At 36.6% G+C, this 135,288-nt stretch overlaps 1 protein-coding gene and 1 non-coding gene across 3 annotated transcripts; one reads left to right on the top strand and one right to left on the bottom strand.

The window, feature by feature from the left end:
* The first annotated feature begins 30,477 nt into the window (after window positions 1–30,477).
* On the top strand, window positions 30,478–117,018 carry HIKESHI (heat shock protein nuclear import factor hikeshi). 2 transcript variants are annotated; one of them, XM_077113337.1, is made up of 5 exons: window positions 30,478–30,571; window positions 33,109–33,346; window positions 83,600–83,751; window positions 116,017–116,135; window positions 116,939–117,018. In XM_077113337.1, the coding sequence occupies exons 2-5, from the start codon at window positions 33,196–33,198 to the stop codon at window positions 116,991–116,993; spliced, it is 477 nt and encodes a 158-aa protein (XP_076969452.1). In that variant the 5' UTR covers window positions 30,478–30,571; window positions 33,109–33,195; the 3' UTR covers window positions 116,994–117,018. The 2 variants fall into 2 exon arrangements, with proteins under 2 accessions (XP_076969452.1, XP_076969453.1); XM_077113338.1 differs by having other exon boundaries at window positions 30,515–30,596.
* Window positions 85,022–85,092, bottom strand: TRNAE-UUC (transfer RNA glutamic acid (anticodon UUC)). The gene has a single exon. It is a non-coding gene; the product is annotated as a tRNA-Glu (tRNA).
* Window positions 117,019–135,288: the final 18,270 nt, after the last annotated feature.

Below are 135,288 nucleotides of genomic sequence, written 5' to 3'. Positions count from 1 at the left end.
AGCCTATAGCTTTGGCTGTCCACATTGCTTGTGAGAATACCAAGAATTCAACTTGGGGAAGCTGAGTTTTCCCCCGTTCTCACCATTCCCCGAAGGGGACTTTGCAAATACTTTTCCACTCACTGATCAAATCACTCTGGGATTCATCAGGGCATCACCTGGACAAACCAACAAAATCTCATGTCCTATACAAAGTTCCATGTACTTAAGGTGTTCAATCAACTATCTACATAAGTTCTATTAGGAGATGCACTAGTCAAAGTATAGATTTGTACCAAATAAACATTTTTTGCTTTAGTCTCACACATTAGTTGAAATTTTAAAATATTAATTACCATCTATTTTCAGCACACTGCAGTAATGACATTCTTTTGTTCTTCCTCATGCAAAAACATTTTTTAAGTGTGTACATTCAGTCACTACCATTATACACTCTAGGCATTCCTAGATTACACCATCTCAATCTTTGTCATCTATCTTTCTTTGTGATTTCATTTATGCCCCAGCCCTCCTCCCTCTATCATTCTCATATGCAGCTTCATTCAGTGTTTTAACATAATTGTATTACAGTTAGGTAATATAGTGCTGTCCATTTCTGAGTTTTTATATTCAGTCCTGTTGCACAATCTGGATCCCTTCAGCTCCCATTACCCAATATCTTACCCTATTTCTATCTCCTGATGGTCTCTGTTACCAAGGAAATATTCCAAGTTTATTCACTAATGTCAGTTCATGTCAGTGAGACCATACAGTATTTGTCCTTTTGTTTCTGGCTAATCACACTCAGCATAATGTCCTTAAGGTCCATTCATGTTGTTACGTACTTCAGAACTTTATTCTGTCTTACAGCTGCATAATATTCCATCTTATGTAAATGTCACAGTTTGTTAGTCAACTGTCTGTTGATGGACATTTTGGCTGTCCATCTCTTGGTAATTGTTAATAATTCTGCTATAAACATTGGTGTGTAAATGTCCATTTGTGTCCTTGGCCTCGTGTCCTTTGAGTAAAGACAGCATATAGATGGGTCCTGTTTTTTAATCCATTCTGCCAGACTATGTCTTTTGATTGGAGAGTTTAATCCATTACCATTCAGTGTTATTGCTGCATGGGTAGTAATTTCTTCTACTATTTTGCCTTCTGGATTTTATATGTCATATCTAATTTCCTTCTTTTTATCTTTACTCATAATCTTCCTTTCTACACTCTTCTCCACATCTCTCTCTTCTGTCTTCGTATCTGTCTCTAGTGTTCCCTTTAGTATTTCTTGCAGAGCTGGTCTCTTGGTCACAAATTCTCTCAGTGATTTTTTGTCTGAAAATGTTTTAATTTCTCCCCCATTTTTGAAGGATAATTTTGCTGGATATAGAATTCTTGGTTGGCAGTTTTTCTCTTTTAATAATTTAAATATATTATCCCACTGTCTTCTCGCCTCCATGGTTTCTGCTGAGAGATCTGCGTATAGTCTTATTGGGCTTCCCCTTGTATGTGACGGATTGCTTTTTTCTTGCTGCTTTCAAGATCCTCTCTTTCCTTTGACCCCTGACATTCTGACTAGTAAGTGTCTTGGAGTATGTCTGTTTGGATCTATTCTCTTTGGGGTATGCTGCACTTCTTGGATCTATAATTTTAAGTCTTTCATAAGAGTTGGGAAATTTTCAGTGATAATTTCTTCCATTAGTTTTTCTCCTCCTTTTCCCTTCTCTTCTCCTCTGGGACACCCACAACACGTATATTCATGCGCTTCATATTGTCTTTCAATTCCCTGAGTCCCTGCTCATATTTTTCCTTTTTTTCCCGTATAGTTTCTGTTAGTTGTCAGATTTCAGATGTTCCGTCCTCCAGTTCAGAAATCCTATGTTCTGTCTCTTGGCATCTACCATTGTAGGTTTCCATTGTTTTTTTCATCTCTTCTACTGTGTCTTTCATTCCCATAAGTTCTGTGATTTGTTTTTTCAGACTTTCAGTTTCTTCTTTTTGTTCTTTCCTTGCCTTCTTTATATCCTCCCTCAATTCACTAATTTGGTTTTTGATGAGGTTTTCCATGTCTATTTGTACATTCTGAATTGTTTCAGCTCCTGTATGTCATTTGAATTGTTGGTTTGTTCCTTTGACTGGGCCATATCTTCAATTTTCCTAGTGTGATTTGTTATTTTTTGCTGGCGTCTAGTCATTAAATTACCTTAATTAGTTTATTCTGGAGATTGCTTTCACTTCTTTTATCTAGGGTTTTCTTGCTGGATGAATTTGTTGTCTATCTGTTCTTTGACATTCCTTTCAGCTTTATCTGGACCTTTAGCTTAAGTTTTGTTTAACAGAGGAGAATATTTCAGTTCTTGTTTTCTTGTTTCTTGCTCTTCTTGTGTGATGCCTTTCCCACACACACACTTAGGGGGGTCTACTTAGATATTACAGACCCCAGCCAGATTTTCCCAGACCAAACTGGCCTCCTATCAGGAGGAAAGAGTCACCTGCGTCAGTTTTCCCTGAGGGTGAGACCCAGCAGGTTGAAAGACCTTCCTGTGAAGTCTCTGGACTCTGTTTTTCTTACCCTGCCCAGTATGTGGCGCTTGTCTGACTGCAGGTCCCACCAGCATAAGATGATGTGGTACCTTTAACTTTGGCAGACCTCCCTGCTGGAGACGTGGTGGAGACAGAGGAGAGGTTGTAGGCTGGTTTTAATGGCTTCAAATTACCAAGCCCTGGTGTCTGAATTCCTTAATGGAGGGATTCCACTTGGGTGGGGCTTCACCCCATCCCCTGGGGAAGGCACAAGCTCCAGACAAGCCCTCAAAACAGTTCACTGCTGCCTATGCCTGGGGCAGTTGCAGCCTGAAAAGTCCTGCCGCTGTATCCAGAGGCAGTCAAGCCTTTGTAGATACACAGCCACAAAAACCTCTGTTTCCTTCTTTTTTCCCCCCCCTTTTTCTGTCAGTCCTGCCCCCTTGGCGCCGGGGCAAAAATGAGCAACTCCGCTTTGATCAGGTTCACCTAAGCTGGGGGCCTATTTTTAGTAGTCAGAATTTTTTAATTTGTTCCATAATTGGCATTTGATTGTGCCCAGTCTCTGCTGCTGGTAAAGTCCTTTCCTTTCCCCTCTGGGAAGTGGCATGTGGAGGAGTGGTCTGGCTGCCACAGCTTTGGGAACTCATGGTTCTGGGGGGTGCTCGCAGCCGGTCCAGCTGGTCCAGACTGGGGTATGCTGTGTGTCCAGTCACTATTGTGGCTCCGGGAGCTGTTCTGTACTGTTTCTGGTTATTTAGTAGTTGTTCTGGAGGATTAACTAAAATGTGCATGTTGTTAAGCCGCCATCTTGACCTGGAAGTGCTATGCTTATCTTTGGGTCTAAGATGTGTTTCCTGTAGGCAGCATATAGAAGGATCTCGTTTTTTAATCCATTCTGCCAGTCTATGTCTTTTGATTGGGGAGTTCAATCCATTAACATTTAGTGTTATTACTGTTTGGGTAGTACTTTCCTCTACCATTTTGCCTTTTGTATTTTATATGTCATATCTAGTTTTACTTCTTCCTACACTCTTCTCCACACCTCTCTCTTCTGTCTTTTTGTATCTGTCTCTAGTGCTCCCTTTAGTATTTCTTGCAGAGCTGGTCTGTTGGTCACAAATTCTCTCAGTGATTTTTTTGTCTGAAAATGTTTTAATTTCTCCCTCATTTTTGAAGGACAATTTTGCTGGGTATAGAATTCTCGGTTGGCAGTTTTTCTCTTTTAGTAATTTAAATATATCACCCCACTGTCTTCTTGCCTCCATGGTTTCTGCTGAGAAATCTATGCATAGTCTTATTGGGTTTCCCTTGTATCTGATGGATTGCTTTTCTCTTGTTGCTTTCAAGATCCTCTCTTTCTCTTTGACCTCTGACATTCTGACTAGTAAGTGTCTTGGAGAATGTCCATTTGGATCTATCCTCTTTGGCATATGCTGCATTTCTTGGATCTGTAATTTCAGGTCTTTCATAAGAGTTGGGAAATTTTCAGAAAAATTTCAGATAATTTCTTCCATTAGTTTTTCTCCTCCTTTTCTCTTCTCTTCTCCTTCCGGGACACCCACAACATGTATATTTGTGTGCTTCATATTATCATTCAGTTCCCTGAGTCCCTGCTCATATTTTTCCATTTTTTCCCCTATAGTTTCTGTTTCTTGTTGGATTTCAAATGTTCCATCCTCCATTCACTAATCCTAACCTCTGTCTCTTGAAATCTACCATTGTAGGTTTCCATCGTTTTTTTCATATCTTCTACTGTACCTTTCATCCCCATAATTTCCGTGATTTGTTTTTTCAGACTTTCCATTTCTTCTTTTTGTTCATTCCTTGCCTTCTTCATATCCTCCCTCAATTCATTGATTTGGTTTTTGATGAGGTTTTCCATGTCTGTTCATACATACTGAATTAGTTGTTTCAGCTCTTGTATCTCATTTGAACTATTGGGTTGTTCCTTTGACTGGACCATATCTTCATTTTTTCTGGTATGATTTGTTATTTTTTGCTGGCATCTAGACTTTTAATTACCTTAATTAGTTTATTCTGGAGATTGCTTTCACTTCTCTTACTTAGGGTTTTCTTGCTAGATGAATTTGTTGTCTATCTGTTCTTTGACCTTCAGTACAGGTTTTTCTGGACCTCTATCTTAGGTTTTGTTTAACAGAGGATAATTTTTCAGTTCTTGTTTTCTTGTTTCTTGCCCTGCTTGTATGGTACCTTTTCCCTCCCCACCCTTAGGAGGGTCTACGTAGGTATTATCGACTCCAGCCAGGTTTTCCCAGACTAAACTGGCCTCTTATCAGGGGGAAGGAGTCACCTGCATCAGTTTTCCCTGAGGGTGAGACCCAGCAGGTTAAAACACTTTCCTGTGAAGTCTCTGGGCTCTGTTTTTCTTATCCTGCCCAGTATGTGGTGCGTCTGCCTGCCGGTCGCACCAACAAAAGATGCTGTGGCCCTTTGAACTTTGGAAGACTCTCCTGCTGGGGGTGTGGTGGAGATGGAGGAGAGGTTGTAGGCTGGTTTTAATGGCTTCAAATTGCCAAGCCCTGGGGTCTGAATTCCTTGAGAGAGGGATTCCACTTGCGTTGGGCTTCACCCCTCCCCTGGGGAAGGCACAGGTGGGAGACAGCCCTGAATGCAGCCCGTTTCTGCCTATGCCTGGGGCAGCTGCAGCCCGAGAAGTCCTGCCACTGAATCCAGAGGCTGCCAAGTCTCTGTAGAAACACAGCCACTAAAACCTCCGTTTTCTCCCCTTTCCTCTTTTTCTGTGACCCAATGAGCAAACTCCTCCTTGACCAGGTTTAGAGTCTCTTTCCTTTCCCTCTGGGAAGCCGCCTGTGGGGGAGGGGTGCCGGGCACCACAGCTTGGGGACCTCACGGTTTTGGGGAGGCTTGCAGCCAGTCCAGCTGGTCCAGACTGGGGTACGCTGTGTGTCTGGTCACTGACATGGCTCCGGGAGCTGTTCTGTACTGTTTCTGGTTATTTAATAGTTGTTCTGGAGGACGAACTAAAATGCGCACATTGCCAAGCCACCATCTTGGTGCATTTCTCTTTAGTAAATTTTAATAATCCAACCATTAACTCTTTAAAGAACAAAAAAAGACATGGAAGCAGAAAAATTCAGCAAGTGGCTGGAGAGACCATGAATAGACTCATTTGGTTGAAGGACCCCGAGAAGTCGGGACCATTTTTTAAGTCTTTGTCTTGTACGTCCCAGATCTGATCCTCCTCACTGATTGTTTTCCAACGCTGTAAACTTTGCCTGGGTTACTGCTTCCTGTTTCTTTGTGTTTTATAACTGTTTTTTATAAATCTGGACATTCTGATACTTAAATGCATATGACTGGAATATAGACCCTTAGATATCTGTTCCCCGATTTTGTATCTAGCTGGTATTAAGACAGAGCTTTCCTTGAATGCCTAGAGATAGCAAAAAAATCTCATGGTGTTTTTAAATTTTCTTTTTAAAATTGAAATTTAAAATAGTAAAGAAAAATAAAAAGTTTAAATTATTCACATGGATTTTACCATTCATCTTCATACTGGGCAGTGGTAGTTTTAAATGCAACAGCATTTAACTAATGGGTGGAATGAATGAAATTACACAATTGGTATTTCATGGCATGTTCATCCTTATGTATTTTGTCCTTGCCAGAACAATGGAAATGCTGCACAAAAGTAACTCAATTGTTTTAATTTCACTTTCTGTTTAAATAAAAATATTTATTAGATTGTTGTACAAAAAAGTTTCCAACCATAATATGTATAGTGCATGTTTGTGTCGGGGGGAAGACCACAGGTTTGGCATGCATCTTAAAAGCTTAATTTTACTTCTTGGTATGGACATATTCTGCCAACATTCCCTATCTTAGACTTATTGATGAGTAAGAATAGTCTGAAAGGAAAAGGACCTATGGTTGGCCTATATTTTCCTTTTCCTCTATGTCATTATTCTCCATGTAAGTGGTTGACTAACACAGAGAATTAACAAGAATAAGAATGAGGCTCCTTGGTTTTCATATTCTTGAAGTGCCATTGCCTTCTTTCTGTGTTTGAACCCAATTTCTGGTTAAATGGAAAATATGACTTCATGGGGGCTGTCAGCACTCCCTGTTACTCAGTTCTAGATGTAACATGCTTACCATATACTCATTTTGAGTCTCACTGAACTTCACATATTTTAGGTCCAGTAGAATGTTTCTTCATGGGTACTCATGAATGCTTTATGCAAATGAAGTGGTAAGGAACACCTGAAATGCATGTTGCCTGATTTCTGCTTACCCACAGTCTCAATTCTCCCACCAGATTTCACTTGCTATACATAAGTTCAAAGATAAAATCATTACAAATTTTAAGATGGCAATATCAGAGCATTAAACCCAACTGTGGGACATTTCTGAGTGCAGTGCCACATTCTTACCACATTGCTCACACACTCAAGAAGCTATCACTGCCTGGGACTGCCCTTAGGACCTCTTTTTCCCTTCTGTTAGCTGTTCCACCTGACACTGATATCTCTGTTGATAAATTCTAATTTCTTTTCAAACTATTTACAGTCATCACTCTTTCTGGCTATATCTTGGTTTCTTTGGTCAGTTTAAGCAAAATTAATGAAACAATCCTCCACCCTTCCTCTCCTCCTCCCCAAACACACACACACACACACACACACACACACACACACATGAATAAGTAATTTTGTGCTTGTCTCAGGAATAGAAAATAGAGGAGAAGCTGGGAGAAACATATTATGCTCTAAGTGTACCTGGATCTGAAGGAATCCATGAGGCAGAGTAGATGGTAGCTGATTTAGAAATCGTGAGTAAGATGAAGTCTTGTGGCCTTTAGAAGAAAAGACAAATGGGGTGAGAAGTGAGATATGGTCTTGGATGTATTATCTGCTATAGAATAATTGGAAAAAATTAGAAATAGAATAGAATAGAATGAATAGAAAATGACTGATAATTTGATATTTAAGTCCAGTTTTTATGAAAATGCCTGAGAAGGATAGAAGTCTAAGGAACTTGCTGGCCACCTTGTCCAGAGTGCTTGAAGAATTTAAATGCTGACTTGAGACAAAGGGGGAAGTCATTCTGCTTAATTGCATCCTCAGACTCAGATGATGCATCATGTAGGTCAGTAGTTTTAAACTGTTTTTCAATGCAACACTAAGAAATACACTAAATATATCTTAGTTATACACACACATAACTGAAACAAAAAGTTCTGTGAAACAATACACTTACCATATATAATACATTCTGAAATTATCTTTTTTTTTTTTATGTTGACCTTGACACAGTAAATTGATTTCACACCCAGTAATGGATCTCAACCTGTAGTTTGAGAGACACTGATCTGGAAGTAATGAATATAGATGGCTTTTACCAAGGCAATTGGGAGTAGGACTCACATTTCAGAAAGAAAGCATATGAAAAAAAATGCTTCTTGTTCTCTTTTAAACCAGAGACCATAGTCCTAACAGTGTAAAGTTTGTAATTCCCCTACTTTCATTTATCTGATGTGGGTTTCCCCTTAGTGATTAGTAGAATATAACTCTCATTTTGGGATTGAGTTGGTGGATTTCTAAGAAGATTCTTGATATTTTGTGGCTATTCTCTGATGCAGTGCAAGACTTCAGATGAATGAAGGCTGACTCATTTCATCTTCCTTGGCTTCAGTCACCTCAGACTGATGAGAAATAAAAAATATTGGGTTATTTCCGTTGATTTCTGTGCAATGAGTGTAAATTTGTCCTTAATTCTGAAACCATTAAGTTGTAGATTTTCAGAAAACCATTGATTATGAGAAATGTATCGTATCGAATTAACATCCTCTTTTATTTGGCCATTATTTGATCTTATTACTCATGCAAATTCAGCTTTAAATTGTCAAAAAATTGAGTAAAATAAGTTTGGCTTATCTTTCTGAACGTCTGACTGCAATTCAAGGTTGAATAACCGAAGTTTCAAGTAGCAACCTATGCTAGAGTTCTGCATTGTCCTCCTCAAATTCTTGAACAAACCTAGCTGAAATAGTGTGTTTGTAGACCTTGGAGGTCAAGACCCATTTGTGAAGGGCCTTCAAAAATAATAATTTCCTATCTCTTCTTTAAAATATGAGTGTCTACTGAGCAGAGGGAACAATTTTTTTTTTTTTTTGTTCAGGAGTGCAAAGCACTGAATTAATTTTTCGTATAAATCTATGCCACACAACTGTTACCAAAAGCTTTTCTATGGAAACAGTGAATGAGACTCATCCAAGGATCAAACTACAGATCCCTGAGTTCCAACCAGAGATTATAATTCAGCATTTTTAGAAAGCTCTCCCCAATTGATTCTGGCAAATAGATTTTGAAATCATTACTCCATTGTGAAACAATTACTACATTACAAATAACTTAAGCTAATGATAAAATATTTTTTTCTTGTTTGAAAACCACTGCTCTAGGCAATTGCCTTGTTTCCCTAAAGCAGGAGTTAGTCAAATTTGGCCAGCTGTCTGTTTAAAAAAAATTTTTTTTTATTAATAAAACTACATACAAACATACAAACATTCTTAACACACAAGCATTCCATACATGGTATACAATCAATGGCTCACAATATCATCACATAGTTGTGTATTCATCACCATGATTATTTTTTTGAACATTTGCACCACCCCAGAAAAAGAAACAAAAAATAAAAAATAAATAACTCATACATACCATACCCCTCACTCCTCCCTCTCATTGACCACTAGGTATTTTCATCTACCAAATGTATTTTAACTTTTGTTCCCCCTATTATGTGTTTATTTTTTATCCATATTTTTTACTCATCTGTCTATTCTCTAGTTAAAAGGAGCATCAGACACAAGGTTTTCACAATCACACAGTCATATGGCAAATCTATATCATTTATACAATCATCCTCAAGAAACAAGGCTTCTGGAACACAGCTCTACAGTTCAGGTACTTCCCTCCAGTCACTCCAATATACCATAAAGTAAAAAGGGGATATCTATATAATGTGTAAGAATAACCTCCAGGATAATCTCTTGACTCTGTTTGAAATCTCTAAGCCACTGACACTTTATTTTGTCACATTTCTTTCTTCCCCCTTTTGGTCAAGCTTTTCTCGATCCTTTCATGTTGGGTCCCATCTCATCCTAGGATTTCTCATCCCATGTGGCCAGGGAAGTTTACTGTGCTGATTTGAAACAAGAAAATCCATGTTTTAATCAAAATCCCGTTTCATAAAGGCAGAATAATCCCTATTCAATACTGTATGTTTGAAACTGTAATCAGATCATCTTCCTGGATGATGTGATTTAGTCAAGAGTGGTTGTTAAACTGGATTAGGTGACATGTCTCCACCCATTTGGGTGAGTCTTGATTGGTTTATTGGAGTCCTATAAAAGAGGAAGTGTTTTGGAGAATGGGACATTCAGAGAGAGCAGAGAATGCTGCAGCACCACGAAGCATAGAGTCCACCAGCCAGCGATGTTCAGAGATGAAGAAGGAAAATGCCTCCCAGGGAGCTTCGTGAAACTGGAAGCCAGGAGAGAAAGCTAGCAGATGACGCCATGTTCACCATGTGCCCTTCCAGCCTAGAGAGAAGCCCTGACTGTGTTCGCCATGTGCCTTCTCACTTGAGAGAGAAACCCTGAACTTCATTGGCCTTCTTGAACCAAGGTATCTTTCCCTGGATGGATGCCTTAGATTGGACATTTCTATAGACTTGTTTTAATTGGGACATTTTCTCAGACTTAGAACTGTAAACTAGCTACTCATTAAATCCCCCCTTTAAAAGCCATTCCATTTCTGGTATATTGCATTCCAGCAGCTAGCAAACTAGAACATTTACACTTGTGGGAGTCATGTCCTACAAAGAGGGAGAGGGCAATGTGTTCACTTGCCAGGTCAGCTTAGAGAGAGAGGCCACATATGAGCAACAAAAGAGGTTCTCTGGGGGTGACTCTTAGGCCTAATTTTATGTGGACTTAGGCTATCCTTTGCAGGAATAAGTTTCATCAGGTCGACCTCCAAGATCGAGGGCTTGGTCTATTGATTTGACTGTTTCCCCTCCTTTTTTCTTTATTTTTTTTTACTGATTATTTGTTTGTAACTTAGGGGTTTACATTCTTTTAAAAATTTTTTTTTGACTTTTTAAATTTTTTGTGTGAAAAATAACTTATATACAAAAAATAACTTATATACATTTAAAAGCACAACACAACAATGTCAGCTGTCTGTTTAAAAGTTTTATTGGAACAGTCATGCCCATTCTGTAACTTATTTTGCTTACTTTTAATATTTACTTATTAAGTTTCCCACCATCTTGGAGCTTATATTCTAGTGAGAGCCTTCATTAATTATGCCTTCAGGCATAAGTAATGGTATTAGTCAGGGTTCTCTAGGGAGACAGAACCAATAGGTGATATCTGTAGATACGAGATTTTATAAAGGTGTCATATGCAACTGTGGGGATGCCCAAGTCCAAATTCCAGAAGGCAGGCCACAAGCTGACAGCTCTGATGAAGGTCTTAATGAATAACCTAGGAGAGGCTGGCTGGCTGAAGCCAAGAGAGAGGGTCTCTCTTTTGACTTCTTCTTTAAAGCCCTCAGCTGATTAGATCAGCTGTCATTAATTGCAGAAGACAGCCTCTTGTTCCACTGTAGATGTAATCAGCCATGGAATCAATCAACATGAGGATGACTTAATAAACCAGCCTTTTGGTTTATTGGCCAGCCATGAAATGTCCTTACAGTAATGGTTAGGACAGTGCTTGCTTGACCACACAACTGGGTACCATCACCTGGCAAAGTTGACACATGAATCCAAACCATAACAATAACAATAAAGCTAACTAATTAAATTAATCAGTAAAAAATTAATGTAAGCAATAAAGGGATATCTTGTCTCACACAACCAGAAGAACAGGGGTAGAGTGGGCTCCAGGGCTAGTTGGTTCAGCAATTCTTGTTGCTAAAAGGGCAAGACAGTACAGAAACCCTATGGGTCAGGAAGACTAAAATATTTACTATCTTACCATAGCAGTTAGTTTCAGGTGTCAACTTGGCCAGATGATCGTGTCCAGTTCCATTGCTGTGGACTTAAATCACCAGCATGTGAAATTTATCTATGACTGAATACATCTGCAGTCAGATAAGGAGTGTGCCTTCCACAATGAGTGACAGCAATTAGCTGGAGGCTTAAAAGAGAGAGGTCAGAAGGAGCTCAGCACAGCACAGCCCAAGCAGCTCAGCATACCTCATCTCAGCATTCGGAGCTCAGACCCATACATTTGGAGATGCAGAAAGGAATCACCCTGGGAAAAGCTATTTGAACCCAGAAGCTGGGAGAGAGGCCCAGAAGATGTACCTTCCCAAGTGACAGAGAAAGCCAGAGGAAAATCAGCTGCTTTTCCTCTAAAGAACTATAAATTTGTAATTAAGTAAATCCCCTTATTAAAAGCTGATCCATCTCTGGTGTGCTGCATTCTGGCAACTTAAGCAAACTAAAATACTTACCTTTTATGGAAAAATTTTGCTTAAAATAACTTTACTTAAAGAGAACTTACTCTGCTGATAGAAGCATGTTCTCAGTACTCTCTAGGAGATGCTGTAAGATACAATAGGACAGACACTGAGATTCTGAAAATGAAAAAGTCCCTTTTGCTGAGTTCCCCATAAGCATGGTTATGGTCTTTGGCTCCAATCAGGAAGATGGAGGGGAAAGCAGTAAAAACAAAACAAAACAAAACAAAAAAGCAAAAAAAAAGTGTCTGAAGTGTGGAGAAAGGAAGAAGAGCTTTCAGAGCCCAGGACACCTGTTGGTGGGTACCTCCATGGAAAGTTGGCGAAATTCTGTTACAGGATTTTTTTAAATATTATTTATTGTAAAATATATGCAAAAAAGTGATAGATTTCAAAGTACAATTTAACAAGTTGTTATAGAACAAAAGTCAAAATATGATATGGGTTACAGTTAAACAATTTTAGGTATTTCCTTCTGACTGTTCCAACACACTAGAAACGAAAAATAACTAACTATATAATGACTCAGTAGTCAAAATTATTTGTTAAATCTTAATTTCTCTTTGACAGGATATTTATTCAACAAATATGTAGAGAAGGTCTAGTGTATGCCACGTACTGAGGAGCAAAGATAAAGCTCTTCTCTTTAAGGGCTCACTGTCAAGCATAATGAAACTCCCTTGTTAGGTCTGGATGCTGTCTACCCATTGCCAACTGCAGACATGCCTAATAAATAACTTGATATAATACACTTTTGTCAATTCAGTAAATGATTATTAAGTGCTTACTAAAGGGTAGATGCTGGGCTATGCACTAGGGATATAATGATAAACAAAATAGTCAAGTTCCCTACCCTCTTGAAGCTTATACTTCTAGTGAGGGGTTGTGTTAATTATAATTTCAGCTGTAATAAAGCCAATTAAAATTGGATTAAACAATCAATTAATAAATTATCTTGCATAACCAGATGTACAGAGAAAGTATAGGCTCCAGGGCTTGTTGGTTTGGCAGCACAATGATACCAATAAGGATCCAAGATATTTTCATTTCTTTCCTCTGCCTTCCTGATTTATGCTTGTTTTTTAGCCCCCTCAGGTTAGTTCCCTTTACAGTTTCAAGATGGTTGCCACTTGAACTGAGGCACATGGAGGAAGGATCAACATCTGAACAAAACTGGGGTTCTGTTAACAAGGAAGAGAGAGGTGGGAATGGATATTAAATAGATAATTTCCATTAGCTGCTGAGGAAAGAAAATGAATGGAGAGAACATAGTTATAGATCATGAAGGAACTAAATAGAAAGATGTGTCTGTTCTTTTAATTTACTTTTATTAATTTTAATTGTGGTAAAATACACATAACAAAATCATTTAACCATTTTACATGGATAATTCTTCAACATTAAATGTATTAACAAAGTAACTTTCACCATTATCTATTTCCAGACTATTTTCTTTCTTCTAAACCAAAATTCATACTCATTTAGCAGGACCTCCCCATCCCCCCTCACACCACCGCTTGTAATAACTATTTTATCTGCCTCTAAGAATTTTCTTATTCTAAGTATTTCATATAAGAAAGTTATACAACATTTGTTCTTGTGTGTCTAGTTTATTTCATTCAAAATAATGTCTTCAAGATTCATCCATGTTGTTTAATGTGTTTTAGCATTTCTTTCTACAGCTGAGTAGTATTCCATTGTATGGATATACCACATTTTGCTTATCTATTCATCTGTTGATGGACGCTGGGTTGTTTCACCTTTTGGCTATTGTGGAAAATGCTGTAATGAACACTCGTGCACAAATATTTGTCTGAGACCCTGCTTTCAATTCTTTGGGTTTCTATTTAGGAGCAGAATTTCCAGGTCTTATGGCAATTCTGTTTAATTTCCTGAGGAGCCACCAAATTGTTTTCCACAGTGGCTGCAAGATTTTCCAGACCCTCCAACAATGTATGAGAGTTCCTATTTCTCTGCATCCTTGCCAACACTTTTTATTTTCAGTTTTTAAAATAATAGCCTCCCTACTTTTGGGAAGTTGTACCTCAGTGTAGTTTTTTTTTAATTAAAAAAAATTTTAAAACAATATTACAAGAAAGAAACACAAACATTCTCAACATATGATCATTCCATTCTACATATATAATAAGTAATTCACAATATCATCACATAGTTGCATATTCATCATTATGATCATTTCTTAGAACATTTGCATCAATTCAGAAAAAGAAATAAAAAGACAACAGAAAAATAAAATGAAAACAGAAAAAAAAAATTATACATACAATACTCCTTACCCCTCCCTTTCATTGATCACTAGCATTTCAAACTAAATTTATTTTAACATTTGTTCCCCCTATTATTTATTTTTATTCCACACGTTCTACTCATCAGTTGACAAGGTAGATAAAAGGAGCATCAGACATAAGGTTTTTACAATCACACAGTCACATTGTGAAGGCTATATCATTATTCAATCTTCATCAAGAAACATGTCTACTGGAACACAGCTCTACATTTTCAGGCAGTTCCCTCCAGCCTCTCCATTTACATTTAGTCACTATCATTATACACTCTAGGCATTCCTAGACTACACCATCTCAATCTTTATCATCCATCTTTCTTTGTGATCTCATTTATGCCCCCAGCCCCCCTCCCTCTATCATTCACACATTTAGCTTCATTAAGTGTTTTAATATAATTGTATTAGTTAGGGAGTATTGTGTAGTCCATTTCTGAGTTTTTATATTCAGTCCTGTTGCACAATGTGTATCCCTTCAGCTCAATTACCCAATATCTTACCTTATTTCTATCTCCTGATGGTCTCTGTTACCAACGAAATATTCCAAGTTTATTCACTAATGTCAGTTCATATCAGTGAGACCATACAGTATTTGTCCTTTTGTTTTTGGCTAATCTCACTCATAATGTCGTTAAGGTCCATCCATGTTGTTACATACTTTATTACTTTATTCTGTCTTACAGCTGCATAATATTCCATCATATGTATATGCCACAGTTTGTTTTGTCACCCATCTGTTGATGGACATTTCGGCTGTTTCCATCTCTTGGTAATTGTTAATAATGCTGCTATAAACATTGGTGTGCAAATGTCTGTTTGTGTCCTTGCCCTCATGTCCTTTGAGTAGAGACAGCATATAGATGGGTCTTGTTTTTTAATCCATTCTGCTAGTCTATGTCTTTTGATTGGGAGTTTAATCCATTAACATTTAGTGTTATTACTGCCCAGGTAGTATTTTCTTCTACCATTTTGCCTTTTGGATTTTATATGTCATATCTAATTTTCCTTATTTTTACCTTTACTGATAGTCTTCATTTCTACACTCTTCTCCACACCTCTCTCTTCTGTCTTTTTGTATCTGTCTCTAGTGCTCCCTTTAGAATTTCTTGCAGAGCTGGTCTCTTGGTCACAAATTCTCTCAGTGATATTTTGTCTAAAAAAAGTTTTAATTTCTCCCTCATTTTTGAAGGACAATTTTGCTGTATATAGAATTCTTGGTTGGCAGTTTTTCTCTTTTAGAAATTTAAATATATCATCCCACTGTCTTCTCGCCTCCATCGTTTCTGCTGGGAAATCTACACATAGTCTTATTGGGCTTCCCTTGTATGTGATGGATTGCTTTTCTCTTGCTGCTTTCAAGATTCTCTCTTTCTCTTTGACCTCTGACATTCTGATTAGTAAATGTCTTGCAGTATGTCTATTTGGATCTATTCTCTTTGGGGTACACTGCACTTCTTGAATCTGTAATTTTAAGTCTTTCAATAAGAGTTGGGAAATTTTCAGTGATAATTTCCTCCACTAGTTTTTCTCCTCCTTTTCCCTTCTTTTCTCCTTCTGGGACACCCACAACATGTATTTTAATGTGCTTCATATTGTCATTCATTTCCCTGAGTCCCTGCTCAAATTTTTCCATTTTTTCCCTAAATTTTCTTTTTCTTGTCAGATTTTGGATGTTCTGTCCTCCAGTTCACTAATCCTATCTTCTGCCTCTTGAAATCTACCATTGTAGGTTTCCATTGTTTTTTTCACCTCTCTCCTGTGCCTTTCATTCCCATAAGTTCTGTGATTTGTTTTTCCAGACTTTCAATTTCTTCTTTTTGTTCATTCCTTGCCTCCTTTATATATCCTCCCTCAATTCATTGATTTGGTTTTTGATGAGGTTTCCCATGTTTCATATGTTCTGAATTATTTGTTTCAGCTCCTGTATGTTGTTTGAATTGTTGGTTTGTTCCTTTGACTGGGCCATATCTTCAATTTTCCTAGTTTGACTTGTTATTTTTTGCTGGCATCTAGGCATTTAATTACCTTAATTAGTTTATTCTGGAGATTGCTTTCACTTCTTTTACCTAGGGTTTTCTTGCTGGGTGAATTTATTGTCTATTTGTTCTTTGACATTTAGGTCAGTTTTTTCTGGACCTCTAGCTTAGGTTTTGTTGAACAGAGGAGAATTTTTTAGTTCTTGTTTTCTTGTTTCTTGCCCTGCTTGTATGGTGCCTTCCTCCCCCCCCCCCCCACCCTTAGGAGGGTCTACTTAGGTATTATAGACCCCAGCCGGATTTTCCCATACCAAACTGGTCTCCTGTCAGGAGGAAAGAGTCACCTGTGTTGGATTTCCCTGAGGGTGAAATCTAGCACGTTGAAAGACTGTCCTGTGAAGTCTCTGGGCTCTGTTGTTCTTATCCTGCCCAGTATGTGGCGTTTGTCTGCCTGCAGGTCCCACCAGCATAAGATGATGCGGTACCTTTGGCAGACCCTCTCTGCTGGGGACATGGTGGACACAGAGGAGAGGTTGTAGGCTGGTTTTTACAGCTTCAAATTACCAAGCCCTGGGGTCTGAATTCCTTGAGGGAGGAATTCCACCTGAGTTGGGCTTCACCCCTTCTCTGGGGAAGACATAAGCTCCAGACAAGCCCTCAAACAAGCTTGTTTCAGCCTATGCCTGGGGCAGCTACAGCCTGAGAAGCCCTGCCGTTGTATCCAAATGCAGTCAAACCTTTGTAGAAACACAGCCACAAAAAGCTCTCTCTTTTTTTTCTTTTTCCATCAGTGCTGCCCCCTTGGTGCTGGGGCAAAAATGAGCAACCTCTGCTTTGACCAAGTTCACCTGAGCTGGGGGCCTATTTTTAGTACTCAGAATTTGTTAATTAATTCCACACTTGGCGTTTGGTTGGGCTAAGCCCCTGCTGGTCAATTCTCTTTCCTTTCCCCTCTGGGAAGCAGCCTGTGGGGGAGGGGCACCGGCTGCCACGCCTTGGGGAACTCATGGTTCTGGGTGGGCTCGCAGCTGGTCCAGCTGGTCCAGACTGGGGTACACTGTATGTCTGGTCATTGACGTGGCCCCAGGAGCTGTTCTGTACTGTTTCTCGTTATTTAGTAGTTTTTCTGGAGGGAGAACTAAAACGTGCATATTGCTAAGCTGCCATCTTGGCCCGCTTCCTCAGTGTAATTTTAATATGCATTTCTCTAACGGCTAATGATGTTTTCAGATACTTATTGGACATCTGAGTATTATCATTGGAGAAATGTCTATTCAAATACTTGGCCCATTTTTAAATTGGGTTTTCGTCTTTTTGTTGTTTGAATTGTAGGTGTTCTTTATATATTCTGGATATGAAACCCTTAGCAGATATGTAGTTTCCAAATATTTTCTCACATTCCGTAGGTTGTTCTTTCACTTTGTGGCTAATGTCCTTTGATACAAAAAGGTTGAAATTTTGATGAAATCTCTCAACTATTTTTTTGTTGCTTGTGCTTTTGGTGTAAAATCTAAAAATCTATTGCCTTCTTCAAGATCCTGAAGGAATTTCCCTACATTTTCTTTTAATAGTTTTATAGTACTAAGTCATATTTAAGTATTTGATCCATTTTGAGTTAATTTTTATATGTGTTTAGAAGTAAGAGTCCACATTCATTCTTTTGCTGGATTTTTGAAAATGGATTTCCAGTTGCTTCAACAGTTTGTTGAAGAGATTACTCTTTTCCTATTAAATACACTTGCACACTTGTTGAAAATCAACTGGCCATCGATATGTACATTTAATTCTGGACTCTTTTCTGCTCCATTCGTCTATATGTCTATCCTTATGACAGCACCATACTGCTGACTTTACTGTAGTTTTGTAGTAAGTTTCAAAATCAGGAAGTGTAAGTCCCTAAACTTTGCTCTTCTTCAAGATTGTTTTGGCTATTTGGGCCCCATTGCCATTCCATGTGAATTTAAGGATCAACTTTTCCACCTCTTAAAAAAAAAAACAACTGCTGGAACTTTTTTTTTAAGGGAAAACTTTTATTTTGATATTTAGAAATGTTCAAACAGCAAAGCATATTCTAAAAATTTAACAAAGTTTAAAAAGAAATTAAAAATCAAGGAAGAAATAGTTGCAAAATGTCAATTTCCCTAAATTAATCTATGAATCTGGGGCAAAAATAACAGAAATATTACCAAATGTAGTGGTGGTGGTGGGGCATTAAGGCCCCTGGAATTGTGATATTAAATTTATATGTTGCTTTAGGCAGAACTGACATCTTAATATTAGACCTTCTAATCCATGAACACGTCTTTCCATTTATTTAAGTGTTTTTAAATTTCTTTCAGCAATGTTTTATAGTTCAAGTGGACAAGTCTTTCACCTCATTGGTTAAATTTATTCCTAAATATTTTATTCTTTTATATGCTATTGTAAATGGAATTTTAATTTTTTTTCACCTTTTTCATTGCTGATGGATAGGAACCCAATTGACATCTGTGGGTTTATCTTGTAGTCTGCAACTTTGCTCAATTTGTCCATTAGTTCTAGTAACTTTCTTGTGGATTCTGTTTTTTCCTATATATAGGATCATGTCATCATCTGCATATAGGATAATGTGACTTCTCCCTTTCTAATTTGGGTGACTTTTCTTTCTTTTGCCTAATTGCTCTAGCTAAAATTTCTTGTATTAATTGAATAACAATGGTGACAGTGGACACTTTTTTTTTCCTGATCTTAGGAGAAAGCTTTCAGTCTTTCACCACTAAGTATGATATTTCCTCTAGATTTACCATAAATGCCCTTTATCAAGTTGAGAAAGTTCCCTTCTATTCTTAGTTCCCTGAGTGCTTTTATCATGAAGGGATTTTGAATTTTGTGAAGTGCCATTTCTGCCTCAAGAAGATTATGTATTTTTTCCTTCATTTTACTAATGTGAGGTATTACATTGATTTTCTTATGTTGAACCACTTTTACATCATGGAATAAATTCCCCTAGTTCGTGTTGTATAATCCCTTTAATATATTATTAGACTAGGTTTGCCTGTATTTTGTTGAGGATTTTTCATCTATATTCATAAAGGATATACATCCCAAATTTTCTTTTCTCATGCTGACTTTATATGGCTTTGGTATCAGGACAGTGCTGGCTTTATACAATGAACTAGAGAGCAATCCCTCCTCCTTTTTTTTTTTTGGAAGAGCTTGAAAAGGGTTGATGCTAAATCTTCTTTAAGTATTTGGTAGAATCCAGCATTGAAATCATCTGGCCTCGTACCTTTCTTTGTTGGGAGGATTTTGATTACTGATTCAGTCTCTACTTGTTATAGGTCTGTTGATATTTTCTATTTCTTCTTGTGTCAGATTAGATATTTGTATGACTCTAAGATCTGTCCATTTCATCTAGGTTTATCATCTGCTGGCATATAATTGTCCATGCTACCATTAATAAACCTTTTTATTTCTGTAATATCAGTAGGAATGTTGTCCTCACTTTCATTCCTGATTTTAGGTATTTATGGTTAAAAAATATTTTTATTATGAACAAACTGACATACCAATATTCTTGACATACAATCATTCTTGACATATGATCGCTCTTGACATGGTTACAATCAATGGCTCACAATATCAGCACATAGGTGTGTATTCATCATCATGACCATTTTTTTAACATCTGCATCTCTCCAGCAAAGATAAAAGAAAAAACTCATACATGTCATACCCCTTACCACTCCCTTTCATTGATCACTAGTATTTCAATCTGCTCAATTTATTTTAACCTTTCTTCCCCCTATTATTTATTTTTTTAATCCACATTTTTTACTCATCTGTCCATACCATAGATAAAAGGAGCATCAGACACAAGGTTTTCACAGTCACACTGTGAAATCTATGTCATTATACAATCATCTTCAAGAAACATGGCTACTAGAATACAGGTCTACATTTTCAGGCACTTCCCTCTAGCCACTCTAATATACCACAAACTAAAAAGGGGCATTCTAGTTTGCTAGTTGCCAGAATGCAATATACCAGAAATGGAACAGCTTTTCTAAAGGGAAATTTAACAAGTTGCTAGTTCACAGTCTAAGGCTGAGAAAATGTCCCAATTAAAGCAAGTCATAGAAATGTCCAGTCAAAGGCATCCATGGAAAGAAACCTTGGTTCAAGGAGTCTGATGAGGTTTCTCTCTCAAGTGAGAAGGCACATGGCGAACACAGTCAGGGTTTCTATTCTGGAAAGTCACGTGTTAAACATGGCATCACCTGCTAGCTTTCTCTCCTGGTTTCCTGTTTCAGAAAGCTCCCTGGGAGGCATTTTCCTTCTTCATCTCCAAAGATCTCTGGCTGTGCGCTCTCCTGGTTCTCCTGGTTCTCTGGATTTCACCTCTTGAGGCTCTCTTGTCATTCTGAAGCTTTGTCCCAAAGTGCTTCCTCCTTTATAGGATTCCAGTAAACTAATCAAGACCCACCCAAATGGGTGGAGACACATCTCCACCTAATCCAGTTTAACAATTCTTGATTGAGTCACATCTCCAGGGGGATGATCTAATTACAGATTCAAACATACAGTACTGAATAGGGATTAGAAGAAACGGCTGCCTTTACAAAATGAGATTAGGATTAAAACATGGCTTTTCTAGCCATGTTTTATCAAATCAAATCAATTTGCATTTGATTCTTGCAAGTCAATTTGCATTTGATTCTTGCAAATCAGCACAAGGGTATATCTATACAATGCATAAGAATAACCTCCAGGATAACCTCTCGATTCTGTCTGAAATCTCTCAGCCACTGACACTTTATTTTATCTCATTTCTCTCTTCTCCCTTTGGTCAAGAAGATTTTCTCAATTTTTTTGGTTTTCTCAATCTCTTGATGCTGAGTCCCAGCTCATCCTAGGATTTCTGTCCCATGTTGCCAGGGAGGTTTATACCCCTGGGTGTCATGTCCCACCAAGAGTTGGGGGGAGGGCAGTGAGTTCATTTGCTGTGTTGATTGAGAGAGATGCCACATCTGAACAACAAAACAGGTTCTCTGAGGGTGACAGACCTAATTTTAAGTAGGCTTAGCCTATCCTTTGCAGGGATAAATTTCATATGAACAAACCCCAAGATTGAGGGCTCGGCCTATCGATTTGGTTGTCCCCACTGCCTGTGAGAATATCAGGAATTCTCCAAATGGGGAAGTTGAATTTTCCCCTTTTCTCGCCATTCCCCCAAGGGGACTTTGCAAATACTTCTTTATTCACTGTTCAAATCATACTGGGATTTATTGGAGTGTCACATTAACCCAGACAAACCTACAATGATTTTAGGTATTTGAATCATCTTTTTTTTTAACCAGTCTGGCTAAAGGTTTGCTAATTTTATTGATCTTTTTAAAAATCTGACTTTTGGGTTTGTTCATTCTGTTTTTCTATACTCTATCTTTTCTCTGATGTTTACTATTTCTGTCCTATTATATTTGGGTTTAGTTTGCTCTTCTTGTTCTAGTTTCTTTAGGTGTGAAGTTAGGTTATTGATTTTATGATATTCTTTTATTTTAAATTCATGAATATTTTTAATTTTTAATTTTTTTATGTATAGTACAGCATATATACAAAGCAAAAAAATTAAAAAGCAATAGTTTTCAAAGCACTCTTCAACAAGTAGTTACAAGACAAATCCCAGAGTTTGTCTTGGGCTACCATACCATCCTCTCAGATCCTTCCTCCTAGCTGCTCCAGAATACAGGAGGCTAGAGGGCTTAAATATTTTTTTATCATTACAACCAAATTTTTTCCTTTTTTTTTGTGAAAAATAACATATATACATAAAAGCTATAAATTTCAAACCATAGCACCATAATTAGTTGTAAAATATATTTCAGAGTTTGACATGGGTTACAATTCCACAATTTTAGGTTTTTACTTCTAGCTGCTCTAAACTATTGTAGACTAAAAGAGATGTCAATGTAATGACTCAGCATTCATATTCATTTGTTAAGTCCTATCTTCTATGTATAACTCCACCATCACCTTTGATCTTTCCACCCCGCTTTTTATGGGTGTTTGGGCTATGGCAGTTCTAAATTTTTGCTATTGGAAGCATCTGTCACTATGATTTTTTTTTAAATGTAGGCAGTAAGAAGTATAAATTTCCCTCTCAAGCACTTTCTTCACTGCATCCCATAAATTTTGGTATGTTGTATTTTTGTTTCATTTATCTAAAGATATTTCTTAATTTATTCTTTGTCCCATTGGTTAAGAGTGTGTTATTTAATTTTTGCATTATTTGTAAAAATTTCCAGTTTTCCTTTTATTATTGATTTCAAGGTTTATCCCACTGTGGTCTGAGAAGATAGGCCTAAAATGTGGTCTATGCCGGAATATTCCATGTGCACTTGAGAAGAATGTGTATTTCACTGTTGTTGGGAAAAGTGTTCTATTATATATGTCCACTAGGTTTGACTGGTTCATAGCATTCTTCAAGTCCTCTGTTCCCTTGTTGGTCTTTTTAAAAAATATTTTTACTGAGATATCTTCATGCACATACAGTCCATCCAAAGTATAAAATCAATAGCTCACAATATCATCAAATAGTTGTGTATTCAGCACCATGATCATTTTTGGAACATTTGCAAAACTCCAGAAAAAGCAATTAAAAAAGAGAAAAACCCCATATATCTATATCCCGTATCTCTTCCTCTCATTGTCCCCTAGTATTGCCATTTACCCAACTTCTTTTTTTACCCCTTATCGTCCCATTATTTATTTTTTGTCTTTTTTTTTTTTTTTTACTCATCTGTCATACCCTGAATAAAGGGAGCATCAGCTACAAGTTTTCACAATCACACGGTCACACTGTAAAAGCTATATAGTTATATAATCATCTTCAAGAATCAACGCTACTGGAATAGGATTAGACAGTTTCAGGTATTTCCTACTAGCTATTCTAATACACTAAAAACTAAAAAGGGACATCTATACAAATAACTCTTGACTGTATTTGAAATCTCTCAGCCATTGAAGACTTATTTTGCCTCATTTGTCTTTTCCCCCTTTTGATCAAGGATTTCACAATCCCATGAGCTGGGTCCTGGCTTATCCCAAGGGGTCATACCCCACATCGCCAGGGAGATTTACACCCGAGAGTCATGTCCCACAAAGAGGAGAGAGCTGTGAGTTCACCTGCCAAGTTAACTTAGAGAGGCCATGGATATTCTATACATTTTCTAAAGTAGTATGTTGGTCTTCAATTATTACTGTAGAACTATGCATTTTCCCCTTACATTCTGTCTATTTTGCTTCAAATACACAAGGGCTCTGTCGGCAGGTACATAAATGTTTATAATTGTTAAATCTTCTTGCTAGAATGAACCTTTAATCAATACGTAACACCCTTGTCTCTTGTAATCTTTTTAGACTTAAAAGTCTATTTGGTTTGAGAATAATATAGCCACTCCAGCCATATCTTGATTACTGTTTGCATGGAATACCTTTTTCCATTCTTTTACTTTCAGCCTGTTTGTGTCTTTGTACCTAAAGTGAGTCTCTAGTAGACAGCATATAGATGGGGCATGCTTTTTCATCTGATCTGCCAATCTGTACCTTTTAATAGGGGAGTGTAATCCATTGTCATGTAACATAATAACTGAGAGGAAAGAATTTACTTCTGCATTTAGCTATTTGCTTTCTGGATGTCTAGTATGTTTTTTTTAATCCCTCAATTACTCTATCATTGCCTTTTTTGGTATTTACCGCTTTTTGTAGTGTACTACTTTGAGTCACTTGTTCCTTTTTTCTGTTTTTCCCATTATCTTCTTAGTGGTTGGTTACCTTTGCAAATATAATGAACATCTTAAACTAATAACCTAGTTTGACTAATATCAACCAAGTTCAGTAGTACCCAAAATCTCTACTCCTATATATCTGTCTCCCATTATATTTTTATTGTCTGATTAATTTATACACTGTCTAATCAGTAACAGATTCCTAATATTACATGTCTTCCTATTAAGTCATAGAGAAAAGGATTTATGTATGAATGTACGTATTACGGACATAACTATCCATATGTAGTTACCTTTACCATTGTTCATCTCTTCCTATAGCTTAAAGTTATTGTCTAGTGTCCTTTTACTTCAATATGAAGGAGGGTTTTTTTTGCACTACTGTTCTTTATTTAGAGAACTTGTGGGTTTACAGAACAATCATACATAAAATACAGAACTTCCATGTATCATTTGTTCCAGTTTGTTAAGCTACCAAAAGCAGACACTGTAAAATGCATTGGCTTTAGCTACGGAAATTTTTTTTATTAACTTACAACTCAACAGTTTTGGTACTGAGTAAAATGTCCATATCAAGGCATCATCAGGTGATGCTTTCTCCCCGAAGACCAGATGTCATATGGCTAGGCAATGGGGCTGACCTCCCCATTTCCCTCCCATTTCTCCTTGCCTTCAGTTTCTTGCTTCCATGGCAGCACTTCCCCTCGTTGTCTGAACTTCATTCTCTTTTAAAGACTCCAGTAAAAAGATTAAGATCCACCCTGAATGAGGGGGGTCACCTCCCAACTCAAGATCTTACTCATCAAAACATCCCACTCACAATGGGTCCACACCCACAGCATGGACTTACCTCAAGAATATACTTTTCTGGGGTACATAAAGCTTCAAACCATTACACTATCCTGTTATTAACACCTTACATTGGTGCGCAATTACAACTGATGATAGCACATTTTTATACTATAGTACATGGTTTTATTTAGGGTTCACACTTAGTGTGGTATAGTTCCATGGATTTAAAAAATATTTTAATTGTTACCATATATACAATCTAATATTATCTCCTTTTAATCACATTCATATATATATATATATATATATTTCAGTGTTGTTAATTACGTTCACAGTGCTGTGCTATTATCACCATTATCCATCACCAAAGCATTTTCAACATTCCAAACAGGAACCCTGCTACATCTTAACTTCCCATTCTCCACCCCAATCCATCCCCTGGTAATGCATATTCTAGACTCTGACTCTATGAGTTCACTTACTCTAATTACTCCAAATTAGTGAGATCATACAATATTTATCTTTTTGTACTTGACTTATTTCATTCAACGTATTTTCTTCAAGGTTCATCCATGTCATCACATGTATCAGGACTTCATTCTTTTTTACAGCCAGATAGTATTCCATTGTATGTACATACAATTTTATTTATTCTGAAGGACTCTTTAGCATTTCTTATAGGGCAGGTCTTCTGGTAATGAACTCTTTCAGCTTCAGTTAATCTGTAAATGTCTCTTTTTTTTTTAATTTTTGAATAATTTTTTTTCTTTAAGGATTTTATGCCATCCCACTGTCATCTGGTCTCATAGTGTCTGATGAGAAGAAATTCACTGTTAATCTTACTGGAGATCCCTGGGATGTGAGAAATCCTCTGTCTTCGGATTTTTACAGTTTCACTATAATGGTGTAACCAAGAAGTTAGGACTTAAGGGATGATGATGATTACTGAATCATTAAATAGACATAGATTACATAGCCTGTCAGTGTTTTCATTGTTGACTTCCACATACCTGTTTAGTTTTTCCTGAGAAGGGTCCTTTAGCCTCTTACCTACAGGATATGAGCCTTGTTGCTGGCATTGTGGTATAGGAAGGAGAAGACTTCCAGTTAGTTACCCTATCCCTTTTCAGGACTGCCCATTTGCTCATAGGAACCTTTACAAGTGATTTTAAAAAGTGATGTTCCTCCCCTATGGGTGAATTGGTAAAAGATATCCTTCTGTGGGGATGACACAGAAAAAGGTATCTCCCACTTTCCGAAGAAATGTTTTTGAAGAAGTTACCCCCTTCTGGTAGACACAGTCCCTCAAGTCATGTGTTTGACTTGGTGATTCGAGTGCTCCTTTCTTACCTCAGTGCCCTTATTCAGGACTCAATCTGCACAACTGTACGTGGCAGGCCTACCCCACACCTTTTTTTGGAATTTCTTTTCTAGAGCCTGGCGCCTGATTCAATTTTTCCCCCAGAGATTTCACATCTCTGACTCCTGGGTGTTGTGCAAGATAGATATAAAAATTTTACATTGATTTTAAACAAGCTACCTGTTTTACCCTACTGCCCTATTCCTGCCTTCTGTGGTCCCTAGTATCTCCATTTCTGAATTTCTCTGATATTTATTCTCTTTCTCTGTAGGTATCCGAGTTTGACTTCCCTCTATTAAGTCATTTTTCTTTCTTCTATCCACTTTCGATGACTATCTATTGTGACTCGGAGTTAGATATATCCTAGTTCAAAGAAAATGGAGTTTGTGCTTCTGTATTTTGTTCTCCTTGTTTTAGGAAGGATAATTTTCAAGAGAAGAGATGACTACTCTCTTGAAATCAGAATTCAGTACCATTATTCTGTAAGCGTGGCGACCTAAGCACCCCCGTCTCAATGGGGGGAAAAGAATCTAATCACAAGGCTACATGTAACTCTATAATCAGAATTCACAGTTCCTAAATTCTCTGGCCAAAAACTGAAGTACGATTATCCTTCTTTTTTTTTTTTTTTTAATTTTGCCACTTTGAGTGTGCCAGTTTGAAAGTATTATGTACCCCTGAAAAGCCATGTTTTAATCCTGAGCCAATCTTGTGGAGGCAGCCATTTCTTTTATCCTAATTCAACACTGTATGTAGGTTGGAAGCTTTTGATTAGATTATCCCCGCAGAGCTGTGACACACCCAATTATGGGTGTGACCTTTGATTAGGTGGAGTTGTGACTCCACCTATTCCAGGTGAGTCTTGATTACTTTATTGGAATCCTTTAAAAGAGGAAACATTTTGGAGAGAGTCAGAAATGACATAGCTGACAGAAAATTCAAAGCAGAGCTGACACAGGTGCTGACACTTGGAAAACACAGACATGGATGTTTGGAGATACTTAGAGCCAAGCAGGCATTGCCATGAGATGTTAAGCAAGCCAGAATCTGGAGTGCCAAAGGAAGCCGAGACATGAAAGCCAGCCCCAGAGAAGCAAAGTGAGGAAGCCTCACACAGAGGCTGAAAGCAACAGAGCCCAGGAGCAAGGACCAGACAATGCCAGCATATGATTTTCCAACTGACAGAGGTGTTCAGTATCCATTAACCTTCCTTGAATTAAGGTATCTTTTCCTGGATGTCTTATTTTAACATTTTATAAGCTTAGAACTGTAAATTTGTAATTTATCAAGTTCCCCTTTTTAAGAGCCATTCCAGTTCCTGGTATATCACATTCTGGCAGTTTGCAAACTAATACACTGAGATATAATTCACAAACAATAACACTCATCCATTTAAAGTGTACAGTTCAGTGCTTTGGGTATATTTGCAAAATTGTGCACTTATCATCACTAATTTCAGAACATTTTTTTCATCACTCCCCAAATCTCTTACCCTTCAACTGTCTCCCCCATTGCCCACCGCAAATCCTGCCCCAGTCACTGGCAACACTAATTTTATTTCTCTGTGTATTTGCCTATTCTAGATATTTCATGTAAATGGAATATGACTTGTTCTTATACCATAGAATCATATAGCTTGAGACCTGGAAGGTATCTTTGAGGTGCAAGGCCAATTTTTACAAATTATTCATGCATCTCAACAATATAACAAATAAATTTTAATATTGATTAAAAGATTAATTTGAGTGAGAGAATCCACTTTATTTCAGGCCCATCTACTCTTATCTCAGAGAGCTCAAATTATGGTAAAAAAATTTTTTCCTCAAATATTTTTCTGTTATTTCCACAGAAGTATCTAATTAGAAGTATCTAATTCTGTTCTCTGAAGTTAGAACTATTGTATGTAAGAATAATAAAGAATATGGAATAGAAAAGTGGCTTTTATAATCTGGGGAAAGGGTACTAATCTCACTGCCTCTATTTCTTTATGCAATCTAGAACTAGCCAGTTCCCCAGAAAAATGGGGCAGAAGCTTAAATTCTATTAAAAAAACTGGGACAATTATTACACAGCAACTGTAGTTTATAAAAACATTTTTAACCTAACCAGCTCCTAATGTTTTATATTATATAAGAGTCTTATAGAAAAAAAGAAATGATTGATTATGGGGTTGGTCATGGAAGGAGTTTTAGTCTGTCAAAGCTGCCAGAGTGCAACACACCAGAGATGGCTTGGTTTTTAATATAAGGGGATTTATTTAGTTAAATACCTATAGTTCTTTGGAGGAAAGGCACCTAACTTTCATCTGAGGTTCTCTCTTACATTGTGAAGGCACAAAGTGAAGTCTACTGGCCTTCTCTCCCAGCTTTTGGGTTCACAACAGCTTTCCCTTGGGCAATTCCTTTCTGCATCTCCAAACATCTGGGCTGAGCTGCCTGGACTGGGCTGCATTGAGCTCTCTTCTGATCTCTTTTAAGCCTCCTGCTAATTAAATTAAAGAGCACTCTTTGCAGTAGACACTCCCCTTAGCCAACTGCAGATGTAATCAGCCATAGATGAGTTTCATATGCTAATGGTTCAAGTCCATAGCAACAACACTGGGCATCATCACCTGGCCAAGGTGACACCTGAAACTAACTATCATGGAAGGATTCCTGAAAAAAATATTTGACCCAATTGGGAGGATGAGTATGAAATTGCCAAGTGAATATTCCATGCAGATATGATTGCTCAGATAACTAAAAGTATGTCCAGAACCCACAGTGTGTATGGAAGACAGAGAATTAGTCCGGAAAGGCAATGCTAAATGTTAACATTTATTGAGCTATGTTCTCGTCACTATTCAAGTATATTGCCTATAAGAACCCTCCTAATAACTTTATGAGATAGGTACTATTAATATCCCATTTTATAGATGGGGGAAAAAGGAGACACAGGTTAACCTGCCTGAGATTATATAGCTAAAAATGGCAGAAATGTACTCTGATTGCCCCTCATGAAGTGACTATCATAAATGATCATTTTATTCCAAAGGATCTGGGATTTCTTAAATGGAAAGTTTGAGACACTGGTTGAAAGATCCTGTTTCATCTCTTTATTTTAGGGTTGGCTATCTCAAAGGAGTTTCTGAGATGGGTGATCAGAGTTTACAGGGCCAGAGTGGAGGCCAGAGTATGGTTCCAAATATATTTATCTTTCACACATTGCTTGGGGTTGGGAGTACAGACCTATTATGGCTGATGGCCTAAGCTTAAACATTTTAAATTGGGTGAATACCTCTGGGAGTGGACAGCCTACCAAGGGGAAAAAAGTTCTGAAAGGGAGAATGAGCAGTGGTGGCAATCGGTACTCGGTGCCGTTTCTCTTGGTATTGTCTTGCGTTTCTCATGAACCTTTTCTACAAATCTAAAAAAAAAAAAAAAAAAAGACATTTGTCAGTAAACTTCTCATTCCTTCAGCATGTACTATTTGCCAGGCACTATTCTAAGTTATATATCACCTAGAAAAGCTGAAAAAAGCTACAACGAAGTCGTCAACAAACACAAAACAGTTGATAAAAAAAATTAGCACTTTTGAGAGAGGGTGTAGCAGAAAGAAACGCGGATTTGTACCGGCACCTGAATTCAGACTATGTAACGATTGCAGCTACTCACGCTGGACCTCAATTTTCTCTTTTATAAAATGGAGATAATAATACTTACCTCATAGGCTTGTTGTAAGGATCTAGGGAGATGATAATTATGAAAACGCTCCAGTAATCTCTAAAATTTACACAAACGTTAATTTCCTCTAAGAATCGTGCACAGAAACGTGCAAACAGGACCACGTAGCTACAGAAACACTGGCTACAAACCCTAGCACGCAAATCCTTCTAACTCCCCTTGCGGCAACCGTGTTCAACGCCCGCAGGAACTTGTCTCGTACCCACTCCGGCCAGAAATTTTTTTTAGTCTGGGCGGCTGGGCGGAGACCCGGAAGTACTCGTCGCCGGAGTGGCGTGCTGGTTAAGAAGGCAGGGTTAGAGGTCGCGGGGCCGGAAGGCGTTCTTGTTCGTGGCCTAGTAGCTATGTAGTGCTGGGGGAGGCGTCCTCCCGCAAGTTCTCCGAGATTGTTGGGATCGATTAGGGTGGTAACCCCAGGATTCCTCGTCGCCGGCTTCGGGTCCCCTTGCCTCTGAGCGGAGCCGCCGCCGCCATGTTTGGCTGTCTGGTGGCTGGGAGGCTGGTGAGGATGGGACTGGACGGCAGCAGGGAGGGGGCAAGACTCTAAGGAGAAAACTCGGGGAAGGGAAGAGGAAGGACCTCCGGCTCGAGGGATGCGGGGAAACCCGTTCACGTCCACTTTTTGTTTCGGTGTGTGAGGGTGGAGAGTGCATTAGTGAGTGCTCTCCTTTGCTTAGCTTTGTTCAGATTCATTTGAATCGTAGTCACAACGTTAGTTGCCATTTATCTGGTGTGAATTACGTACCAGGTTCTAGGCTGAAGGTTAAGGGCACCTTTTGTCAATTATTCGTTATTTAAGCCTTTTATGCAACGCTTGTTTGTCATCTCAAACCTAACCCTCCTAACACGTGAGTTACTCATTCCCATTCCCATTTTGCAGTTGGACTTGCGCTCATTCGGCAGTGTAAATACTCATATAATGAGTTAGAGCTTAATTTGGGATTTGAATCTAGTTTGTAGTATCCAGTATTTCGAAGATTAAGATGCTTGGGAACGGATATCGTCTGGGTCCGTTTTTAAAATGTCTTAACGTGACTAGAACTTGGCTGATAGAAGCGCCTGAAATTTACCTGTGAGCCATATCTGAGGCGGCCCCAGAAGGCTGTGTGCAGCGGGTTTACTTGCTGATTAAAATAGATAATAAACAACCTTGCCATATTATTAGAATTCACTGAGATCAGCTCCTGGAATTGTTCAGTAATAATCTGGAGAATGAATTTTGCTTGCCACCTTAGAAACCACCCCCAAATCCATTTTCTTACTTCTTTTTCTTTTATTTTTACCCCTGCTTTCTTCACTTTGTTGAATTGTTAAGTTTTTCATCAGCGTTTGATAATGTATTGTGTTCTGGGCACAGTTCTAAGCAGTCGCAAAGATGAATTGAAGAGGTCTAATCTCAGAAAGCTTCTTAAATGACTGGGAGGCCCCTTGTTTTGACAGTGGTAATTAGTAATACTAGTGAGGTAATTTTGTATTGCTCCTACTCTGTTAAGGAAAATGAAGGGACAGTCCTGGAATGAGTGAGGGACTTGAATGAGCGTCATTAAATAATGACATTAAAAACGTTTTTAAAGGAGTTTTTTTTTTTTTTTAAGAAATAAAGACTAAATGGAATCCATGTATTTTTCATGTTGTCAACTAATTAGGAACAAGCTTTAGTTACAGCAATATCTTGTGGCTATTTACCCAACACCTAACCATGGCAGGGGATGTCCAGTATAGGTTCTGTCAGGACAAGACGTTTTTGGTGTGTTTGGTTCTTTAATTCTGGAGTATTAGAACAGGGTAAAGTGAAGGGCAAATAAACCTGGTGACATCTCAAAACTTAATTATAGTATTCTCTTAACTGGAAAAATTCACTTTAATCTAATCTATGAATGTAGTTTTTCTTCCCTTGAAAATTCTTTCATGAACAGAAGAGATCATCTTTTTTCATAAGGTCAAAGATTAGATTTGTAGAATAAAATTTATAGAATGTCTAGTGCCTTGTATAAAGTCAAAACTTAAGAAATATTTATTTTACAGAGAATTATTTCAAGACTTATAAATACCATAGTTTTGCATACCCTCTAAGGTCATCTCATGCCCCCAAACTGGTGAATTGAATTCAGTACTAGTACAAGCAGTTTGATATGTATTTATGTTCTTCCTTTGTAATATTCTTTATATTTAAATAGGAGGGTTTTAAACTGGGTCAGGTAGCTTCAAAAGAGGGAATCAACTTGTCTTTAACCGTACTCATCCTTGGTCTCTTGGAATTTAATATGGGGCATTTGATACTACATTATCGCTAATAAAGAATTATATAGCAGTATTTTTCTTAAGTATTCTTGTAGTAATAGAAGGGATATTATAGAGGGAAAAATAAATATTTCAGTAATAATCAGTGAGTATTAGGAGAAGTTGCATTCTAGATATTAAAAGTTGAACATTTATTGTCTTAAAAAACACTGGCAGTAATTCAGATTTGGTGTTTTGGTGAGTTAATCAGCAACAGCAATTAAAAACTATGAAAAAAAACTTAGGTAAGGTAAATTCTTGACAACTTACCCATCTTGAGTACTCTGAAAATTAATACTTTCACTAAAGATTAAACAGTAATTATCAATTATTTTTAAAAATATGAAAAAGGAATGTTTCCCATAATTTTTCAAACTTCAAAATAGGACAAGATCTCACTTTGTAAACTGACATTGTATTCTAGAACAGATAATTAGATTATGAAATGAGTCAAGGGGAGGTTTTTACAAGTTCCCACATAATAAATTCAAGGTAGAATTTTTACATTTTATATAATTACTTTTGGATTGCTTACCTATATTAATCATTTGGGGTTCTTTACCTTCAAACTATAGTATAAGGCTTTGGTGTTGTAGTGTTTTGAATGGTCTTTCATATTTACAACATTCTGAAGCAATAGTTATTTACGTAAGTAAAATCTTTTCAAGGTACTTATATTTTAAACTATTACATGCACTGAGTAATTTTAAGGTTAAATGCATTTTTTTGGATTCTCTTAAAAATAACTGTTGTATTTATTAATTCCATATTTAGAGTATCAGATTAACCCAACTTTATGGATTTTGACTAAACTTGGTAACAGTGTATAATTAGAAGATAGAAACTTATCAAACTATTGAACTAAGATTAGTTTCTTATTTTTCTAGGTGCAAACAGCTGCACAGCAAGTGGCAGAGGATAAATTTGTTTTTGACTTGCCTGATTATGAAAATATTAACCATGTTGTGGTTTTTATGCTGGGAACTATCCCATTTCCTGAGGGAATGGGAGGATCTGTCTACTTTTCCTATCCCGATTCAAATGGAATGCCAGTATGGCAGCTCCTAGGATTTGTCACGAATGGGAAACCAAGTGCCATCTTCAAAATTTCGGGTCTTAAATCTGGTAAGAATAATATATTAAAATAATTTCATAATTAAACTTTTTTCTTAAGTGGCGTAACATGGAATATGGCTTTTTTCATTTTCCATTATGTTTTTCTGCTTGCTAATGTAATACATAACATTTAAAAAAAAATCAGATTTTAACAAACATTTGAAAAATAGTTTTGTTTCTCACCCCATGTTCTAATTTGCTAGCTGCCAGAATGTGATATACCAGAAACGGAAAGGCTGTTAAAAAAGGGAATTTATTAAGTTGCAAGTTTACAGTTTTAAGGCCATGAAAATGTCCTAATTGGAAAACAAGTCTATAAAAATGTCCAAATGAAGGTCAATGAAGTTCACGGTTTGTCTCTGAACTGGAAATACACATGATGAACATCTACCAGCTTTCTCTCCAGGCTTCTTGTTTCATGAAGCTCCCTTGGGTGCAGTTTCCTTCTTCATTTTCAAAGGTCTCTGGTTGTATGGGCTCTTATAGTACTTGTAGCTCTCTTGGCTCTGTACCTTTCTCCAAAATGTTTTCTCTTTTAAAGGATTCCAGTAAACTAATCAAGACCCACCTGGAATGGGTGGAGTCACATCTCCCTCTAATCAAAGGTTAATACCCACAATTGGGCACGCCGCATCTCCGTGGAGATAATTTAATCAAGTTTCCAACCTACAGTACTGTTGTACAGTACTCCACAAATGGATCAGGATTAAAATATGGCTTTCCTAGGGTACGTAATTCTTTCATACTGGCACACCTCCCAACCCCTTGTCTCCTCATACCATCCTACCTTCCATCCTTGATGAGAACCACTCACTGTTAAATTGATAATATGCACTTAAAGGCCTTTTACTCTGTATGGTATTTATCTTTGTAAAAGGATTTTTCTGATTTATTGGTCATTTTGATAAAAAGTGAGAGGAATCTTTCAAAATTTAGACTATGCATATCTGTGTTTTAAATAAACATAAATTAAACCAAGTAGACTTGTTTAGGAAATAAAATTAGAGTCCTTTTTTTTCCATTAAGGCTTTTTAACTCCGAGATTTAATTATCCTGTCAACCTGCTGTTACTTCTATTGCTATTGCAGATGTTGAACCTTACAGGGACATATTCCTTACTTTGATATTTGGAGTATTTTATGAGAATAAAACTAGATTAGGTGCCATTTGCTTCCAGTGACTCTCTGGTTCCCTTGAAAAATCAAGGTAAAAACAGACATGAGAATTCTTAGAATATAGATAAACATTTTTCATAGAAAATAGTTTATAGAATCCCAGGAAAAATTATCTTGAGGTAAAATGTACATAACATTTTTATATATTTAATAAACATTGAATATTTATTGTGGGGATTTACAGATTATGATAAAGATTTTACTCACAGGGGAAGACAGTTCTGTAGATCAGTGATTACAAAGGTAAAAAAGTAATAGTAGATTTTTGCAGAAAATGCTGAGGGAGAATAGAAATGGGAGCAATGAACTTTTTTTTGTTTTAATTTGATATGATTTCTTTTTAGGGAAGGAAGGAAAAAAGAAAAAGAAATAGAGAAAGGGAGATAGAGAAAGAAAAAGAGGAAAGGAAAAGGAAGAGGGGAGGGAGAGATGAGGGGAGGAGGGAGGGTAATGTGGGTAGGAAAGCACCACATTCCCTGTCTGTCCCCAAAATCTTCATCCAGATCATACTAGAGCAAAATATCAGAGGAAGTTGCATTGCCTTTCTCTCTGGGAGCTGGCTGTTACTCAGAGCAACTCATTCAACTCTCTTGAGCCTTGATATTGTCATTTTTACCAGAGTCCTAATAGCGAGATCATACAGTGTCTTTTTATGTCTGGCTTATTTCACTGAGGATTATGTCCTTGAGGTTCATAGATGTCATGATACCTGAGGACCTCATTTCGTCTTTTTGCTGCATAATATTCCATCATATGTATATACCACATTTTATCTGTCCACTTGTCTGTTAATGGGCGTTTGAGTTGCTTCCTTCTTTTAGCAATTGTGAATAGTGCCGCTATGAACATCAGTGTGCAAACCTCACAGCTTTCAGCTCTTCTGGGTATATACCGAATAGAGGTATTGCCAAGTCATAGGGTAACTCAATGTTTAGTTTTCTGAGGAATCGCCAAACTGTCTTCCATTGCAACTATACCATTATACAGTCCCACCAGCAGTGAATAAATATTCCAATTTCTCCACATCCTTTCCAACATTTGTAGTTTGCTTTTTGTTTAATGGTTGCCATCTTACAGCATGAGATGATATCTCATTGTGGTTTTAATTTGCATTTCCCTTATAGCTAAAGAAGATGAGCAATTCTTCATGTACTTCTAAGCCATTTGTATTTGCTCTTCAGAAAAATGTCTGTTCATATCTTTTGTGCATTTTGTAATTGGGTTGTTTATTCTTTTGTTGTTGAGTGGTATAATTTCTTTATGTACACAGGATGTCAAACCTTTATCTTATCTATGGTTTTCAAATATTTTTTCCCACTGAGTTTGCTGCCTCTCCACCTTTTTGACAAAATCTTTTAAGGTACAGAAACTTTTAATTCTTAGAGGCTCCCATTTATCTATTTTTGCTTTTGTTGCTTGTGCTTTGGATATAAAGTTTAGGAAACTACCTCCTATTACTAGGTCTTGAAGATGTTTCCCTGTGTTTTCTTCCAGGAGTTTTATAGTACTGGCTCTTATATTTAGGTCTTTGATCTACTTTGAGTTGATTTTTGTATAGGAAGTGAGAGAGGGGTCTTCCTTTATTCCTTTGGCTATGGCTATGTATTTCTCCCAGCCCCATTTATTGAAGAGACTATTCTGTCCTAGTTGGGTGGATTTGGGAGCCTTGTCAGAGATCAACTGACCGTAAATTTGGTGATCAGGTTTCACAGTTTTTATTTGTTCCATTCATCAATATTTCTACCTTTGTGCCAATACCATCCTGTTGTGATGAATGTGACTTTGTAGTAAGCTTTGAAGTCGGGAAGTGTTAATCCTTCCATTTTGCTTTTTTTTTTTTAGAATATATTTAGTTATTTGAGGTTTCTTTCCTTCCAAATGAACTTAATAACGAGCAATTGCCAAGTCTTCAAAATAGGTTGTTGGAATTTTGATTGGTATTGCATTGAATCTGTAGATCAATTTGTCAGTTTTTTTTGTTTTAATGTTTCATAAAGCCAATCAGCATACAAACACAAGCATTCTTAACGTATGAACATTCTGTACTTGGGGTGCAATCAGTGGCTCACAATATCACATAGTTGTATATTCATCACCATGGTCATTTCTCAGAACATTTACATCACTCCAGAAAAAGAAATAAAAAGAAAAAAGAGAAAAACTCATATATGCCATACCCCTTACCCCTCCCTCTCATTGACCACTAGTGTTTCCCTCTACCCAATTTAACATTTGTTCCCCATTATTTATTTTTAATCCATATTTTTTACTCATCTGTCATACTGTAGATAAAAGGAGCATCAGAGCAAGGTTTTCACAGTCACTTTGCAAAAGCTATATCATTATACAATCATCTTATAAGAAATGTGGCTACTGGAGCATAGCTCTACAGTTTCAGGGTAGCCTCTCTAGTGCACCTTAAGCTAAAAAAGTGGATATCTGTATAATGCATAAGAATAACCTCAAGGATAACCTCTTGACTCTGAAATCTCTCAGCCACTGACAATTTATTTTGTCTCATTTCTCTCTTCCTCCTTTCGGTTGAGAAGGTTTTCTCAGTCCCTTGATGCTGAGTCCCAGCTCATTCTAGGATTTCTGACCCACATTGCCAGGGAGGTTTTCACAACTGGGAGTCATGTTCATGTAGAGATGGGGAGGGCAGTGAGTTTGCTTGCCCTGTTGGCTGAGAGATAGGCCACATCTGAGAAACAAAAGAGGTTCTCTGGGGGTGACTTTTTTTTTACTTTTTAATTTTTTAATCATTTTATTGAGACATAAGACACACACCATACAATTTATCCATTTAGAGTATACAATTTTGTGTTTTTATTATATTTAGAGTTGTATAACCATCACCATGATCTAATTTCAGAATAATTTAATAATAAATGTAGTCATTCCACATTTATAAGCATTAGTAATCATTCTTTGTTTCCACCACCACTACCATCCCACCTGCCCAGCCCTAAGCCTTTGCTATTCTACTTTCTGTGCCTATAGGTTTGATTTTTCTGGGTGTTTCATATAAATGGAATCATACAATATGTGGCCCTTTGTGTCTGACTTCTTTTACTCAGTGTGATCTTTTTAAGGTTTATCCTGGTTGTAGCATGAAACGGTTCTTCATTCCTTCTTATGGCAGAATAATATTTCACTGCGTGGATATATCAGATTGTATTTATGCAGTCATCATTTGATGGACATTTGGGTCAGCCTTTAAATTTTTTTTTTTTTAATACCAAAAAACACCCAACAAACTCAAACATTCTTAATGTTCCATCATTCTGTTCTACATATGTAATCAGTAACTCACAATATCATCACATAGTGGCATATTCATCATCATGAACATTTCTTGGAACATTTGCATCTATTCAGAAAAAGAAAAAGAAAACAGAAAAAAATTTATACGTGCCATACCCTTACCCCTTCCTTTCGTTGATCACTAGCATTTCAAACTAAATTTATTTTAACAATTGTTCCCCCTATTGTTTATTTTTATTCCATTTGTTCTACATGTCTGTTGACAAGGTAGATAAAAGCATCAGATACAATGTTTTCTACAGTCACACAGTCACATTGTGAAGGCTATATCATTATACAATCATCTTCAAGAAACATGGCTACTGGAACACAGCTCTACATTTTCAGACAGTTCCCTCCAGTCTCTCCATTACATCTTGACTAACAAGATGATATCTATTTAATACATAAGAATAACTTCCAGGATAACCTCTCAACTTTGTTTGGAATCTCTCAGCCATTGACACTTTATTTTGTCTCATTTCACTCTTCCCCCTTTTGGTTGAGAAGGTTTTCTCAATCCCTTGATCCTGAGTCTCAGCTCATTCTAGGATTTCTGTCCCATGTTGCCAGGAAGGTCCATACCCCTGGGAGTCATGTCCCATGTAGACAGGGGAAGGGTGGTGAGTTTGCTTGTTGGGTTGACTGGAGAGAGGTCAACCTCTCTCAATCTGAGCAACAGAAGAGGTTCTCTTGGGGGTGACTGTTAGTCCTAATTTTAAGTAGGCTTGACCTATCCTTTGTGGAGTTAAGTTTCATATGAACAGACCCCAAGACTGGGGGCTCAGTCTATAGCTTTGGTTGTCCACACTGCTTGTGAGAATATCAAGAATTCAACTTGGTGAAGTTGAACTTTCCACCTCTCTCACCATGCCCCGAAGGGGACTTTGCAGTGAACCTTTATTATTCACTGTTCAAATCACACTGGGATTTATCAGGGCATCACTCTGTACAAACCTACAAAATGTCATGCCCTGCTGAAGGTTCCATGTACTTATGGTGTTCAATTAAACTGTCCATATAAGTTATGTTAGGAGATGTAGTAGTCAAAATAGAAATTTTGTACCAAATGACCTTTTTTCCTTTTAATGTTTTTATTGTAAAATATAGCATATATACAAGGAAAAGGAAGAAAAAACAGATTTTCAAAGCATACTTCGAGTAATTACAGAACAGATCCCAGACCTTGTCATGTGCTACCGTTCCACTAACTCATTTTTCCTTCTAGGTCTCCAAAACACTGGTGATTAGAAGTAGTATTAATATTGTGATTCCACAGTCATACTTGTTTGTTAAATCCTGTTTTCTCTGTTATAACTCCTCTTCTGATCACTCTCCCAGTCTACAGGGATCTTTAGACAATACCCAGTTTTTTTTTTGTTTTTTTTTTTTAACTTTTTTTAATTGTGAAAAATAGCATATATACAAAAAAAAACAATAATTTCCAAGTATATTTTAACAAGTAGTTATACAACAGATTTTAAAGCTTAGTATGGGTTATTTTTACATGATTTTTCCTTTTTCTTCTAGCTGTCCAAGACACTGGAGACCAAAATGAATATCAATATATTGATTCAGTCTCTTTCATTCTTTTGACTATTGATATTCGGTTCTCCCTTCCCCATTTATTGAAAAGACTATTTTGTCTCAGTTCAGTGGATTTGGGGGCCTTGTCAAAGATCAGTTGACCATAGATTTGGTGTTCTATTTTTGTGCACTTGGTTCAGTTTAATTGGGCAGTACTTCTGTCTTTGTGCCAGTACCATGCTGTTTTGAGCACTGTAGCTTTAAAATAAGCTTTGAAATCACGAAGTGTTAATTTCCCACTTCCTTCTTTTTTAGTATATTTTTTTTAGCTATTTGAGGTCTCTTTCCCTCCCAAATGAATTTGGTAACTAGCTTTTCCAAGCCTTCAATGTAGGCTGTTGGAATTTTGATTGGTACTGCATTGAATCTGTAGATCAGTTTGGGTAGAAATGACATCTTAACATTTAACCTTCCTGTCCATGAGCAGGAAATGTCTTTCCATTTATTTAGATTTGATTTATTTTAGCAATGTTATATAGTTTTCCATGGACAGGTCCTTTAACACCCGTAGTCAAGTTCATTCCTAGATACTTGATTCTTTTGGTTGCTAATTTGAATGGGATTTTTTTCCGTAATTAATGTGTCAGGTCATTCCTTGTGTATAGAAGCGTTAATGATTTTTGCACATTAATCTTATATCCTGCCACCTTGCTGAATTTGTTTATTAGCTCAAGTAGCTTTGTCATAGATTTCCAGAATTTTCTAAGTATGGGATCATGTCATCTGCAATTAATGAAAAGCTTTTTTTTCTTCCTTTCCGATTTATTTCTTTTTCCTGCCTGATTAAACTTCTAGTCAATGTTGAATAATAGTGTGATGGAGTGCATCCTTGTCTCATTCCTGATTTTCGGGGAAAGGCTTTCAGTCTCACCATTGAGTATGATGCTGGCTATGGGTTTCTCATATATGCTCTCTATCATATTGAGGTATTTACCTTTGATTCCTACTTTTTGAAGTGTTTTTATCAGAAAAGGATGTTGAAATTTTTGAATGCTTCTTCAACATCAATTGAAATGATCATGTAATTTTTCCCTTGTACTATATTACATTAATTGATTTTCTTGTGTTGAACTACCCTTACATTCCTGGTTTAAACCCCACTTGGTTGTGGTGTATAATTCTTTCAATGTATCATTGGATTTTATTTGCCAGTATTTTGTTGAGAACTTTTACATCTATATTTATTAGGGAGACTGGCTTCTAGTTTTTCTTTCTTATAACATCTTTACCTGGTTTTAGTATTAGAGTGATGATAGCTCCATAAAATGAGGTAGAGAGTATTCTTTTTTCCTCAGTTTTTTTGAAAAGTGTGAGCAGAATTGGTGTTCTTATTTGTTACAATTGTTTTCCCCCTTTTGGTCAGGAAGGTGTTGTTGATCCCATGATGCCAGGGCCAGGGTAATCCTTGGGTGCCATGTCCCACATTGCCAGGTAGACTTTCACCTCTGGATGTCATGTTCCACATAGTGGGGAGGGTAATGATTTTCCTTTCAGGGTTGGGCTTACAAAGAGAGAGATCACCTCTGAGCAATAAATCCCATAATGTTCCATAGGAGAGCTCAGTGAGCAACCTACACACAGGGTAGTGAACAGCAAGTTATCTAGGCCACCACCAAACAGGTTAGGCCAGACATATATGCCCCCAGAATGTGCAGAGGATTACTCTGCTCCTGTGGTACTGAATGGTTTCGCACTGGGTAGTTGACCAGCTCTGTGCTGAGGAGGTACAGAGTGGGTGATGGACCAGCCCATTCTACTGCCCTTTTTTTTTTCCTAAAGAGTTCTATTTAAGTAAAGAAACAATACACTTAGGACCAGCAAAAATAGATATCTTATTTAGTGTAACCATAGGCATATTTAAATAAGGTATTCAGATAATCATTGTAAAACCTGTGTTTGCACAGCAAGTTTGATAAAGCAATTTAAAATTAAGGCAGAAAGGAAAAAATCTACAAATTCAGATACAGAGTTTCTTAAATTCTAAATATTAAACGCTGACTTAAATACCGTGTAATCAACTGTCAAACTGTGAATGTTCTTAAAATATTAAGTTGAAAGTTATTCCAAATACCACCTTTGCTGAAGTAATAACCTATGTTACTAAACGTTTTCCTGATTTCAGGAAAATATGAGATACAAATAATTTTACAATTAACACATGAAAATCTTAACCTCCTAAAATGCATATCTTAGCTAACTTATTGTCGTATTTTAAAAAAATATCTAAATACAAACAGGCTTTACAAGGATGATCCTCCTGCTATTAAGTAGCCTTTTTTTTTTTTTCATATGGTCCTTCCCCTGTTTCTGTAGTCCGTTAATGCATTCTAGAATGATGTTTCTTCTAGTTCTTGCTCGTTGTTCAAACTCCTGAAGGGAATTGAACCATCTAGTGTCTCACTCTGGGCCATTTTGATCAGGGCCGGTAGTCTTTGTATATTGATAAATTCTCCAGTTGTTTCTCTCACATAGTGAGTGTGAAACCATTTCCCTGGGTTATCCATTGCATCAATTAAATTTTTTTTTCATGGAACATTTGCATCTATTCAGAAAAAGAAATAAAAAGAAAACAGAAAAAAATTCACATATACCATACCCCCCACCCCTCCCCCTCACCGATCACCAACATTTCACTCTAAATTTATTTTAACAATTATTCCCCCCATTATTCATCTTTATTCCATATGTTTTACTCATCTGTTGATAAGGTGGATAAAAGGAGCATCAGACACAAAGTTTTCACAATCACACAGACACATTATGAAAGCTATGTCATTATACAATCATCTTCAAGAAACATGGCTACTGGAACACAGCTCCACATTTTCAGGCAGTTCGCTCCAGCCTCTCCACTACATCTTGACTAACAAGTTGATATCTTTTTAATGCGTAAGAATAACCTCAAGGATAATCTCTCGACTCTGTTTGGAATCTCTCAGCCATTGACACTTATTTTGTCTCATTTCAGTCTTCCCCCCTTTTGGTTGAGAAGGTTTTCTCAATCCCCTGATGCTGAATCTCAGCTCATTCTGGGGGTTTTCTCAGTCCCTTTATGCTGAGTCTCAACTGATTCCAGGATTTCTGTCCCACGTTGGCAGGACGGTCCACACCCTTGGGAGTCATGTCCCATGTAGACGGGAAGGGTTGTGAGTTTGCTTGTTGTGTTGGCTGGAGAGAGAGGCCACATCTGAGCAACAAAAGAGGTTCTCTTGGGGGTGACTCTTAGGCCTAATTTTAAGTAGGCTTGACCTGTCCTTTATGGGGCTAAGTTTCATACGAACAAACCCCAAGACTGGGGGCTCAGCCTATAGCTTTGGTTGTCCACACTGCTTGTGAGAATATCAAGAATTCAACTTGGGGAAGTTGAATTTTCTCCCTTTCTCACCATGCCCCGAAGGGGACTTTGCAAATATTTTTTTATTCACTGTTCAAATCACTCTGGGATTTATTGGGGCATCACTCTGGATGAGCCAACAAAATCTCATACCCTACTCAAGGTTCCACATACTTATGGTGTTCAATTAAGCTGTCTACACAAGTTATGTTAGGAGCTGCACTAGTCAAAATATAAATTTTGTACCAAATAAACATTTTTGCTTTAGTCTCACACATAAGTTAAAATTTTAAAATATTACTGTTTATTTTCAGCATCCTACAGTAATGACAATCCTTTGTTCTTCCTCCTGCAAAAACATTTTTAAAACATGTACATTTAGTCACTATCATTATACATTCTAGGCACTCCTAGATTATAGCATTTCAGTCTTTATCTTCTGTCTTTCTTTCTGATTCATTTGGGCCCTCAGTCCTCCTCACTCTATCATTCTCACATTCAGCTTCATTCAGTGCTTTAACGTAATTGTATTACAGTTAGGTAGTATTGTGCTATCCATTTCTGAGTTTTTACAATCACTCCTGTTGCACAATCTGTGTCCCTTCAGCTCAAATTACCCAGTATCTTATCCTGTTTCTATCTCCTGATGGTCTCTGTTACCCATGAAATTCTCCATGTTTATTCACTAATGTCAGTTCATATCAGTGAGACCATAAAGTTTTTGTCCTTTTGTTTCTGACTAATCTCACTCAGCATAATGTCCTTAAGGTCCATCCATGTTGTTACATACTTCATAACTTTATTCTGTCTTACAGCTCCATAATACTCCATCATATGTCTTTACCGCAGCTTGTTTAGCCACTTATCCGTTGATGGACATTTGGGCTGTTTCCATCTCTGCGCAATTGTAAATAATGCTGCTATAAACATTGGTATGCAAATGTCTGTTTGTGTCCTTGCCCTCATGTCCTCTGAGTAGATACTTAACAGTGGTATTGCTGTGTCATATCGTAATTCTATATTTACCTTCCTGAAGAACCACCAAACTGCCTTCCATAGCAATTGTGCCATTTGACATTCCCACCAACAGTGAATGTGTGCCTCTTTCTCCGCATCCTCTGCAGTAATTGTCATTTTACATTTTGTTGAGAATGGCCATTCTGGTGGATGTGAGATGATATCTCCTTGTGGCTTTGATTTGCATTTCTCTAATAGCCAGGGAAATTGAGCATCTTTTCATGTGCCTTTTGGCCATTTGCATTTCCTCTTCTGAGAAGTGTCTGTTCAAGTCTTTTGCCCACTTTGTAATTGGGTTGGCTGTCTTTTTGTTGTTGAGTTGAACAATCTCTTTATATGTTCTGGATACTAGACCTTTATCTGATATATTAGATCTTCTATGATTTCTTTTAACAGTTTCTTGTAGTTTTCTTTATATAGGTATTTGTCTCTTTAGTTAAATTTGTTCCTAAATATTTTATTCTTTTGGTTGCAATTGTAAATGGAATTTTTTTCTTGATTTCCCTCTCATTTTGTCCATTACTAGTGTATAGAAACGCTACAGATTTTTCAGTGTTGCTCTTGTATCCTGCCACTTTCCTGTACTCATTTATAAGCTCTGGTAATTCTGCTGTGGATTTTTAGGGGTTTTTAACATACAGTATCATATCATCTGCAAACAGTGAGGTTTTACTTCTTCCTTTCCAATTTTGAAGCCTGGTATTTCTTTTTCTTGTCTAATTGCTCTGGCTAGAACTTCTAACACAGTGTTGAATAACAGTGGTGACAATGAACATCCTTGTCTTGTTTCTGATCTTAAGGGGAAAGTTTTCAGTTTTTCCTCATTGAGGATGATGCTAGCTGTGGGTTTTTCATATATTCCCTTTATTATGTTGAGGAAGTTCCTTCTATTCCTATCCTTTGAAGTGTTTTCAAAAGAAAAGGGTGTTGAATTTTGTCAAATGCCTTTTCTGCGTCAATCGAGATGATCATGTGTTTTTTCTCTTTGATTTGTTGATATGATGTATTATATTAATTGATTTTCTTATGTTGAATCATCCTTGCATGGCTGGGATGAATCCTACTTGGTCATGGTGTATAATTCTTTTAAGGTGCTGCTGAATTTGATTTGCTAGAATTTTGTTGAGGATTTTGCATCTATTTTCATTAGAGAGCTTGATCTGTAATTTTTTTTGTGTGTGATATCTTTGTCTGACTTTGGTATGAAGGTGTTGTTGGCTTTGTAAAATGAGTTAGGTAGCTTTCCCTCCTCTTCAATTTTTTGAAGAGTTTGAAGAGTTTGAGAGGAACTGGTACTAATTCTTTCTGGGATGTTTGATAGAAGTCACATGCGAATCCATCTGGTCCTGGACTTTTCTTTTTTGGGAGCTTCTTAATGGCTAAATCAGTTTCTTCACTTGTGATTGTTTTGTTGAGGTCGTCTATTTATTCTCGGATCAATGTTGGTTGTTCATGCCTGTCTAGGAAGTTGTCTATTTCATCTACATTGTTGTATTTATTAGCATAAAGTTGCTCATAGTATCCTCTGATTACTTCCATTATTTCTGTGGTGTCAGTGGTTATGTCTCCTCTTCCATTTCTGATTTTATTTATTTGCATCCTCTGTCTTCTTTTTGTGAACCTCGCTAAGGGTCAGTCTGATTGATTTTTCTCATAGAATCAGCTTCTTGTTTTGTTGATTTTCTCACTTGTTTTCGTGCTCTCAGTTTCATTTATTTCTGCTCTAATCCTCATTATTTCTTTCCTTTTGCTTACTCTTAGGTTAGTTGCTGTTCTTTCTCTAGTTTTTCCAACTGGACAGTTAGTTAATTCCTTGATTTTTGTCCTTTTTTGATACAGGCATTTAGGGCAATAAATTTCCTTCTTATCACTACCTTTGCTGCATCCCATAAATTTTGATATGTTTTCATTTTCATTTGCCTCAAGATATTTACTCATTCTCTTGTAATTTTTCCTTGACCCACTGGTTGTTTAAGAGTGTGTTGTTGAGCCTCCACATATTTGAATTTTCTGACACTCTGCCTGTTATTGATTTCCAGCTTCATTCCTTTATGATCTGAGAAACTGTTTTGCATGATTTCAATCTTTTCAAATTTATTGAGACTTGCTTTGTGATCCAGCATATGGTCTATCCTTGAGAATGATCCATGACCACTTGAGAAAAAGGTGTATCCTCCTATTGTGGGATGTAATGTTCTATAAATGTCTGTTAAGTCTAGCCTATTTATTGTATTATTCAAATTCTGTTTCTGTATTGATTCTCTGTCTAGATTTTCTGTCCTTTGATGAGAGTAGGGAATTGAAGTCTCCAACTATTATGGCAGATGTGTCTATTTCTCTTTTCAGTATTTGCCTCATGTATTTTGGAGCATTCTGGCTCAGTGCATTAATATTTATGATTGTTATGTCTTCTTGTTGAGTTGTTCCTTTTATTAATACATAGTGTCCTTCTTTGTCTCTTTTAACTGTTTTACATTTGAAGTCTAATTTGTTGGATATTAGTATGGCTACGCCTACTATTTGCTGATTTTTATTTGCATGAAATATCTTTTGCCAACCTTTCACTTTCAACCTGTGTTCATCCTTGGGTCTAAGATGTGTTTCTTGTAGACAGCAGATATATGGGTCCTGTTGTTTAATCCATTCTGCCAGGTTGTGTCTTTTGATTGGGGAGTTTAATCCATTAACATTTAGTGTTATTAGTGTACAGGTTGTACTTTCTTCTACCGTTTTGCCTTTTGGATTTTTATATGTCGTATCTAATTTTTTTTCTTTTACCTTTACTGATAGTCTTCATTTCTACGCTCTTCTCCACACCCCTCTCTCCTGTCTTTTCGTATCTGCCTGCAGTGTTCTCTTCTGTATTTCTTGCAGAGTTGGTCTCTAGGTCACAAATTCTCTCAGTGATTTTTTGCCTGAAAAGGTTTTAATTTCTCCTCATTTTTGAAGGACAGTTTTGTTGGATATAGAATTCTTGGTTGGTAATTTTTCTCTTTTAGTAATTTAAATATATCATACCACTGTCTTCTCACCTCCATGGTTTCTGCTGAGAAATCTATGCATAGTCTTATTGGACTTACCTTGTATGTGATGGATTGCTTTTCTCTTGCTGCCTTCGAGATTCTCTCTTTCTCTTTGACATCTGACATTCTGATTAGTAAGTGTCTTGGAGTACGTCTATTTGGATCTGTTCTATTTGCGGTACGCTGCCGTTCTGGGATCTGTAATTTTAAGCCTTTCATAAGAATTGGGAAATTTTCAATGATAATTTCCTGCATTAGTTTTTCTCCTCTTTTTCCCTTCTCTTCTCCTTCTAGGACACCGACAACATGTATATTCATGTGCTTCATGATATTCAGCTCCCTGAGTTCCTGCTTATATTTTCCCTATATTTTCTTTTGTGTTTTGGATTTCAGATGTCCCATCCTCCAGTTCGCTAATCCTATCTTCTCCCTCTTGAAAACTGACATTTAGGTTTCCATTTTTTTTTTTCAGCTCTTCTGCTGGGCCTTTCATTCCCATAAATGTTGTGATTTGTCTTTTCAGACTTTGAATTTCTTCTTTTTGTTCACTCCTTGCCTTCTTTATATCCTCCTTCAGTTTGTTGATTTGATTTTTGGTGAGGTTTTCCATGTTTGTTTGAACATTCTGAATTACTTGTTTCAGCTCCTGTATCATTTGAATTGTTAGTTTGTTCCTCTGACTGGGCCATGTCTTCAGTTTTCCTAGTGTGATTCCCTGTATTTTACTTGCATCTAGGCATTTAACTACCTTAATTAGTTTATTCTGGAGATTGTTTTCACTTTGTTTAGCTCGGATTTTATTGATGGATGACTTTGTTGTCTATCTATTCTTTGACATTCAGTTCACCTTATTCTGCACCACTAGCTTAGGTCTTGTTTAACAGAGCAGAATTTTTCAGTTCTCATTTTCTCGTTTCTTGCCCTGTCTGTATGAACCTTTTCCCCCTCACACTTAGGAGGGTCTACTTAAGTATTATAGACCGTAGCCAAAGTTTCCCAGAACAAACTGGTCTCCTGTCAGGTGGAAAGGGTCACCTGCGTCAGTTTTCCCTGAGGGTGAGACCCAGCAGTCTGAAAGACTTTCCTATGTAGTCTCTGGACTCTGTGTTTTTCCTGTCCTGCCCAGTGTGTGGGGCTTGTCTGCCTGTAGTTCCCACCACTGTAACATGATGTGGTAACTTTAACTTTGGCAACTCTCCCTGCTGGGGGTGTGGTGGAGATGAAGGAGAGGTTGTATGCTGACTTTCATCGCTTCAGTGTTCCAAACCCTGGGGTCTGAATTCCTTAGGAAGAAAATCCACCTGAGCTGGGCACGACCCCTCTCCTCAGGAAAGCACAGGCTCCAGAGGAGGTCTCAAACACGCTTGTTTCTGCCTATATTTGGGGCAGTTGCAGCCTGAGAAGCCCTGCGGCTGTATCCAAAGGCAGTCAGGCCTTTGTAGAATCACAGCCACAGAAAGAAAGAGAAAAATCCTTCTCAGAGCAGGACCCCTGTTACTCAGGTTTGCCAATCAAGAGCATAAGTTGGTATGTTACTTTGTGTACCTCAGATCCTATGTGCCCCGACCTTTCCTTCAGGGCCCAGACCCTTTCAACAATTATGTGCTATCTGATCCAAAAAACCTGTTTCTTTTTTTCTTTTTCTTTTTCTGTCAGCCCTGCCCCCTCGGAGCCAGGGCAAAATTCAGCAACCTCAGCATTTACCAGGTTCAGCTGAGCTTGGGCCTATTTTTAGTAGTCAGAGTTTGTAAATTAATTCCACAATTGAAACTTAGTTGCTCTTAGCCCCTGCTGCTGGTAGAGACTCTTCCACCTCTGGGAAGCAGCTTGTGCTGGAGAGTGCTGGCCTCCGCAGCTTGGGGAATTCACGGTTGGGGGGGGGTGCTTGCAGCTGGTCCAGCTCGTTCAGAGTGGGGGTACGCAGTGTGTCCGGTCACTGACATGGCCTCAGCAGTTGTTCTATACTGTTCCTGCCTATTTAGTAGCTGTTCTGGAGGCCGAATTAAATCCCACATCTCGCTAAGTCACCATCTTGGCACTCCAACCACGGACTTTTATTGATAGTAGAATTTTCAAAATGAGCTATCGTATGGGCCACAGTGGCTCAGCAGGCAGTTTTGAGACCCGGGTTTGATTACCTGTGCCTGCCAGTGCAAAAAAAAATAACCCTCTATCATCAATTGTAACAAATGTTCTGTTCCAGTCAAGGTGGCAGTGATGGAGTGGTATGTGGGAATCCAGTGTTTCATCATGATGTTTGTATAAATTCACAAATTCTCTAATAAAGGGGAAAATGTAAACAGACAAAACCCACCAGAGAAAATATGATGACTTCAGGATGCAATTGTTTTTTAAGAAGAAAGCAAACAAGATTTGTCTAAAACATTCCAGTACAAGGAGAATGGAACATGAGGATGGGAGAAGTGGCAGCAATAAAAAGCTGGTACACGAATACTAAAGTTTTAAGAAAAACTAGGCTAAGGTAGATGCATCGTCATAGATAAATTCCTTCGCTAAGAATGAGATAATTCATTTGGAAGACTTAAATGTTTCTAGGAAGAGGAAAATATTATGAATTTGTGTGAACTTGATAATTTCAAGATATATAAAGAAAAAATAGACGTTTACAATGATAACTTGTTAAATTTACTATTTTAGCAAACTCTTGTTGGTAATGTTTCAAGCAGAGATACTGTTGGAAAGATATGGAAGATTAGAATAAAATAACAAATTTGAGCTGATTCACATTTTCAGAAGGCTGCAGCTAATATTTATACTGTATACATTTTTAAAGTACATATAAACTTTGTGAAAATTGCCTAAATACTAGTCCATGAAGCAAGTTTCAGCACTAGCAGATAAATCAATATGCAACCCATAATGCACTGTCATTAGAAATTAAGAGATAAAACATTGTCATGTTTTGAAATTTAAAGATATTTTAAAATAATCATGGTTCAAAGAAGAAATGACCATGGAAATTAAACTGCAGAAACCAAAATAATAATAATATCACATATCAAATCCATTTGATTGCAGCTAACGTTATATTGAGGATTTAAATTCTTAGGCTAAATTTAATGTACAAATGTGAAAAGGCAAGATCGAAAATGAGTGACCTAAAGATTTAACATGAGCAACCCAAAGAAAGCAGAAGGAAAATGGTAATGCTAAGAATAGAAATTAATAACAGAAAACAAAGAAATAGTAGAAAGGCTCAATGAAAATAAAATGTGGTTCTTTGAAGAGTAATAAAAAATGAGCCTATGGAAAGATGTTTTAAGGAAAACGAGAGGAGGCACAAATGTTTTTTAAAATGTGTAAATGGAGACAGCTATAAGTATGTAAGAAATTAAGTAACATTTATGAGCAATTTTGTGCCAATACATTTGAAAATGATATGAGAAGAGGCAATTGGCTGTTTTATAGAGAAATATAAATAGTACAAATTCAGGACTATATTGAAATTCTTAATATATAAAATTAATTTCAGTAAAGAAATTTAAATTTACAATTAAAAATATACTTTCCCCTTTCACATACAACCATCAGGGCCAGATTTTTTTTTTTTTTTTTAGAAAACAAGCATTTATTATATTACGGATTTTGTGGGTCAGGAATTTGGGAGTGACTTGGCTTGGTGGGTCTGGCTCAGGGCCTCATGATGTTGCAGTCAAAATGTTGGCCAGACCTGCAGTCAGTTGAAGGCTAACCTGGGGCTGCAGGGCTCATTCCCATAGCGGTTGACGGAGCTTCTGTTCCTCTCCAGGTGGACAGCTCCATAGGACAGCTGAGTGTTCTTACATGGCAGCTGGCTTCCCCCAGAGAAGATGATCCAAGGGAGAGCAAGGAGAAAGTCCCAGTGTTTGTTTTTTAACTTTTCAATTTGAAATCATTTCAAACTTACAAAGGATGGTTGTAAAAATAATACGAAAATGTATAGAGGACTCCAGTTTCCCTTCCCCTCTCAGATGCCCATATCACCAATTTTTAAGATTTTGGTGTTAAATGTTAAACCATTTTTAACCAAAAAAAATCATTCTATCTGTCCATCTTTCTGTCAGTCTATTTATCTATTTTCTAAACCTTTGAGAGTAGGTTGTATACATCATACTCCTTCAACACTTAATACACATTTCCTAAGGAAAGGATAATCATCTATACAGGGCCAGATATTTTTGTAAACACTTTCTACTATACCTTTAAGGGCCAAATTGTTCTTCTTATATGTATAATTCCAGAGAATAAGAAAAAAGGCAATGCTATTCAGATTATATTTTGAGGCTAATAAAACCTCCATACCAAAAAGAACAAGGATAGCATGAGAAAGGAAAATTTGCCTATGCAAATTTCATTTATTTAGAAGATTTATATATGTGTACGTAAAATATTTACTAAGTGATTCTGCCAGAGTATCATCTTTTTCAAACCTTTTCGTTAATAGGAAATTGAAGCATGTACAAAGGCAGACCAAATGGAATACTGAACTTCTTTTAACTCATGACCCATTTTCATAAATAGTTAATTTATGGGCAATTTTACTTCATTTATTTTTCCCTATTCATATTATTTGAAAGCAAATTCCAGAACCATGACATGTAATCTGTGACTAAATTAGTATGTATTACTAAAAGACAAGGCCTATTTAAAATAAAAAACATTGTTGTAATACTATTATCACCCCTAAATACAACAGTAATTCCTTAATATTAAATTAATACCTGGTCAATATTTACATTCCCAGTGGTCACAAAGTTTTATAAATGAATAAATAAATAAATCTATATCTATATCTCTCTGTATGTTTTCACTTGCTGTATGGTAAGGGTCACATTTCATTCTTTTCCTATTTAAGTATCCCATCATTGCAGCACCATTTGCTGTTTTTTTTTTTAGAACAGCATGGGTCAGGAATTGAACCTGGGTCTCCTGAATGGTGGGCAGGAAGTTTACCACTGAACTACCCTTGCATCCCCTGCTTATATATTTTTAACTGTTTAATTATTTTCTTTTCATACTTTCGATCAGCACCTGTAAAATGTCTTCACGTTGCATTTGGTTTTTAGGTCTCTTAATTATGAAAGTTTTAGTATGTGCTCTGTCTTATGTTTACAGTAAATTAGCAATTGGATTTAGAAGTTTGATGAAACTCTTTAAATGTATTTATTTGGCAAGATTATAGATGGTGTGTATTCTTTGATCAGGAGGCACCCACAGTTCTTTTTTGTGTGAAAGTAGCAGCCATTTTTGTGTAATGCTCAGATTCTTCTATTCAGTGGGGATTCAAAATAATGTTATTCTGATACTGTTATTTTGTCTAACAGCTGTAATACCAGTATAAAGAGTAACTTGCATATTTGTTTATCTAGGGGTATAGTCATTAAAGAAAAGGTAGGATAAATGCCTGATTCTTTATCTTTATGTACCAGTGAATTGATTCCTTAGCATCCTCCAAAGATAATCAATGAGGTTTATTTTTTTTAAGAATTATGAAATATGGTGATACAAATGTATTTATATTTGATGTGTTCTAACCATTTCCATTCAGATCCATGGGACATTTAGTTTTTCACTTTTTTTAAAGCAGATATTAGTATTTTATGACTCTTATCCTTTCAAAGGAAATCTTCCAAAAAACAGAAATTTTATTCTTTTTTTGTTATCATATTTAACATCTTATTGAGGTAAAAAGCACATATATAAAGTATGCAATTTGATAAGCTTTAATATATGTTTACACCCATGACTCCATCACCACACTCATATGATGAACATATCCATCACCTCCAAAATTTCATAGCACCCCTTTATATTCTCCTTTCTTCCACTAGCTGCTTTTTGTCACTATGATATAGTTTGCCTTTTCTAGAGTTATGTTTAAGTGAAACCATGCTGTGTGTATTTTTTGTTTGTCTTCTTCCACTCTTTATCATCATTTTTAGAGTTATTCATGTTTTAGCACATAGCTGTTCTTTATTCCTTTTTATTGCTGGTTAATATTCCATTGTAAGGCTATATAACAATTTGTTTATCCATTCACTTGTTGATGGACATTTGGTTTATTTCCCGTTTTTGTCTTGTAAAAATAAAGCTGTTAGGAACATTTGTGTCTAAATCTTTGTATAGTTAAATGTTTTCATTTTTCTTGGGTAATTACCTAGAACTAGAATGGCTGGATTATATAATACTGGTACGTTGTAACTCTTTAAGAAATTGCCAGACTGCTTTCCACCAGGTTTTTTGCATTTTACATTTCAGCCAGTAGTGTATAGCAGTTCTAGTTCCTCTGTGTCCTTGCAAACACTTGATGAGGTCAGTTTTAGCTATTCTCACAGATGTGTAGTGGCATCCCCTTGTAGTTTTAGCTTCCATTTCCCTAGTGTCTAATGAGATCGAACATTTTTTTCATGTGCTTATTTGCTATCCATATACATTTCTGGTGGAGTGTCTGTTCAAATCTTTAGCTAATTTTTAAATTGGGTTTTCTTATTTTGAGAGCTCTTTCATTTGTAATGCAAATTCCTTATCAGATATGTGCTCTGAAAATATTTTCCTGTCTTTAGCTTGTCTATCCTTTCTCTTAGTCTTTTGAAATATGGAAGTTTTGATTTTGATAAAGTCTAGTTTATCAATTTGTTCTTTTCTGGACTGTGCTGTTGGTGTTGTGTCTAAGAAATCTGTGCCTAATATTTTTGGGAGTCTCCAAGATCACACTCGGGTTCAGTTGATTGGCTAGAAAGACTCACAGAACTCAGAGAAGCTGTTATATTCATGGCTGAGGTTTATTACAATGAAAGGATATAGATTAAAAGCCACGTAGGCCAAAGTCCAGGAAAGACTAAGTGCAGCTTCAGTTTGTCCTCTCAGTGGCATTGTATGGACAATGCTTAATTCTCCTAGTTAAGATATGTCAACCAGAGAAGCTTACCAGAGCCTTGGCATCCAGGTTTCTTATTGGTGTTTGAGTATGTATGCATGGAGTGTCTGCATGGCTGACCTTGGTTGCCCCAGTCTCTAGTCCCTCCAAAGTACAAATGGTATTGCATGGCCCAGGGTCCCCACTGTATATCACATTTTTAGCATTAACTATCTGGTACGATCAAAGGCTTTAGGTAAACACAGATACTCTTATCAGATAGGATATTCCAAGGGCTTAGATGTTATATCACAGTGACCAGTCAAAGGCCAGCATTTTCTTTGGGATATGTAGGGTTTGAACACTGTAGACCTACCGAATAGGTCTGGATACCTAACCCAAAGTCATAAAATTTTCTTCTAGAGGTGTTAAAATCTAAAAATTTAAAAATTTAAAATTTAAATTTACACTTAGGCCTGCAATCCATCTTGAATTGTTTTTTAATTTAGTACAAAGTATGGATCAAAAAGAATTTTTTTTCTAATGTATGGGTAATTCAACAGTTTTAGCACTATTTGTTGAAAAGACTGCCATGAACATGTTTATTTGTATCCATCATGTGATACTCACTTGGGAGCTTTCAAACAGTTCTGGCTTAAAATATAAACATACATAAATGTTAATGTGTTGTTTAGAAAGGAAAGAAGGAAATGGAAAAAAATATTATATTTTTATTAACGATAAAATACTAGTTGGGAAACATTAGAATAATTGGATGTATACTAGTAAGTATTATTAGTAATAAGCACTATAGGAGGAGGAACAACTAATTTGTGGGAAGAGGGAGATAATGTTTTCAGTTGAATTTGAGGAACTGTGAGACATGATACCACACTTAATTATAATATAGATTTTGTTTATATAGCAATAAGTTAATAGCTAGCTAATCATTATTCTTTGGCATAGCCTGAAAGTAGAGAATATAGAAGGCTTCATTTTGTATCCCAACTCATATTTATTGATTGAGGTGAAAGTTGGCCACCACCCAGTAGACCAGGACCTTTTGATTGTTTTTTTACATGGATCAGTTAAATTGTAAGTTTAATTGTCCCCACCTTACCTTCTCTTCTCTGTCAAGCCCTGATGCAAAGTCTCATATCATTCCCAGATTTGCTGACATTTTGAGCATCCATTTTTCATTTATGACCAGCAGTCTTTTCCCTTCAAGAAGTGCTTTGGAGACAATGAAAAGGACCTTTTTCATTTATGATCAGCCTTTATTTTCCTCAGGAGATGTTTTGGGGAGACAATGAAAGGTGCCTTTTTCTTGTGGCACCCATAAATGTGAGGGTTGAATTCTGAGCTCTCAATTCAGTTCCATTGGTCTATATGTCTTTCCATTTGCCATTACCATTCTGTTTTGATAACTATTTTTGTGTTTTAAGATTGGAATGTGTGAGTCCGCCAACTTGTTTCTTTTTCAAGATAGCTTCAGCTATTCAGGAATGCTTACTCTTCCATACATATTTGATGATTGCCTTTTCTATTTCCGCAATGAAGGGTGTTGGCATTTTTATTTGAATTTGCTTGTTTGTAGAATTGATGTTTTAATATTTAGACTTCTAACCCATGAACTTGGAATATCCTTCCATTTATTTAGGACTTCTTTGATTTCTTTTATCAGTGTTTTGTGGTTTTTTGCATACCAGTTCTTTACATCATTGGTTAGATTTATTCCTAGATATTTGATTGTTTTAGTTGCTGTTGGAAGTGGAATTCTTTTCTTGCTGGTTGTTCATTGCTTGGTATGAACACACTACTGATTTTTTGGTGTTGATTTTGTACTTCACCACCTTGCGAAATTCATTTATTAGCTCTAGGAGCTTTGTTGTGGATTTTGCAGGATTTTTTGCATATAGGATCATAGCATTTGCAAATGGTGAAAGTTTTACTTCTTTTTTTTCAATTTGAATGCTGATTTTTTTTTTCTTGCCTAATTACTCTGGCAGGAACTTCTAGTGCAGTGTTGAACAGTTGTGGTGACAGTGGACATCCTTGTCTTGTTCCTCATCTTTGAGGGAAAGCTTTTTATCTTTCACCATTAAGTAGGACATTAGCTGTGGACTTTTCATATATGCCCTTTATCATGTTGAGGAAATTCTTCCATTCCTTATGTTTTAAGTGTTTTTATCAAAAGTGGTGCTGGATTTTGTCAGATGCCTTTTCTGCATCAATTAAGATGGTCATGTGGTTTTTCCCCTTCATTGTGTTAATGTGGTTATAACATGGCTTTTGATAGTTTTATCCTGAAAACAAACTGTCAAAGAGGTACTTGTGATGGGTAAAACACAATGCTTTATTAAAGAAAAGTAAAGTAGCTTAAAATTGAGATTAGTACATACCAGCATTTAGTAATAAAATGTTTGGGGTGGTTCTTTCCTAGTAATTTGTTGGGAAAGTACTTTTTGGATGTTTAAAATATCATATATATATAACAACAGACCTTCTATTCATAGTATAGAGTGGTAAATTTATATTTTTCAACCTGGGGTGTATGTATGATTATATTGGTCAAACCTACTTAACTACTTTATATCAGGCTTGGTGAAATAACTGTGGAGAGATGTGATTGAGCTGAAAATTGATATCAAGTGATAAATCTAACAAAATTTAATGGGAACAGGGTCTGTAAAGAGTTCAAATGAAGCAAATTTCATGTTAAGAAATTCGGCAGTATTCTCTGTTCTCTGCTGGATGTATAGAAAGCTTTGTGTTAAGGCCAGTCAGGAGGGCTCTTGGGGGAATTCTAGCTGATATGGCATCTTGAAACTAGTTACGTTAGTTTTATTTTTATTTGAGAGATGATACTTTGTTACTCTCGAGTTCTGAGAAAGAGTTGTATGATGAATTCCAAGGCTGGAACAATCTAAGGCCATTAAGGATTAAGATAGACTGAAGTGTGAAAATATAAAGTGAAAAGTTTGATTTTAAAAAACAAGAGGGAACCTTTTTTTTTTTTTTCTTTTTGATTTTTTGGATATGGGGTATAGAAATCCTAGGGAGGAAAAAAATAAGGGCACAAGATTAGGAGATAACATTTTGTGGTTGGAGAAATCTGGAAATTTTAAGTAAGACCCTTGCCATTTTGTTTTTTGATGTTGTTGGTTTTCATAATGTGGAAGAGACATTTAATTTAAAACTTTATGAAAAATATAAAAACTGGCAGTTCTAGTTAAAAAGATTATTTTTTAATAGTAAGTTTATGCAAATTCAAGTTAGTGTATGTAAGGAATAGTAATAAAATTAAGTTTTGTTTTTATGTACTGGTACTATAATACTATAGGTCTTTTGCTATACCGTAATTTTTTTCATATAACATGATTTGTGTTTGCCTCTAACTGCTAAGAAGGCTGAGAAGGTGAATGTAGATGCTCCCTGTGGAGTGAAAGGCAACATGGGAGACAGGATGCTGATTGGTTAGAGATTTTAGAGATTTGTTCTTAATATATAATCATACATATGTATTATATCTATATAATATATATATATAATTTCAAATGACTTAAAGTGAAATATGTATACTCAGGCTACTTTTTCCATTTTTCTAGCATGTTCTTTTATAAATAAAAAAGAATAAATATATTCTTATATAAGAATTATATATAAGGACTATATTTATATAAATGGGATAAAAATCAGGGAAATTGTGAGAAACATTTGATGTTTAGGTATATCATGATTTTAAGTTGTTTTTTTACATTGTAAAAGCTTGAAAAATATTCTAGGAAATTCATTAGGCATTTCTAGTAAACTATTGACAGAAGAAAAAAAAATACTGCTTTACAGTTAAGACTTTGTTATATGTTTCATTCCTTGAGTAGTTTTTGAAGGTCTGCTTCCTTCTTAGTATTTGTGCTTCACATTGACTACTTTCAGGATCTGTAATTTATGTGAATATTAAAATGCCACCACAGGTCCATGTTCAAAGGACACTGATTAAAGTCATCTGAGATAATTGAGAATGGCTCAGTGGAAGACTGGGCAGGATTTTGAAGTATGTGTCAGTTTTGGATGGTAAAGAGTGGGAAGATGGAAATTGCATTTGGGGGAAGTAGAAATATTCACTGCACTTTTAAGTGAGGAGAAGACTTTTACAGGTGGTATGACAGACATCTTTGGGAGGAGTGGGAGGTGAGATTGTAAAGATAAAGTAGGATCATGCTAGATGAAGTTTAATTTTTTTTTCTGGTGACAAGGGTTTGAGTACCAGAATGATGTTTAAAATGATGATTAAGGAAATTCAGTGTCTGGGATGGCTTAGAGAATCTTGTTGAGATTAGAGCCAGTTAGGAAGATTTTATAATGATTGAAGGATGAAGTTAAGGGTAACATAGTGAATATCTGGTATGTACAACATTCCGTGGGCTTTCACATATATTATCTATTTTAATCTTTAACAACCTTTAGAGGTGAGTATTGTTAGACTTGGTTTTTAAGAGAGAGACTTTCAGAAAGGTTAAATATTGTGTTCATGGTCTGCTAACTTTTTGGCTTTATGTACAGATCTACCTCTTTCAAGCAGTTGTATGTTATGTGACAATACAACAATTTATTTAATACCCTTTTGATGGAAATTTGTGTTCTTTCCATTTTTTAAAGTGTTTTTCTAGCAATGTTACAATAAATATCCTTACACATATCTTTGTACATATTTTCTAGCACTGTATTTCTGTAGAAGAAACTCCTAGAAGTGGAACTGAATTCCTGGATTAAAATGGCCTTTAAAACAAATGGTATAGGAGGCCTGGAGAAAGGGTACTGAAAGTGGATAATGGATCATAATTGTCATGGCAGTTTTTAGAGAGTCATTATAAAGGTACAGTGTGCTTGATACTATGTAAAAAACTAGTAGATCTTATTCCTCCCAGGTATAATAACAGAGTAAGCCATGGAAGATTAGAATGGAAAGCCTTTTAAAAAATTAATGTAATTCCTTAATTTTATTGCGGAGGCTTTTGAGATTTAGAATGCTTTAGAGCGTTCTTAAACTAGAGCAAGGATTAGGATTCAGATGGTCAGAATTTTAGTTTACTAATTTAAGTATAGTCTTTTCTACTCCCAAAGCAAACTTAAGGAGAAAATAGTAATTTTCAAAGTGCTTTCCATTGTTTGATGTATATGTATAGTTCAGTGTTTGTAACTGCTGTGTTGTGTCATACTTAGAATATAAATATTTAGTTCTTCCTTTGTAGCCTTCTTTCCTTTACTGATAACCAAATAAAGTGGGAAAGAAACACATTCTGATCCTCAGATGGGATAGTGTGGGAATAGAAAAGGAGATTTCTATGTTTAGCTAAAGGGAAATGGTGTCATGATTTAAAAGCTTTCAGAGAGACTGATCTAAAAGGAATGTTCCAGTTACTTTTTTTTCCTCCTTGTTTTAAATGGTGGTATAGAATTACATTTTGTTAAGTTATGGTTTGATTGCCCATTCCTTTTTGGACATTTTAACCTTTTTTTCTCCATAAATGTCTGAATATGCTTTAAATTTCCAGGTGTTCTTTGTCAGTATACAGGTTTACAACTGACTTTTTTATATTCACTTTATATCCATATGTATATACACACACACACATATAACTTTTATATATATAATTTTATATACATCTAATAAATGCCTTTATTAATTCTGGTAGCTTTTTCAGTAGATTCTTTGGAATTTTTACATAGATGATTGTGTCATGTGAAAAAGACCTTTTTTTTAATTCTGATTTTTGTGCCTTTCATTTCTTTTTCTTGTCTTATTTCATTGTCTAGGGTGTCTAGTAGCATTTTGACTAGAAGTGGTAAGAGTGCAATGAGGCAAGAAAAAGAAAAGGCATAATGAGTTGCAAAGTGTACTCTCTTCCCCTATTTCTTAAGTTTGCGTGAAATTGGTGATTTGACCCTTTGACCAATATGAATTGTCCTTTACTAATAGAAATTGTGCCTTCTCTTGATGTCCACCTTTGTCTAAATTTTATATAGCCACTTCAGCTGTTTTGTAATTAGTATTCACCTGATATATTTTTCTATCATTTTACTTTTTTAATGCAAATTTCTGTGATAAATGTTCACACACAATACAATCCATCCAAAGTATGCAACTTGTGTGTTTCCAGTACAAAACCAGTATATAATTGGATGTTGCTTTTTAAACAATTAATCCATTCTTATAGTCTCTGCTTTTTAATCAAAGTATTTACCATTAGTATTTAATTTAATGTAATTATTGATATGGTTAGGGTTAAGTTTGTATCTTGCTGTTTGTTTTCTATCTTTTTTTCCTCTTTTGGGTTGAGTATTTTTTTAAAAATGTTCCATATTATTTCTTTTTGTTGTTTTTTTTTTTAGCTACACAATCTTGCCATTCCTTTTTTAATGATTGCTCTATGGATATGCATCATTAATATGAATTAATAGTATAAAAAAAAGAAGCATCTCTAGATGACAACTATGAAAGTGGAATTACTCTTTTTTTAGTATTTCTTCAATTTTCCTTACCATGTCAGCCAACTTAGTGAAATTCTGCACATAATGATAAAAACCTTAGGGTTGAAACTGCTGAGTTAGAGGTGGGACGAGGTGGTGGTGTAGTAAGGAGCAGAATTTAGTTTGTCATCTAGGGCAGCTAGTAAATAGCTAGGAACTGTAGGGAACCACAGTTTGTGGGGGCCTCAGTGACTGGACACACATCCTATACCAGTCTGGCGCAGTGAAATGGCCAAGAGCCTGCATAGAAACGTAAGTTTCCCAAGCCGTGGAGGCCAGTGCCCCTCCCCCATGGGCACAGCAGGCTGGTTCTCCAAGGAAATGAAAAGTTCCACTCCACCTACTGAGACCAAATAGCTGCTCCACCAGGTGCAGAGAATAGCCATCTTGCTCAGCTGGTTGATGCAGTCAGGGAGAGGTGGGGCTGAGGAGAAGAGTTGCCACAAGAGCTACCATCTGTTGGTAAGCTTCAAGTAGAATTGCATCCATTCCATAAGATCTGGGCCTTGGTTTGGCACGTACTTAGTGACAAAGCAAGTGCAAAAGGGGAATTTTAAGGCAAACCCAAACAAATACAGAACCTTAGATGAGTCAAGGAAATCAACTTGCAAAATAACCTCATCATGATAAATGCCCCAAATGCAACAAAAAATCACAAAGCAAGTGAAGATTCAGGCATATATGGCCCAACCAAATGACCAAATTAAAACACAGGAGGTGACACAGAATTTGGCATAACTTATCAAGGATGTTCATAACAACATAAAGGATATCAAGAAGACACTGGAGGGCATAAAGAAGGATTCGAAAGAATAAATAGAAAAATAATGAATCTCACAGAGTTGAAAGATATGTAGACCAAATCAGAAATATACTAGAGACACACAATAACAGATTTGAAGAGGTAGAAGAAAGAGTAAGCAAGCTAGAAGCCAGGATGATTGAACTTACATGCACAAAAGAACAAATGAAAGAAAGATGGACAGAGGAACAGGATTTCAGGGAAATGATGGAAAACATAGTAATTGGACTGTCAAATGTTGAAAAGCAGAAAGTCCTGAAAGTAGCAAGAGAAAAATGATGTATTGTATTCAAGGAAAATCACATAAGACTGAGATTGGACTACTCAGCAGGCACTGTGGAGACAAGAAGGCAGTGATATTTAAGATTCTGAACAAGAAAGACTTCCAACCAAGAATTCTTTATACAACCAAGTTGTCCTTCACAATTGAAGGAGAAATTAAAATCTTCTCAGACAAAGCCTTGAGAGAATTTGTCATCAAGAGACCTGCCCTGCAAGAAACTCTGAAGTGAGTTCTGCTGGTTGAAAAAGAAATAAAAAAGACAAGAGAGGGAGATTTGGAGGAAGGCATAGAATTGAACACCACCACTAACTAATTTAAGGGATTAAAAGAGAGAGAAGGAAAAGAATATATAGATCTGACAAATAAAAAACAAAGGATAAAACGGTAAATTCAAGAACTGCTTTTACAGTAATTACTTTGAACCTAAATGGAGTAAACTCATGAATTAAAAGATACAGATTGACTGGATGTTTTAAAAATATAATCTATCTATATGCTGTCTAAAAGAGATACATCTTCAATCCAAGGACACAGTTAGATTGAAACTTAAAGGATGGAAAAGATCTTTTATGCAAGCTGTAACCAAAACAAAGTAGTAGCTATACTAATATCAGATATAAAATAGACTCTGAAGTGTAAAGACATCATAAGAGACAAAGAAGGATACTACATATTAATAAAAGAGACAATTTACCCAGAGGAAATAATCATAAATGTTTATGCTCCCAGTTAAGGGGCTCCAGTACACAAGGCAAACATTACCAGAACTTGAAGGGAGCAATAGATGTTTCAATAATAATAGTAGTAGACTTCATTACACCACTCTCCTCTATAAATAGAACAACCAGTCAGAAGATCAACAAGGAAACAGAGAATGTAAACATTATGATAAATAAATTTGGCCTGACAGACGTATATAGATTGCTACACCCGAAAACACCAGGACATACATTCTTCTCTGATGTTCATGAAGCATTCTCTAGGATGGATCATATGCTAGAACACAAATATATTTATAAAATGAGTCTTTATAAATTTAATAAGATTGAAATTATTCAATTAGATTGAAATGAAGCTGGAAATTAATAACCACCAAGGACCAGAACTCTCACAAATACATGGATATTAAACAACACACTCTTAAACAGTGGGTCGAAGAAGAAATTGCTAGAGAAATTGGCAAATATCTGGAGACTAATGAAAATGAGAATACAATATATCAGAACTTACAGGATGCAGCAAAGGCAGTGCTGAGAGGGAAATTTATTGCCCTAAATGCCTATATTAAAATAAAAGCAAAATTTGAGGACTTAACTGCTCACCTGGGGGAACTAGAGAAAAAACAGCAGACTAACCCCAAGGCATTAGAAGAAGATAAATGGCAAAGATTAAAGGAGAAATAAATGAACTGGAAAACAAGAGAAGCAATAGAAAGAATCAAGAAAACTAAAAGTTGGTTCTTTGAGAAAATCAACAGACTCCTAGCTAGGCTGACAAAGAAAAAAGAGAGCAGATTCAAATAAAATAAGAGATGCAGGGGACAAGGGTGGGGCATTGTTTAACCATGAATCCTAAAGACATTTTAAAAATCTTAAGAGGATACTATAAACAACTGTACACCAACAAACTAGATAATCTAAACGAAGTGGACAAATTCCTAGAAACACTTGAACTACCTACACTGACTTTAGAGGAAATAGAAGATTTCGACAAAATGGTTACAACTAGAGATCGATCAGCCATCAAAAATCTTCCTACAAAGAAAAGCCCAGGGCCAGACGACTTCACAGGAAAATTTTATTAAATGTTCCAAAAAGAACTAGTAGCAACCAGTTTTATTCAACCTCTTCCAAAAAATTGAGGAAAAAGTAATGCAATTTTTATGACACTTACATCAGTCTAATTCCAAAACCAGATAAAGATGTACCTGAAAGAAAAATTACAGCCCAATCTCCCTAGTGAACATAGCTAGCAAATTGAATCCAATGATACATAAAAATAATTATACATTACAACCTATTGGGGTTCATACCAGGAAGGTTCGACATAAAATCAGTCAGAGTAGTACATTATATCAACAGATCTAAACGGGAAAATTACATGGTCATATCAATTGATGCTGAAAAAGTATTCAACAAAATTCATCCTTTTCTGATAAAAAATGCTTGAAAAGGTAAGAATCAAAGAAAACTTCCTCAGTATCATAAAGGGCATATGTGAAAAACCCACTCAGTGGTGAGAGATATAGAAAGCATTCCCCTGAAGATCAGGAATAAGACAAGAACGTCCATTGTCAGTGCTATAAACATTGTACTAGAAGTTATAGCTGGAGTCATCAGGCAGGAAAGTGAAATAAAAGGCATCCAGATAGGAAAGGAGGAAGTAAAACTTTCATTATTTGCAGATGACATGATCCCATGTTAGGAAAATCCTGAGAAATCTATGACAAAGCTATTTGAGCTAATAAATTCAACAAAGTCTTGGGATACAAGGGATGTACAAACATCAATAATGTTTTTAAACACAAAAGTAATGACCTAACTGAGGAGGTAATTAAGGAATGAATTCCATTCAAAATAGCAACTGAAAGAATCAGATATCTAGGAATAAGGTTAACCAGAGATGTTAGGGACTTGTACACAGAAAATTACAAAACATTGCTAAAAGAAATCAAAGAAGATCTAAGTAGATGGAAAAACGTTCTTTTCTCATGGATAAGAGCATGGAATGTTGTCAAGCTGTCAGTTCTACCGAAATTGATCTATAATTCAATACAATACCTAACAAAATTCCTACAACCTACTTTGAAGACTTGGAAAAGCTCATTATCAAATTTATCTACAAAGGAAAGAAACCTTGAATAGTTTAAGATATCCTAAAAAAAGAAGGGTTGAAGTTGGAGGATTAACCCTTCTGATTTTAAACTTATTATAAAGCCACCATAATCAAAACAGCATGGTGTTGGCACAAAAATAGAAGTTTTGATCAGTGGAACCAAATTGAGAGTGTGGAGATAGACAACCAAATCTGTGGTTAGTTGGTTTTCGACAAGGCCCCCAAATCTGCTGAACCAAGACAGAATAGTCTTTTCAATAAATGTGCATAGGAGAGCTGGATATCAATAGCCAAAAGAATGAAAGAAGACCCTACTTTATTCCTTATACAAATACTAATTCAAAATAGATCAAAGCCCTAAATATAAGAGCCAGTACCATAACATTCTTAGAAGGATATATAGAGAAATATCTTCAAGATCTAGTAATTGAAGACACTTTCTTAAACTTTACACCCAAAGCATAAGCAGTGAAAGAAAAAAAATACATAAATGGGAATTCCTCAAAAATCAGAACCTTCTGTGCCTTAAAAGGAGTTTGTCAAAAAGGTGAAGAGGCAGCCAACTCGATGGGAGAAAATATTTGAAAGCCACATATTGGATAAACGTTTTTCTTTTTTTTTAAACATTTTTATTACAATTGAAGGCAAGATGGCGGCTTAGTGAGGTGTGGGATTTAATTCGTCCTCCAGAGCAGCTAGTAAATAGCCAGGAACAGTACAGAACAACTGCTAGGGCCACGTCAGTGACTGGACCCACAACGTTCGCCAGTCTGTACCAGGAGGACCAGCTGCAAGTCCCCTCAGAACCGTGAGTCCCCCAAGCTGTGGCTGCTGGCACGAAAAGGGACTTTACTAGCAGCTGGGCCTGAGTGCAACAAAATTCCAATGTGGAATTAATTAACAAATTCTTGCTACTAAAAATAGGCACCCAGCTCAGCTGAACGTTGAGTAAAAGCAGAGGCTGCTGGTTTTTGCCCCAGTGCAGAGGGGGCAGGGCTGACAGAAAAAGAAAAAAATCAGAGGGTTTTTTGGATCTGAAAAGGTCTGGGTCCTGCAGGAAAGGAGGGACCACGTAGGACCTGGAGATACACGGAGCAACATACCAAGTTAAGCTCTTGATTGGCAAACCCGAGGAATGGGATCCTGCTCTGAAAAAGATTTTTCTCTTTTGTCGCTGTGTTTCTATGGATTGAGTACTCTTTGGTTACAGGTGTAAGGCTTCTTGGGCTCCAGTGCCCCAGGCATAGGCAGAATTGAGCTTGTTAGAGAGCTTGTCTGGAGCATTTGCCTTCCCCAGGAGAGGAATGGAGCCTAGTTCAGGTGGAATCCCTCCCTCAAGGAATTCAGATCCCAGGATCTGGAAAAGTGAAGTGGTTAAAGCCAGCCTAGAACCTCTCCTCTGTCTCCACCCAGCAGGGAGAGTTCGCTGAAGTTAAAGGTACCATATCACCTTATCAGCCACATACTGGGCTGAATAGGAAAAATGCAAAGTCCAGAGACTTCATAGGAAAGCCTTTTAATCTGCTGGGTCTCAACCTCAGGGAAAACTGCTGCAGGTGACTCTTTCCTCCTGCGAGGATACCAGTTTGGTCTGGGGAAATCTGACTGGGGTCTATAATACCTAAGTACACCCTTCTAAAGGGTAGGGGAAAGGCACCATACAGGCAGGGCAAGACACCAAAAAACAAGAACTGAAAAATCCTGATCTATTAACAAAACCGAAGCTAGAGGACTACAATAAGGTGAACTGAATGTCAAAGAACAGATAGACAACAAAGTCATCCACCAATAAAATCAGAGCTAAAAAAAAGTGAAAACAGTCACTAGAATAAATTAATTAGGGTAATTAAATGCCTAGACACCAGCAAAAAAAAAGAATCATACTAGTACAGTTGAAGAAATGGCCCACTCAAAGGAACAAACCATCAATTCATATGAGATACCGGAGTTGAAACAATTAGTTCAGAATGTTTGAACAGACATGGAAAACCTCATCAAAAATCAAATCAATGAATTGAGGGAGGTTGTAAAGAAGGCAAGGAATGAACAAAAAGAAGAAATCAAAAGCCTGAAAAAACAAATCATGGAACTTATGGGAATGACAGGCCAGTAGAAGAGATGAAAAAAACAATGGAAGCCGACAATGTCAGATTTCAAGAGGCAGAAGATAGGATTAGTGTACTGGAGGACAGGACATCTGAAATACAACAAGCAGAAGAAAATATAGGGAAAAGTATAGAAAAATATGAGCAGGTACTCAGGGATTTGAATGACAATATGAACTGCACAAATATATGTGCTGTGGGTGTCCCAGAAGGAGAAGAGAATGGAAAAGGAGGAGAAAAACTAATGGAGGAAATTATCACTGAAAATTTCCCAACTCTTATGAAAGACTTAAAATTACAGATCCAGGAAGTGCAGCATACCCCAAATAGAATAGATCCAAATAGGCATGCTCCATGACACTTACTTATCAGAATGTCAGATGTCAAAGAGAAAGAATCTTGAAAGCAGCCAGAGGAAAATAATCTATCACATACAAGGGAAGCCCAATAAGACTATGTGTAGATATCTCAGCGGAAACTATGGAGGCAAGAAGACAGTGGGATGATATATTTAAGATACTAAATGAGAAAAACTGCCAACCGAGAATTCTATGTCCAACAAAACTGTCCTTCAAAAATGAGGAAATTAAAACATTTGCTTAAATGACAAAAATTCATTGAGAGAATTTGTGACTCAGAGACCGGCTCTGCAAGAAATACTTAAGGGAGCACTAGAGGCAGTAAGTAAAGACAGGAGAGGGAGGTGTGGAGAAGAGTATAGAAATGAAGACTATCAGTAAAGGTAAAAAGAAGTAAAATGAGATGTGACATAAAAAATCCTAAAGGCAAAATGGTATAAGAAAGTACTGCCCGTACACTAATAACACTAAATGTTAATAGATTGAACTCCCCCATCAAAAGACATAGACTGGCATAATGGATTAAAAAAACAGGACCCATCTATATGCTGTCTACAGGAAATGCAACTTGGACAAGGATAAACATACGTTGAAAGTGAACGGTTGGGAAAAGATATTTCATGCAAATAACAATCAGAAAAGAGCAGGAGTAGCTATACTAATATCCAACAAATTAGACTTCAAATGTAAAACAATTAAAAGAGACAAAGAAAGACACTATGTATTAATAAAAGGAACAATTCAACAAGAAGACATAAGGAACATAAATATCTATGCACCACGCCAGAATGCTACAAAATACATGAGGCAAACACTGAAAAGAGAAATAGACACATCTACCATAATAGTTGGAAACTTCAATTCCCCGTTCTCATCAATGGACAGAACATCTAGACAGAGGATCAATAAAGAAACAGAATATGAATAACACAATAAATGAGCTAGACTTAACAGACATATATAGAACATTACACCCCACAATGGCAAAATACACCTTTTTCTCAAGTGCTCATGGATCCTTCGCAAGGATAGACCATATTGGGTCACAAAACAAGTCTCAATAAATTTAAAAAGATTGAAATCATACAAAACAGTTTCTCAGATCATAAAGGAATGAAGTTGGAAATCAGTAATAGGCAGACTGCCAGAAAATTCACAGATATATGAAGGCTCAACAACACATTCTTAAACAACCAGTGGGTCAAAGAAGAAATTATAAGAGATATCAGTAAATATCTTGAGGCAAATGAAAATGAAAACATGACATATCGAAATTTATAGGATGCAGCAAAGGCAGTGCTGAGCGGGAAATTTATTGCCCTAAATGCCTGTATCAAAAAAGAAGAAAGAGCAAAAATCAAAGAATTAACTGTCCCCTTGGAAGAACTAGAGAAAGAACATCAAATTAACCCCAAAGCAAACAAAAGGAAAGATGTAATGAAGATTAGAGCAGAAATAAATAAAATTGAGAACATTAAAACAATCGAGAAAATCAACAAAACCAGAAGTTGGTTCTATGAGAAAGTCAATAAGATTGATGGACTCTTAGCAAGGTTGACAAAAAGAAAAAGAGAGAGTATGCAAATAAATAAAATCAGAATGGAGAACCAAGATGGTGGCTTAGCAAGGCGTGGGATTTAGTTTATTCTCCAGAAAGGCTACTAAACAACCAGAAACAATACAGAACAGCTCCTGGGGCCACATCAGTGACTGAACACACAGCGTACCCCCAGCCTGGACCAACTGGACTGACTGCGAACCTACCCAGTACTGTGAATTACAGAAGCTGTGGTGGCTGGTGCCTCTCCCCCACAGGCTGCTTCCCAGAGGGAAAAGGAAAGAGACTTTACCAGCAGCAGGGGTTGAGCACAACTAAGCTTCAAGTGTGGAATTAATTCACAAATTCTGATTAATAAAAATAGGTCCCCAGCTCAGGTAAACCTGGTCAAAGCAGAGGTCACTGATTTTTGCACTGACACTAAGGGGACAGGACTGACAGAAATAGGAAAAAAAAAGAAAAAAGAGAGGTTTTTGTGGCTGTGTTTTTATGGAGGCTTGACTGCCTTTGGATACAGCAGCAGGGCTTCACAGGCTGCAGCTGCCCCAGGCATAGGCAAAAACAAACTTCTTGAAGAGCTTGTCTGGAGCTGGTGACTTCCCCAGGGGACGGGTGAGGCCCAACTCGGGTAGAATCCCTCCCTCAAGGAATTCAGACTCCAGGGCTTGGTTAACTTGAAGCCATTAAAGCCAGCCTACAACCTCTCCTTTATCTCCACCATGCCACCAGCAGAGTCTGCCAAAGCTAAAGGTACCATATCATCTTATGCTGGTGGGACCTGCAGGCAGACAAGTGCCATGTACTGGGCAGGATGAGAAAAACAGAGTCCAGAGACTTCACAGGAAAGTCTTTCAACCTGCTGGGTCTCACCTTCAGGGAAAACTGACCCAGGTGGCCCTTTCCTACTGACAGGAGGCCGATTTGGTCTTGGAAAATCTGGCTGGGGTCTATAATACCTAAGTAGACCCTCCTAAGGGTGGGGAGAAAAAGGCACCATACAAGCAGGGCAAGAGACAAGAAAACAAGAACTGAAAAATTCTCCTCTGTTAAACAAAACCTAAGCTAGAGGTCCAGAAAAGCCTGAACTGAGTGTCAAAGAACAGACAGACAACAAAATCATACTGCAAGAAAACCGTAGGTAAAAGAAGTGAAAAACAATCTCCAGAATAAACTGATTAAGGTAATTAAATGCCTAGACACCAGCAAAAAGACAAATCACACTAGGAAAATTGAAGATATGGCCCAGCCAAAGGAACAAACCAACAATTCAAATGAGATACAGAGTTGAAACAATTAATTCAGATTCTACAAACAGACATGGAAAACCTCATCAAAAATCAAATCAGTGAATTGAGGGAGGATATAAAGAAGGCAAGGAATGAACAAAAACAAGAAATCAAAAGTCTGAAAAAACAAATCACGGAACTTATGGGAATGAAAGGCCCAGTAGAAGAGTTGAAAAAAAAAAAAAAAACAGTGGAAACCTACAATGATAGATTCCGAGAAGTGGAAGGTAGGATTAGTGTACTGGAGAATGGAGCATTTGTAATCCCACAGGCAAAAGAAAATATAGGGAAAAAAATGGAAAAATATGAGTAGGTACTCAGGGAATTGAATGACAATGTGAAGTGCATGAATATATGTGTTGTGGGTGTCCCAGAAGGAGAAGAGAAGGAAAAACGAGGAAAAAAACCAATGGAGGAAATTATCACTGAAAAGTTCCCAATTCTTATGAAATACTTAAAATTACAAATCCAAGAAGTGCATCATACCCCAAAGAGAGTAGATCCAAATAGACGTACTCCAAAACACTTACTAATCAGAATGTCAGAGGTCAAAGAAAAAGAGAGAATCTTGAAAGCAGCAAAAGAAAAGCAATCCATCACATACAAATGAAACCCAGTAAAACTATGTGTAGATTTCTCAGCAGAAACCATGGAGGCAAGAAGACAGTGGTATGATATATTTAAGTTACTAAAAGAGAAAAACTGCCAACCAAGAATTCTATATCCACCAAAATTGTCCTTCAAAAATGAGGGAGAAATTAAAACACTTTCAGACAAAAAATCTCTGAAGAATTTGTGACCGAGAGACCAGCTCTGCAAGAAATACTAAAGGGAATCACTAGAGGTAGATACAAAAAGACAGAGGAGAGAGGTGTGGAGAAGAGTGTAGAAAGGAAGACTGTCAGTAAAGGTAAAAAGAAAATTAGATATATAAAATCCCAAAGGCAAAATGGTAGAAGAAAGTACTACCTGTACACTAATAACACTAAATGTTAATGAATTATACTCCCCAATCAATAAAATCAGAAATGGAGAGGAGACATAACCACTGACCCCACAGAAATAAAGGAAATAATGAGAAGATACTGCAAACAACTTTATGCTAATAAACTTGACAATGTAGATGAAATGGACAACTTCCTAGAAAGGCTTGAACAACCAACTTTGACTCGAGAAGAAATAGACAACTTCAACAAACCAATCACAAGTAAAGTAATTGAATCAGTCATTAAGAAGCTCCCCAGAAAGAAAAGTCCAGGACCAGATGGCTTCATATGTGAATTCTACCAAACATTTAAGAGAGAATTAGTACCAATCCTGCTCAAAATCTTCAAAAAAAATTGAAGAGGAAGGAAACCTACCTAGCTCATTCTATGAAGCCAACATCACCCTCATACCAAAGCCAGACAAAGATATTACAAGAAAAGAAAACTGCAGACCAATCTCTCTAATGAATATAGATGTAAAAATCCTCAACAAAATTCTTACAAATCAAATTCAGCAGCACATTAAAAGAATTATGTACCATGACCAAGTAGGATTCATCCCAGGTATACAAGGATGGCTCAACATAAGAAAATCAATTACTGTAATACACCATGTCAGTGAATGAAAGCCAAAAAACCACATGATCATCTCGATTGATGTAAAAAAGGCATTTGACAAAATTCAACATCCTTTCTTGTTGAAACTGCAAAGGATAGGAATAGAAGGAAACTTACTCAATGTAATAAAGGAATATATGAAAAACCCACAGCTAACATTATCCTCAATGGGGAAAAACTGAAAACTTTCCCCCTAAGATCAGGAACTTACATGTCCACTGTCACCATTGTTCTTCAACATTGTGTTGGAAGTTCTAGCCAGAGTAATTATACAAGAAAAAGAAATACAGGGCTTCAAAAATGGAAAGGAAAATTCTCAGCGTTTGCAGATGATATGATACTGTATGTCAAAAACCCTGAAAACTTCACAGCAAAACTACTAGAGCTAAGAAAAGAGTACAGCAAAGAGGCAGGTTACAAGATCAACACTCAAAAATCTGTATTGTTTCTATACACTAGTAATGAACAATCTGAGGGGGAAATCAAGAAAAAAATCCATTTACCATTGCAACTAATAGAATAAAATATTTAGGAATAAAATTAAAGAGACAAAAGACCAATACAAAGAAAACCTCAAGAAATTGTCAAACGAAATCACAGAAGACCTGAATAAGTGGAAGGGCATACCGTGTTCATGGATTGGAAGACTAAATATAGTTAAGATGCCAGTTCTACCTAAATTGATTTACAAATTCAATGCAATTTAAATTAAAATCCTAAAAACCTACTTTTCAGTAATAGAAAAACCAATAACCAAATTCATGTGAAGAGGCCAGGTGCCCCCAAATAGCTAAAAGCATCATGAGATAGAAAAATGAAGTTGGAAGCATCATGCTACCTGACTTTAAGGTGTATTATGAAGCTACAGTTGTCGAAAAAGCATGGTACTGGCATAAAGATAGATATACTGACCAATGGAATCGAATCGAGTGTTCAGGTACAGACCCTCTCATCTATGGGCAATTAATCTTTGATAAGGCAGTGAAGCCAACTCACCTGGGACAGAAAAGTCTCTTCAGTAAATTGTGCCTAAAGAACTGTATATCCACATGCAAAAGGATGAAAGAGGATCCATATCTCACACCCCATGCAAAAATTAACTCAAAATGGATCAAAGACCTAAACATTAGATCTAAAACCATGAAACATTTAGAAGAAAATGCAGGGAAATATCTTGTGAATCTTATAATAGGAGGCATTTTCCTGGATCTTACACCCAAAGCACGAGCATTGAAGAAATAAATACATAAATGGGAACTCCTCAAAATGAAACGGTTTTGCACATCAAAGATCTTCGTCAAAAAGGTAAAAAGACAGCCTACACAATGGGAGGCAATATTTGGAAATGATATATCATATAAAGATCTAGTATCCAGAACATATTTAAAGATTGCTCAGCTCAACTACACAAAGACAGACAACCCAATTATAAAATGGGCAAAAGGCTTGAACAGACACTTCTCAGAAAAGGAAATACAATTGTCCAAAAGGTACATGAAAAGATGCTCAGATTCCCTGGCTGTTAGGGAAATGCAAATCAAAACCATAATGAGATATCATCTCACACCCACCGGAATGGCCATTGTCAATAAAGCAGAAAACGACATGTCCTGGAGAGAATGTGGAGAAAGAGGCACACTTATTCACTGTTGGTGGAAATGTCAAATGGTACAATTGGTGTGGAGGGCAGTATTGCGGGATCCTCAGGAAGCTAAGTATAGAATTGCCATGTGATCCTGCAATACCAATGCTAGGTATCTACTCAGAGGACATGAGGGAAAGAACACAAATAGACATTTGCACACCAATGTTTATAGCAATATTATTTACAATTGTCAAGAGATGGAAACAGCCAAAATGTCCATCAACAGAGGAGTGGTTAAGCAAGCTGTGGTATACATACGATGGAATATTATGCAGCTGTAAAATAGAATAAAGTCATGAAGCATGTAACAACATGGATGGACCTTAAGAACATTATGCTGAGTGAGATTAGCCAGAAACAAAAGGACAAATACTGTATGGTATTAAAAAGGAACAGCACCTAAGAGACCTGTAGGACTCCATCAAGTGTTCCAGCATTCCCATACTGGGAGTCCCAGACAGAATGGAGAGAAAGGGCAGAAAGAATATTTGAAGAAAATAAAAGCCAAGATCTTCCCAAATGTATTGTAATCATTAATCTACACATGCATCCAAGAAGCTTATTGAATTTCAGTAGGTACTCAAAGAGGTCTACACTGAGACACATCACAAACTGCTGAAAGCCATAAAAGAGAATCTTGAAATTAGCAAAAGATAAACAACTTTTATGTACATACAAGTCATCCTCAAGAAGATGAATGACTGATTTCCCATCAGGAACTCTGGGGGCCAAAAAAGCAGTGGGATGATATTCAAAGTGCTTAAAGAAAGAACCTGTAAACCAAGAATTCTCTATCTGACTAAACTGTTCACTAAAAATGAAAGAGTAATTTAGACTTTCTTAGGTAAACAAAAACTAAGAGTTTGTTTGTTTGTTTGTTGCTAGCAGATCTGCAGTAGAAGAAATGCTAAGGGAAGTCTTTCAGGTTTAAATGAAATTACAAACGGTAATTTGAATCCATATAAAGAAATAAAGAATACTGGTAATCTCCAGTACTTTAGAACAGCTAGAAGTAAAACTTAAAGTTGTGGTATTGTAATCCATACCAAACTCTGAAATCTGTTCTAAAACGTATTGTTGCGATGTGCTTTGAAATTTATTACCTTTTTGTATATATGTTATTTTTCACAAAAAAGAGAAAAGAGAAGGAAGAGTATAATAGAGAAGATAGGAGTTGACAAATGAGTATGACTGCTGAATCATTACATTGATACTTCTTTTGGTCTCCAGTATCTTGGAAGATAGAAGAAAAAACAAGAAATTGTGGAACTGTAACCCATACCAAATTTTAAAATCTGTTCTATAGCTACTTGTTAAAATATACTTGGAAATTTATTGCTTTTTCATATATATGTGTTACATTTCGCAGTAAAAAAATGTAAAGAAAAATACAAAAATATCCCCCTCAAGAAAAAAAAAATAGTATTGGAGTCATTAAAGAGCAAAGTAAGGAAAATAATATGTCTGTAAGAAAACATGACTCTGAGGAAAAAATTAACCAAGAAAGGTTTTTGTTGTTGAACTGTTTAATAGTAACATTATATATATATAAAGAAGAGAATATCCACAACTGCTGTGCCCTGAGAGGGATGGGGAGAATCCTGGTAAGAATACCTACATAAATAAATATGAAAGTCAGGATTAATGTATTTTTTTGTTTGTAACTCCTCTTTTTTGCTATCTGATTTAAAAGACATTTTCATCAAATAATTGTGAATCTATTGATGGGCACACAATGTATAAAGATATAATTTATGACAATAATTACATAACAGGATAGAAGTATATGGGTACAAAAATTTTGTATACTATTGAAATTAAGTTGATAGTAATCCAAACTAGATTGTTACAAATTCAGATGGCAATTATAATTTCCAGCGCAACCATTAAGAAAATAACTAAAAAATATACATAGTAAAAGACATGAGGGAATTTAAATAGCACACTATTTTACACAACATTAAGCTCTCCAATTAAAATTTAGAAATTAGTAGATGGATTTTTTTTTAATGATGTAATTATATACCATCTACGAACTTTAGGTTCCAGTATACAAATAGGGTGGAAGTAAAAGGATTTTAAAAAGGGTATTCCATTGCCAATAGTAACCAATAGACAAAATAACAATCAAATCAGAACCCAAACTTTTGCAGCTACCTGGAAAGAAGCAGAAAATTCTTTCCTTGTGAAGGGTGGGGCTTAGGGCCAGAGTGCTGAAGATCTAAGCAGTGTTCTAACCTTTGCTTCCCCTGCAAGCTCAGAGGCAGCCCAGGTGGTGAGATTTGCCAACTGCCAAGAATCAGAACTGGCTGAAAGTACAAATGGACTTAGGAAAGTTTTCCCTGAAGCCACGAAGTGGAATCATTAATGGATCTGAGAGGGGAAGATGGGGGGCTCCCAGATGCCGCAGTGAGGAGGGTACAGTTGAGCACGTGTTATTTTAGATCACTTAGTATAAAATAATTTATATGCTTAGCTTTTAAAAGGTTTCATTTTGGGTACCCTAACATCAACAAATTTCATTGTTTCTCTTCAGGTATGTTAAGACAAAACAATAAACCTGACAGGAGGGTTTTGGAAAGTGGCTGTATTTTCAGCTTCCATAAGCCAGTTATAAAGTGATTAAAAAAAAATCTCTTGATCGTCAAAGCATCTGCATTTAGGAGCTGTTAGCATTCCTGTAAGCTTTGGCATGGGCCCCCTGGGGTGTCAGATGATTATTCTAAGGGCACAAACTAGAGTCGCCTTTGCTGCAAGGCATCATCTCACTCATTCTTCAACTTCTGGCAGGAAAAAAAAATTGAAGTTTAAAAGGTTAGCATTTGAAAATAACTCATTTTAAATTTCCGCTTTTTGAGAAAGAAACATAGCATTGAGATGGAGAATCATTAATGGCTCTCAAAAACAAAAAAAGAAACTAAGAAAAAAACACACATGGTTCTTGGTAACATTAGAACCTACCAAGCCTGCCTTTCTCAAATTCAGCAGCTTGGAATTGCTTTTCCTGAAATTCAAAGTAGTTAAAACTTTTCCCACGCAGTGATCTCTGTCCCTACTTTAACTAAATGTACTTAAAGAGTGTGTAATCCCATTTCTTCCCAAAGCAGCTAAAAAATTTTCACCAAATCAAATAGTTCTTTGCAGCCCAATTTAGAAAGTTACAGCTAAGTTTGTATATGCATAGTTTTTTTTGTATATTCATCATCATGATCGTTTCTTAGAATGTTTACATCAATTCAGAAAAAGCAATAAAAAGAAACAGAAAATATTTCATACATACCCCTTACACCTCCCCTTCACCGATCACCAGCATTTCAATCTACTAAATTTATTTTAACATTTGTTCCCCCTATTTATTATTTATTTTTAATCCATATATTGTACTTGTCTGTCGATAAGGTAGACAAAAGGAGCACCAGACACAAGGCTCCCACAACCACACAGTCACACTGCAACAGGCATATCATCATACAGTTATCTTGAAGAAACATGGCCACTGGAGCACACCTCCACATTTTCAGGCAGTTCCCTCAAGCCTCTCCATTACACCTTACTAAACAAGTGATATCTATTCAACGCGTAAGAATAACCTCCAGAATAACCTCTTGACTCTGTTTGGAATCTCTCAGGGGCTGACACTTTTATTTTGTCTCATTTTGCTCTTCCCCTTTTGGTCGAGAAGATTTTCTCAATCCCTTGATGCCGAGTTCCAGCTCATTCTAGGATTTCTGTTCCACATTGCCAGGAAGGTCCACATCCCTGGGAGTTATGTCCCACATAGAGAGGGCAGTGAATTTGCTTGCTGTATCGGCCAAGAGACAGAGAGCACATCTGATCAACAGAAGAGGTTTTCTTGGGGATGACTCTTAGGCCTAATTTTAAGTAGGCTTGCCTATCCTTTGTGGGATTAAGTTTCATATGAACAAACCCCAAGACTGGAGGCACAGCCTTTTGCTTTGGCTGTCCCCACTGCTTATGAGAACATCAAGACTTCTCCACTTGGGGAAGTTGAATTTTCCCCTTTTCTCACCATTTCCTCAAGCGGACTTTGCAAATACTTTTTAGTCACTGTTCAAATCACTGTGGGATTTATCTGGGCATCATTCTGAACAAACCTACAAAATCTCACACCCTATGCAAGGTTCGAAGTACTATGGTGTTCGATTAAGCTGTCCACATAAGTTTTATTGGGAAATAAATGCATAGTTTTTTAAACACAAAAATAAAAATGGTTAAAATTTGACTCAAAATGTATCAGTGAAACATCAGAGCTAAAACCGTAAAACTTTTAGAAGAAAGCAGGGGGAACCAAAGAAAAAGAATAGATAAAGTGGACTTCATCAAAATGAAAAACTTATGTGCATGAAAGGACATTATCAAGAAAGTGAAAAGGCAATGAGAGAATAATTGCTAACCACAAATCTGCTAAGGGTTTAATATCCAGAATATATAAAGAACTCTACAATTCAACAAGAAGACAATCCAGTTTTAAAATGGACCTGAATAGACATTTCTCCAAAGAAGATATGAAAATGGTCAGGAAGCACACGAGAAGATGCTCAAAGGAAGAGGTACATCAAAACCACAAAATGATACTACTTCACAGCCACTAAAAGTGGCTATTACTAAAAACAGAATAAAACAAAACCCAGCAAATAAGTGTTGGAGAGGATATGGAGAAACTGGAACCCTTATACATTGCTGGTGGGAATGTAAAATGCTGCCATTGCTGTGGGAATCAGTTTGGCACTTCCTCAGAAAGTTGAACACAGAATTACCAGATGCCCTGGGAATACCACTTTTTAGTAGACACCCAAAAAAAGTGAAAGCAGGGATGCAAAGATAATGGTATGCCAGGGTTTATAGTAGCATCATTCATCATAGCCAATAAAATGGAAGCAACTCAAGGATCCATTAACAAATGAACGTATAAAGAAAATGTGGTATGTGTTAGTGTGAATCTGTGGTGGACCCCAGAAGAGACATGTCCTTTAATCCTCATTCAGTATTGCTGGCTGGGAGCTTTTTGATTGTTCCCACAGAGATGTGACTCACCTGATTGTGGGTATTAACATTTGATTAGAGGGAGATGCGACTCCACCCATTCCAGGTGGGCCTGTCTGGAATCGTATAAAAGAGAAAACATTTTATAGAGACGGTCCCTTTTAGAACCATGACAGAGCCATGAGAGCTGCAGAGTCCACTAGCCAGCAACCCTTTGGAGATGAAGAACACCCACCCCCAGGGGAGCTTCATGAAACAAGAAGCCTGGAGAGAAAGCTAGCAGAGGTCGCCATGTTTGCCATGTGCCTTTCCAGTTGAGAGAGAAACCCTGAACTTCATCAGCCCTTCTTAAAAGTGAAGGTAACCACTTGTGGTGCCTTAATTTGGACATTTTTATAGACTTGCTTTAATTGGGGCTTTTTCATGGCTTTAGAACTGTAAACTAGCAACCTTATAAATTCCCTTTTTAAAAGCCATTCTGTTTCTGATATAGCACATTCTGGCAGCTAGCAAACCAGAACATCCTACAATGGAATATCATTTAGCTATTAAAAGAAGTGAAGTGATGGTATATGCCACAACATGAATGAACCTTGAAGACATCATGTGGCATGAAAGAAGCCAGACATAAAATGACAAATATTGTATGATCTCACTTCTGTAAAATACTTAGAATAAGCAAATCTCACAGAGACAGATAGGTTACAAGTTGCCAGGCACCAGGGAGGGGAAGAGAAAGGAGAGTTACTGCTAAATGGGTGCAGAGTATCTGTTCTATTTTGCTAGTTGCTGGAGTGCAACACGCCAGTTTTATTTCCCAATAAAACTTATGTGGACAGCTTAATCGAACACCATTAAGCAACACACCAGAGATGGATTGGCTTTTAATAAAAGGGGATTTATTTCATTAGTTCTTCAGAGTAAAGGCAGCTAACTTTCATCTTTCTTACGTGGGAAGGCACAGGACGATCTCTGTTGACCTTCTCTCCAGGCCTCTGGGTTCTAACTACTTTCCCCAGGGTGACTTCTTTCTGCATCTCCAAAGGCCTGAGTTGTGAGTGCTGAGATGAGGTATGCTGAACTGCTTGGGCTGTGCTACGTTGAGCTCTCTCATTTAAGTACCAGTCAATTAAATCAAATATCATTCATTGCAGCAGGCACGCCTCCTAGCCAACTGCAGATGTAATCAGCAACAGATGAGGTTCACGTACCATTGGCTCATGTCCACAGTAATAGAACTAAGCACCTTCATCTAGCCAAATTGACAACCTAAATCTAACTACCACAGCATCTGTTTCAAATGATGACATGGTTTGGGCAGTGGGTGGTGGTGACTAGCACAGCATCCTGAATGCACTAAATACCACTGAATTGTGAGCTTGAAAGTAGTTAAAATGGGAAATGTTGAGTTGTCAGTATCTTACAATAAAAAGTTAAAAATAAAATGAAAATTTTTTTATGAACTAAAAAAAGGTAACCAGTAGAGAACTAGAGTAGCCATACTATATAAAATAGACTTTTTCCCATGACATCACATCCAAATATTTTTATTGACAAATCTTCACACACACAGTCCATACATAGTTTACAATCAGTGGCTCACAATATCAACACATAGTTGTGTATCATTACCATGATCGTTTTTAGAATATTTTTATCAGTCCATAAAAGAAATAAGAAGAAAAAATTCTTACATCTCATACCCCTTACCCCTCCTTCATTGACCACTACTATTTCAATCTACCCAATTTATTTTACCCCTAATTGCCCTACTATATATTTATTATCTTTTTTTTTTTTTACTCACCTGTCCATACCCTAGAAAAAAGAAACGTCACATAACAAAGTTTTCACAGTCCATATGAGTGAGGCATGATCTTGTGAATGTGCAGTTGTTTGAGCATACAGGACTTCTTCTATCTGAAGGTAGATGATAAATAAGCAAAAATATAGTAATGGATTACTATTTGTTTTTGTTTTTTAACAGAGAAGGTATGTTTCACACATATGTAGTAGTAAAAGATAGTAAGGGAGTCTGTATTTACTGCAGGTAAATCTGTAGTACAGGTAGTATACCCAAATCTAACTGCAAATTCAAAGTTACTTTTTCTGGTTCAAAAATTCTTCTTGTTACTACGAAAAAGATTGTCTTTGGTGGCAGAAAGAATTTTGTCCCTTCAGACCTATTTGAGAAAGACTTTCCCCTTGAGTTGATAAAGCATCATCTCCACAGAACATGTCTTTAGGGAGGTACTCATGTGGCCTGTATTTCTATTTTATGGTGATATGCATACCCTCAGATAATGCAATTGGTGTTTTTTTCTTCCTTTTAAAAAAAAGAGCACATCAAAGAAGTCATAACCAGCCTAAAGCAGTGGTTTTCATTGGTGGCTGCATTTTAGAATCATGTGAAAGTTTTAAAAAAAATCCTGAAGCCAAGATCAATTAAATCAGAATCTCCTGACAATGAAAACCAGGTACCAGTACTTTTTTTTTAAGTTACTCAGGTTATTCCACCATGCCTTCAAGGTTGAGAACCAGTGACCTAAAGCATCTCAGCCAGGTGGTAATCTATGGAAGGTCCGTGTATCTGCAGTAACCTCTCATGGTTGCATCATGATACTGTATTCAAAATTGCTAAAAACAAATGTTTCTGTTCTGCTTATGTCCTAAGGTAATCTACAGTAGAAAATGTATGGCCTTATGATGAAGAATTTGTATAGTTCTCTGGCTGTTCTGATGAGAAATAAGAAAATGTTAAAAATTGCATTTATCCTTGATCTCTTTTTCTGTAAGTGTTGGCATTCCTCTATTTCCCATTGACTTACATTCAGTTTTTCTCTTTATTAATTTTCTTGGGTGATACTAGGAATTTTTACCATCTCATGAAGGCAGATGTATTTTCAAATAAAAATGTCTTAAGGAAAAAAAATAGACTTTAAAACAAAGAAGACTTTATATTCTAATAAAAGGATCAATCCATCAAAAAGATAATTATAAATACATATGTAGCTAATAAGAGAACCCTAAAATACATGAAGCAAAAACTGACAGAATTAAAAGGAATAATAGCTCAACCATAATAGTTGGAGATTTCAGTATTCCACTTTTGATAATAGATGTAACAACCAGGCAGAAGAGCAGCAAGGATATACATGTGAACAAGACAACAAACCACTAGACCTATATAGAACCCTACTGAACAGTAGCAGAAGAGACATTTTTTTTTAAGTGTACATGGAACTTTCTTCAAGATAGACCATATATGTTAGGCCTCAAAATAAGTCAATAAATTTAAAAAGAGAGAAATCATTAAAAGTATATTCTCCAACCACAATGAAATGAAAATAGAAATATCAGGAGGAAGTTTGGAAAACTCACAAATAATATAGAAATTAAAATGAGTAATTGAAAAATAATTTAGACCAGTCACTTTTAGTGAGGAATGTGTGCTTATTTTTAAAACTAGGAAAATTTATTTATAATTTTTATTAGCATTCTTGAAAATTAAGAATTTAAATGTTTTCAGAGGATAGTCTGGTTATTAGGAGTGTGTGTTTTCCCTAGTTGGCTAAATATTTTGTAATAATGAGAGCATCAAATAACCCAAAAATCTATCCAGTGTATGATTTTTTCACCACACTAACTTTTTTTTTTTATGTTTTAGGTGGATTAATAAAAGTGTCCTATATTTTCCAAGTAAAAGCTGACATTTAGAAGTGGTAGACCAGATATATACTTAATGATACATTAGTTTGTAAAGGGGAAAAGTATTAAATGTTTTTCATGAATAAGATGCAACTTTTGAGCATTGAGTGTTGTGATCCCCGGCATTTAGGTCCTGTTTTTTATTAGTGATATTGCAAAGTTAAAGATCTTTCTTTAATTGAATAGCCAGAAAATGTAAAAACTAATTCTTAAAACCTTTTAAGAACTATTCTTCCGGGCGGGCCATGGTGGCTCAGCGGCAAGAATGCTTGCCTGCCATACCAGAGGACCCGGGTTCGATTCCCAGTGCCTGCCCATGTAAAAAAAAAAACAAACAACCAAAAAAAAAGCTATTCTTTCCTCAAAGTCTTTTACATAATTAGCATCGAGTCTTTTACATAATTAGTTCTCATTAATTTTTCTTTCATTCTGTTAATGTCTATTCCTAAGTAGGGTAATTTTAATAAATTTTAGAAAAATGAAACGTTTCTCTGGTGGGAAAACTCTTAGTTTCCTTATTTTTTGTTAAATATTCTAAAAGCTAAGTGGCCTTTAAAAATTTTTTTTGAACTTTTTTTATTGTATGATATATATACAAAGCAAAGAAAGAAAAGAGCAGTAATTTTCAGAGCAGTCTTCAACAAGTAGTTACAGAACAGATCCCAGAGATTGTCATGGGCTACCATTCCATCATCTCAGATTTTCCCTTCTAGCTGCTTCAGAACACTGGAGGCTAGAAGGAATATGTATGTGTGTGTATATATATATATACATACATATATATATATATCATCATCACAGTTGACTTTTTTCTTTTTTTATGAAAAATAACATATTACAAAACAAACTTCAGAGCACATCACAACAATTAGTTGAAGAATAGATTTCAGAGTTTGGTATGTGTTACAATCCACAATTTTAAGTTTTAACTTCTAGCTCTGCTCAGAGATACTGAGGACTAATAGAAATATTGATATAATGATTTAGCCATCATACTCATTTGTTAAACCCTACCTTTTCTGTATAACTCCACCATCACCTTTAATCTTTCTCCTTCACTTTAGGGGAGATTCTAACTTATTCATCTTGGTCGGGGCTGTCAATAATATGGGATAGTGTGATGGAACTAGTTGATGTTCTAGAGAGGCTGTTGCCTCTGCATTTCAGGACTTAACTGGTCCAGGGACCCATCTGAAAATTGTAGGTTTCTGGAAAGTTACCCTAGTGCATGGAACCTTTGTAGAATCTTATATATCACCCCTAGGTGTTCTTTAGGATTGGCAGGAATGTTTTTGATTGGGGTTTGGCAAGTTATGGTAGGTAGCAGTGTCTAACTCAAGCTTGCATAAGTGTGACCTCCAGAGTAGCCTCTCAACTCTATTTGAACTCTCTAAGCCACTGATACCTTATTTGTTATACTTTTTCCCCATTTGGTCAGGATGGTATTGTTGATCCTACAGTGCCAGAGCCAGATTCATCCCTGGGAATCATCTCCCACATTGCCAGGGAGACTTTCACCCCTGAATGTCATGTTCCACATAAGGATGAGGGCAATGATTTCACTTGCAGAGTTGGGCTTAGAGAGAATGAGGCCACATCTGAGCAACAACAGGCCCTCTGGAAGTAACTCTTAGGCACATCTATAGGTAGGCTAAGCTCTGCTACCTAAATAAGCTTCACAAGAAGAAGCCTCAAGATCATGGGCTTGGCCTATTAATCTGGATCTCCTTAAATGTTTGACACAGTATATGGGGTTTCTCCATTGGTAAAGTTTATTGTTCTTCCCATCCCTCAAGGGACTGTGCCAAAATTTTTTAGTATCTGCTTAATATACTCTGAGATGTATTCAGGCATTACATTAAACTATACAGGATTAAAGGCCCTCATTCTTATTCTGGGCTCCCTATGTTTGGATTTTATGTGCTACAGAAAATTTAGGTTCTGGACAAAATAGACCTTTCTTCCTTTGGCACCTCAAAGAGTAGGTGAAGTTCTAAAGCACAGAATATGTCTTTCTTATCCCTGTATGCTGAATTACCTTAATCTTGACCTAATAGGCTTCTTTCTTACCTCTAAATACCAGGTTACACATATATGAAACAGCCTGCTAATTGGACTTTTACATTTATCTCAAAAGAGACAAAGTTGCATATAACAGAATACTAGAAATTCTTCCATATTTACAAAAGAAATTTGTAACAGTATGAGTTAAATTTGAAATACCTGATACATATTAATTTTTTTCAGGAGAAGGAAGCCAACACCCTTTTGGAGCCATGAATATTGTCCGGACTCCGTCTGTTGCTCAGATTGGAATTTCAGTGGAATTACTGGACAGTCTGGCTCAACAAACTCCTGTAGGCAATGCTGCTGTATCCTCAGTTGATTCATTTACTCAGGTAATGCAGTGTACATTTAATTATTTCCTAATAGAAGTTAAAAAAATTTTTTTTCTTCAATTTGAAAATTAGCCTGGTGGTTGAAAACATGTAAAAATGAAAGTAAATGTATAACTCATTATCAACATCTGGGGACATTTAAAGTTTGTCCTCTTTTTCTATAGGCATTTTAAAATTTGTAAACACTTTGATGAGATTTATGTTTTTAGTTATAAAATATCTCCAAGTGTTTTTTGTTTCTTTGTTTTTCAATTTTTATTGATAAAACTAAACAACATGCAAACATGAACATTCTTAACATATGAACATTCCATACTTGGTTTGCAGTCAGTGGTTCACAATATCATCACATAGTTGTATATTCAACACCATGATCATTTCTTAGAACATTTGCATCACTCCAGAAAAAGAAATAAAAAGAAAAAAGAAGAAACTCATACATACTGTACCCCTAATGTTAAATGTATGCAATGAGAGAGATAACTCACTCTCATTGACCACTAGTATTTCCCTTTACCCAATTTATTTTAACATTTGTTCCCCCTATTATTTATTTATTTTTAATCTATATTTTTTTTACTCATCTGTCCATACAGTAGATAAAAGGAACATCAGCTACAAGGTTTTCACAATCACACAGCCACATTGCAAAAGCTATATCATTATACAATGATTTTTTTTTTTACAAATTGAGTATCAGTGTTTTCATTCATCTTTGTCATGTACTTACATATTTTAATCATTCTGTAATAGTTAAGACATCATTGTTTGCTCTCCAATTTTCAGATACAATCAGAGTTATTTTCTGATTTACCCAGGTCTTTGAAAATATGTTGAGAACCACATAAAAGATAGAAACTGACTAAAAGACCGACAGTGATAAAGTAATGTAATGGAACAATGGCCACATTTTTTATCAGTGTTATTTCATGCTTTTGTCAAGATAAACACAAATATACTAAATTTTTCAGCAACGACTTTTACTGTGTCAATGCATGCAAGTATGACTCTGTTGAAGATGTTTATTCTATTGTTTTTTTCTTGTTTCCAAATTCTGAATTCAGTATTTCCATAAGCATTTCAGAATCCTACATTTTTAGCATTCATTTAAAAATTACATATAATTCAGCCAAGTCCCCACTGTTTGCTCAGTTGAATGCTAAAATGTTCTTTAGAAAATATGTTCCCAGTGTGAAAATTTAGAAAATATACTCCCAGTCTGTCTGTGAAAAGTTTAATCTCTCCCTCACTTTTTTTTGTGGGGGGATGGTGCATGGTCCAGGAATTGAACCCAGGTCTCCTGCATGAAAGGCAAGCGTTCTACCACTGAACTACCCATGCACCCTCTCTCCCTCACTTTTTTTTCTTTTATACAATCACACAGTCACATTGTGAAAGCTATACAATTATACAGTCATCTTCAAGAAACATGGCTGCTGGAACACAGCTGTGCATTTTCAGGCAGTCCCTCCAGCCTCTCTGTTACACCTTAAAGGTGATTTCTATTTAATGCGTGAGAATAACCTACAGGATAACCTCTTGACTCTGTTTGAAATCTCTCAGCCTGACACTTTATTTTGTCTCATTTCTCTCTTCACCTTTTCAGTCGAGGTTTTCTGAGTCCCTTGATGCTGAGTCCCAGCTCATTCTGGGATTTCTATCGCCTGTTGCCAGGGAGGTTTACACCCCTGGGAGTCATGTCCTATATAGAGAGAGGGAGGGCAGTGAGTTTGCTTGCCATGTTGGCCCAGAGAGTGGCCACATCTGAGCAACAAAAGAGGTTCTCTCGGGGTGACTTTTAGGCCTAATTTTCAGGAGGCGTATCCTTTGTGGGGATAAGTTTCATATGAACAAACCCCAAGTTTGAGGGCTTGGCCTAAAATGGTTTTAAATAATAATTTTGCCCCATTTTCTCCCACAGATAGTATCCTAGGCTGTGATATGTTGTCAGCCTCATAGGCAAGATCCTTGTCCTCAGGGTGTTTACAGCTCATGTATAGCTCTGTTGCTTGTTGCTTTTAGTGCATCTCCAAAGCCAATTTAAAATATCTCATAAATTTTCCTACTTATTTTGTATCTGTTTTATTGGTCTTTTCTTGATATGATATAAATTTTGTTTTAGCAGTTTCTTTGAGATATATGTACATACCATAACATCCATTCAAAGTATATAATCAGTGGCTTCTTGTATAATTGCAGAGTTGTACATCCATCATCAGAATCAATTTTAGAACATTTTCATTGTTCCAAAAAGAAAAGCCCATGCCTTTTAGCAGTCACCTCTCAATCCCTCTATCTTTCCTGGCCCTACATAATCACTAATCTAATTTTTTTTTCCCTCAACTTTTCTCTTCCTTTCTTCCTATCCCCTCTTGAAACCATGGTGGTAGCCTGTCTGTACTCCCTTATAATTTGGCCAAGTCACATGTGATGACATATAAATACATATGTGTATGTATACAGAGGATTTTTTTGCCATTATTTTGGAAAAATGGGATCCTATTATGTACATATTTTTTCCTGTACCTTTTCTATCTTAGCTTTATTATGGAAATCCCTCTGAATCTACTAGTATGGATCATATTTGTTCCTTTTAATAGTTGCATAATCTTCTTTGCACCTATAAATGTAGCATTATTTATACAGCTGTTTTCCATTGATTGGCATTTATTTCACTTTTATTTTTTCCCCACTCAAAAAATGATGCAAAAATTAATTATATTCCTACAAACCTCTGTCTTTATTTTTCATGGATTTTAATTTCTAAATGATAGTCCTGGTTTGCTTTTTCAAAGGCCTGTGGTAGTTTGCTTTTTTTTTTTCCTGATTCTTTTCTGTAGCAAAATATATTGGTTTGGTTTTTGCCATCTGCTAGATGAGAAGTAATGTATCATTGGCACTTTACTTGGTACTATCTAATTACCAATGGGGTTGATATGTCTTTTCATATGTTTATTGATCATTTAAGTTTTCTTTTTTGTGTGAATTTTGTTTTTATATCCTTTGCTCATTTTTTTTGTTGGGTGGTTTATTGACACCTATTTCCTTCCTTTGTGTAGCTTATATTTTAGTGGGAAGAGATAGTTAATATGTAAATAAACAATATAACGTGAAAGCAATGATATGAAGAAACATGAAGCAAGAAAAGGATAATAAAGAGTGATTTGGAAGATCATTTTAGATAAAAGGGAAATGGAAGGTGTCCCTGATAAAATATTTCAGCAGAGACTTGAAGGGGAGAATGAGGTAGAAGTCTATTGTTTCACAAATAGTCTGAAGATCTTTGTGGCTAGAGTAGAATGAGAAAGGATGAGACATGGCAAATGTGGTTGGAGAGTATGGGGAATGTAACTATTAATTCTCCTATGTTGGAGAATTAATATAGGGCTTCAATGGACCTTCAGTTTTACTCTGTTTGGGAGGGAAAATTTAAGAGAATTTTGAGTAGAAGAGTAAATATACTCGAACTTATTTATTTTTTTTTTTTATTAACGGAAAGAAAGAAAGAAAAAAAAAAGAAATTAGCACAACATTTAGAAATCATACCGTTCTACATATGCACTCAGTAATTCTTAACATCATCACATAGATGCATGATCATCGTTTCTTAGTACATTTGCATCGGTTTAGAGGAACTAGCAACACAACAGAAAAAGATATAAAATATTAATATAGAGAAAAGAAATAAAAGTAGTAATAATAGTAAAAAACAAACAAACAAACAAAAAAACCCTATAGCTCAGATGCAGCTTCATTCAGTGTTTTAACATGATTACTTTACAATTAGGTATTATTGTGCTGTCCATTTTTGAGTTTTTGTATCTAGTCCTGTTGCACAGTCTGTATCCCTTCCACTCCAATTACCCATTATCTTACCCTGTTTCTAACTCCTGCTGGACTCTGTTACCAATGACATATTTCAAGTTTATTCTCAAATGTCCGTTCACATCAGTGGCCATTATGAACAAAACAGAAAATGACAAGTGCTGGAGAGGATGCGGAGAAAGAGGCACACTTATCCACTGTTGGTGGGAATGTCAAATGGTGCAACCACTATGGAAGGCAGTTTGGCGGTTCCTCAAAAAGCTGAATATAGAATTGCCATACGACCCAGCAATACCATTGCTAGGTATCTACTCAAAGGACTTAAGGGCAAAGACACAAACGGACATTTGCACACCAATGTTTATAGCAGCGTTATTTACAATTGCAAAGAGATGGAAACAGCCAAAATGTCCATCAACAGAAGAATGGCTAAATAAACTGTGGTATATACATACGATGGAATATTATGCAGCTTTAAGACAAGATAAACTTATGAAGCATGTAATAACATGGATGGACCTAGAGAATATTATGTCGAACTTATTTTTAAAAGGATCACTTTTATGTCTGTGGAGAGAAACTGTAGGGGAATAAAGATGGAAGCAAGGAAGGTCAAAAGGCTCTTGTGCAAATGTAGATGAGAAATGATAATGACTTGTACCAGAGAGGTAGGTGGGGAGCCAATGAAAAATAATTATTTCTGGAGACATTTTGAATGTGAAGTCAACAGTTTTTTGTTTTGTTTTAATTTTTAAACTTTTTAATTTTTAATTTTTAGACTAAAAAGAAAGGCACAAAAATAGCATACAGTTTTACTGTGTATTTCTCACCCAGCTTCCTCAATTTTAACTTCTTACATAGTCATAGCCATTGTTTTTAATTGTCAAAACAAGGAAATTAACATTGGTACAATATTATTAGAGAGCATATTTGAATTTCACTAGTTTTTCTACCAGTGTCCCTTTTCTGGTCCAGGATATTATCCAGGATTCCACAATGCATTTAGTTGTTATTTCTTCTTAGTCTCTAATAGTCTGTAATAGTTCCCAGGTCTTTTCTTTTCTTTCATGATCTTTACAGTTTTGAAGAAAATTTATCATTATTTAATGGAAAGTCAGTTTGCAGTCCGCTGATATTTATCATTATTGGAACATTTTTGGCAGGAGTACCATAAATGATGCTGTGTCCTCAGGCAAATATCAACAGGTTTATGATGTAAATATGTCTTATTACTGAAGATATTTACCTTGATCACTTGGTTAAGGTAGTTCCTGCTGAGTTCCACTTCTACAAAATTACTCTTTCCCTTCATACTAATATGTACCATGGAGTAGATAATTCAACTATGCAAATCCTGTATTTCCTCATATTTTTACCCATAATTTTAATATCCATCTATGGATCTTGTCTGCAACAATTATTGTGGTATTTGCCCTATAGTGATTATTAATATCCCTCTATCCTTCTATATTAATTGGTATTTTGTTCTTAGAGTGAGCTATCCCTTTTCCTCCATTCATTTAAATAATTATTTTTATTGGTATGGACACATGGATATTTAGTTTAACTGGATATTTAGGTTAATATCCAGTGTTATCATTATTTATGTTGTGGCTTTGTCCCTTAATTGTTCTTTCAAGTCAACTTCTGTGTTATTTTGACCAGCTCTACCCCCTCTTTTTTCCTATTCTTTTTCATTGTAGTAAAATGTACATGACAAAAAATTTTCCATTTTAACCATTTTAAGCATGCAATTCAGTGATATTAATTACATTCACAGTGCTGTGCAACCGTTACCACTATCCAAAATTGTTCATTAACCCCTGCAGAAACTGTACCCATTAAGCATATACTTCCCATTCCCCTTTCCCCCAGCCCCTGAAAATAACCTCTAATCAATTTTTTATCTCTAAGAATTTGTCTATTCTAGCTATTTCTTAAAAATGGAATCATGCAATAGTTGTCCTTTTGGTTCTGGCTTATTTCACTTAGCATAATGTTTTCAAAATTCATCTTGTAGCATATATCACATCCTTGTTCCTTTTTGTGGCTGTATTCAGCCATGCTCCATTGTGTGTGTGTATATATATGTATGTGCCATTTTTTGTTTATCCATTCATCTCTTGATGGACACAGGTTATTTCCATGTTTTGGTATATAAATAAGGCTACTATGAACATTGGCATACAAGTGTCTGAATCCCTATTTTCAGTTATTTTGGTTATAAATCTAGGATTTGTTGGGCCATATAGTAGTTTTATGTTTAACTTTTTGACGAGCCACCAAGATGTTTTCTACAGTGACTGCTGTATTTTACATTGCTGCCAGCAATGTATTTGTTTTCCAGTTTCTCCGTATCTTGGTCAATATTTGCTATTATCTTTTTAGTTATTATTACTATTATTATAGCCATCCTAGTGGGTATGAAGTGGTATCTCATTGTGATTTCAATTTGCATTTCCCTAATAACTAATGGTGATGAGCATCTTTTTTTTCCATGTTAATATACATAACTGAACTTGATTATTTTTTGTTTGTATGGCTATTTTAAATGCAGTTTTATTAAGATATATTCACACAGCATAGAAACCATCCAAAGCACACAATCACTGGTTCATAGTATCATCACATGGTTGTGAATACAGCCCCATGATCAAATATAGAATATGTTCATTACTCCGGAAAAGAAATAGAAAAAGAACCCTAATCCTTCCATACTTCTTATCCCACGATATTATTGACCCATAGAGTTGGTATGATACATTTGTTACTATTGATGAAAGAGTATTAAAATATTACTGTTAACTATAGTCCATGATTTGCAACAGGTACGTTTTTTTCCCCATAAACCCCTCTGTTATTAACTCCTTATAATAGTGTCATATATCTGCTAAAGTTCATGAAAGAACTTTTTGTATTTGTTCAGTTAATGACTGACATTGTCTACTACGAGATTCACTGTGTTATGCATTCCTGTGTTTTAATTTTGCATAGAATACTGTTTCCATATCTAAGGAATGGCTAAACTCTACCAAGTGCAAATTCCCATTCAATATATTGAAATACATCAGTTTCAATTTTAGCTTGGAAACAGCCTTTCTGGATCTCTCTTTTCAGTTCTCCTGTGGACTGATATTATTTTCTGTGCCTGTAGCATAGCTGTAGTTGGTATTATTTCTTTTCACCATTACTATGGAAATCCTTTTATTTCTCTTCTAGTTGGATCCATTATTTTCTGATTCTTATGTTTTTTCTTTGTTTTGATTTACTCTTTTTTCTGTGTTTTAAAAATGAATATAATATTGAAAAATGAATATAAATGGTATTATACTATACAGAGTTCTACAACTAGCTCCGGTTCACTCAGCATTGTTTTTATTTTTTATTTTTTTCTTTTTAATAATTTGATAATGGTTTCGTTTATACTCATATATTTTATTTTATGCCTGTAAAAGTATTATTTTCAGAAGGGATTATACTTTCCAAAGAGGTTGTGGCATAAGAGTAGTTAAAAGCTCTGCCTAGAACTTTTCTCTAAGCAACCATTTAAAGATTATTTTAAAAGACATGCTATGAATGTAGGCTTCTTTCTGTATTCAGAAACTGTCTAGTGTCTCACAGAACAGCGTAATAATTTTTTACTGTGAAAACTGAGAGATTACAGGAGCCCGCATTTACCTCAGTAAGTAAACAATCTGAAGAAGCATTTATAAGAAAAAGAAAAGCACATTTTCTCAAGTCAGCGATTAATGTAGTGGAAGGAAGAATTTTGTTATCCTTTTCCAATTTCCATTTTTGTAGAGTATTTTATTTTCTCCTTTAAAAAAAAAGAAATAAAACTGAATAATCCTGGTATTTACAGATCCTGCCCACAGGGAGATAATGCTAACTATGCCTTCAGATAAGGTATTCTGCCTCAGTGGTTTCCAGGTGGTAAGTAGTAAGAAAGACGAGTTAGTGATGGCTGGGACTGGCTGGCAGCAAGGTCACATAGCAGGCATACCAGGCAAAGGGTTAACTTCCACTAACAAAGCCATACATATAAACCATTCATAACCTTCAATGTTTCAAAAAGAAGTTCATTTTAACCACAATAGTCAAAAGTAAACCAGAGCTTCTCCGCCGGCACTCCCGCCGCCATCCAGCCCTCCTCTTCCTCTTTCTCTGCCGGCGCTCCCGCCGCCATCCAGCCCTCCTCTTCCTCTTTCTCCGCCAGCGCTCCCGCCGCCATCTAGCCCTCCTCTTCCCCTTTCTCTGCCGGCGCTCCCGCTGCCATCTAGCCCAACTCTTCCTCTTTCTCCGCCGGCGCTCCTGCCGCCATCTAGCCCTCCTCTTCCCCCTTCTCCGCCGGCGCTCCCGCCGCCATCTAGCCCTCCTCTTCCTCTTTCTCCGCCAGCAGCGCTCCCGCCGCCATTCAGCCCTCCTCTTCCTCTTTCTCCGCCTGCGCTCCCACCGCCAACGAGCCGTCCTCTTCCTCTTTCTCCGCCGGTGGCGTTCCCGCCACCATCTAGCCCTCCTCTTCCTCTTTCTCCGCCGGCGGCGCTCCCACCGCCATCTTGCCCTTGTCTTTCCCCTTCTGCTCTGGCGGCACTCCATCCGCCATCTTATCCTTCCCTTTCTCCTCCTACTCCAGCGGATCTCCAACCACCACCATGCCCTCTTCCGCCTTCACCGACTCCTCCGCCACTGTCCTCGACAGCCTTGCCACCCTCATCTTTCCTCCTCCAGAACAGCTACTAGGGGAGTAGAAATGATACAGAACAGCTCCCAGAGCCACGACAGAGATCAAAAAGACAGCGTACCCCATCCTGGAACAGCTGACTGTCTGGGACAACCAGCTCCGGTGAGAAGGCCGAGGGGCGCGGGCTTTCCTGGACAGGGCGGCAAGCGGCCGGAGTCCCTCCCTTCCTCCTTCGCAGGCCAGCTGGCAGAATTGGGCAGGCGGTCCCCTCCGGCTGCGGCGGCTGGCGCCCCCACCACGCAAGGCCCCCCGGACCAACTGAGAGAATTGGATCGGAAATCCCCAGACTGCAGAGAACGGTGACCGGGGTGGGTCTCTTCCAAACACGTGATTCCCCGGTCGGGCTGGGAACGGTGCACTCTCCCGGGCCGCGGCAGCTGGTGCCCTCCCGCCACGCTTGGCGCCCCGGGCCGACTAGGAAATTCGGACAGGCGCTCTCCTGGGCTGCGGCGGCAGGTGACCCTCCCCGCGTTCGGATCCCCGGGCCGGTTGGCAATCTTCCAAGCCGCTTCAGCTGGCGAACCTCCCCCACGGCGAGAGTTTTCCAAAGTTAAAGGACCCACAGCACCTTTTACTGGTGGGACCCGCAGACAAACGTGTGCCATGAGCGCCACCTACTGGGCAGGATAAGAAAAACAGAACCCAGAGATTTCACAGAAAAATCTTTCAACCTGTTGGGTCCAACACCCAGGGAAATCTGACTAAATACCCAGACGCCAGCAGAAGATAACGGATCACGCTCAGAAAATTGAAAATATGGCCCAGTCAAAGGAGCAAACCAATAGTTCAAATGAGATACAGGAGCTGAGACAACTAATGCTGAATATACGAACAGAAATGGAAAACCTCTTCAAAAACGAAATCGATAAATTGAGGGAGGACATGAAGAAGACATGGGCTGAACAAAAAGAAGAAATAGAAAAACTGAAAAAACAAATCACAGAACTTATGGAAGTGAAGGATAAAGTAGAGAAGATGGAAAAAACAATGGATACCTACAATGATAGATTTAAAGAGACAGAAGATAGAATTAGTGATTTGGAGGATGGAACATCTGAATTCCAAAAGAAACAGAAACTATCAGGAAAAGAATGGAAAAATTTGAACAGGGTATCAGGGAACTCAAGGACAATATGAACTGCACAAATATACGTGTTGTGGGTGTCCTAGAAGGAGGAGAGAAGGGAAAATGAGGAGAAAAACTAATGGAAGAAATTATCACTGAAAATTTCCCAACTCTTATGACAGACCTAAAATTACAGATCCAAGAAGTGCAGCGCACCCCAAAGAAAACAGACCCAAATAGGCGTTCTCCAAGACACTTACTAGTTAGAATGTCAGAGGTCAAAGAGAAAGAGAGGATCTTGAAAGCAGCAAGAGAAAAACAATCCATCACATACAAGGGAAACCCAATAAGACTATGTGTAGATTTCTCAGCAGAAACCATGGAGGCAAGAAGACAGTTGATGATATATTTAAATTACTAAAAGAGAAAAACTGCCAACCAAGACTCCTATATCCAGCAAAATTGTCCTTCAAAAATGAGAGAGAAATTAAAACATTCTCAGACAAAAAGTCACTGAGAGAATTTGTGACCAAGAGACCAGCTCTGCAAGAAATACTAAAGGGAGCACTAGAGTCAGATACGAAAAGACAGAAGAGAGAGGTATGGAGAAGAGTGTAGAAAGAAGGAAAGTCAGATATGATATATATAATACAAAAGGCAAAATGGTAGAGGAAAATATTATCCAAACAGTATTAACACTAAATGTTAATGGACTGAACTCCCTAATCAAAAGACATAGACTGGCAGAATGGATTGAAAAACAGGATCCTTCTATATGCTGTCTACAGGAAACACATCTTAGACCCAAAGATAAACATAGGTTGAAAGTGAAAGGTTGGGAAAAGATATTTCATGCAAATAACAACCAGAAAAGAGCAGGAGTAGCTATACTAATATCCAACAATGAGACTTCAAATGTAAAATAGTTAAAAGAGACAAAGAAGGACACTATATACTAATAAAAGGAACAATTAAACAAGAAGACATAACAATCATAAATATTTATGCACCGAACCAGAATGCCCCAAAATACGTGAGGAATACACTGCAAACACTGAAAAGGGAAATAGACACATATACCATAATAGGTGGAGACCTCAATTCCCCACTCTCATCAATGGACAGAACATCTAGACAGAGGATCAATAAGGAAATAGAGAATCTGAATATTACTATAAATGAGCTAGACTTAACAGACATTTATAGGACATTACATCCCACAACAGCAGGATACACCTTTTTCTCAAGTGCTCATGGATCATTCTCAAAGATAGACCATATGCTGGGTCACAAAGCAAGTCTTAACAAATTTAAAAAGATTGAAATCATACACAACACTTTCTTGGATCATAAAGGAATGAAGTTGGAAATCAATAATAGGCGGAGTGCCAGAAAATTCACAAATACGTGGAGGCTCAACAACACACTCTTAAACAACAAGTGGGTCAAAGAAGAAATTGCAAGAGAAAATAGTAAATACCTCGAGGCGAATGAAAATGAAAACACAACATATCAAAACTTATGGGACGCAGCAAAGGCAGTGCTAAGAGGGAAATTTATTGCCCTAAATGCCTATATCAGAAAAGAAGAAAAGTCAAAAATGCAGGAATTAACTGTCCACTTGGAAGAACTGCAGAAAGAACAGCAAACGAATCCCAAAGCAAGCAAAAGGAAAGAAATAACAAAGATTAGAGCAGAAATAAATGAAATTGAAAACATGAAAATAATAGAGAAAATCAATAAGACCAGAAGTTGGTTCTATGAGAAAATCAATAAGATTGATGGGCCCCTATCAAGATTGACAAAAAGAAGAATAGAGAGGATGCAAATAAATAAGATCAGAAATGGAAGAGGAGACATAACCAGTGACCTCACAGAAATAAAGGAGGTAATAACAGGATACTATGAACAACTTTACACTAATAAATACAACAATTTAAATGAAATGGACGGGTTCCTGGAAAGACATGAACAACCAACTTTGACTCAAGAAGAAATAGATGACCTCAACAAACCAATCACAAGTAAAGAAATTGAATTAGTCATTCAAAAACTTCCTACAAAGAAAAGTCCAGGACCAGACGGCTTCACATGTGAATTGTATCAAACATTCCAGAAAGAATTAGTACCAACTCTCCTCAAACTCTTCAAAAAAATCGAAGTGGAGGGAAAACTACCTAATTCATTCTATGAAGCCAACATCACCCTCATACCAAAACCAGGCAAAGATATTACAAAAAAAGAAAACTACAGACCAATCTCTCTAATGAATACAGATGCAAAAATCCTCAATAAAATTCTAGCAAATCGTATCCAACATCACATTAAAAGAATTATACATCATGACCAAGTAGGATTCATCCCAGGTATGCAAGGATGGTTCAACATAAGAAAATCAATTAATGTAATACACCGTATCAACAAATCAAAGCAGAAAAATCACATGATCATCTCAATTGATGCAGAGAAGGCATTTGACAAGATTCAACATCCTTTCCTGTTGAAAACACTTCAAAAAATAGAAATACAAGGGAACTTCCTTAAAATGATAGAGGGAATATATGAAAAACCCACAGCCAATATTATCCTCAATGGGGAAAAATTGAAAACTTTCCCCCTAAGATCAGGAACAAGACAAGGATGTCCACTATCACCACTATTATTCAACATTGTGTTGGAGGTTCTAGCCAGAGCAATTAGACAAGAAAAAGAAATACAAGGCATCAAAATTGGAAAGGAAGAAGTAAAACTATCACTGTTTGCAAACGAACTATCACTGTTTGCAAACGATATGATACTATACGTCGAAAACCCGGAAAAATCCACAACAAAACTACTAGAGCTAATAAATGAGTACAGCAAAGTAGCAGGTTACAAGATCAACATTCAAAAATCTGTAGCATTTCTATACACTAGTAATGAACAAGAGGAAGGGGAAATCAAGAAACGAATCCCATTTACAATTGCAACTACAAGAATAAAATACCTAGGAATAAATTTAACTAAAGAGACAAAAAACCTATATAGAGAAAACTACAAAAAACTGTCAAAAGAAATCACAGAAGACCTAAATATATGGAAGGGCATACCGTGTTCATGGATTGGAAGACTAAATATAGTTAAGATGTCAATCCTACCTAAATTGATTTACAGATTCAATGCAATACCAATCAAAATCCCAACAACTTATTTTTCAGAAATAGAAAAACCAATAAGCAAATTTATCTGGAAGGGCAGGGTGCCCCGAATTGCTAAAAACATCTTGAGGAAAAAAAACAAAACTGGAGGTCTTGCGCTGCCTGACTTTAAGGCATATTATGAAGCCACAGTGGTCAAAACAGCATGGTATTGGCATAAAGATAGATATATCGACCAATGGAATCGAATAGAGTGCTCAGATATAGACCCTCTCATCTATGGACATTTGATCTTTGATAAGGCAGTCAAACCAAATCACCTGGGACAGAACAGTCTCTTCAATAAATGGTGCCTAGAGAACTGGATATCCATATGCAAAGAATGAAAGAAGGCCCATATCTCACACCCTATACAAAAGTTAACTCAAAATGGATCAAAGATCTAAACATTAGGTCTAAGACCATAAAACAGGAAAATGTAGGGAGATATCTTATGAAACTTACAATTGGAGGCTTACAATATGGACCTTAAACCTAAAGCAAGAGCACTGAAGAAGGAAATAAATAAATGGGAGCTCCTCAAAATTAAACACTGTTGTGCATCAAAGAACTTCATCAAGAAAGTAGAAAGACAGCCTACACAATGGGAGACAATATTTGGAAATGACATATCAGATAAAGGTGTAGTATCCAGGATTTATAAAGAGATTGTTCAACTCAACAACAAAAAGACAGCCAACCCAATTACAAAATGGGAAAAAGACTTGAACAGACACCTACCAGAAGAGGAAATACAAATGGCCAAAAGGCACATGAAAAGATGCTCAATGTCCCTGGCCATTAGAGAAATGCAAATCAAAACCACAATGAGACATCATCTCACACCCACCAGAATGGCCATTATCAATAAAACAGAAAATGACAAGTGCTGGAGAGGATGTGAAGAAAGAGGCACACTTACCCACTGTTGGTGGGAATGTCAAATGGTGCAACCACTGTGGAAGGCAGTTTGGCGGTTCCTCAAAAAGCTGAATATAGAATTGCCATACGACCCAGCAATACCTTTCCTGGGTTTCTACTCAAAGGACTTAAGGGCAAAGACACAAACGGACATTTGCACACCAATGTTTATAGCAGCGTTATTACAATTGCAAAGAGATGGAAACAGCCAAAATGTCCATCAACAGATGAGTGGCTAAACAAACTGTGGTATATACATACGATGGAATATTATGCAGGTTTAAGACAGGATAAACTTATGAAGCATGTAATAACATGGACGGACCTAGAGAACATTATGCTGAGTGAGATTAGCCAAAAACTAAAGGACAAATACTGTATGGTCCCACTGATGTGAACGGACATTCGAGAATAAACTTGGAATATGTCATTGGTAACAGAGTCCAGCAGAAGTTAGAAACAGGGTAAGATAATGGGTAATTGGAGCTGAAGGGATACAGACTGTGCAGCAGGACTAGATACAAAAACTCAAAAATGGACAGCACAATAATACCTAATTGTAAAGTAATCATGTTAAAACACTGAATGAAGCAGCATCTGAGCTGTAGGTTTTTTTTTTTTTTATTATTATTATTACTTTATTTCTTTTCTCTATATTAACATTATGTATCTTTTTCTATTGTGTTGCTAGTTCTTCTAAACCGATGTAAATATATTAAGAAACGATGATCATGCATCTATGTGATGATGTTAAGAATTACTGATTGCATATGTAGAATGGTATGATTTCTAAATGTTGGGTTAATTTCTTTTTTTCTGTTAATTAATAGAAAGAAAGAAAAAAAAAAAGTAAACCAGAACTAGAGACTACCAAAATTTTAAGACACATTGATCAAAAAAGATAAAGATGTGTTGTATTGTATATGTCTTAAATCATGTTTTGGCAGCTTTGGAAGGGAATTATTTGTATTGGTTTAGGGCTCTTCCATCGTGGAATGGGAACTAGCTTCAGTTCATAAAAAGTATCCTTGTCCGGGGGAAAAAAAAGTGTTTGCTTCCTGTGCTGATTTAATTGAGTTTTGAGTTCTTCTTTCATCCCAGCTTCATCACTACAACCAGGGGAAGTGAAAAGACAAAATATCTGCAAGCATAAGACTCTTGAAGCCACAAAAAGCACTGCATGCTTCATTTATGTGACGACACCTCTCTCTTCCTCTCTTCTCTTCATTGACAGTTCTACCAGGACGTAAAGGACTGGTGGCTGTTCGGGTTCTACTTCTACATCAGCATTGTTTTTAAGATTTATCTCTGTTTATCTAGATAGTTTTAGTTGTTTTGTAATGTACCACTGTGCTAATAAGCCACAATTTGTTTTTTCATTTCCATATTGATAGATGTTTATACATCCTCACTAATACTTATCAGACCTTAAGTTTTTGCCAAACTGTTACTTTAATCTGCATTTCTTGATTACTAGTGAAGTTGAACATCTTTTCAGATTTTGCACTGCATTTATATTTTTAAATTGGAATTGCCTGTTTATATATCTTTTCCCAATTTCCTATTGTTTGGCACCTTTAAATTTTTCTGTTTTATATGGAAGAAGTCTTTATGTGTTTGAAACTGAGAAATTAGAACTTAAAGGATAATTATGATTACTCAATCATTCCTTTTTTACTTTCTAGTATATTAAACAGAGAGAAATACCTGAAATCTCTGCACTGTAATCCATCTGCCTTGATCTCTGATGATGATTGTATAGACTTTTACTTTTGTGCCCTTGTGTTTGTGAAAACCTTGTAACTAACATTCATTTGTATCCATTTTATCTTTTTTTTTTTTTCTTTAGTGTCTTACAATCACTAAAGAGATCCCCTAATGCTTATTAATGAAGGGCCTTGGTTTAGCCCAGAACTAACCCCCCTAGTTCAAAAGTTACCTTGATAACCTAAGCTGGATCTAATCAAAATTGGCCTATCATGTGCAGTAGTTTAGACTTTAACCTATATGTGACCTAAACCTCATACCATCACCATATTTTTTCTTTTTTTTTTAAGTATTTTATTGACAAATCTTAACATAACAAACATTATTAACATACAAACATTCCATACATAGTGTACAATCATTGGCTCACAATATCATCACATAGTTGTATATTCATCACCATGATCATTTTTCAGAACATTTGCATTATTCCAGAAACAGAAATAAAAAAGAAAAAAGAAGAAACTAGTGCATATCATACCCCCTGCCTCTCCCTCTCATAGAACACTAGCATTTCCCTCTACCCAATTTATTTTAACATTTTTCCCCACCTATTTATTTATTTTTAATCCATATTTTTTACTCATCTGTCCATACTGTAGATAAAAGGAACATCAGCCACAAGGTTTTCACAATCACACAGTCACATTGTGGAAGCTGTAGCTTTATACAATCATCTTAAAAGAAACATGGCTACTGGAGACAGCTCTGCAGCTTCAGACACGTCCCTCTAGCCTCTCTAATACACCTTAAACTGAAAAGGGGATATGTATATAATACATAAGAGTAACCTCCAGGATAATCTCTTGACTCTGTTTGAAATCTCTCAGCCACTGATACTTTATTTTGTCTCATTTTTCTTTTCTCCCTTTTAGTCAGGAAGTTTTTCTCAGTCCCTTGATCCTGGGTCCAGGCTCATCCCGGAATTTCTGTCCCATGTTTGCAAGGAGATTTACACTCCTGGTAGTCATGTCCCATATAGTGGGAGAGGGCAGAGAATTCACTTTCCATGTCAGCTTAGAGAGAGAGAGGCCACATTTGAGCAACAAAAGAGGTTCTCTGGGGGGTGATTCCTAGTCCTAATTTTAAGTAAGCTTAGCCTATCTTTTCAGGAATAAACTTCATAGGGGTGAACCCCAAGATCAAGGGCTCAGGCCTATTGATCTGGTTGTCTCCACTTCTTGTGAGAATATCAGAAATTCCCCAAATGGGGAAGACAAATATTTTTTCCTTTCTCCCTTGTGCCCCAAGGGGACCTTGCGAATACTTCTTTATTTACTGCCCAAATTACTCTGGAATATATTGGAATAAGCATCATACTAAACCAACGAAGTCTCACTCCCTATTGAAGATTCCATTTACTTATGGTGTTCAACTAAACTGACCATAAAAGTTATATTAGGAAATGCAGTACCCAAAATATAAATTTTGCACCAAATAAACATCTTTCCTTTTGTTTTCACAAAGAAGTTGAAATTTTAAAATATAGATAACATCCTCCTTTGCCCTGTAGGATCCACCTTAGTCCTATCCAGACCAACTTCATTCATATCCCCACTTGAAGTCAGTTCCCTTTTTCAACTTTTTAAACAGTTCCTGTATGGGTTACTGCTGACTTTCATAGCTTCAGAGCTCGAATTCGGAGTCTTGGGTATCACATAAATACCTGAAATTTCTGGGAATGAGCGGCTTATAAACAGACAGCTCAGTATCTCAGAATTTAGAAATAACAGTTACAACTCATGAATGTATGTGACTGCTGTAAGAGATTACAATCCAGGACCCTTTACAATAGATTCCCACCTGTTAACCCATGCTCTCTGGGTTAAAAACTGCCCTGAATTTTTATATTATAGTTAGTCCATGTGAGGAAGGCATGATAATATTTGTCTTTTTGCTTCTGACATTTCATTCAACAAACAGTCCTTAAGATTCACTTACCTAATTGCATGACTGACAACTTAGTCCCTTCTTGTAGCTGGTCAGTAGTCTTATGTACATACCATAATTTCCCCTTCCGTTTCTCAGTCATTGTATCCTTAGCCGCCTCCATCCATTATTTATAGTGAACACTGCTGCCATAGACACCAGTGTGCCAATGTTCATTCGTGTCTCCACACTGAGTTCCTCCAGGTATATGCTGATCAACGAGGTTTCAGGATCATGTCGCATCCCCACGCCTAGCCTCCAGTGGAACCACCACCCTGCCCTCCAAGGGGCTGCCTCTCTGATTTTCTCTGCTGACAGTGAATAGTACATCTCTTTCTCTGCATTTTCTCTAGCACTTGTTTCCATCTGTTCATTTTTTAAACAGTTTTATTCACATATCATACAATCCAACCTAAGTGTATAGAAATGCCTTTGCCAGCATAGTCTATCTGAAGATATTTCCTTTTCTTCCACAAAGAATTCATACCCCTTCCCCATGCCTCCCCTCCTTTGACATTTAATTTTGGCATAATGCCTTTGTTACATTGAATGGAAGCATATTACAACGTTACTGTTGACTATAGACCCTAGCATGCATTGATTGTTCTTTTTCCTGTATACCATCTATTTTCAACAGCCTGCAGTTTATTGTTGTCCGTCATTCAGAATGTTTTTTTATTTGAACATTTAATCACCATCATTGTCCACTCTAGGCATTCCTAAATTATACCATGTCAGTCTTTATTGTCTATCTTTCCTTTTGGTTTCATACGTGCCTACAGCCCTTCTCCCTCTATCATGCTCACATTCACCTTCATTTAGTACTTATATTGTTGTGCTACAATCAGGTAGTATCATGCTATCCATTACTGAATTTTTAGTCTTGTTACAAAATCTGTATTCCTTCTGTACCAATTGTCAAATCTATATCCTATATTTTTATCTCTTGATAACCTATGTTCTTAACTTCAGTTCTCCAAGTTTTCTCATTAATGTTAATTCATATTAGTGAGACCCTACAGTATTTGCCCTTTTGTTTCTGCTTGATTTCACTCAGCATAATGTCCTCAAGGTTCATCCACATTGTTCCATGCTTCATGACTTTATTCTGTCTTACAGCTGCATAATATTCCATTGTATGTGTATAACACAGCTTGTTTAACCACTCCTCCGTTGATGGAAATTTGGGCTGTTTGCATCTCTTGGCAATTGTAAATAATACTGCTAGAAACATTGGTGTGCAAATGTCTGTCTGTGTGCTTGCCCTCTAATTGTCTTTATTTCTTTCCTTTTGCTTGCTTTGGGGTTACTTTGCTGTTCTTTTTCTGGTTCTTCCAACTGAACAGTTAATTCCTTGATTTTTGCTCTTTCTTCTTTTTAAATATAGGCATTTAAGGCAGTAAATTTCCTTCTTAGTATTGCCTTTGCTGCATCCCCTATTTTTTGATATGTCGTGATGTCATTTTCGTTTGCCTCGTGATATTACTGATTTCTCCTGTAATTTATTCCTTGACCTACTGGTTAAGACTATGTTTTTTAACCACCATAATTTGTGAATTTTCTGGCTCTCTGCCTGTACTGATTTCCAACTTCATTCCACTACGATCTAAGAAACTGTTTCGTATGATTTCAGTACTTGTACATTTACTGAGACTTGTTTCGTGACCTAGCCTATGGTCTATCCTTGAGAATGATCCATGAGCACTTGAGTTAAAAGGTATATCCTGCTGTTATGTGGTGTAATGTTCTGTAAATGTCTGTTAAGTCTAGTTCTTTTATTGTATTATTCAGATTCTCTGTTTCTTTACTTAACCTCTATCTTGATGTTCTGTACATTGATGTGAGTGGGAAATTGAAGTCTCCCACTATTATGGTTAAGGTGTCTATTTCTCCCTTCATTGTTGTCAGTGTTAGCCTCAGGTACTTTGGAGCACTCTGGCTCGGTGCATAAATATTTATGATTGTTATGTCTTCTTGTTGAATTGTTCCTTATATTATTACATAGTGTCCCTCTTTGTCTCTTTTATAAAACATTGTTTTACATTTGAAGTCTAATTTGTTGGATGTTAGTATAGCTACTCCCCTAGGAGTAAAACAAACTGATTGTTGTTTGCATGAAATATCTTTTCCCCACCTTTCACTTTCAACCTATTTTTGTCCTTATGTCCAAAATTAGTCTCCTGTAGACAGCATATAGATGAGTCCTGTTTTTAATCCATTCTGCCAGTCTAAGTCTTTCGATTGGGAATTTTAATCCATTAACCTTTAGTGTTATTACTTAAAAGCAGTACTTTCTTCAACCATTTTGTCTTTTGGATTTTATGTGTCGTATCTAATTCTTTTTTTCTCCTTTTGCCTTTATGATATTCTTCATTTTTGCTCTCTTCACCTGACAACTTGCTCTCTCCTGCCTTTTCCTATCTGCCTGTAGTGCTCCCTTTAGTATTTCTTGCAAAACCGATCTCTTGGTCACAAATCCTCTCAGTGATTGCTTGTCTGAAAACATTTTAATCTTCCCTCATTTTTAAATTTTTTTCTTTTTTTTTTATGCTGTATGGTGGTGTCACATTTCATTATTTTTCCAGGTGAGTATACTGTCTGTAATTGTAGCACTATTTGTTGAATTTTTGTTTGTTTGTTTTTTGTATTTTTTTTCATATTTGTTTCTTTGTTTTCCTTGTTTGTTTGTCTGTTGGGAAGTGCATGGACCAGGAATTGAACCCAGGTCTCCCGCATGGCAGGCCAGAATTCTACCACTTAAATACGCTTGCAGCCCCTCATTTTTTTAAACCTTTTTTATTATATCATATAATATATATACGTAGCAAGGAAATAAAAAAGCAATAGTTTTCACAGCACTCTTCAACAAGAGGTTACAGGACAGATCCCAGAGTTTGACATGAGCTACCATATGATTCTCTCATATTTTTCCTTCTGCCTGCTCCAGAATATAGAAGACTACAGGACTTAAATATTTTGTATCATCACAATCGACTTTTCCTTCCTTTCTTGTGAAAAATAATATATATATAAAACTATAAATTTCAAAGCACAGCACCACAATTAGTTGTAGAACATATTTCAGACTTTGACATGGGTTACAATTTCACAATTTTAGGTTTTACTTCTAGTGACTCTAAAATACTGGAGACTAAAGGAGGTATCATTTTAATGATTCAGCATTCATATTCATGTATTAAGTCCTGTCTTCTTTGTGTAATTCCACCGTCACCTTTGATCTTTCCATCCCTCTCATCAGGGTTGTTTGGGCTATGGAATTCGAAATTTTTGATATTGGAAAGGTCTGTCACTAATATGGGGTAGGGAGATGGAACCATCTGATGTTCTGGAAAGGTTGGGCTAGGTTTCAGGACCAGGGACCCATCTGGAGATTGTAGGTTTCTGACAAGTTACTCTAGTGCCTGGAACCCTTGTGGAATCTTATAAATTGCCCTAGGCATTCTTTAGGATTGACTGGAATGATCCTGGTTGGGGGTTGGCAGGTTATGATAGGTAGCAAGGTCTACCTGAAGCTTGAGTAAGAGCAACCTCCAGAGTAGCCTCTCACCTCTATTTGGACTCTCTCTGCCACTGATACTTTATCAATTATGCTTCTTTTTCCCCTTTTGCTCAGGATGGAATTGTTGATCCCTCGGTGCCAGGTCTGGATTCATTCCTGGGAGTCATCTCCCACGTCGCCAGGGAAACTTTCACTCCTGGGTGTCATATCCCTTGTAGTGGGGAGGGCAATGATTTCACTTGCAGAATTGGGCTTAGAGAGACTGAGGCCACATCTGAGCAACAACAGAGGTCCTCCAGAAGTAACTCTTAGGCATGCCTATAGATAGCTTAAGCTTCTCTGCTACTACATAAGCTTCACAAGAGTAGGCCTTATGATGAGGGCATGGCTTATTGATTTGGGTACCCCTAAAGTTTGTCACAGTATCAGGGGGTTCCCTGATGGTTAGGTTTAATAGTTCCATATTCTTTCTCCCCTCCCTCAAGGGAGTTTGCCAATACTTTTTGATTATCTGATTAATATACTTTAGGATGTTTCCAGGCATTACAATAATCTATACAGGATTAAAGGACCTGTTTCTTATTCTGTGCTTCCGGTGTTTCAGTTGTTCAAATGAGCTATACAGTTAGGTTGAATTAGATTATGCAGTACAGAAAATTTCAGTTCCAGATCAAATAAATCTTTCCCCCATTGGTCTCAAAGAGTGTGTGTGGTTCTCAAATATAGATACTGTCTTCCTTTCCCCTATGTTCTGAATTACTTTAACCCCAACCTGTTCAACTTCGTTCTTATCTCTAAATATCAGGTTATATATATAAAACAGCCTCTTACAATCCAGAAATAATAATCACCACTCCGGACTTAATGTGTCTGCTCTCACAGGTTATGATCTAGGCCTCTGTTTTCTTATAAGCACTTTCTAAAGGTGACCATACCATTGTTATTTTTTTGTTTCTGGCTCATGTTGTCTCACCAAATGTCCCATATGTTCATTCATATTGTTGCATGCCTCACGACATTGTTCGTTTTTGTAGCAGTGCCACCTTTGTTCATAAGTATATATCATTGTTCAGTAGTCTTCTGCTCTGTCAGTGCATCCTTCAGCCACCTGCATCCATTGGGCATCATGTAGAAGGCCCAAAGTCCACAGTTCATCACCATTCTTAATTTTAGATAATTTCATTGTTCCCAAGAGACAGAAAACCAATAAACATACCCTCGCTAAATAGGAAATCTAAACGTCCTCTTAACTCTTGACCCTCACCCCATTATTTACCTCTGCTGTTGCTGTGGTAGTGCTGATGGTTTCCTTTTGAACCTAACTCATAACATGCAATAGTAGTTTTCTCCCTGTACCCTGGACTTAAACACTCTTTATACAAGAATCATATCTTTGAAGTAATTCTTACGAGAACTCATTCATATTTCTAGTGTGAGCCAGTGGGACACATAGGTCTCTACAACCCCTTTCAGTCTTGTTCATCTTCGATATGGTAATATTACTTCCAGGCCCACTAGAGAATCACCTTAGCTCCTATCTATTCCCTTACATTGGAGTTGAACCTCATTAGCTAACGATTCACCCATCTCTAGCTTCTATATATCTCTAAGTCCCCTATATTCTGTATTTTAAGCCCCTGATTATACTTTTATGCTGGTCATAAACGTGGAATCATACAGTATCTATCCATTTGTGGCTGGCTGATTTCACTCAGCATTATGTCCTCAAGGCTCATCCATCTTGTTGTGTGCTTCAGAACATCATTTTGTCTTACTGCTGCATATTATTCCATCGTATGTATGTACCAGATTTTGTTGTTCAGTCGTCTGTTGATGGGCATTTCATTTGTTTCCATCTTTTGGCAATTGTGAATAATGCTGCTATGAACATTGGTGTGCAAATGTCTGTTCGTGTTGTTGCTTTCAGCTCTTCTGGGTATATACCAAGTAGTGCTTTAGTGGGTTATAGGGCAACTCGGGATTTGGCTTCCTAAGGAACCACCAAACAGTCTTCCATAGTGGCTGCACCATTGCACATTCCCACCAGCAGTGCATAAGTGTCCCAGTTTCTCCACCTCCTCTCCAACACTGATAGTTTCCTGTTTGTTTTATAGCAGCCATTCTTATAGTTGTGCAGTGGTATTTCATTGTAGTCTTGATCTGCATTTCCCTTATAGCCAGTGCAAATGAGCAAGCATATCTTTATATGCTTTTGAGCCATCAGTATTTGCTCTTCAGAAAAATGCCTATTAATATCTTTAGCCCATTTTATAATTGGGTTGTTTGTTCTTTTGTTGTTGAATTGTATGATTTCTTTGTATATATTGTACTTGTCCGTCAATAAGGTAGACAAAAGGAGCACCAGACACAAGGGTCTCAAAACCACACAGTCACACTGCGACAGCCACTGACACTTTATTTTGACTCATTTTGCTCTTCCCCCTTTTGGTCGAGAAGATTTTCTCAGTCTCTTGATTCTGAGTTCCAGCTCATTCTAGGATTTCTGTTCTACATTGCCAGGAAGGTCCACATCCCTGGGAGTTATGTCCCACGTAGAGAGGGGTAGGGCAGTGAGTTTGCTTTCTGTGTTGACTGTGAGAGAGAGGCCACATCCGAGCAACAGAAAAGGATCTCTTGGGGGCGACTCTTAGGCCTAGTTTTAAGTAGGCTTAGCCTATCCTTTGTGGGATTAAGTTTCATATGAACAAACCCCAAGATTGGAGGCTCTGCCTATTGCTTTGGCTGTCCCCACTGCCTGTGATAATATCAAGAATTCTCCACTTGGGGAAGTTGAATTTTCCCCCTTTCTCACCATTCACCCTAGGGGACTCTGCAAATACTTCCCTATTCACTATTTAAATCACTTTGGGATTTATCTGGGCATCACTCTGGACAGACCTACAAAATCTCATGCCCTACGCAAGGTCCGAAGTACTATGGTGTTCGATTAAGATGTCCACATAAGTTATATTAGGAAATGCACTAGTCAAAATATAAATTTGTATCAAATAAAAATTTTTTGCTTGTCTCACACATACATTAAAGTTTTAAAATATTAATTGCCATCTCTTTTCAACACCCTGCATTATTGACATTTCTTTGTTCTTCCTCATGCAGAAACATTTTTAAATTTGCACATTTAGTCACTATCATTATACACTCTTGGCATTCCTAGATTATACCATCTCAGTCTTTATTGTCCATCTTTCCTTCTGATTTCATTTGTGCCCCCAGGCCTCCTCCCTCTATCATTCTGACATTCAGCTTCATTCAGTGTTCTAACATTATTCTTTTACAGTTAGGGCATATTGTGCTATCGATTTCTGCTTTTTTATAGTCATTCCTGTTGCACAGTCTGCTTCCCTTCAGCTCCAATTACCCAGTATTTACCCTATTTCTATCTCCTGATGGTCTCTATTACCACCTGAAATTCTCCAAGTTCATTCACTAATGTCAGTTCATATCAGTGAGACCATACAGTATTTGTCCTTTTGTTTCTGGCTAATCTCACTAAGCAATGTCCTTAAGATCCATCCATATTATTACATGCTTAATGACTTTATTCTGTTTTACAGCTGCATAATATTCTACCATATGTATATACCACAGCTTGCTTATTAGCTACTTGTATCTTAATGGACATTTTGGCTGTTTCCATCTCTTGGCAATTGTAAATAATGCTGCTATAAACATTGGTGTGCAAATGTCCGTTTGTGTTCTTGTCCTCATGTCCTCTGAATAGGTACCTAACAATGGTATTGCCGGATCATAAGGCAATACTATACTTAGCTTCCTGAGGAACCACCATACTACCTTTCACAGTGTTTTTACCATTTGACATTCCCACCAACAGTGGATAAGTGTGCCTCTTCGTCCACATCTTCTCCAGCACTTGTTGTTTTCTGTTTTATTGATAATGGCCATTCTGTTGGGTTTGAGATGGTATCTCATTGTGGTTTTAATTTGCATTTCTGTAATAGCCAGGGAAGTTGAGCGCCTTTTCATGTGCCTTTTGGCCATTTGTATTTCCTCTTCTAAGAAGTGTCTGTTCAAGTTTATGGCCCATTTTGTAATTGGGTTGTCTGTCTTTTTGTTGTTGAGTTGAACAATCTGTATATTCCGGATACTAGATCTTTATCTGATATATCCAAATATTGTCAAATATTAACAGTTTCCAAATATTGTCTCGCATTGTGTAGGCTGTCTTTTCACTTTCTTGATGAAGATCTTTGATGCACAAAAGTGTTTAATTTTGAGGAGTTCCCATTTATGTATTCTTTCTTAAGTGACCGTGTTTTAGGTGTTAGGTCTGGGAGACTGCCTCTTATTGTAAGATTGGTAAGATATTTCCCTGCATTTTCTAATAATTATCATCTTGTATCTAATGTTTAAGTCTTTGATTCATTTTGAGTTAATTTTTGTATGGGGTGTGAGATATGGATCCTCTTTCATTCTTTTGCATGTGGATATCCAGATCTCTAGGCACCGTTTATTGAAGAGACTGTTCTGTCCCAGGTGAGTTGGCTTGCCTGCCTTATCAAAGATCAGTTGTCCATGGATGAGAGGGTCTGTATCTGAATACTATATTCGATTTCATTGATCAGTATATGTATCTTTATGCCAGTACCATGCTGTTTTGACCACTGTAGCTTCATAACACACCTTAAAGTCAGGTAGTGTGAGGCCTCCACCTTCATTTTTCTTAGGATATTTTTAGCTATTCAGGGCACCCTGCCCCTCCAGATAAATTTGGTTATTTTTGTTTTCTATTTTTCAAAAGTAAGTTTTGGGGATTTTAATTGGTAGTACATTAAATCTGTAAATCAGTTTAGGTAGAATTGACATCTTAACTATATTTAGTCTTCAATCCATGGACACAGTATGCCCTACCATTTATTTAGGTATTTTGTGATTTCTTTTAACAATTTCTTGTTTTTTTTTTTTTTTGCATAGGTCTTTTGTATCTTTAGTTAAATTACTCCTAAATATTTTATTCTTTTGATTGTAATTTTAAATAGAATTTTTTTCTTGATTCCCCCTCATATTGTTTATTTCTAGTGTATAGAAACGCTACAGATTTTTGAGTGTTGATCTTGTAACCTGCCACTTTGCTGTATTCATTTCTTAGCTCTAGTAGTTTTGCTGTGGATTTTTCAGGGTTTTCGACATTTAGTGTCATATCATCTGTAAACAGGGAGGAAGTTTTCTTCCTTTCCAATTTTGATGCCTTGTATTTCTTTTTCTTGTCTAATTGCTCTGGCTAGAACTTCCAACACAATGTTGAATAACTATGATGATAGTGGACATCCTTGTCTTGTTCCTGATCTTAGGGGGAAAGTTTTCAGTTTTCCCACATTGAACATGATGCTAGCTGTGGGTTTTTCATCTATTCCCTTTATTATACTGAGGAAGTTCCCTTCTTTTGCTATCCTCTGTTTTCAACAAGAAAGCATGTCGAATTTTGACATATGCCTTCTCTGCATCAATCGAGATGATCATGTGTTTTTTCTCTTTGATTTGTTGATATGGTGTATTACATTAATTGATTTTCTTGTATTGGACCATTCTTGCATACCTGGGATGAATCCTACTTGGTTCTGGTATATAATTCTTTTAGTGTGCTGCTGGATTCAATTTGCAATAATTTTGTTGAGGATTTTTGCATCTATATTCATTAGAAAGATTGGTCTGTAATTTTCTTTTCTTGTAATATCTTTGTCTGGCTTTGGTATGATGTTGGCTTTGTAGAATGAGCTAGTTAGCCTTCCCTCTTCAATTTTTTTGAAGCGTTTAAGCAGAATTGGTACTAATTCTTTCTTGAATGTTTCGTAGAATTCACATGGGAATCCATCTGGTCCTGGACTTTTCTTTGGGGAGCTTATTAATGGCTTATTCAGTTTCTTGTGACTAGTTTGTTGGGGTCGTCTATTTCTTCTCAAGTCAATGTTGGTTGTTGATGCTTTTCTAGGAAGTTGTCCATTTCATCTACATTGTCGAGTTTATTAGCATAAAGTTGTTCATAGTATCCTCTCATTACTTCCGTTATTTCTGTGGGGTCGGTGTTTATGTCTCCTCTTCCATTTCTGATTTTATTTATTTGAATCCCCTCTTCTTCTTTCTGTCAACCTCATAAAGGTCCATCAGTGTTTTTGATTTTCTCATAGAACCAACTTCTGGTTTTGTTGATTTTCTCTATTGTTTTCATTTTCATTTATTTCTGATCTAATCTTCATTATTTATTTCCTCTTGCTTGCTTTGTTGTTCTTTCTCTTGTTCTTCTGAGTGGACAGTTATTATTTTTTTTTCTCTTTCTTCTTTTTTGATATAGGCATTTAGGGCAATAAATTTCCCTCTTAGCATTGCCTTTGCTGCATCCCATCAGTTTTGACATGCTTTACTTTCATTTTTATTTGCCTCGAGATATTTACTGATTGCTTTTGTAATTTCTTCCTTGACACACTGGTTAAGAGTGTGTTGTTTAGCCTCCATATATTTGTGGATTTTCTGGCACTCTGCCTATTATTGATTTCCAACTTCATTCCTTTATGATCTGGAAGGTGTTTTGTATGATTTCAATCTTTTAAAATTTATTGAGACTTGCTTTGTGACCCCGCATACGGTCTATCCTTGAGAATGATCCATGAGCACTTGAGAGAAAGGTATATCCTGCCATTGTGGGGTGTAATGTTCTATATATGTCTGTTAAGTCTAGCTCATTTATTGTATTATTCAAATTCTCTATTTCTTTATTGATCTTCTGTCTAGATGTTCTGTCCATTGATGAGAGTGGGGAATTGAAGTCTCCGACTCTTATGGTAGATGTGTCTGTTTCTCTTTCCAGTGTTTTCAGTGTTTGTCCAATGTATTTTGGAGCATTCTGACTCAGCGCCAAAAATATTTATGATTGTTGTGTCTTCTTGTTGAATTGTTCGTTTTGTTAATACATAGTTGGTCCTTCTTTGTCTCTTTTAACTGTTTCATATTTGAAGTCTAATTTGTTGAATATTAGTATAGCTACTTCTGCTCTTTTCTGATTGTTATCTGCCTGGAATATATTTTTCCTTACCTTTCACTTTCAACGTATGTTTATCCTTGGGTCTAAGATGCATTTCCTGTAGACAGTATATAGATGGGTCCCGTTTTTTAATCCATTCTGCTAATGTATGTATTTTGATTGGAGAGTTTAATGCATTAGCATTTAGTGTTATTACTGTACTGGTAGTACTTTCTTCTTCCATTTTGCCTTTTGGATTTTATATGTCATATCTAATTTTCCTCTTTTTACCTTTACTGATAATCTTCATTTCTGTACTCTCTAGTGCTCCCTTTAGTATTTCTTGCAGAGCCCGGTCTCTTGGTCACAGATTCTCTCAGTGAATTTTTGCCTACAAATGTTTTAATTTCCCCCTCATTTTTGAATCACAGTTTTGCTAGATACAGGTTCGCAGTTTTTCTCTTTTAGTAACTTATATGTATCATCCCAGTGTCTTCTCACCTCCATGGTTTCTGCTAAGAAATCTACGCATAGTCTTGTTGGGCTTCCCTTGTATGTGTTGGGTTGTTTTTCTCTTGTTGCTTTCAAGATTCTCTCTTTCTCTTTCACATCTGACATGCTGATTGGTAAGTGTCTTGGAGTATATCTATTTGGATTTATTCTATTTGGGGTACTCCGCACTTCTTCGATCTGTAATGTTAAGTCTTGGGAAGAATTGGGAAATTTTCAGTAATAATTTCCTCCATTAGTTTTTCTCCTCCTTTTCCCTTCTTTTCTCCTTCTGGGACCCCCACAACACTTATATTCGTGTGCTTCATGTTGTCATTCAATTCCCTGAGTCCCTGCTCATGTTTTTCCATTCTTTTCCCTGTATTTTCTTTTACTTGTTGGATTTCAGATGTCCCATCCTCCAGTTCACTAATTCTATCTTCTGCCTCTTGAAATCTGACATTGTAGGTTTCCATTGTTTTTTTCATCTCTTCTGTGCCTTTCATTCTCATAAGTTCCGTGATTTGTTTTTTCAGACTTTCAATTTCTTCTTTGTGTTCATACCTTGCCTTCTTTATATACTCCCTCGATTCATTGATTTGATTTTTGATGAGGTTTTTCATGTCTGTTAGAACATTCTGAATTAATTGTTTCAACTCCGGCATCTCATGTGAATTGTTGATTTGTTCCTTTGACTGGGCCATTTCTTCAGTTTTACTGATGTGATTCGTTATTTTTTGTTGGCATTCTAGGCATTGAATTACCTTAATTAGTTTATTCTGGAGATTGTTTTCACTTTTTTTTTCCCTAGGATTTTCTTACAGGATGACTTTGTTGTCTGTCTGTTCTTTCACATTCAGTTTACTTATTCTAGTCCTCTAGCTTAAGTAATGTTTAATAGATCAGAATTTTTCAGTTTTTGTTTTTTGTTTCTTACCCTGTCTGTATGGTTCTTTTCCCTCTACCCCTTTGGAGGGTCTACTTAGGTATTATAGACCCCAGTCAGATTTTACCAGATCAAACTGGTCAGGAGGAAAGAGTCACCTGCGTCAGTTTTCCCTGAGGGTGTGTTTTTCCTGTCCTGCCCAGTATGTGGTGCTTTTCTACCTGCAGATCCCACCAGCAAAAGGAAATGTGGCACCTTTAACTTCAGCCGACTCTCCCCCTTGGGGGCCTGGTGGAGACAGAGGACAGGTTGTAGGCTGGCTTTATTTGCTTCACTTTTTGAGATCCTGGGGCCAAATTCCTTGAGGGAGGAATTCCACCTGTGCTGTGCCCCACCCCTCTCCTGGGGAAGGCACAGGCTCCAGACAGCTCTCAAACAAGCTCAGTTCTGCCTATGCCTGGGGCAGTGGAGCCTGAGAAGCCTTGCAGCTATATCCAAAGAATAGTCAAGCCGTAGAAACACAGCTACAAAAGAGAAAAGAAAAATCCTTTTCAGAGCAGAACCCCATTCCTCACGTTTGCCAATCAGAAGCTTAAGTTGGTATGTTTCTGCATGTATCTCCAGGTCCCATGTGCCCCACTGTACTGGGGCAAAAATCAGTGACCTCCAAGTTCAGCTGAGCTGGGGGCCTATTTTTAGTAGTCAGAATTTGTTAATTAATTCCAGAATTGGAGTTTTGATGTGCTCAGTCCGTGCTTCTAGTAAAGTCTCTTTCCTTTCCCTTCTGGGAAGCAGCCTGTGGGGGAGGAGCATCATCCACTGCAGCTTGGGCAACTCACAGTTCTGGGGGGGGTGGTTCGCAACCAGTTCACCTGTTCCAGACTGGTGTACGTTCTGTGTCCGGTCACTGACGTGGCCCCAGCAGTAGTTCTATACTGTTCCTGGTATTTACTAGCTGCTCTGGAGGACGAACTAAATCCCACACCTCATTAAGGCACCATCTTGGCTACACCATACTATTTTGACCACTGTGTCTTTATATAGGTTTTAAAGTCAGGGAGTGTTAATCGTCCCACTTGGTTTTTCTGTTTTAGTATGCTTTTAGCTATTGAGGGTCTCTTTCCCTTCCAGATGAATTTGGTAGTTAGCTTTTCCAAATTTTGAAATAGGTTGTTGTAATTTGGAGTGGTACTGTGTTGAATCTGTAGATCAATTTGGGGAGAATTGACATCTTGACTATATTTAGCCTTTTTATACATGAGCAGGGAATGCCTTTCCACCTATTTAGATCTCCTTTGATTTCTTTTGTTAGTATTATGGAGTTTTCTGTGTACAAGTCCTTTACATCCCTAGTTAAGTTCATTCCTAAATAGTTGATACTTTTAGTTGCTATTTTGAATGCAATTTTTTCCTTAACTGACTCCTCAACTCGGTTATTGCTTGTGTATAGGAATGTTAGTGATTTTTGTACATTAATTTTATATCCAGCAAACTTGCTGAATTTATTAACTCAAGTAACTTTACAGTAGATTTCAGAGGATCATATCATCTGCAACTAATGAGAATTTTACTTCTTCCTTTCCTATTTGGATGCCTTTTATTTCTTTGTCCTGCCTGATTGCTGTAGTTAGAACTTCTAGCACAGTATTAAGTAATAGTGGTGACAGTGGGCATCCCTGTTCTTGTATCTAATCTTAGGAAGAAGGCTTTCAGTCTCTCTCCATTGAGTACGATACTGGCTATAGATTTTTCATCTATTCCCTTTATAATATTGAGGTAGTTACCTTTGATCCCTATTTTTTAAAGTGTTTTTATCAGAAAAGAATGCTGAATTTTGTCGAATGCTTTTTCACCATCAGTCGAGATGATCGTGTGACTTTTCACTTTCAGTTTGTTAATGTGCTATATTACAGTAATTGATTTTCTTGTGTTGAACCATCCTAGCATTCGTGGTATAAACCCTACTTGGTTATGGTGTATAATTTTTTTTTTCTTTTTTTTTTGCATGGGCAGGCACTGGGAAACGAACCCGGGTCTCCAGCATGGCAGACGAGAAATCTGCCACTGAGCCACTGTAGCACTGCCCTGTGTATAATTCTTTTAATGTGTTGTTGGGTTTGATTTGCTAATATTTTATTGAGAATTTTTGCATCTATGTTCATTTAGGAGATTGGCCTGTAGTTTTCCTTTCTTATGTATGGCGTCTTTACCCAGTTTTGATATTAAATGATATTAGCTTCATAAAATGAGTTAGGTAGAGTTCCTTTTTCCCCAATTTTCGTAACAATTTGAGCAGGATTATGAAGCCACTTGGCCCTGGGCTTTTCTTTGTAGGAAGATTTTTGATGACTGATCGAATTTCTTTATTTGTGATTCATTTATTGAGATCTTCTATTTCTTCCTGAGTCAGTGTAGTTTGTTTGTGTGTCTCTAGAAATTTGTTCGTTTCATCATCATGCTTTTTCTTTGTGCCTTTTTTTTTTAATAGTTAAGCTTTTATCTTTCTGGCAAGAGAAGGATTTCCTAGAGATGGTTGTCATTTTATATGAGAAAATAGTATGTTTTGGGTTAGTGGTATTTGAGGGTGAAGCATAGTAGATTTATTCGAGATAAAGAAGATACTTTGAGGGAAGAGTTCTTTTCCCTTTTTTCCCTTCAAAATGATGAATTTTGGAAGCTTAAATTATTAGACAATCACAGAAATTCTTTGAGATACAAAAAAAGTACTAAAAGTTCTTGGTTATTATGATTTAAAAAAATATATATATTTATATTTATGCCACAGCATCACTTTATCACCAGTCTTAACCTAGCATTTAGATTATCTTAGAATTATAGTCCTTAAATATAGTTAATACATTTTATGTACATTTTTAATGTAACACAAAACATTTTTAATTAACAAATATTATTTAGTATAATTCATTTATTTATCAATTATTAACTTTCAGTTCACACAAAAGATGCTGGACAACTTCTACAATTTTGCTTCATCATTTGCTGTCTCTCAGGCCCAGATGACACCAAGTCCATCTGAAATGTTCATTCCAGCAAATGTGGTTCTAAAATGGTATGGGGCATTTTGTATCTTTAATATTTGGGCTTTTATTTACTATGTATATATTTTGCCTCTGAATGTATTTTTCCTTTCACGTTTAAACATATTTATGGTAGGCATTAGTATACATTAATATTTGCATTCCAGTAATTATGCACTATAGATTTCCATTCAGGTATGGTTCTGCCATAAATATTCCATTATATAGTAGCCATTTTAATTTATAAAGCAAGAAAATATAATTTCCTGTGTTTTAGGGATCACTATTAAGGATTGACAATTTTTTGTGTATTTTTAAGTAGAATTACCACATTTCAGTAAAAAAAAAATTTGTTCTTAAGTTTAGAAAGACTTGACCTAAAGTAAATATATGCAGGATATTAGGGTAGTTTATCCACTGTGCCCTGTGGATGAATGTACTAGGTTTGAGCATTGTCACCATCTAACTGCATGACCGTGAGTAAATCACTCCCAATCTGTTAATCTGTGAAATGAGGAAATAGGGGTTAGGTCCTATTTTTTTTCTTAAATTCTTTCTTGTTCCCAAACTTGCAAAAGATAAACAATACAACTTATGATGGTTTGTGTTTTCCCATACAATCCAATCAAAACCGCTCACATAGTTAAATCAGTATGCTTGCTGCCTTTTTATGAAAATTATTAAATTTCCAGATTGTCTTTGTAGCTTTCTAATCTGAGCAGTTTAGAAATGACAGATAAAATTACTTGTTTTTTTCTAAAATGTCATTCACAGACTATGAAAGATATTATTTCAGTTTTCTTGTAAACATAAAATATGTATTTTTCTTTTCTAGGTATGAAAACTTTCAAAGACGACTAGCACAGAACCCTCTCTTTTGGAAAACATAATTTGAATAAAATAATTCTTAATGGATTCTATAATTTGTCATGTTTTATAGTAAGGTGACTCCATTTAAAAGTATGAAGTCATAAGGATAATGACGCCCAGATTTCAAAACTGCTTAGTGACTGACTGTTTCAGTTTGCTAAAGCTACCAGAATGCAGTATACCAGAAATGGATTAGCTTTTGCAAAGGGGATATATTAAGTTACAAATTACTATTCCAAGGCCATGGAAATGTCCAAATTATGGCATCGACAAAAGTATGCCTGTACTGAAGAAAGCCGATTGTGTCTGGGTTTCTCTGTCACTTGGAAAGGTATGTGGTGATATCTGCTAGTCCTTCTCTCCTGGGTTAGTTTAAAAATGGCTCAGTCCTATGGGTTCTTCTGGCTTCTGCAGGGGCACTTTATTTCTTAGTTCAGCATCTCCTGGGGTGTTTTCTGTCTCCCTGTGTCTGCTTTTCTCCAAAATGTCTCTCTCCTACAGGACTTTAGTAAAGGGATTAAGGCCCACCTTGAATCGGCAGGGTCATATCTCCATGGAAAAAACAGTGGGTCTGTTCCCACAAGATTGGATTAAAAGGATATGGTTTTTCTGGGGGTAGTTAACCAGCATAGTTACTGTGAAACCTAATTAAAGTCTTTATAGAATGTAAAACATTGAAAATGTAAATATGTTCATCACTGATAACTTTTTCTCTCTTAAGCTTAAACTACTATTCAGAAGCAAAACATTTTATTTTGAATATGATCCATTTGAGCACATTCACAACGATAGCGTACCCAATGTCATTGTATTTATAATCTTTCACTCACTTTTTTTTAAATTGTTTTTTCAGAAATAGAGTCAGTCATTCAGATTTTTGCAAACTGTTCCAATGATATCCTTTAAAGCTAAAGAAAAATCCTAGATCATGCATTACAGTTGTCAAGTTTCTGATTGCCATTAATCTGTAGTTTTCCTTGTATTTTCTTTGTTTATCATGTCAATAACATTTTTGAGAAATATGAGCCAATTACTTGTAGGATTTTCTTCAACCTGAATTTGTCTCAGTTTCCTGTTAGATTGAAGTTAAGCTTTTTTTTAAATGTTTTTATTTTTTGGTAGGAAAACCACAAAAGTGATACTGTATACTTGAGACCCAGGTTTGATTTCTGGAGCCTGCGCAGCAAAAAAAAAATAATAATAATAAAGGTGATACTGTATTTTTAATGGGCACATAAGTTGTTAGGTCACCTTTGATCAGTTGTTAAGGTGGCTCTGGGTTTTTCCCACTGTAAAGTTACTATTTCTCTTCTTGATTTTATAACTAACATTATCTTAGCTATAGGTATTTATTATAGACATACATATATGTATTTTTTTTTTTTTTTTTTTTTTTTTTTTTTTTAAAGGAAAGACAGAGAGAAGGAAGGAAGGATAGAAGGAAGGAAGGAAGGAAGAAAGGGAAACATTTTTAAACATTTTCTTGCTTTATTGTATTTTGTTTCTTTGTTTTTGTTACATGGGCTGGGGCCGGGAATCGAACCGAGGTCCTCCGGCATAGCAGGCAAGCACTTTGCCCGCTGAGCCACCGCGGCCCGCCCCATATATGTATTTTAATATCTATTTTGATTTTTACTCTTTTTAGGATTTTATCTTTATACTTGAGGTTGTAAAATTTCAATACAGATTTGTTCAGGTTTTCCCTTCAACCTGCTTGAAACAGGATAGGCCCTTCCAATTTGAGGATTTCCTTAAATCTGGAAAATTATCAGCTATATATATATATATATACATATATATATATATATGTATTTTATTATTTTCTTTTTTAAATAAATTTAAAATTTAAGAAACAAGGAAAAAATTACAGAGTCAGATAGCAGAGTTCTTAAATTCTAAATATTGGATACTAAGATACCATTTGATCAGCTGTCAAGACTGTCAGTGTGCTCAAAATATCAAGTAGAAAGTTTTTTAAATTATCTGCATTGCCATAGTAATGACCTATGCTACTGAACATTTTCCTGATTTCAGGAAAATGTGAAGATACAAATATTTTTACAATTAACGTATGAAAATCTTATCCACTTAAAATGGATATCTTGGTTAGTTTATCCATAGGCATATTTAAAAGAAATATCTAAATAATCATCGTAAAGCCTGTTTGTATGTTTCATAAACCAATTTAAAATTAAAGTAAGGAAGGAAAAAAAAATCTATAGATACAGATATCAGAATTTCTTAAATTCTAAACATTAAACAGTATTTTAAGTACCATTTGATTATCAAAACTATGTGTGTTCTCAAAATGTCAAGTAAAAAGTTATGAATATCAACTTTGCTATAGTAATGAGCTGTTACTAAAAATTTTCAAATTTTTGAAAATACTTCAGGAATTTCTTTTATCTAATATTCCTATAGCCACCAGGACTTTTTTGCATGTGATGAAAGTTGGATGCTGCTTTAAAACTGGTTTGGTGTATTGGATGTGAAAGGTTTTCTTGGTTCTTATTATATTCCTGCAGTACTCTTTGCTTTATTTGGGAGCCAAACTTAGTATATAGGAAAAGCGTGCTCTTTGCAGTTAAGCTATATCCTGAGGCTTAATTATTTCAAACGAGCAACTTTAAAACTTGGGGTAAGAGGAAAACCATTTGGTAAATTTTTATTTTGTGTGAAGAGTTTTGTTTCCCAGTACCAAAGGGCCTAGTCTAAGGTTTCAGCTTTAACTTTATGATAGAGTTTTTTGCTTGTTTGTTTGCTTTTTTGGGTGCATGGTCTGGGAATTGAACCCACATCTACCACATGGAAGGCGAGCATTCTACCACTGAACCACTCATGCACCCAAGAGATTTTATGAGTATAATTAGAGGAAAGAAAAAGTATTTCTTGTTGTACCATCTGATTTCATTTTTTAATTTAAGTCTTTGACTAACTTGAGAATTTATTCAGCTGCTAAGTCTTAGTTTTTAATAAATTTCCATGATTTTATAAAGTTTATAGTTATCTACCAAAGATAATTTGGAAATTAATTTTTGTAGCTCAGATTGCTATTCTGCAGTGAAGTATCATCTAAAGTGATGATTGCGTTCCCACCTGGTAAATGAAAAATCTGTTTCTTTCATAGTGAAGCAATTTTGCTGAATATGTGCAAAAAAAAGTGTGGGGAACAAAGTAGTTACAATACTGATAAATACCAAATAATAACTTTCTCTTTATTAAGCCAGCAGGCATATGTGAAAAAAATTAATTATAAGGCAAGTTCTATAAAGGTAGAGTTTTTGTCTGTTTTATTCACTGGAATGTCCCCAGAACAGTATCCTTAGCAAATGTTTGCTCAGTAGATTTTTGTTGAAGAAGTCAGACTTTATTGAAGTTAATATATTGTATTAACTCTGGATATATTGTCCTCCTTCTCCTGTGGGGCTTGTTGCTGTTTGTTCTGGTGGGGACCTTCTGGGAAGTTTTAAGGGCTTTAAACTTGATGCCACAAATTTGTGTCATTAAAAACAAAATAATTGGTTTTCCTTTTCACATTCAAGCTTATCTTCAGTTTTTCTCTCATGATTACCCATTATCAAGGTCTGCTGCTTTCTTTTTTTTTCCTTTCCTCTCACACATTTAAAGAAAAAGGGTAGGTGAATAAACAGAAGGATATGGGAGCAGAGAACATACCTGCTATTGAAGCCAAATTGGTGTCCATGCTGGTTTGAGTCTTTTGTACTCCAGAAAAGCCTATGTTCTTTTAATTTATCTCTGTGGGTTTAGACCTATTATGGGTAGGACCTTTTGCTCAGGTTGTTTCCATGGAGATATGACCCAGCCCATTCAAGGTGTGTCTTAATCTGGTTGCTGCAGTCCTTCATGAGAGGATAAAAGGCAGAGACATTTTGAAGAGAGCTCAGAGTCGAGAAAAATGCCCCAGGAAAAGCCAGAAGGATGCACAGGAGGTGAGAGAGCCATTTTGAAACCAGAATCCAGGAGAGAAGGACCAGCAAATGTTATCATATGCCTTCCCATGTGACAGAGAAACCCTGGATGCCAGCAGTCTTTCCTCAGAGAAGGTATCTCCATCTTGATGCCTTAATTCAGACATTTTCATGACCTCAGAACTGTAAACTTACAACTCAATAAATCCCCTTTGTAAAAACCAGTCCCTTTCTGGGAGATACAGCATTCCAACAGTTTTAACACATTGACATAGTATCCTTTCAAATTAGTTGGATATAGAGCAATATAAACCCTGGGGTAGCCACAAAGAAAGTTTTTAAAAATATACAGAAACAGAAACAAGGAAGGGATTACTCAGATACATCACGAGAGATCAACTATACCAAAAAGGAGGTTGCAATAAAGGAAAACAGAGGCAAGAAAAAGTATGACATTAAAAACCAAAGGACAAAATGACTGAAGTAAGTACTGCATTTACAGTAACAACACCAAAGTTTAATGGATTAAACTTCCCAATTAAAAGACACATTGGTGGAATGGATTAGAAAGTATGATCCAACTATAATGTTGTTTACACAAGACTCACCTTAGACCCAAAGACACAAATAGGTTGAAAGTGAAAAGATGGAAAAAGATATTCCATACAAATAACCAAAATAGACGAAACAGACCTTAAGTCAAAAGCTATTATAAGAGACAAAGAAGGACACTATAGATTAATAAAAGGGGCAATCCACCAAGAAGAAATAGCAATTACAAATATTTATACACCTAACCATGATGCCCAAAAATATATATTGCAAACATTGGCAAAAGTGAAATGAAAATAGACGTCTCTACAATAATAGTTGGAGGCGTCAATACATTACCCTTATCAATAGATAGAATATCTAGATAGAAGATCAAAGGAAACATAATTTGAAGAATATTATAAATGAACTAGACCTAATAATATACAGGAAATTGCACCCCAAAAGAGCAGGATATACATTCTTCTCAAGGGCACATAGATCATTCTCCAGGATAGACCACATATTGGATCACAAAACAAGTTTCAATAAAGTTAAAAATAGTGAAATTATATAAAGCATCTTCCCTAATCATAATGGAATGAAGCTGGAAATCAGTAACAGGTGGAGAACTGGAAATCCAGAAATATATGGAAGTTATATAACACACTCTTAAATAATCAGTGAGTTGAAGAAATTGCAAGGGAAGTGAGTAAACACCTTGAAACAAATGAAAATAAGAACACTATATCAAATTTATTGATACAACAAAGGCAGTGCAAGGAGGGAAATTTATAGCTCTAGATGCCTGCATTAAAAAGGAGGAAAGAACTGAAATCAAAGATCTAACTGAACACCCAGAGGAGCTAGAAAGAGAATAGCAAACTAATCCCAAAGCAAGCAAAAGGAAAGAAAGATTAGAGCATAAATAAATGAAATTAAAAATAAAAACAATAGAAAATAAAAAAAGAGGCAACGAAACCAAAAGTTGGTTCTTTGAAAAGATTAATAAAAATGACAAACCTTTAGCTAGACTGACAAAGGAAAAGAGAGAAATGCAAATAAATAATCTGAAACGAGAGGGGGAACTTTACTACTGATCCACAGAAATGAAAAGGATCATAAGAGGATACAATGAACAACTTTATGCCAAAAATTAGACAACTCAAATGAAATGGACAAATTCCTAAAAACACACCAACAGCTTTCACTGACTGTAAAAGAAATAGAAGACCTTAATAGAATAATTGCAAGTAAAGAGAGTGAGCCAGTCATTAAAAACCCTACCCACAAAGAGTAGCCTAGGACAAGATGGCTTCCCAGGTGAATTCCACCAAACATTCCAACAAAAATTAAGACCAATCCTGCTCAAACTCTGCCAAAAAATTGAACAGGAGGGAACCTTCCCAACTCATTCTGTGAGCTCAGCATGACCGTAATACCAAAGCCATTTCATGATACCACAAGAAAAGAAGATTATGACCAATTTTTCTTATGACTATAGATGCAAAATATTTCACAAAATGCTTGCAAATCCAATCCAATGGCACATGAAAAGAATTATACAACGTGATCAAGTGGGTTTTATCCAGATATGCAGAGGTGATTCAAGAAAAGAAAATTAATGTAATACAGCATGTTAACAAAACAAAGGGAAAAAAAACACATGATCATTTCGATCAATGCGGAAAAGGTGCCTGGATTTCCCTGGAGAACAGGGGAGAAGGGGCACTGGGCAGGCTTAAGAAATGATGAACACAAGAAGTTAGTTAAGTCAGATTAGGGAACTCAAGCTCATCAGATGCAAGAGTCCCGAATATACTGACGTCAACACATTTATTGTGTTCTTACATGGGAACTGCTTTAGGGAGTATAATCAGAGCAAGGTTATTTTTGAATATCTGTCATGCCTCCAAAGCTACAAAGTTTGGTTCACAGTTCCTTTCCCAGAGGCTGTTTATTTCTTATCAGAATGCTCTCTATTCAGGTCTCTCTGGGCTCTTGAGTCAATGTCCTTGAGAGCATTTGCTTCAGCAGTTTACCACATTAGCAGGGCATGGTGTGCCTATGCCTCATGTCCTAAGTCAGCCCTGAGTACACTTGCTTCTGCAGTTCACCACATCAGCAGGGCATGGCATGCCTATGCCCTATGCCCTCGGCTGTCAGCCAACAGCTCGAGCCTTCAGAGAGCTGTCTCAAATATCTCCCCCCTTTTATTTTTGTAGTGCTAGCATGACAGAGGTCATGGCAGCAGCCTTGATTTGGATTCATGTTGCTTTATTTGGAAGCATTTCCAGACTATTTATAAAGACGAAGAATTAACATAACTATTATGCTAATAGTAAATCCTCCTAATGTTTTCAGCCACTTTAGTGTATTCAGAGATTGCAGCCCTTGGAGCAATCCCATTCATAACATCAGTGCCTTCTAATAATTTTGGAATGTTCTCTTGCATATCTACTACTTTTGCTTGAAATTCATTAATATTTAGAGTTAAATTATCTTGATGCCCTAATGAATGTCTTAATTTTTTTCCCACTTATGTTCACTTTCATTATACAAGTATGGAGAGATACAGAAAGATGTGATATTCCAGTCGCACAGCAAGTGCTGTTGCATTTTAAGTGATTGAATTTCATCTCCTAACATAATTACAGTTTGTTCTAAGTCATATATATGCAGATTAATTTCCTTATCTATTTTAACCTGTTGAGTCCATAATTTACTTGCATTTTCATGCCATTTTTTGCACATAATGTGCAGTTTGAATTTCTTGTGTTAAAGCCAGTCCAGCTACTGCAGCTGTAGTAGTGAAGGCTATGATTTCCAAGATTACCATAATTAAAGTACCAATAAATCTTTTGGTGTGTTTAAGCACGTATTGTAAAGTTTTGAATAAAACGTGTGTATCAGTGAAGATTTCCATGGTTGAGTTTGGCTCACAGGAAGCCATACTCCAAGGTGCCTTCTTAAGAAAAGTCTGATTTTTAGACATAGAAGAATTAAGACAAGTAAGTAATTGATAATCAAAACATTGTACTTCTGATGAGGATGAATTAAAAGCAATTGTTCTTGCTAAAATAACATAAGGATTAATCATACAAGCTTGAATATAACCAGCTTGATCAATTTTAAATTTAAGAGAATAGATTGAATTTCTTAAAGAGTAATTTCCTTTCCAAATATGCATAGGGGCTCAATTCGTGCCCAATTTCCAAATTGCTGTTTGTCCAGAACCTGAGTTAATAAAAGGAGATGGGGCTACCATTCCCATCCTATGCCACAAGATTTTATTTATAGTATTGGTACAAATCTCAGTAGAATAATTATTCAGAGTAAACCAAGGTAACTTAACTGAACACTTCAAGTCAGAACTACAATTCTGAATTGCGTACCCCTTAGGGGACAATCCGTTACAATTCCATAGGAACCATTAATGAGTACTGATTTTTGTTTGGCATGGCATTGTTCCCATTGAATATTCTCTGACTCAGGTGTCCATGTATATGAATTTTTTCATAAAGGCAGCTCATTAGGAACAGGCTTAGAAATCAATTTTTCTTTATATGTAAAGCTTATTCCAGAAAGCAAATGCAGTTTAGCTAGAGAATTATTTTTCTTAGGAGCATAAAACCTAGCCATCTCTGAAATTCTGATTTCGAACAAGGCGTATTATCATGGCTTGAGAGACGTAAAGTACAGCCTTGAAATGCCATCATAGAGATATTAAATTTTCCTCCTTCCTCCTATTGGAAGTAAGGGAGACGAGAATCAAGTGGTCCAGGAAGAACTTGAACATTAATATAAACCGCCACAGAATTATCTTGCCATGTTTTAACAGTGGGAGATTCGGTACATATGCCCAATAAGTATAATTTTTAGCCTTAGTTAATAAGTATATTTAATACAGTTGCAAAGATACCAAGCAACATCAATTTATTTAAGTGCTTACTAAAGTGTAAGAGAAGATGACTTACAGATAGTTCAACCACAGTCACCAAAGTAAGGAACAAATTAAGTATTTCTTTCTTTTCCTGACTCCTTAAGAGTTTCCTCAGCTTCCTGTGTTAACTTTTTTATTTGCCCCCATGAAGGTGGCTGAGCTTGTTGCATGCGTGGCATTACCACACATTGTTTCTTCTGTGGTTTCCTGCTCATATCTTGGCTTGATTCTTCTAGAAGGGATCAGAATAATGGCTGTCCATCACCTGTGGAAACACAAGCATATCCTTTTCCCCAAACTTTTACCCATCCAGGCTTCCATTCATTTGTATCTAAATCTTTCCACCAAATAGGTTGTTCTAAAAATTGTGTAATACCTTTGACAAATGTTTTTCTGCAACTGTCTCAGAACCTTCTCTAATATTGAAAAAATTAATGTTATCATAGCTTGGCTACATTGATTTCTAGGAGTAGGAGAGAATATATCTCCATTTTCCCCTTTTTGTTTTTGAAAATTGCATTTTGAATGTTTGATGAGCTCTTTCTATAATAGCTTGACCTTGTGAGTTATATGAGATTCCTGTTATATGCTTTATGTTCCATAATTGGAAAAATGATTGAACTTTTCTTGACATATAGGCTGGTCCGTTATCTGTTTTTATTTGTGAAGGAATTCCCATATGTCCAAAACATTCCAGAAAATGGGCAATAACATGTTTAGCTGTCTCTCCACTTAAAGGAGAAGGTACAATATAGCCAGAATAAGTATCAATGGAAGCATGAACATAAGCCAATTTTCCAGATGAGGATACATGTGTAATGTCAGTTTGTCAGATGTCATTTGGTTGTAAACCCCGTGGATTTACTCCGGATGTGAATGGTATAGAATATAAGGGACCACAAGTTGGACAACGTTGAATAATTTGTGGAGCCTGAGCACAAGTTAAATGAAATTTTTGTTGTAAACCTTTAGAATTGCAATGTGTAAGATCATGCCATTTGGAAGCTTCAGCAGTTCCAACTAATTATCAATTCTATCATTACCTTCCACCAATGCACCTGGTGATTGTGTATGAGATCGAATATGAACAGTGTAGCCTTTATGAGTATGTTGTTGGATAGCATTTTGTAGTTGTTTAAATAATTGACCTAATTCAGAGCTGCCAATGTTTAACTGTTTCAAAAATTACGAGTGACAGTAACAGAATATTGTGAATCTGCTACAATATTGAGCGAACTTGGTTTATCTCTTATTAATTGAATAATTGCTGCTAATTCTGCTTTCTGTATTGAAGTACAGTTAGTGTCCCATGCTTTTGTATTTGGTCCGTAATATCCAGCCTTCCCTGATTTATTGGCCTCTGTAAAATAAGTATCAGTATTAGTTAAGGGTGTGTCACTGATTATTTTAAGCAAAATCCAAGTAGTAAGTTTTAAAAATTGAGATAATTTTGTTTTAGGATAATGGCTATCAGTTTCATTCAGGTAATATGCAAAGCTAATTTGCCATTTTAAATTAGATTGATATGCATTTTCAGTTTGTTGTTTGATAAGTGGAACAATGTTTTTTTCTGGATCTTGTCCACACAATTGTCTTAGCCATAACCTGCCATTAAATATTAATAAACCCATTTTATCTAGGTAAGTTGTTAATTTTTTCTGTGTGGAATGAGGCAAAAATATCCATTCTAGTATAGCTTCATGCTGTGTTAAAATTCCTGTGGGAGAATATTCTGAGGGAAAAATTAAAAGCCATACAGGTACTCCAATTTGAATTCTCTGTAATTGAGCTGAATGACTATGTTCTTGAAACCATTCTAATTCCTTTTCAGCCTGAATGGTTAATTTTCTGGGACTATCTAACTGAGGGTCTCCTTTCAAAGTATCAAATAAATGATGTAAGGCATAAGTAGGAATTCTGAGCATGGGTCATAACCAATTAATATCTCCTAATAACTTTTGAAAGTCATCTAAGTTTGCAAATGGATCTTTTGTTATCTACACTTTTTTTTTTTTTTTTTTTTTTTTTTTTTTAGACAGAGAGAAGGAAGGAAGGATAGAAGGAAGGAAGGAAGGAAGAAAGGGAAACATTTTCTTGTTTTTATTGTATTCTGTTTCTCCGTATTTGTTACATGGGCTGGGGCCGGGAATTGAACCGAGGTCCTCCGGCATAGCAGGCAAGCACTTTGCCCGCTGAGCCACCGCGGCCCGCCCTGTTATCTACACTTTTTGAGGAGTAACAGTAGTTTTATTTACTATACTGTCCAAATATTTATTTGAAACTTTTTTTGAATTTTTTCTGGTGCTATTTGTAATCCTACTTTATTTAGTCTTTGTTCTAAGCTTTGAAAAAGAATTTATAACTGTTCTTCTTGTTCCATAGTTACTAAAATGTCATCCATATAATGAATGATATATGTTTCAGGGTATTTGTCTTGGATAGGTTGCAAAGCCAATCCAACATATCTCTGGCATATTGTAGGGTTATTTAACATGCCTTGAGGAAGAACTTTCCACTGATATTATGTAATGGCTTTTGATGATTGTATGTGAGCACAGTAAAAGCAAATATTTCTTTATCTTGCTCTGCTAAAGGTATGGTAAAGAAACAATCTTTTAAATCTATTACGATAATAAACCAGTTTTTAGAAATCATAACTGGTAGGGGCAAGCCAGGTTGTAACGGCCCCATAGGTTGAATTACAGTATAAACTGTTCTCAATTCAGTTAACATTCTCCATTTTCCTGATTTTTTTTTGTAATAAATACTGGAGAATTCCAAGGACTATGAGATTCTTCTTTATGTCCTGCTTTAAACTGTTCTTGAACTAATTGAGTTAGAGCCTTTAATTTTTTTTTTTAGATAGGGGCCACTGCTCAACCCAATACAGGCTCATTTGTTTTCAAGTTAAAGGTATGGGTTGGGGTGTAATGTCAGCAGCGGCCCCAACTATAAATTTGAGGGCCAAGCCCTTTGTGAGAATTTTGTCCTTGAATATTAAAATTTTGTGAGGGGCTCTAAAGTGAATTATAACCCATATTTTTCTTCAAGTCCTTTACTGCAGGAGCTAAGAATGGAATGTTAACATATGCTCCCCATTGTTCTAATAAGTCTACCCCAAAGATTTATTGCTGTGTTCAGAACATAAAGCTGAATGGTTCCTGTTTAACCTTCTGGCCCTTTACAAGATAAGATATTAACACCTTGTTGGGCAGTGTTAACCGTGCCAATTCCATGTAAAGGCTAGCTCAACATTTGCAGAGGCCAGCTTAATGGCCAGTATTTTAAAGCAATGATAGTAATCTCTTCTCCTGTATCTACAAGTCCTTTAGAAGACTTACATTTCCACCTGTATAGTGCATTCGGGTCTTTTTCTTGTTAATGACTCTTGCCAGTATACTTTTTGTTTTCCAATGCTGCCAAATTCTCTTATTCTTTTCTTTCCTGAATGTCCCATTTTATAATATGGTAAAATTAATAATTGAGCAATCTGGTCTCCTTCTACAATTTGATATGGACCTTGCACTGAAATCATAACTTGAATTTCATCCTTATAATTCTCATCAATGACTCCTGTATGAACAAAGATACCTTTACTACTTAAATTACTTCTTCCTAGCACAAGTCCTACTGTTTGTGCAGGCATAGGGCCATATAGTTCTGTCTTAATTTTTCTAGGATTAGATTCAGGGGCTAGCATAATAGTTTCAGCAGTAGGTAAGTCTACTGTCGCACTCCCGCTGGTTGCAGGGGTAAATCCTTGGATATATCGCTGGAGCGAGTTTGTGCTGGTTACTGCATCCACTCAGCATTGTTTTGGCTGGAGCCCCGAGCTGGCCCCCGTATCCAGTTTCCCGATAACAAATTGCCTCCAATATCAAATTGAGACCTACATTGATTGCTCCAATGATAATCTTTTTGACATTTAGAACATTTTCTGTATGCATTTCTTCCTGGTCTAATTTCCAAATTACCATTATTAGTTTTGGGATGAACTCCAAAATTACTTCTAGTTTTACAGTCTGTTTTCATGTGTCCAGGTTTTCCACATTTGAAACATTTACCTTTTGGGACCCTTTTATATTTATTCCAGCAATAGCTTCAGCTGACATTTGCAGTCTATGTGGTTCTGAGCCAATGTCTCTGCAACATCTAAGATAATCCTCTAGATGGCCTCCAGCAGCTTTAATAGGGCATAAAGCTTTTCAACATTCAGTATTTGCATTATCAAAAGCAAGTCTTTGTAATAACAAATCTCTTAATTCCACCTGAGATACTGACTTTTTTATATAATCTTTTAATCGAGCTATAAAATCAGTATATGGTCCATTAGTTCCTTATAAAATTTTTACAAAAGAAGGAGTAACAGTCCCAGGAGAAGTAATTTGTTCCCAAGTTCTAATACAAACAAGTCGAGTTTGAACAATAGCCACATCATCATACTGTATCTGAGCTCCAACCCCAGCATATATTCTAGTGCCCGTAATTTGATCTGTGATTGATACTGGTGGCTGTGCATTAGCATTTCGAGCTGCTTGTTGATTTGCCTTATCTAATAGACACATTTGCCATGAGAAGCTGTTAAGGCAGCATGAGCAAGCATCTCCCAGTCCCATGGAATGAATCTCTCAGACTGTGCTAGTCGTCCTTTTAAAAGTCCCACAGTATATGGAGAGGAGGTGCCATATTTAGCACAAGCAGTTTTTAACTCTTAAAATTTTAAAACGAAGAGGTACATGCTCAAATTGGTGCCCTCCTTGAGGAAATTGGTCATTAGGAGGAATTTGAGTAATTTGTACTGGAAACATAAGCTTCAGAGGGATCCCCCTCTAATTGAGCTTGCTGAATTCCCAATGAAACTCTTGTTCCTTTAGGAACCACAACTGAAAATTGTGGTGGATGGTCAATTGTTACATTGTTGGGAAGAGCAAAAGGAGGAGGATACTGAGTATATTTTTGTTGTTCAAAATAAATTCCTTTACAGGATAATTTCTCTACAGATGGCAAAATAGGAAATTCCTCAGAATGAAAAGGAGTGGCCTTTTCCTCCCTTTTTATTTCATCTGCCGCATCAGCTAGCCTGTCACTTTCATGGTCACTATCACTTTCCCTTTCTGAACTACAATGTTGAAGTGGTTGTAATATAGCTGTAATTAAGTTACACAAAGACCAAATAGAAACAGGAATATCTTCCTCTTGTCTGTAAACCTTTTTTAATTCCTTTATCACTTTGTGCCATTGTTTTAAGTTCTGAAGTTCCTCTTTCTGGCAACCAGTGACAATATTTCTGAATAATGCAAAATAATTCTGTGAGTTTATCCTTTTTTACTTTCACCCCGTTTGTCTTTAACAAAGTATATAACAAGGTTTTATATTCAGCATGCAAAAAAGTATATTGCTCCATTGTAACCCTGATTAGAACATTTCCAGAACAAAACTTTTTACCAAGTTCTCAGAGTATAGAATCTCCCTCCTTCTGGGTCCTGGTGATATGACAAAATTCCTTCCAATCTGTTTGAGCCTTCCCTTCTTCTGTCCATGTTTGGGTGCCAATTGCTGGGACTTCCCTGGAGAACAGGGGAGAAGAAGGGGTGCTGCACGGATTAAGAAATGACAGGCACAAGAAGTTAGTTAAGTGGGGTCAAGGGACTCAAGCTTATCAGAAGCAAGAGTCCCAAATGTACTGACATTCACATATTTATTGTGTTCTTAAATGTGAACTGCTTTAGGGAGTATAATCAAAGCAAGATTATTTTGGAATATCTGTCATGCCTCCAAAGCTACAAAATTTGGTTCACCTTGCTGTCCAGGAACTGTTTATTTCTTATTAGAATGCTCTCTATTCAGGTCTCTTTAGTCAACATCCTTGAGAGCATTTGCTTCAGCAGTTTACCACATTAGCAGGGCATGGTGTGCCTATGCCCCATATCCTCAGTCAGCCTTGAGAATGCTTGCTTCTGCAGTTCACCACATCAGCAGGGCATGGCATGCCTATGCCCCATGTCCTCGACTGTTAGCCAACTGCTCGAGCCTTCAGAGAGCCATCTCCAAGAAAAAGGCATTTGAGAAAATTCAGCATCCTTCATTGATAAAAGCACTTATACAAATAGGAATAGAAGGAGACTTCATCAACATGATAAAAGGCATATATGAAAGACCCATAGCTAACATCATACTCAGTGGTGAAGACAGAAGGCTTTCTCTCAAAGACCTGGAACAAGCAAGATGCTCACTGTCACCAGTATTATTCAACATTGTACTGGAAGTTCTAGCCAGAGGAATAAGCAAGAAAAACAAAAGGCATCCAAATTAGGAAGGAAGAAGAAAAACTTGCATTGTTCACTGATGACATGAACTTTTATATAGGAAGTCTCAAAAAATCTACAACAAAGCTACAATAGCTAATAAACAAATTCCACAAAGTGGCGGAATACAAGAGGGTTCTCATTTGCTAGCTGCTGGAATGTGATATACCAAGAAGGCCGATGAAGTTCAGGGTTTCTCTCTCAAGTGGATGGGCACATGGTGAACACAGGCAGAGTTTCTCTCCCATCTGGAAGGGCACATGGCAAACACAGCATCACCTGCTAGCTTCTTCTCCTGGCTTCCTGTTTCATGAAGCTCTCCAGGAGGCATTTTCCTTCTTCATCTCCAAAGGTCACTGGCTTGTAGACTCTGCTTCTCATGACTATGTCGTTCTCCTCTGCTGTCTCTGAATCACTCTCTGAATCTTTCATTCTCCAAAGTGTTCCCTCTTTTATAGGACTGCAGAAACTAGTCAAGACCCACCCAAATGGGTGGTGGCATATTTCCTCCAATCCAGCTTAACAATGACTCATGATTGGATTACATCTCCAGGGAGATGATTTAATTACAGATTCAAATGTACAGTATTGAATAGGGATTATTCTGCCTTTACAAAATGGGATTTAGATTAAAACATCGCTTTTCTAGGGGACATACATCCTTCCAAACCAGCACAATGGATAATGTTCAAAATAAACAAGCTGTCTTACAGAATCCTCTCTTGTTTGTACAATCAGCAGCACTCTCAATTTTAGATCATTTTCCTTGGTCCATAATGACAGAGAACCAGCAAACACTGTCACCAACTATCAAATAAAAACTAACCCTATCACCTGCCCCTCCCCCCAATTATTTGCCCCTGGTAGTGCTGTGGTACTGTTAATGTCTTCCTGTTAACTATTGGCCATAGCATGCATTCTAGTTTGCTAGCTGCTGGAATGCAACACACCAGAGATGGATTGGGTTTCAAAAAAAGGGGATTTATTTAGTTAACAATACAGTTCTTCAGAGGAAAGACAGCTAACTTCCAACTGAGGTTCTTTCTTACATGGGAAGGCACAGGGTGATCTCTGCTGGCCTTCTCTTGAGGCCTCTGGCTTCCAGCAACTTTTCCCGGGGTGATTACTTTCTGCTTCTTCAAAGGCCTGGGCTGAGCTGCAATTGCTGAGATGAGGTATGCTGAGGTGCTTGGGCTGTGCTACATTAAGCTCTGTCATTTAAGTACCAGGCAATTAAATCAGACATCATTCATTGCAGCAGGCATGCCTCCTAGCCAACAGCAGATGTAATCAGCAACAGATGAGGTTCACATGCCATTGGCTCATGTCCACAGCAATAGATCTAGGCACCTTCACCTTGCCAAGTTGACACCTGAATCTAACTACCACATATCCACTCCTTGTCAACTTGGCAACTACATGCATCACCTTAAACAATATTGAAGTGCAAAAAAACTCTCTTCTAGCTGTGAACCTATGAATCTCAAAACAAGTTATCTAGTGCCAATATGCAAAACAGGATATTCACAGGATACAGATTTTCATTTCCATAGGGATAAACTGGAAGGAACACAGAAGTCACAAGACCCAAACAGTTCTGAGAACCTGCAGGGCAAACACCATTGGATTTCAAAGTCTGACTCATTTATCCTTCAGCTTTAGAAAATGACAGTCCTACCCTTTCCGAGGGCCTATGCAGTGGCCCACCTCTTTCTGAATCAACCTTGGGGAACATTGAGGAGATCACCTTTTTCTTGGCTCCACCCGCTCCAGGCATCAGAGCCACACCTGAGCTCTCTGCCATTTCTGGGGCACATGCTCAACCCCTCCATGTGGTGGCAGCTAGGCTCTCTCCAGTCCCCAAGGAGCGTGCTGTACCATTTCCAACGTCTGAGGTGGCACAACTTTTCCACTGCAATGAGGTGGGAAGACTCATCCTCTCCATGTGTATGGGTGGGTCCACTCTCCTGGCCAAGGTTTCTTGGCTTCAGACGTCAGGTCCCATGGTTTTCACTCTGCAAACTCCAATTTGTCCCTTTTGTGTCCCCCTTTGTCCAGATTGGCAGTAGTTTCATTTACACCAACAGTCTCTTCAAGCACTCCAGGACTTCTCCATCATTCTCTTCACAGTTCCTCCAAAATCTTCTCTTTATCCACCAAAAAAACTGGTCCAACATGTCTGGTATTTGCAAACTGCAGCAGCACCCCACTGCTCTGGTACCAAATCTGTTCTAGTTTGCTAACTGCTGGAATGCAATACACCAGAAATGGATTGGCTTTCTTAAAAGGGGATTTATTTAGTTAACATATAGGTCTTCAGAGGAAAGGCAGCTAACTTTCAACTAAGGTTCTTTCTTACATGGGAAGACACAGGGCAATCTCTGCTGGCCTTCTCTTGAGGCCTCTGTATTCCAACAACTTTTCCCGGGATGATTCCTTTCTGCATCTCCAAAGGCCTGAGCTGAGCTGTGAGTGCTGAGATGAGGTATGCTGAGCTGCTTGGCTGTGCTATATTGAGCTCTCTCATTTAATGTCCAGCCAATTAAATCAAACATCATTCATTGCAGCAGGCACACCTCCTATCTGACTGCAGATGTAATCAGCAACAGGTGAGGTTCACATGCCATTGGCTCATGTCCACAGCAATAGAATGAGGCACCTTCACCTGGCCAAGTTGACACCTAAATCTAAGTACCACAGCATTCATTTTTAGTTTTCCTCCTATATCCTCTACTATTGACTCTTTGCCCACTATCAAACCATTGAAATAGTTCATGCGAGAAGTTATTTACAATTGTAGATTTAACCAGTCGGATACATGACACTAAATATCCCCTTTCAATCAACTGCCTTCAATATGGCAATATTACTTATAAGCCCACTAATTTGTTACCATCACTTCTATCCATTCCCTTGCATTTAGGTTCAACCTCTTTGGGTAGCCTTTACTCTGTCTCTAGCTTTTGTGTACCCATAGGTCTGCTATATTCCACAACATAATCTCTGAGATTATCTTTACCAAAGTCATAATAGCAAAATTATACAATATCTGTCCTTTTGTGTTTGACTTATTTCACTTAACCATTATGTTCTCAAGGTTCATCCATGTCTTCATATGCTTTGGGACCGCCTTTCATCTTACTACTGCATAATATTCCATCATATGTATAGATCACATTTTGTTTATCCATTCATCCATTGATGGGCACTTGGATTAGCTCTATGTTTTGGCAATTGTGAATAGTGCCTCTGTGAACATTAGTGTTCAAATGTCTGTTTGTGTCACTGTTTGTTTTCAGCTCTCTGGATATACACCGAGTATGGTATTGCCAGGTCATAGGACAACTCAATATTTAGTTTTCTGAGGAATCACCAAATTGGTTGGTTTGTCTTCAACAGTGGCTGCACCATTATACATTCCCACCAACAGTGGATGTGTTCCAACTTCTCCACATCCTCTCCACCACTTGTAGTTCTCTGTTTAATAGTAGCCATTATTATATGTGTGAGGTGATATATTCTTAATTTGCATTTCCTTTATAGGTAATGAAAATGATGATATTTTTATGTGCTTTTTAGCCACATGTATTTGCTCTTCAGAAAAGTA

Source organism: Tamandua tetradactyla, chromosome 8 (genome assembly GCF_023851605.1).
Source record: "Tamandua tetradactyla isolate mTamTet1 chromosome 8, mTamTet1.pri, whole genome shotgun sequence".
Taxonomy (NCBI): domain Eukaryota; kingdom Metazoa; phylum Chordata; class Mammalia; order Pilosa; family Myrmecophagidae; genus Tamandua; species Tamandua tetradactyla.
This window is presented reverse-complemented; position numbering and strand designations above follow the sequence as displayed.

Coding starts and splice junctions, on each gene's coding strand:
- HIKESHI (XM_077113337.1), top strand. CDS start 33,196: ATGCTGGGAACTATCCCATTTCCTGAGGGAATGGGAGGATCTGTCTAC. Junction 33,347..83,599: donor AATTTCGGGTCTTAAATCTG/GTAAGAATAATA, acceptor AATTTTTTTCAG/GAGAAGGAAGCCAACACCCT. Junction 116,136..116,938: donor GCAAATGTGGTTCTAAAATG/GTATGGGGCATT, acceptor TTTCTTTTCTAG/GTATGAAAACTTTCAAAGAC.